Consider the following 141,202-nt stretch of genomic DNA (forward strand, 5'->3'; position numbering starts at 1 on the left):
GCATACATCAGCGGATATGAGGCCCCTAACACATATACAGCAGAGGACTGCCTGGTTTGGCCTCAGTGAGAGAAGATGCACCTAACCCTCAAGAGACTAGAGGCCTCAGGGAGTGGGGAGGCCTGATGGGGAGGGGGTGAGAGGGTGGGGCCATCCTCTTGGAGATGGGGGTTGGGGAAAGTGTGGGAAGGAGAGCAATTGGGTGGCAGACCCAGAGGGGGATAAAGTCTGGAGTGTAAAAACAGATGAAAGAATTGAAAATTAAAATAAAATAAAAAAAAAAAGAAAGAAAAAGAAAAAAAAGAAAAAAAAAAAGAAAAAGAAAAGAGACTGTTCTTTCAAGTTCCAGTAGGTGGCGCAAGGAGCTACTTGTTCTGCATGTGCTAGCCAAGAGAGAGGTAGGCCATCTTTGTCAACCAGGAGCTCTCCAGTCGGCCTGCTCTGTGATAAAGACTCCACACATAGCTTTGCAACCAATTTCCTTCAGACACAGTCAATGGGGACCATCAATTTTCCTAAAGAAAGTATACAGAGTATTAGACAATTGATCATGAGTTTAATGTACTCTCAGTATTTTCTTTTAAATATTGCAGTCTGAAACTAGCTAACTGAATTAAAATTACTTAAGTTCCTCTGACACAAAAATGTCTCTAGAGGAAGCATAGTGTCTAAGGATGTCAAATGATGACCATGCCTTGTCCAAGCACCCAGCAGAGGCCTGCTGTTATGGATGAGGCCAGCTGAGCAGGCTTTGTATGTTGTATAATCTCAAGCAATGGCTTTTGGGAAGCGAGTTTGTGGCATACACACTATATGTGTGCTGGGTGTCATTTTGCTTACTTCTGTTGTGTTAATAATCCCATCATGCTGATATTGAACTATTGAAGGCCAAAGGGGTTTCCAGATCCCCTGGAGCAGAAATTACAGATGGTTGAGAGTATGGTGCTGGCATGGGTGCTGGGAACCAAACTCTGGGTCTCTGCAAGAGCAGCAAGTGCTCCTTAGTTGATAAGGCCATCCCTCCAGCCTTAGAGTACTGGTTCTGATGGGTACAGGAGCTGGTTGCGTTGCACAGGCAGGGCATGAAGACCTTACTGTCAATGAGCCAGGCTCTGTGACAGGGAACTGGGACTCACTCTCATCATGAAAGCAGAAGCCAAGAAGTCAAAACCCACTTTTTTTTTATTAGAGCAGGTCAATCCATAGGGTAGCCTGTGTCCCCTGAACTACTTTAATAGGGTTCCTCAGAGCCTTTAGCTAGACACAGGACTTACCTTTGAATTTGAGGCAGGGCCATACCTACATGGCAGAGGCAGAGTCCCTGAACTCAAGCCTGATCAATTGTTGGAGAAGCTGGATAGGACTTGGATGATCCTGTTGGCTGGTGTTTGCTTGTTTGTTTGCTTGTTTCTGAAACATACATGATCAGTGTCAGCTGGAGGTACAGTGGAAGTACAGATTGCCCTATAGAAAAATTCCAGACTAGACAAAACCCTGAGTGTAACATCATAAGCCCACCCACTTCCTACTTCACAAGAAAATATACCAGGAAATGACTAGATGAAGAGATAGCATCATTTCGGGTTAAGGGTAATTTTTTTTTTTTTTTTTACCTCTAATGGTTCCAGCATAAATTACCTGTGTACCTGCTACCAACAGGCCAGCATGAGGCCTACGAGGGTGGACAGCAAGCAGCAGGTCCCTGGCTTCGCCCCTCTCCTTGCCACCTATGAGCTTGGCTCTGACTCACTGAGTTTCAAATAAAAAAGACCTCTCACACTTGCCAGAGCTGAAAGTGAGCTGCACACTGGTCACATGCCAGGGCCAAGCCCCAGGGGAGTAGGAACAAAATCCTGAGAGGCCACCGGGAATGGAGATGGCTATCCTCTGGCTGCCTCCTCTTCCCTCACAGGGCAACCTAGTTTCTCATCTCTTCTCCCCGATACCTCTTTGGTCTCTTCTTTCCATAGCCACTTGCCCTCGCTTCCCCGTGTACGTGCTGAACAAGGCCTCACTTCCCTTTTATATGCTGTCCTACTTCTGAGGCCCACTGTGGCTGACCAGAGTTCTCTGTCCCAATTCCAAATGTGGCAGAGAGAGAATCATTGTTTCAGTGTGGCTCTAGAGTATCTGCCCCAACCATCTGTGGCCAGGGCAGCAGGAGAGGGGGCGGTGTGATCTCGGACCATGGGGGACCATGGTCCTGCTGCAGCTGGGGGCTCTGTTGATATCTGTGTTACTACCAATGCCAAGCAGATGTCCATGGACTGGGCTGCTCCTGGGGACTGTGTTAGTGTTCGTGGCATGTACTGCAACCAGAGGCCAGGTTTGTGGTCTGTGCTGTCACCAGATGCAGAAGTTCATGATCCATGCTCCTGCTGACTGTAAAGAAAGCTTCTATTGCAGTGGTATCAATGACTGCAGACTCACAGTTGAGAAAGGGAGACATACAGGCTTCTGGGACAGCTCCTACCCCTTAAAGTAACAATTTACACAGAAAGCCATTGAAGAGAACTTGTAAAAAATGTGATAAGGATGCCGAAGTATAGCTCCTCACAATTAATGGCTACTAGTGGGGGTTCAGTGGGGCAAGGACTCGTTTTTCTTTAAGCAGTTTACCATGGGGAGTTGGAACATGCTCCAGTGACTATATGGACAACACAAATTGGACTTATACCAAAATGTCTACAAAACAGGCTATATTCATGTGGAATAAGCAAATCTGGAGAAGAAGCATGGAAAGAAGAAAGTGTTTAAATGAAAGGCAGGCTAAGAATGCAGTTGACAAGATCTACATGTGCCCAGCAGCATGTTTTACAACCAACAAAATGAATATGCACAATACACAAGTAATTCATTTGCAAAGAGACTTTTAACACAGGGCTATTATGTACAAGTGACGACTGGTTTAATTGTACTTTAAGAAACCAAGTAATAAAATCTGAAAGTAGGGGTGTGAAGCAGAAAATGTGGAGGTCCTGATCCAGTGGATTCCAGCCCCAGGTTTATAAGACAGCATTAAAGGAGCTTTGGGCCAGTTTTTTTGTTTTTTGTTTTTTGTTTCTTTGGATTTGGTTTTTTCGAGACAGGGTTTTTCTGTATAGCCCTGGCTGTCCTGGAGCTCATTCTGTAGACCAGGCTGGCCTCGAACTCAGAAATCCGCCTGCCTCTGCCTCTCAGAGTGCTGGGATTACAGGCATGCACAGGTTTTTAATTTTTTTTTTCTAGGTTCAAAAGACAACTGAGAGCTGGGCGGTGGTGACACGCGCCTGTAATCCCAGCACTCTGGGAGGCAGAGGCAGGCAGATTTCTGAGTTCGAGGCCAGCCTGGTCTACAGAGTGAGTTCCAGGACAGTCAGGACTACACAGAGAAACCCTGTCTCGAAAAAAAAAACAAATCCAAAATAACAACAACAACAAAAAAGACAACTGAGACTCCTTTCCCTATAATCTGTAATTAATGATGATGATGAGCAGGAGGAAGGAGGAAGAGGAAGAGGAAGCAGAGGGAGAGAAACAGGAAGAAACGTTTCCTATGCAATTGTTTGGAGTTAGATACTATGCTAAGTACTTCACACGGACTGTCTCATTATACATTATATTTTGAGACAAGGTCTTCTAAAGCCCAAAGCAGATTTTTACCACCGGGAGAGAAAAGGCTTATTTCAGCTCCTGATTTCAGAGGTACCAGTCCAGTTGGTTCCATCGCTTCTATGCTGGTGTTGAGATGGAGCACCATGGCCGTAGCAGAGTCCTGCTGAAGGTCAAAAGGGGCCTGGGGCCAGATACAACGTCTGAGGGCACTCACAGTGTATGGTTTGTGTTTCTCTTGCTGTGATAAATCGAACTTGTGGAAGAAAGAGTGTCTTCTGGCTTATAGTTCCAGAGGAATAAGAGCCCTCGCGGCCGCCAGGCATGGCTGTGGGATCCGGAAGCCAAGTGCTCACATCTTCATACAGATACAAAGCAGAGAGTGAACTGGACGCACAGTGAGGCTTTAGACTCTTAAAGCTCCCCTCGGTGATGTAGCTCTTCCAGCCTTGCCATCAACTAGGGACCAAAAGTTCAAGTGCTGGAACCTATGTGGGGCATTTCTCATTTAAACCGCCCTACTCAGTGCCCTACCTACTCCAGCATGGCCTCACCAGCTATCGGCCTTTTCAGTTAGGAACTCATCAATGGATGGTTCCAGTGATGAAATGTGTGCTCTCGTGTTCCCGTCACCTCTCAGTTGCATCTCCAGCTGGGGCCTGACACACAGCCTGTGAGACTCTTAAGATATTCAATATCCTAACCACGAAATCCAATAACTGTGTGGAAGTTACAGTGTACTGCAGATGCACATTGTTAGATGAATTGTGTGTGAGAGGTAACATTATCATTGTGTTCAAAGGAGTGATCAGTTCCCAGTGTGACTCAAATAGACCAGCATGACTTCCGGTAAACCAGATAGCCCTGTCCTTCTGTGTTCCACTGAATGAGATCCCTATAAGACACAGGAATAGATCCCAGAGGGCCCTGATCCTTGTTGCATGTTCTCAGTACACAAATGACCCAGACAAGAATACTACCAACGTAAGCTGTCAGCCGGAACAAGCCAGAAGACTATACTGCCAGAGAGATATCTGGAGATCACTCTGTCTACCAGTTTGATGCTTTCAATCTCCAGGAGCTATGCAGAATAGCCCAGAGTCTAAATGGAAGCACACTGTTCTTTTGGGTCGTGAAAAATAGCTATCACCTGCCACTAGCTGGACCCACTGGATCTTGGCGCTGCCTGCAAACCAGCCATGTGAGACGTGCACTGGTTTCGCGTTTGTGCCTCTCTATTACCAAGCCTGCTTTCTATCTGGGAAGCGCACCCCTGTGAACAGGATTTGAAGGCTTAGCTGTGGCAGCCATAAGCAGGATACACTCCAAATATAGCCGACTTGGAGTGAAATAACATTAATGCTCCTTTCCATTGATGAACAACTTTGCATCACAAAGCCCATCCCAATCATCATTAATTAAACCTGCCACTCGTCGCCCTCTGAAGCAGGGCTGAATTAGTCCGCTCATCTCACAGCTGACAAAGCAGAGAGAAAAGCTCAGGGATTTGTTGAAGTGAAGTGGGGTTCAGGCCAGGAAACCTGGCCCCAGTCCACCCCTCATTCATTCTTATTTGCCTGGAAGAGGCCTTCAGAGTGCTCAGTGTTAACTCCAAGCAGCTTGAGGAACTTGTCTGGGAAGAGGAGCTTGGGGGTAGCAGCAGCAGGGCAGCCCAGAGCATCGGTGTGGACCTTGAATTGTCTGAAAACAGCCATGTCATATTTTTGTGGTTCTTAGTGAATTATAAATACATAGTCCTCCGAGTTCCTCCTGCTGGAACAGGAGCAGAGTGTTAGGACCCGATGACAATGTGATCAGCCACCTACCCACACTTTTATATCATTACTAGATCCTTTTAGATGTCTCGCTGTGTCTGTGGGTTTCACAACTGCAGATCCAACTGCCATATTTAAAGACACTTGGAAAAAAGCAGTGCTTATACTGAACATGCGCAGTCTTCTTTCTTGCCATTGTTCCTTAATAATAGAATATAAGGACACTTATAAGTAATCTAGAGATGACTGAATGTATACAAGAGACAGTGCTAGGGCAATTCTGTGCCTTTTGTTTTGTTTTGTTTTGTTTTTGGTTTTTGTTTTTTGTTTTTTTTGAGGCAGGGTTTCTCCGTGTACCCCTGGCTGTCCTGGAACTCACTCTGTAGACCAGGCTGGCCTCCAACTCAGAAATCTGCCTGCCTCTGCCTCCCAAGTGCTGGGATCAAAGGTGTGCACCACCACTGCCCAGCAATTCTGTGCCATTTTATATGAGACTTGAGCATCCATAGTTTTTGGAATCTGAAAAAGGTTCCAGGAACTGATTTCCCTACAGACCCCAAGAGATGACTGTACACTAAAACTCAGACTCTGCTGGGAACATAGCTCAGTTGATCCAGTGCTTGGCTGATATGCACAGAGCCATGCATTTGTTCAATCCCAAGCACCACTTGAATTGGGATTATGTTTATAATCCTACCACTTGGGAGGTGGAGACAGGGCAGTCAGGAGCTCAAGACTATCCTTAGCTACATAGGGAGTTTGAGATTAGCCTGGACTAAGTGAGGCCCTATTGCATAAATGAGTGAATAAATAAATAAATAAATAAATAAATTGGAATGACTAAGTTCTCATAACCAAGACTTTTAAGACAAGTGTTAATGAATGGGTAAACACAGAGAACTACAGGCCGGGGTGATGGCTCAGTGAGCAAAGCACTTGCCTCACAGGTGTGAGGACCAAGTTTGATCTGTAGAACCCACATAGAAAGCTGGGCACCGTGGTGCACACATCTGATCCTAGAGCTGGAGCGGTGGGAGGTGGAGGCAGGCAGATCTCTGGCACTCACTGCTCAGCCATCCTAGCCTCCATGGCAAAGTTCCAGGCCAGTGAGAAACCCTGTCTCAAAGAAAATGTGGCGGGCACCTGCGGTCCGACCCTGGAACTTATCTTCTGAGCTCCGTGTGCACACACATGCACAAGTACACCCACATACATATATAACCAACAGAAAAACATATTTTTTAAATGTCAGAAAAGAAAATACAAAGAATATAACAGTAGTGGCTAGAAGATAGGACCTATCTACAGACTCACTACTTTTCTGAATCTATGTGTTTTAATGTCAAATATAGAAATGAACCTATGTACTGGTACATATAGAAACTCTGCATTATAAGGCAAGTGTATGAAATGAAGCATCTAAATGTCTGGGTTTTTAGGCATTAATTAGAATTCATGGTCCTCCACCAAAAACACAAAAAGAAGATTTTTTTTTTTTTTCGAGACAGGGTTTCTCTGTGTATCCCTGGCTGTCCTGGAACTCACTCTGTAGACCAGGCTGGCCTCGAACTCAGAAATCTGCCTGCCTCTGCCTCCCAAGTGCTGGGATTACAGGCGTGCGCCACCACCACCCCACGAAGATTTTTTTTGATAAGGTAGTATACTATTAGTATTGCTGTATATTAGTGCCATGATTTAAATTTTTTAATAAAACCCAATCAACAGATGATAATTTCCTCATTAATTCAAACATTTTTATCTTTGTGTGCTTAATATATGCTAGACCCCATCTTAATCATTTAAGATACAATGTGAATCTAATTTACCCACTCAAGAGATTTAAATAATTCTAATAATATTTCATCATTTTATAGCATTTGCTTTGTTTTGTTTTGTTTTTTGTTTTTGGTTTTTTTTTGGTTTTTCAAGACAGGGTTTCTCTGTGTAGCCCTGGCTGTCCTGGAACTCACTCTGTAGACCAGGCTGGCCTCGAACTCAGAGATCCGCCTGCCTCTGCCTCCCAAGTGCTGGGATTTTTTTTTTTTTTTTTTTGGTTTTTTTTTTTTTTTCTTTTTTGGAGACAGGGTTTCTCTGTGTAGTCCTGGCTGTCCTGGAACTCACTCTGTAGACCAGGCTGGCCTCGAACTCAGAAATCCGCCTGCCTCTGCCTCCCGAGTGCTGGAATTAAAGGCGTGCGCCACCACCGCCCGGCCCAAGTGCTGGGATTAAAGGCATTTTATAGCATTTTAAATGCCAGTGTAGGAAATTAGCTTGGGAATGATGGGATCCGCTGATAATTCACCCAAAGGGCAGAATAACGGGAAGGGAGAGAGAAAAAAAAAGCAAAAATACTTTAATTACATGACATTAGTCTTGTTTCCAAAACTGCATACAAAATGTTCATTGAAGAGTCAAGGTCAGGTGCTTGGAGATGGCTCCCCCTAATCCTGAGGCCTGGAACTTAGCTCCCCAGCACCCATGTAAATGTCAAGTGTGTGTGGTGGTTTGCCTAGGACACAGTGACCTGAAAGGAGAAACTCCATCTTTGGGGAAAGCTGATAGCTATTCAAGTCCATAGGTGAGCTCTGTGGTCAGTGGGAGACCCTGTTTCGGCGCGTAAGATTCAAGAAGGCAGACAACGTCAGCCTCTAAAAGAGTTGAGGGTTGGGTGGTTTTTTTTCTCACTGTTGGAATTTTGGGTAAACATGCTTTTTTACATGTTGATTTTCATTAATTTAATGGATGGATGTCCCCTGTGGATGTGCTGGTGGCAGAGATGACAGCAGGCAATGCCACCCTGGGACTAGCAGAACCCAGGAGTTGGGGGCCGGTGTTTTGAGTCTTCAGTCAGGGCTTCTGCTCACCTTCTGGAGAGTTTCCTGTAAACATTGTGATTTTTATCTTTGACATTAGGACTTCACAGTCTGGTATCTTGGTATCTCAAATGAAGGGTTTAGATGAAACCAGTTTCCCAACCTATATTCTGTAGAACACAGATCCCAAGTGATCTAAAAAGTGCAGTGTGCCACACCCTGCTGTGGACAGTCTCCAGGAACCTCAGTGTAGTAAAGGTCTGGCCGAGCAGTATCATGTATAGCACCATTTTTCAAAAGGCTCTGGCCACAAAACCCTTTCTCTTATCACAGGCTAATATCCGCTGATTCATTCAGTGACTTAGGTACACACTTCGAGAAACACTGCAATAAACTGGTGTGATTGTATCAGAAGCAGAAGACCAGCTGAGAGACTCCTGGTCCCCTGAGGACACATGGCCCGCCAGGAGTTTCAATCAGCGACCACACCTGGCCACTTCTACTTGTTGACGTCTTACCTTCTGTGCTATGACAGCTGCAACTAGGGAAAATGCTCATCAGGAAACAGCGGAGGCAGCAGGAATTGAGAGCTGAAGCCAAGCTCAGGCACTGGGATTTGGGATTTTGTCTAAGTGTTCATTAGTTTTCTTGTTGCAGTGACAAAATGCCTGGGAATTGCAACCTGAAAAAGGGTTTGCTTTGGTTCCCACACTGAGGGTACAGTCTGTCACCTTAGGAAGGCATGATCGTAGGAGCAGGAGGCAGCTGAACACGCTGCAGCCATAGTGAGGGGCCGAGAGGGATGAACACAGGTGCTCAGCTCACCTCGCCCCGCCCCACCCTCTGCTCTTCCCCGTCTTAAATCTGGGTTCCAGGTTCCTGAAATGGTGTGGCCCACAGTAAGGATGAACCCTTCAACCACAATTTATCCAGTCTAACAAATCCCTTACAGACATGCTCAGAGGTTCAGTTCCCTAGACCCTGTTGGCTCTCATAGCAATCAGCTCCATTAAGCACTATTAGCTGAAGAGAATGAGGATTAGAAAACCTGATGGTAAATATATACTTTTTTCTTAGTATGAGGAATTGAACCCACATGTGCTAGGCAGGTACTCTACTCCGCATCCCTAGTCCTGGAAATATACTTTCTAGTGGTCTCTAGTTTTTAACTAGTGGCAGTATTACTGAACAGCATCCACAATCCAAGAAGTTAATGAGAGGAAAGAAAGGAAGGGCCGGAAAGATGGCTCCGTGGGGAAAGGAGCTTAGTCTGATGACAGAAGTTCAATCCCTAGGACTCACGAGTAGGAAAGAGAAAACCAGCTCCTGCAAACTGTCCTCTAACCTCTGCGTGCGTGCCAGGTTCAAAGCCCAGGTAACTGGCTCCTAATGCCTTTTGTTTTTGTTTTTGTTTTTTTGTTTTGTTGGATTTTTTTTTTTTTTTTTTTTTTTTTTTTTTTTTTTTTGAGACAGGGTTTCTCTGTATAGCCCTGGCTGTCCTGGAACTCACTCTGTAGACCAAGGCTGAACTTGAACTCAGAAATCCGCCTGCCTCTGCCTCCCAGAGTGCTAGGATTACAGGTATGCACCACCACTGCCCGGCTTCCTAATGACTTTCTTAGGATAATGAAATTCAGAAGACCCTGTGTTGGTTGATTTTTGTCAGTTTGACACATATGTGAGAAGAGAGAACTTTATCTGAGGAAGTGCCTTTGTTAACGTCTCCCAGGTGCCTGCGGATGGGGCATTTTCTTGCTTAAGGGTTGATATAGGAAGGCAGGTGGTCCAGGGAGTATGAGCGAGCAGGCTGAGCCAGCCAGGAAGCAGGTTCCTTCGGGGTCTCTGCTTCCGGTCCTGCCTCCAGGTTTCTGCCTTGAGTAATTGCCTGGGCTTCTCCTGACGGTCGACTGTGAGGCAGAAGTGTAAGCCAAATAAACCCTCTCTTCCCCCAGCTGCTTTCAGTTAGTATTTTGCCACAACAGAAACCAAACTAGGACACGCCCATTATCTCAGATAGTATGTGTAGATGTATATGTAGGTGTGTGTAGTTTATGTTCATCATCCATGTATGTGGAAGCCACAGGTTGATGTGGATGTCCTCTTCTATTGCTTTCCACCTTATTTTATTTATTTAGCTAGGGCCTTTCAGTGAACCTGCAATTCCCTGATTGGTCTAAACAAGCTGGCCGGTGAGCTCCAGAGAGCCTCCTGTCTCCAGACCTCCACTCCAACTAGGCCCTCATCCCTGATGCTACATTATAAACACATGCTGCCTGCACCTGGATTTTATGCCTAGCTTTTACATGAGTGCTGGGGTTCCAGACTCAGGTCCATTTCTTCATGCTTGTGTGGCAGGTACTTCAGCCTCTGAGGTATCTCTCCAAGCATTAGCATCATCTTTACTCCAGCTTAAAAAAGCTTTGTGCATCCTTTCACATGATCTTTGCCTCAAGTTAAAAGGACACAGGACCTGGGGAGAAGGCTCAGTCAATGGAGTGTTGGTGCTCAAACATGAGGTTAAGAGTTCGATGCCCAGGATCCACATAAAACACCAGGCACAGGAGAAATCAGATCCCCGACTTACTGCCATCTAGTTAGCCTAATAGATGAATTCCAAGCCATGTGAAAGACCCTGTCTCAAAAAAACATAAGGTAGAAGATAACTGAGGGAAACACCTGACATCTACCTCTGGTCTCTACATTCACACACACACACACACACACACACATGGCTCATACATGAACATGTATACACACACCATACACACACATACACACAAACATAGTCCATACATGAACATGTATATATACACCACACACACACACAGTCCATACATGAACATGTATATACACATACACACACACCGCCCATATGTGAACATGTATACACACAACACACACACACATTCACACAAACACAGTCCATACATGAACATGTATATATACATACCACACACACACAGTCAATACATGAATACATAATACACACACACACACACACACACACACACCACAAATAATTTAAGGCTTTTGTTTCTTCACATGTTGTTTTCTTGTAACAAAAATTTGTGGGAATACTAAGGGAATAATGGTGTTCCCTCTGGAGTCCCAACTCTAGTGTAGCCTACCCCCAAAGTAATTAAAGAACCAGGCCATTTGCATTCTTTTTCTCCAAAACCACTCTTGAGTAGCAGATGGCACACACAAATGTTTTGCTCTAGAGACATATGGAAACCTCTCTGTTTCATAAAAGCCTCAATGAATATTAAGCTAGTTGCTGTGGAATAAGATGTGATAATCCCCTAAACAGGCCTAATTAGGTCATATAGCTCCTTGGGTTACAGAACATAATGGTGGAAATCACAATGTGACTGGGATTTCATGAGCAGTGTTTTTACGTCTGAGTGTTCCTGATGGCACCAAAGAAGTACCTTTCCCCTTTATTTATTTTACAGTCTATCCAGTGGCGCCCATTATTTTTCTAATCGTAAAAGAATTTGGCTTAATTTTTACATTAACCTTAAAGCTCTGGACAGGGAGGGCAAGGAATTTCAGAAAAAGAGAGGACATTTAATCATAGATTCTGGAATAATTCAATATGTTCTCTTATTACAAGTCCTTGCTGTTATTTAATTAGTGGAAGAAATTCCTTTTATTATTTTTTTCTTTTTTCTTTTCAGGAAACCATTATCCATTCTGAGTCAAACTGGAGGCAGGAATTTGATTAGATTTGACTTAAAATACAAAGCAAAATTTGAGTGAGAGACAGACAGACAATGTCTTTGTGTCTGCCACATTGTGTATAGTTTACCCCCAGCGGCCAGAAGAGGAGGTCAGACCCCTTGGAGTTGAAGTTCTAGGCAGTTGTGAGTCATCCAGCATGGGTTGGAAACTGAATTTAGGTCCCCTGGAAGAGCAGCAAGTGCTCTCAATGGCTGAGCCATCTCTCCAGCACCAGGATTTAATTGTTCTCTTTAACCCCATAGTTTAGCAATCCAATAGATCTTTAGTAAGCTAATAAGCCATTGCCATCTCAGAAAGCACTGGAACTCTACACTCTGTGGAAAGAGAGAAGTGTTCTGATAACCAAAGCATCCAGTAAAGAGCATTACTCACTAGCAGGGTGTATGAGGTATGATGAGCCACCTTCTTGGCACTAGGGCCTGCAGTGGACTCAGCAGACCTCTGAGGTGACTTGATTCTAACAGGGCGGTAGGGTGGTCTAGTGTCTGTAGGACCAGGCCTTCAATCCTAAGGCTACCTTAGTTTCAGAGCGGAAAGCATTGAGCAGACGGAAATGGTAATACATTGCCCCCCATGTCCTCTCACAGATAAGGCGGTGGAGGTATAAAGGCTGTTGCGCTTGTTGTGGATAGAAGCTAGGTCACCTAATGACAAAGTCTCAGGGCAGGCGTGTCAGAGCCTGGCAGTATTTAACCTAATCTAAGTAGCTTGCTGGAGCAGAGTACGATAGGGCTTGGCTGTCCAACGGCTTGTTTAAGCCTGGCTTTGGACCATCCACCCTCTCCTCAGGAAGGCCATGTTCTCTTCTTCACAGTTAAACATCAGTCCTTCTGCTTAAGAAAGTGACAAGTAGGAATGTTCCTGAGCTCTGTCTTGTGCTCCTTCTGCTTGGCAGGGCAAGACACAAGTTCCCAGCAAGTCCAACTTAAATACATGGGCCAATTTTCACTAGTGTCCTCTCTGGCCTTCTTTCTCTCTCACAGAATTATGTGCATAGGGTTAAGATTGACCCCACTCTCAATTCTAGGAGCTTCAGCCAGTCCACTGAGGTTCTTCTCTTGGGCCCTTGATTGTTTTAGGGAAGGGCAATCAACGTTTGAAGAACTCAGTTTTAGAGCATGAGTTCATACTCTTGGGGAAGAGGGTTGTTTATTTTCTTCTGTTTCAGGCAGACATGTTGTAAACACATGATATGTAACTGGCATATTTGAAATAAGTACTACTTTGAAGAAGCATTATGAAACTGAGAGGGAGGGGCCAGGGCCCAGGCATGCCATCTGAACTGCTGGATTAAGCATCTCCTGTCACTAGATCTTTATCTGACTCAAGGTCTAAAATGGTCTTTTATTCACTACTGTAGTATCTCAAAACCGGTTAGAGTACACAGTTCTGTTTTGCTATTGGATCAAAGTCCAATGAAAGATGGCCCAAATGACTTTCGCAGGCTGGGATAGAACAGGCTCAGTGGTAGAACACTTGTGTAGTATGCATGAAGCCTTGGATTTAATCCCAATCACTTCAAGAAGAAATAAGAAGTAAAAAAAAAAAAAAAAAAAAATTGTTTACAAGGGACCAGCAGGAGGCTCAGCAGATAAAAGTGCCAATTGTGTAACTGTGACAGCGTGAGCTCAATCCCTGCACTGTACCGTGGAAGAGGAGAACAGACTCCTGCAAGTTGTCCACTTACCCCCACCTTCTTTGTCACAAAAGCCTATAATGTAGTAATACCTAGTTAATCAAAGGAATGAAACTTCCTAACATTTTATTGTTAGAAACCTTGTTATCACAAAAAGAAATAACTTAATAGGGATGAGAGTGGATTTCCTCAAGTCTCTCTTGGAGTACAGAGCTGAGCCCTGTGCTTTCAGCATGTCAGGTCATACCTCCCTTTCTGAGAGCTAGATTCTATCCAGAAAGAGCTACCCAGATTACTGTAACTTGGATGCCTTCTCTATTGTAGCTGACTAAGCCTCTGCCATTAGCCCCAAGAAAAGTTTTGCCTTTGGCTGGTCATTGGCCTTGGCCCTTGCCAATATTCTAGGGGCCCCTTCCATAGCAAGTATCCCTCAGGTCTGACCACTAGCCCAGCACTGAGGGAGGCATGATATGCACCCATCCCTTTTACGCCAGCTTGGTTACAGGGGGCTAGTTTTGTAGAGACTAATTAGGCAAGCAGATACAGTAGCTTCATGTGTTGGTTCTTAAAATAGTATCTGACTTTACTTAACATTTGCATCAAGTGACATTATTGAAATCTCGCTGTGGTTTGGCATTGATATTTGGACAATCAAGATAGAAGACTGAACAATCTGCATGGATGCTCAGATATTAAAAAGGACACCCAGCCAATGAGAATGGGAGCATTTGATGGAAATTAAAAGCCAACCAATCAATCAAAATGGTCCCTTGGCTCACCCAGTGTGTGCCAGCAAAATGTCTGCTCACACTTGTCGCTCATGTTTTCATTGTTTGCTTACCCCTCAGCTAGCTGAGTGCAAACTGAGGCCAGGTACCACAGGACAGATTTTTTTGTGACCTCCAGGTGGCCTTGCTGAGCCGACTTTATAATGTGAGCTTAATGAATATTTGTTTGAGTAGACATTATTAACCCGGTGATTGCTCAGGAAGTATTAGTGGGTGGAAGAGTACAGCTTGTCCCTCTCTGATGAGGATAATTATAGAATTATACCAGCAGAATATCACTAAACAAATGGAGTGGTTTTAGATGACACACAGGTGATAAATGAATTGGTATTTTTAAGGGCTTATCTTTCGGTGTGATCTTGACAGACTAGAAAAAGAATATATAATCAGACGATTTCTTAAACACAACAATGAGTAGTGTAATTACAGAACGAATAACAAATACAAAGTAGAGTATAAATAGAAAGATACTGATGAGGCTCAAAGGATGGAGGATTTTAGCCAATAAAAACTCCAGTTCTCCCTAAAATCTTTTTGTTTTAAGTTAGTTATCCTGGTTGGCATGACTGACTGATGTTTGTTTGTCTATTTATTCAACAACTTATCCAGGTTCTTCTTACTATGTGTAAAGTGTCAAGCAGGGTATCCTGTGGATACAATAAATTACCGAAGTTTCTTTCCTCAAAGAGTTCCAAGATTGAAGGGAGAAGACAAAGACGTATACAAATTATTCCATTACAGAGAGAGGACTTATGTCACAGCTGAGTCATCAGAACATCAGAGGACAGTGACTATGAAGGACATCTTTGTAGCCCACCGGGACAGCTGTGCTCAAGCAATGGCAGAGGGCCAGCATCCAAGAGTAGCTGTCTAGAAGCATCGACACAGAGGATGCCATCTCATGGCTCAGAAGCTACCTTCCCTTGAATATCCATGTTCCTTTAAGCACCTGGGTTATGGTAAAATACAACAAGGGGAGGAAAAATCCCCATAGTGGCCAATTTCTACGTGGCCAAGAAAACATTTCTCAAACTCAAGTGTCATGGATCAGCACATCAAACTCCTTGGGCCGGGGAGCTGGCTGAGTGGATAAAACACAAGGCGTTTGAGTGTGAAGGCTAGAGTCTGGATCTCCAGAACCCACAGAAAGCAGGACGCAGTATTAGCCGTGGACATCTGTCATCGCAGTGTGCACCTATGACCAAGTGGGGACATGAGGACCCCTAGAAGCTCATGTGTTAGCTCGTCTGGCATATGCAGTGGTGAACAACAAGAGAGCCTGCCACAAACAAATGGAAGACAAGGACTGATACCTGAGGTTGTCCTCTGATGTCCACATGCACACTGTGGCACGCAGTGCCCCCAACATGCACACAAATATGTGCATACACATACACAATGTACACACACATATACATTGCAAAACAAATTCTTGACTTAGGCTGAAGTTTTGCATAGAGGATACAGTGTCTTTCAAGAATGTCATAGTTTTGGTGGGGAGGCCTTGCTATCCAAAGAATAACTAGTACAGGAGATAATAATACTCTGGAATGTGTAAAACATGGCGATCTTGCTTACTATCACGAGCAAAGCCAGCCAGCCAGGAACAAGAGAATACAGAAAACAAACTCAAGCTCTTACCAAAATCATCCTCAAACACCAGACCACCTTTCAGTATTGTGATTATACCCTGATTCAGTCACCAGCAGGGGAAGAATAGAAGTCAGGAAGAGAGATTGTTCAGGTCATGAAATACACACAGGGCAAACTCCTGAGATGTCTGTGTTCAGTTTTCATCTACAACATTTACAATACTGAATGATTTAGCCAGCGTTTTCCCAATCAAGGTGAGTGGGTGGCACCAGCCCATGCTCTCTACAGTGATGGGTCTGAGCAAATGGAAAGAAGATGGATATGACAGTTTTCTTCTGATCATTGTGATGTGACATCCAATCGGAAAATGAATCTGATCCTGCTGCCCCCTCAATCTACAAATATATTCAGGATAAAACCTCTGAGGAAATGGCTTGAACCAGTGCTATCCATTTCTGATCACTATGAATTTTGTCTTTAATATACCAGTGTATAAAATCTGAGGATTAATAATGCATAATGAAAGGAAAATCTGATTTTGAAAAAAAGTCAATATAGCAAAATGCCTGAATAGTTCATCATTGGTATACAAATGTAGGATTAGAAAGTCCCAATATTATACATAGGTGGCAGTAGAAAAAAACTGAGGAACTGAAAATATGACAGAATTATTTTTTTTAAAAATTCCACTAATGAACAAAATTCCCCTAAGGAAATTTAGGGACTTTAAATTTCCTAACTTGTATTTCTCTTCTGAACTTAGTTATTTACTATATAAGTATGTCCCTTTTCACACACAAAAAATGCCAATAGTGGAAATAGTAGGACCAAAAGTTATTTCCTTTAAAAACTTTTTTAGGGCAGTGGTGACGCACGGCTTTAATCCCAGCACTTGGGAGGCAGAGGCAGGTGGATTTCTGAGTTCGAGGCCAGCCTGGTCTACAGAGTGAGTTCCAGGACAGCCAGGGCTACACAGAGAAACCCTGTCTCGGAAAACAACAACAACAACAACAACAACAACAAAACCTTTTTTATGTATGGCTGTTTTGGCTACATGTGTACCACATGTGGTACTTGTCTGTGTACCACCCCACATGTGTACAGTGCCCGGAGGGGCCAGAAGAAGGCATCATGTCTCCTGGGACTGGAGTTATGGGTGGATGTGAGCCATCACATGGTTGCTGGGAACCCACCCAAGGTCCTCTTAGAGCAGCCAGTGAAACTTAACGTTAACCACTGAGCTATCTCTCCAGCATTCCTCCCTCCAAAGTATTTCAAAAGATCCAAATCTTTAAAAAGAAGGGGGCCAATGAGGTGAATGAACATGTAAGTATGATGACCAGAATTTGATCTCCCAAATCTCTGTAAACATGAAAGGAAAGAACCCAACTATACAATATTTTCCTCTGATCTCTACACATATGCCATGATACAAACCTTACCCCATCACACACATACATACAGTAAAAATTAAAAATAATTTAAATTTTAAAAATAGAGAAGATAGGAAAACTCCAATGGACTTTGAAGACTTCTTTCCTTCTATTCCATGAATGAGGACCAAGGAATGGAACTGAGCCATGGACAATTGTTCAGACCCGGAGTGAAGCCCTATTCAGAGGCACACTTCAAAATTTGATATGGGCAAAGAAGCTTGATCTATGCCAGAAGGCAGGGATCCCTTCTCCCTCTAAGGAGGGGGCTCAGTCCCTCCTTAGAACCATGACTTTGAAGGCAGCTTTAACCTAAGGCACACTCTAGACATTAGATATTAAGTTAGGAAAAGCAGCTGCTGCCCTCTGGGTATTGTGTGATCAATAAGTATGAGCTAATGATGCCTTTTATCTTTTCTCTACATTGAAAGTGATGGTCAATATTAGGACCAACTAAATTTTCTGCTACAACAGGACTAGATATGCAACATCACCGATATTATACGTGAAGTCTCAGGCATTCAACATTACATCTTAGAGAGTTTGTTAATGTGTTCAATTAACTGTCCGGTTTTTTTTCCTTCTTCTTATTCTAATGATCAGCTCCATTGCTTCCTGTAATAACCTATGCTAGAAGGTATTTGTCTCTAAAGTAAGCTCTATCCTAGAGGTTCTCAGTTTAGTGACAGGCAGAGTCCCTTTAATCCTCTTAAAAATTGAGGAGTCTAAAGAACTTGTGTGTGTGTGTGTGTGTGTGTGTGTGTGTTGGGGCTGTTGATACTTAACATACTTTAAATTAAAAGGAAGCAGAAATGAGACAGAGACTTCTGACAAGATAAAGCTCCTGGTCCTCTTAGCCACTCCTTCCGCCTGATCTGGACAGTAAACCCTTCTCTCACAGGAGCTTGATCTGGCTGGGTTTCTGCCACTTGCAGATAAAAGAGCACTGGACAATAACGAATTAGTCTAGGGTAATAAATAATGAAGGCTTGAATTGAATATATCAAAGTGCTATTTCCTCCCCTCCTTTTGCCACCCATTAATTGAAAGCCTCCTGAGGAGTGATAAATTTAAACACAACTAACACCTACACTTCACAGCACCTTACGGAGTTTCAAAGTGCTTTCACACCCAGTATTTAATTTTCACTACAACTGTATGATCACACTCAGTACTTAATTTTCACTACAACCTATGATCACATTCAGTATTTAATTTTCACTACAACCATATGAAGTAGCTTGTTTTACATTCGTTTTACAGATGAGAAAACTGAGATGTGTCAAGCCTGTGAGACTTCACACAGCTGTGAAGTGGCTTAGCCAAGACTAAATCCAAATCTAAATCTCTACATCTCTATGGCCAAAGTTCCCATCTCTCCGGTGAGCTATTTTATAAGCTGTTCATAGCACAAGCCTTCCCACATTCTCCTTCTCCTTCTTCTTTTATTTTTTTTTAAAGATTCCATCCTCCTGCAGAGAGCGAGGCGCTGTCTATGAAGCAGAGCCTCTAAAATGATCATCACATTTATCTGTGGCCTGTAGTTCAGAAGGCACGAGTGGGAATGAAATTAGCTAGCTAATATCACTCCTTGAGCTCTATAATTGAAGGGCTGTTGGAGGGGGTCTAGGAAATGGGCAGGGACTGGAGAAGCTGAGTAATACTCTGCAGATAATCCACAGACTTCGTGAACCATTGCATCTCCAAAGAAAACTTGCCTGCTCCAGGTTAAGACTAGTAAAATGAGCGAACTGCGGGACTTAGATTCCGACGTCTTGGATTTGAAAGATGCCCACAAACAAAGAAACAACAAAGTCAAGTTCCCTTGGCAAGAGGAGTTGGAAACGAAGCGTCTTTTCCCTGTAAGGGTGGAAACTCCTAACGAACCATTCCACATCACTCAGATTTGTTATCCAGGGGGATTGTTCCCACAGTTCGGGCCAGGCACGCTGCAGCTCTCCCAGAGTACTACAAATCCCATAAACCTGCGCGGCGCGAAGGGTGATGACAAGGCGTGGGCAGATTGGCTGGGGCGGGGAGGAGCGAGCCTGTCGCCTCCAAGGGGCGGGGCGAGAGGCGGGGCGGGGCGCGGCGCGGGTGGCTTGGCGGACACGCCCCCTCGCCAGAGGCCCCCCTCCGCGCCGCTTTCCACCGCCTTCTTGCTCTCGGCGGTCAGAGAGGGCCGGAGCGAGAAGATGGCGAAGACGTACGATTATCTGTTCAAGCTGCTGCTCATCGGCGACTCCGGCGTTGGCAAGACCTGCCTCCTGTTCCGCTTCTCAGAGGACGCCTTCAACACCACCTTTATCTCAACCATCGGTGAGGGAGCGGCCGCGGCCCGGGACGGGAGCTTAGACGCGGGGGGCGGGTGCCTGGGGGCCTGGGAGAGGGCACGCGGGGGCTTGGTGCCCCGAGAAGAGGACCCCGAGGGGCCGCCGAGAGGGCAGTGCGAGCTGGTTAGGCTGAGAGGGACGGGTGGGGACGCGGAACTGCGGACGGACGAAAGGGAACTGGAGCGATCGGAAACCAGGGGTGTTGGGGACACGAGGGGGCTCCGGGGCGGCGGCGGAGGCGTCCCAGAGGGACGGAGTCGGGGGAACACAGGAAATAGTACGGAAAGAAAGAAGGAGGGGAGAGTGGATACGAATATGGATTAGACAGGAAAGAGGAAGGAAATGTGAAGAGGGAAATGAAGGGTTGAGGACTTAAAGAGGGGCTTCAAATGAAGTAAAGGGGCAGAGGACACCGGGGACAAGAAAAGTGAGACTAGTAGGCGGTCAACAGGGAATTGAGGGGGAATGAATGAATGAATGATCAGGAGGCAAGAGATGAAACGATATTGGCTATAAAGGTGTTAACAGAGATGCCAAGAAAAAATGCAGAAGATTGTAGGGGGGAAAAGGGCTCAGGAGAACCCGAGGGCGACGTGGGGCTACTTGGTGCACAAAGTGAAGGAGGGCTGAGTGTTAACTAGAAAGGAGAAGGGGAAGCAGCGGATGTAGTGCAGGGGTTGAGAGATCAGAGAGGAAATGGAAAACGCGGGGCTCAGGACTTTCCCCTAGCAACTGGGAACGCTGGTTTCCATTTTCTCTAGACATCTTTGAATCGAGAATTTAAAAAGTGACTAATGATGGAGTAATGTCTATGGGGTGTTAAGACCTTTTGATTGTTAATAGGAATTAAAGGGGCTGGGGATTTGGGGGGATGATGTGGTTAGAAGAAATTTCTTTTCACCACTTTACTCCGTGTCTTGGGAAGCAGCAGTAAGTTTCTCAACTTTCTAAATTCTTGAACTTGAGTAGTTCGTAACGTCCAAGCCAAGTGATTGACTGTAAATTCTGCCTGCCTCCTTGTGTAGTTTCCTTTGATTCTAATTACTTTGTAGGTGAATTATAACCTACCATATATTTCCCAATTACTTCTAAGTGACTCAAGAAAAAATTTTTCCACTCTTCACTGGGAGCTGTCCTTATATCTTCAGTAAAAGAATTGTGTGCAGGTAAATGGGGTCTTTAAGTTGTAAACTGAAGAGCTCGTCAAAACTGATTTTTAAATCTTCAGTAGAATGACCTTAACATTATTTCCTTTGTTAAATAGCTGCAGTCAATTAAGTGCCTGGCTCATCAGCTTTTTTTGGCTGTCTGGGTAATCTTTCTGGCCTCTAATATTAGCTTATTTAAAGCGTTTTTCAAATGACTTTCCTGGTGATACACAAATAATAAAGAACTAGTGTGTTGGCAATAAGTATGCTTAAGGGGCTGGAAAATTGCCTTGGTGGTTAAGAGTATTTGCCGCTCTTACAGAGGACCCAGGTTTGGTGCATAGCACTCACTTAGTACCTCATACGGCCTGTAATTCTAATGGAATCCAACACCCTCTTCTGGCCTTCGTGGGGACTAGACATTCACATGATACACATACATTTGTGCAGGAAAAAAAAAGCCACTTAAATACTTGAATTAAAAACAAAACAAAATCGATGTTTAAATATTTGCGACATTTTAAAATAGGTGACATTTTAAAAGTAGATATAGAACACTTCCCAGTGTAAGTATTGGTAAAGGCTCTCCATGGTTTCTTCTGATTTTGCTCCTACAGACTGAATGGAAATCTGGGTGTTGCGATGTCTGGGCTGAAGGAAGTTTGAATTGCAAGTTCTTGGCAGTTAGTCTTGAGTGGGACTTTTCTGAGGAAGCAGATTTTAAATGTCATCTCCCATCTCGCAAGTGTATTTGTAAGAGGCTTGGTGAAGGCTGGTACAGCTACTGAAGGACCTTCATTTTTGGTATCAATTTCCAAACCCCAAATAACTCTTTTTCAGTGTTGAATGCATACTGCAATACAGATTGTAAAGGACAATTTCTAAGAAGAGTGGGGGACATTGTCTGTTCCGTGTGCAAACTTCTCAGAACTTTCCTCCTACCTTGAAACTGAGAAAGTCTGGGACAAGAGAGATGGCTCAGCGGCTAAAAGTACCTGCTGTTCTTCTAGAGGACCCAAGTTTAGTTCCCAGCACCCATAGCAGGAGGCTCCTAAATACCCTCAGGCCTGTAACTCCAGCTATAGGGCTCCCTACTCCTCTCTGGCCTCTCTTCAGTTGCATTCAAACACACACATCTCCCACACAGGTGCACACACAGACACATAAATGTGTTTAAAAAGGAGGAAAAATGAAAAGAAAATGAATAAATCAAACTGATACAGCATGCTAAATTCCTTGGATTCCTTTGCAGTAGATATACTAGTTACTTACTCCAACCCCCCATTTTTGTCCCACATTTCTTATAAGGACCTTTTAACACTATCTTTTAAAAATTGCTTTTCTTGGCTAGGGGTTTAACTGAATTATATAGTACACGCTTAGATGGACGAGATCTTGGACTTAACCCCTCCATATCTGTCTGTGTGTACATGTGTGTATAGTGTATTACATTTCACACTTTAAACGTTACGTTTGAAAACCGGTATCCTTCGACAGCTCAGATTAGGAGGTATATATTACATGGTGAGTCTCATGGGAACTCTTGCTCTTTGTACCTTCGGTGCGGTGAGTGTGGTAAAAATAGTGTCAAGCTGAGTCTTCAGTTGATAGGAGGAGGGAAACTCCCATACCTTTTACTTAGCCCCAGAACTCCAACAGGAAGTGGCAGCAGACAGCCAGAGAACTTATATACGTGAAAGCAAAATGCTTTGCAGTTGTAATCATGCTTGAACCAGAAGGTAAAGTTCACACCACTCTCGAGACAAGTCCCACAGACTCCTGACTGACCACAAGCATAGACTTGAGGTCTTCACATTTCTAGCAGCAATGTCACTCCCACCAAGCCCCACACCACACCTCCAATATGAAGTTGTTTCGGTGACAGTTGGTGACCCTTCTTTTCCTATCATAATTTAAGTGTCCATTTGTGTAGAGTCTTGGGCTTTACTGACTGGGCTTGACAAGGTCTTCTTATAGCCCTGCTGACAGACTTGATAAGCACCACACCCCGGAAAGATCCCTTCTGAGGACCTGTGTTTGTACGTATTTGGCAGATACATCCCATGTCTGCTTTTTACAATGAGAATATGCTTTTGTTTTAATTGTGCATTGCTAGTATTAACTGTTTAAAAACAGGTCTCTCATCTTTAGACTGTGTATGGGGGTTCCAACCTCATCAAAGAGGAGACATTCATTTTGAGTCTAGGTTCAGTTGTCTCAGAAACTCTTTTCATTTCTCTAAGGTTTGCCACTTGGAGTCCTTTTTGTTCTTTGGCATGATGAAAAGTAGATTTTCTTTCACGTGGCTTTCTGGAAATCTTTTAGTCTTATTAGTCAGATAATACTTGTAAACCATGGAGTAAAGTTGAGTTAGTCACTTGAAATTGCAGGACTAATGCCTCAGGCCAACTAACTAGCCTTTTAGGTTCAAATGTTGGAAAAATTAAAAAAAAAAAAAAACAAATAAAACTTTAGATTGGCTCCAGCCCCTTCCCTTACACAATCATAATTAACATTTAGGTGAATACTTTTAAATATAACATTAAGCTAGAAATGGTGAAACTATTTCACTATATATTATGTTTCCTGAAGGTTGTGGGTGCATTTTAATATCAAAATGAGGGCACCCTGACAGCTTGAAAAGGCCTTGTGTTGAACAAGATGCTGGTAGAACTGAGAAGACCCAACTCTGCCCTGCAATGGGACCTTCCCATTCTCTCCCTTCCCTGTCTCTCCTCTGCCCTGCCCCCTTCTTCCTGTTAGGTATTTCCTGAGTGGTTTCATTATTTAGTACAGTCATTGTTTGACGTGGAGAGTTGTAGAAATTATCCACTTTATACCCTGTCTCAGCTTTACAAATGCGAATTGCTCCTCTCCAGCAGAGAGAGCCTCTGCTGAAGCCCTAAAGCCAGCTCTGTCTGTTCATCACTGGGACGAGTGCGATCCCCTCTGTAAATCCACATTTTCTGGGGAGTCATTGGGCTTGCACATGTATCTGCCAAGGTGGGAAGTTGAGGTGTTTTCCACCTTGGTTAGCATTAAGGGAGATGATCCAAGAGAGACTCGGCATACAGCCTTTGCTCTTTCTTCCAGGCCTGGAGTTTCAGGTCAAGAGATCATAGTGCACCTTGCTATTAACATTCCTTCCACGTGTGAAATAACTCATCAAATCATTTCGTGGCCTCACACTGGTAATTGTTGATGCAAAATGCCAGCAGAGCACTCTTAGGCCTTGTGCCCATACCACTGCACTCTCCTGGGCCTTTGAGTCAGTTTATCCAGGGTCACCCATGGGCCAGGCTAGGCCTGCAGCCAGTTTTGTGTTAAGAATGTTTTCTTGTAGCGGTGGTGGCTCACGCCTGTAATCCCAGCACTCTGGGAGGCAGAGGCAGGCGGATTTCTGAGTTCAAGGCCAGCCTGGTCTACAGAGTGAGTTCCAGCACAGCCAGGGCTATACAGAGAAACCCTGTCTTGAAAAAACCAAATCCAAAAAGCCAAAAAAAAAAAAAGAAAGAAAGAAAGAAAGAAAGAAAAAGACTGTTTTCTTGTTTTGTTTTGTTTTGTTTTTTTAACATTTTAAAATAAGTTCTTAAAAATAAGAACCATGAGGAATATGCAGCGAAGACCCTCTGTGACTCACGGTGCTCAAAAGCATTTCCTAACTGGTCCTCTGTAGAGCAAGTTTCTTGACCCTTGCTTAAAATGTAAAGCTGGTTTTGGTTGGTCTCATTTCAAAACTTTTATCAAGACTTACTAGCTAAATAACCAACAGTCATTTTTACATTTTTATCCAAAATGATGTCAACATCTGGCTGAGCATAAGCCAGATACATAGAGGAATCTGATTTTCATTTTCATAGTTGTTTTCCTTGGTTTCAACTTCTCAAACTAAAATACCAATGAGCATGCAAGTTCAAATGGAACATTTTGTGCATAAAGCCTGTTTTAATGTCATCATGTTCTTCCAGGGCTCCGGGTAGACTTTGCGTTTCAGTGCTGGTGCTGATAGCAGTGTTAGGCAGGAGTAGCCTTCGAGGTAGATGATAAAGGATTACCCACAACTCCCTGATGGGTGTTCCAGTCCATGAAAAAAAGGCCTTTGTAGAAAGGCAGGCATGGGCAAAATGAATTTGGGAACCAATATGAATCTGTCTTAAGTGTTCTTTAATAAAAAGAGCTTCAGCTTCGGCCACCCTTTGACAGGCAGCAAGTTGGGGGGGTGCGGTTTACTTGGCAACAACAGCAACATTGTATCAATTGAAAAAAACGCTCCAGGGGAATCAGCTTGGATATTGTTTTAGAGGAAAATAAGTTTAGTCTTCAAAAACCAAGAAAAGTGAAACAGTTGACTTTGTCACTGACTCTTAGATCTGAATCTGAAAGGAAGGATGGAACAGAAGGAGTCTAATAGGAGCTGCAAGCTTGGGCTGAGCTGCCTCGGGTGGTCGGTTCTGCCTGCCAGCCTAGAGCTCTGTGCTACAGAGCAGCACATCTCTGTTGTATGTAACTGGCTCCTAGGATAACTGAGGGTAACTCATAGCAACGTGAAAAGAGGATTCCAGATGAGGGACTAGGAAGTGAGGCCGACTGTGGAGTATGAGATGTGTGTAACTGTGGAAAGATGAATCGAAAATGCAGATTATCAACTGCTTCTGCCTGGGTCAGAGTGCAAGCTCAGATGGGTCAGGTAGGCCTCAAATAAGGGCCCTGAATGGGAGGTGGAAGGGGGGGGGGGCGTGGACCTCGGCCTGCTGGGCTGAGAGAATACTTTGGCTCCGTTGCGTTGTGCTGGAAGAATCTTGCCCTCAAGATAGGCTAAACTTTTCTTAGAAAAACACAAACGTAAGGTCAATTAAAAGATAACTAAACAGTTATGGTGCATGTAAAATAGACTTATCTATAGCTAGATGAGGTTTATAGCTAGATGAGGTTACTTACAAACCAGGCATGGCAGTCAAGGATGTGTGGTGGTTACAGTATTTGAAAATGGATCCTTCATCAAGACTCTGTTTTCATGAATAAACCCTTGGCCATTTTCAACTCTTAGGTATGTGAAACAGTGGTTCAGCTGTGGTGTTGGGGAGATGACATGATGAATTAAGGGGTGTGGCAGGTCCAGAGTCAGGCCTGAGTTTGTATCCTCTTCCCAGATTTGTGGTCTTGGGTGAGTAGGTTGTTCCAGGGCTTTTAGTTGATTCAACTCTGATGGAGTGTGATCATCTGCGTGTGTTTTTCAGGGCCGGGGAGTTTCCCAAGGCAAAAATCAAGTCAGAGACACTTAGTAACTCTCCAAAGCCTACTTTAGGGGGTGGTGTGGAGGATAAACGGGTAGATAGATGAATTATGAAGTAGTTCTGGGCTGTGAAGAAAGTGTTGTGTGAATTTGTTGTTCTTTAGTGGCATTAGACATGACTGGATTATATCTGAATTAAGATAAAATGTTTAATTTGACTGGTTAATATAGAAATGCTGTCTCCTCTTATATGAAATGCTGTTTACCTTCCTGTAATCAGTTTCAGAATCTGAAAGAGAGTTCACTTGTCTCTTGCTGTGCATAACAAGCCATTTTAACACCCTGCTTCCAACCCCCACTTTCATAAATACCAAACAGAAAATGAGTGAAATCACTGGGTTTGCATTAGAAGAGCATTTCAGCTTTGTCTCTGCCCATTAGCTTCAAACAATGCAACAGATGCCTGTTAACAGTTTCATGCCCATTTTTAATTAGCAGATGGAGCTGTGTTTGTGTCTGTGTTCTGCACAGCACTTGTTTGAGTCACAGGGTAGTGAGTATATTAGGAATGGGCTGGGCTTTGGTCTGAATACAACCAAATCCTATTTTGAAACATTTATTATATATATGGTTATTCTATTTTGATTTCATAGCACTGGGATAGCTTATATCTAAGGAAAACTAATATGTGCAGTTATGTTTTCTGTCATTACGAATGGGAAGCAATTACTACTTTATGGTTTCAGTGAAATTGCCATTTTGTGGCATTTCTTGCACTGAAATTACCATGAGGTAAATTTCTTTAAGGACTCAGTTCAGTCCTTCGCCATAGCATCTTGGGGGATGCTTAGCTGAGGCTGAAGTGACTTCAGAATGGAGTGAGGACGATTGCATGCTGTGGGGCGGGGTGCAGGCACTTGATTTGGTGTGGCCTGCTGGAGTGCTGCATTTTGTGGTGATCTGAAGCCCAGTCCGAGCTCAGCAAGATGGAGGATGCTGATGGATTCCTAACATCTGTCATGGGGAAGCAGGGGTGGCACCTTCCTACACATATGCTATTTTCTAACATGAGCAGGTAGCTGTTGGTTGTGCAACATGCTATGACTAAACATTAGACATTAGTATTGACAAACATTAGAGAATGATTATTAGATTTATTGTATGTAATGATGTATTCCTTTTCTTTAAAAAACGGTTTGTTTTTCTTTTGTGTGTCTATTTGAGCTTATACACATGTGAATGCAGGCTCTTATAGAGGGTATCACATCTTTGGAATTGGGGGCACAAGTGGTTGGTACGTGCTCTAAACCTCCGGGTCATCTCTGCAGTGCCCCCCTTTTAAAATTCATTTCTTATACATTACATCCTGACTGCAGTTTCCTTTCCCCTCCTTCCACTCCTCCCAGTTCACTCTCCAGATCTCCAGTGGATCTCCAGAGTCCTCAGATCCACTCCACCTCTGTTTCCCTTCAGAAAAGAGCAGGCCTCCCAGGGACATCAACTGAATATAGGCCTTGACAAGTTACAGTAAGACTAGGCACGACCCTCAGTATCAAGGCTGAACCCACTAGGAGGAAAAGGGTCCCAATAGCACCAGCACTCCTGCTCTTAGGAGGTCCACAGGAATACCAGCCTGCACAACCATAACATATACATATATATATGTTGTATATATACAACCATAACATATACATATGTGTATATATATGTATATATATAGCTCAGACCCATACAATCATCTGTCACTGTCATTTCAGTCTTTGTGAGGGCCTGTTTAGTTGATTCTGTGGACTGTGTTCTCATGGTGTCCTCCACCCCTTTGGCTCCTACAATCCCGCCTCCCCTTCAGGATTCTCTGAGCTCGGTCTAATGCATGGCTGTGCTCTCTGCATCCGCTCTCATCAGTTGCTGGAGGAAGCCTCTCTGATGACGATTGGGCAGGCACGGCTCTATGATTACAGCAGAATAGCATTTGGAATCATTTCATTGCCTTTTTTTTCTTTTTGCCAGTCATGTTTGGTTCTATCCTAGGTCTCTGGGTTATACAGTCTCTGGTTCCTGGCTATCTAAGCAGTGTCAGCCATGTCTCTTTCGTGGCATGGGCCTCAAGTTGGACTAGTTATTCGTTGGCCACTCCCACAAGTTCTGCACCTCCATTCCGACAGCACATCTTGCCTGTAGGACAAATTGAAGGTTGAAGATTTTGTGGCTGGGTTGATGTCTCACCAACTGCAGTCCCACCACCAGAAGCCTTGCCTGGTTACAGAGGATGGCCGCGTCGGGCTCCATATCTCCCATTACTAGGAGTCTTCCCTGGGGTCACCCCCAGAGACTCCAGGGAGTTTCCACTGCACTGAGTTTCCACATTGTCCCCCCAAATGCCTCCCAATTCCAGTTGTCTCTCCCAGGACTTTTCCTCCACCCATCCTTCCACCCCACCACCCCACCTGATCCCTTTTGATTTCTCCTGATCCTTCTTCTATGGTCACTTTTTAAATTAGGTTTTTTTGTTTTGTTTTGTTTTGTTTTTTGTTTTTTTGTTTTTTTATTTCGAATTGAACGAGTAAGAACCCGAAAGGAATTGGCTTCTTTGAGAAAGAAACTAATATGTTTTTGATGCTCAGGTGCTCAGGGCTTCCTTTAGGAAGCCGCATGAAATGTTAGAAGTGTTTCCCAACGTCTCTGTTGCCGCTTTTTTGCTGCCAGCCTTACCTGTAGGGGCGAGCACAGCTAATTAGGCACTTTGGTATTTACCTGTTGTTGAACCCTTGGGTATTTCCCAGGGAGCTCTTATTCTCCTCAGGCCAGAATTTTATTTCTTGGTTCTTAGAGTAAAGGCTAAAGCTCTGCACGGCATCATGTTCGTCAGATTTCGGTGCTTAGTTCCGAGCAGACCACGGGGGCATTTGGCAGCTGTGGCAGCATGGCATGACTGCAGAGGCAGAGCTATCATGGAGTCCCACCTCACCATGATAAACCAAGCACAGCAAGGTGAGGTAGTGTGCAGACTTCCAAAGCTTTTGGCTGCCAGAGTTTGGACTGGCAGGGCTTCTCACATCATATTTAATTTTGTTGTTTTGTGGAAGAACTAGGAAGTAATTATTTTAATAAATCATAGATAATTTTCCTGATGTATAAAGTAGAAGGACAGTCTTAGAGATTGATCAAATTCTGTTTTGAAACATAGGATGAACTAATTTAAACCTGAATTATAAGTTTACTTTTTAGGACTCATTATCTCCTTAAGCACATACAGATTCCTGAAGTCCATTAGAAAGGTGAAAAGCTTGCATTGTGAGATACCAGTGGCCAGAAGTTCCCTGTTTTTTGTTCATAAATCTGGATGGGGTGGGTTGCTGTGTATGGTTTTCAACAAGGAGGTCTTTACCTTTTTCTCTTCTTAAAAACTCTGATAAAATCTTTGATACAGCTTAGAAAACAACTGTTTATTGAGAGTTCTCTATTCCATTTTTAAAATGCCTTAGCTCACTTTCTCATTTCACTGACCACTGCTAGCACCTCGCTCCTGCTGGGCTTGTTGAGAAGGCTTGGTCTGGTGGAGGAAAAGACTGAAGATCATATTCTGCCCCTTTCTACTGCTTTCTCCGGATCCTTCTTTAGTGTCATGCTTCATGTTGGCAGCTAAAGTAAACCATTGAATGGGGAGTTAGAAATTCCTACCCAACAGTCTGAGAATTAATAGTGACTTTTGCTTGCTATTACTCTTTTGTATTGTTTAGAGATGAATGGTAAAATTAATGTTCGTCTTGGTCCCAGCAGCAGTGAACAACCAGCACGTGATGAGGCTGTTGCCTACAGAGGATCTGAGTGGGTGTATTTCCTATTTTGTTTACTTTCTTTGTTTTAAAAATTTCTAGTCCCACAGTATAAAACTTTTATGGAAAAAATTGAAATTGCGAATTTCCTGTGTATAAAATTTCACTGTAAATTAAAATATAAAACTTGTGTGTATATTACAAAGATATAATATATGTCTGTCAAAGATGTTTCTGTGTCTTGGTCCCTCAGCCTTCAGCCTTGGTAAACACCATTATATTATGAGTTTAGTTGTGCTCTCCTTTAATTTACCATGTTTTTTTGTTTAAATGGTCTCTTAGTTACCGTAACTATAGCCTATAGTATTGTGCAACACAATGGCTTCTGCTTCTTTCCAGTTAGACATTTCCTAAAGGGTAAAGTGGGAGGGGGCAGTCCACCATACTAACGATCCAATTTCACTATGAAATATAGGGTGGAGTTCTTAAAGAGTGAATTTGCTTGTTTATGTGCACCTGTGTGAGTTTTATATGTATCACATGTGTGCGGGTGCCTGAGGAAGTCAGATCCCCTGGAACCAGAATTGTGAGCAGTTGTGTTCTGCCTGACGTGGGTGCTGGGAATTGAAACTAGGTCCTCTGCAAGAGCAGGGCACGCTCTTAACCACATTGCCATCTCTTTCATCCCCTCCCTCAACTGCTTAAAAACTGAGTTCTTAGTTTAGTTCTTATGTTTATCTGAAAAAGACATTACACAGTACTCATCTCCTTAAGCACACTCACGTAAACTCCATTAGGAAGGAGTGATGACTGGCTGTTCAGTTATTTGTTGATTGCTTATAAATTCAGTCCTCCATCCGTTATTGCACAAGCTCCTCTCAAGGACCTTATGCTGGTCGCTTCCTCCGCAGCAAAAAAGGGCTTCCTTGTCTTCAGAGTCCCCTGCAGCCCCATTTTGTCAGCCTATTCAATCAGTGTCAGTGAGGAAAAATGGATTTTTCTTATCATTCTCAGCTAATGACTATGCCTTCTTCTCACCAGTGGGCAGTAGTGCTTGATTGACAGGAAGGCAGAAGAAGCAGTAGCCTTAGGCAGTTTAGGCGAGGCTGCTGTGAGTCCAGCCCTGAGCACTGGCTTTCCTTTTTTTCCCTCATTTGCCTTCAAAGCTCTTGCTTCAAAAAGATACTAATAGTTTAGCATGCGATCTGGATGTGGTTAACATTTGTGAAAGGAAAGGAAGGTTTTAAACTCAAAAGATCTGGACTCCAAGGACATGTTGACTTTCTATTTACTTTGGGTTTTAAAAAGTAGCAGCTGGAATTGGATAAGAGTTGAGCTAGGTCTTATTGCTTCTGAAGTTGCACAGGGAATCCAGTAGTTAGTCAACTACTTAGGTCAAGCACAGCATTTTCTCTAAATGTGTTCCGTCAACCACATTTGTGTGGGTGCTTGTACGTGTGTGTGTGGGTGTGTGTGTGTGTGAGTGTACACACACACACACCCACACACACCCCCACACACACGTGCACACACACACACACATTTAGAGGCCAGCGATCAGTCTCAGTTCATTAGTTGCTATTAACCTTGATTTTGAGACAGGGATCCTCCTGTCTGCCTCAGCCTGCCCAGTTCTGGGACTATAATAAGCACATACCACCATGTCCAGGTTTTATGTGGACTCTGGAGGCCAAACTTGGGCAGGTGCGTGCACGGCAGGCACTTTTTCACTGGAGGAACTCTGGTCCCTGAGCCTATGGTAGAGGATGTGACCCAAGGTAAAGTTGGAGGGTATTGGAGGGCAGATTGAGAGACACTTTTAAGGCTTGTTACTCTGGGCCTTAGCCTGAGGGCAGCAGGGAGTTATGGAAGGATGTGGGGCAGCCGGGGTGGGGGAGCCACTCAGGGTTAGCAGTTCCAGTTGCCTTTTCCTCCACCTGGATGGATGGTTACTGTTGCCCAAGTGTTTCTGCGTCTGTCCCTGTACAAAAGCCTCTGCATTACCACAGAAGATTTGAAGAGATGAGGATTGCCATGTCCTAGGTGAGGAATGTAATGCACTTGGAGGAGAATGGTCTCTATTGGTCTTGTAAATAGATGATGGGCCGAAACCTGAGGCTCACACTTGAGTTCTGGGCCTTTTGTCCATAGCAACTTAAATCTTTCAGAGTGGCTGCTGGAATTTTCTATGGATTTCAGTATATTGAGCATTTAGGCTTAGATACTGTCCCTTTCAGTGATCTGGAATAAATGTGTAAATGAACGTACAAACCCTTAAGGAGTGTGCTGACGGGGAAAGAAGAACCCTCGTTTAACAGGCCCTGGCAGCAGCTGATGTGGATGTGCATATGGTGCCTGTTGGCTTGGGTCAGAGGACTTGGGGTTTTGAGTTCTTTGGCCACCAATCTAGTCCCTTAGGAAGCAACCAACTATGTGCATGGCAGAGCAGGGGCAGGAGGGGCCAGGAGGGCCCAGGAGGGGGCAGGAGGGAGCAGCGCTTAATTCTGAACCCTGGTGCAAAGGGAACTAATTATATCAGAAATTTGCCTTGTCTCTCCACATGGTGCCATTGGTTTGTTTTATTTATGTGTGCTTGGCCTTATATAGACTATAATTTGCTAGGAACAACTACCTTAATTGTAAGCTTCCTTCCTTCCTCAAGTTAGGTTTAATCTTCCTGTAACCTGCCCTTTTTTAGAGAGTGAAATTCTACCTAACTCTGGCTTTGTTTAGAAAACCCTGTTTAGCAAAGTTTTCCTCAGTGGTATTGTGGAGTAGACCTACACCTGATTTGTTTGCTGAGTCTGAATCTCCAGCATGCCACTGTGAGCCGGAACAAAGGAAAGTCTGAGCAGCTAAACTTGATGTGACAAGTCCACTTACTTTATCGCATGAACTTGTACCTGGGCGCTCAGCCACCACAGGCTCAATTTATGCAGTGCGTGTCTGTGTATATCGGCTCCTTCCAGGCTAGAATCAGAGCTGAAGGCCTTCTACAGGCAGGCTGCCGATGTGTGCTGACGATGTGTCTGAGATGTGTCTGAGATGTGTCCGAGATATGTCCGACGTCCGAGAGAGCACAGCAGCAGTGTGGTACTATGGTGGGGGATACTCATCACATAGTCAGGAGTGAGCCTTCTGGGTGTTTGTTTCTTCATGGGCTGAAGGGGATCTTATCTAGAAAGGTTGAAGGTCTCTTTCAGAGTTCTGATCTAAGTTATAATCGGTGTACAAAGTGGGAGAGTAGACAGAAAAACCTAAACAGTTTAAGTAAAAGAACTAGGGCTTTTGACCTGGAAACCTCCACATTCAACTCCTGATTTTAATACTTCCTGTTTGAGATCCTATGGTAAATTATTTTAACATTTTTTTAATTGATAATGGATACAGTTAACTCCTCATTAGGACTTTTGAGAAAAAGATGCATTATTATCTGTGGCATAGCTTTGAAACTACACACACACACACACACACACACACACACACAGCATTGTATTAAGAACTAACTGTATAGCTAGCTGCCAGGCAGTGGTGGCACACACCTTTAATCCCAGCACTTGGAGACAGGTCGATTTCTGAGTTCCAGGCCAGCCTGGTCTACAAAAGTGAGTTCCAGGACAGCCAAGGCTACACAGAGAAACCCTGTCTCAAAAAAAAAATGAAACAAAACAAAACAAAAAAAAAGCCCCCAAGAACTGTATAAATCAGGTTAGTTCCAGTTCACCATGGATAAGCCTCGGCAGCTAAATGAACCCCGGAAATCTTTGGGGACTTAACTGGCTAGCATTTGCTTTTTATAAGAACTAACATTTATAGACTGCTTACTGTATATCAAGTGCTGTTTTAGACATTAACATTTTTCATGGACTGATTTATTGAGTCATTACAGTATCTTCTTTTTGTTCTGTTATCATTCCCACTTTCTAAATGAGATAATCAAGGCACATTAGTTGAGGCACAGTTGAGTTTTTCTTTTTGACATGTCTTTCTGTCAAACATTTTTTTTTTTAATTGGCTGTCCTTAAAGGAGACAGCATGGCATAAAATAAGCTGGAGGACTGCTTTTTCTTTCCTTCTGTGTGTGCTCCCCAAGTTCTTCAGCCTGCTCAGTCTCTGCTCCCTCTTCTTAGTAGAGGCCCCATCATGATGTAATCTAGTAAAGCATTTAACATGGCCTGGCACACAGTAGGGCAGTGAATGCTGAGGTCTTTTTGATTTACCAAGGAACTTGCAAGGCCCTTATTAGGATGGGTTCTATAAAATATAGGCAGGAATTGTGTGGGCTTATTGTAATTAGGCGTGTGTCAGTGCTCTAGAAAATTAGTCTAGAAACTTTAGGACTGTGTATACTTTTTGGGAGGCTATTATTAGATTGTCTAGGTGCATCTCTAGAATGAAGGAGATTGTTCCCAACCTCACCTGACATAAGGAGACACCCAGGAACAGCCCTTGATCTCTGTCCATGGCAGTGTAAGCACTGATTTCTTGGTCTTCCAGCTACTGTACACTCTCAGGGGAATGTGAATTTGGCTGAAAACACAAACAAAAACAATCATATTGACTGGCTTGTCTAGAAGGGACAAATATTTCAGTTTAAATATTTTAGCTCTATATTCTCTATTAGGGCTCCGGATTTTAAGTGCAGTGAGTTTTGGATTGAAGTCTCCTGCATTTTAATGAATTTGTTTGCATACATGAATTTGAATAATACATTAAAACTTGAAATAGTGTAGCTGATTTTAATGGAGTAAATTACTCAACTTGAAAGCTAGTTAATAGGTTTTTCTTTATTAAATAATCAAGGTGATGATACTTTAGTCTTAGAAAGTTGCTAATTATGCTTTTATAGCATCAATACATGCTATTAATTTCTTTGTAATCATTAGGCTGTCTTATTAGGAGAATTAAGGCAGTGGATGTGTCAGTGGATGTGTGTTGCCTCTGAATGTTCCCCTCAGGGTATTTAGTAGACCATGGTTATAGGCATAGGACTGGCAGAAAGCCCTAACTGTGCTCATTCTTATAGAAACTTGTTTTGGACCAGGAAGCTAAGGTGAGAACTTAAAAGAGTTTTTAAACATTAAAGATAGATAGCTAGGAGGGAGGTTCTGGGAGGAGTTGGGATATGTTAAAGATACATTATATGGAATTCTCAAAGAATTAATAAAGATGTTGTTGTTGTTTTTAAAGATAGATAGCTTGGAATGGTGCACTCACCTTTAATCCCAGTGGCCTATAATCCTAGTAGTCGGGAGGCTGAGGCAAGAGGACCTTAAGTTGGAGGCCAACTTGAGTTATATAGTGAGTTCCAGGCCAGCCTGGGCTGGATGATGATGAGAGGATGGACTGATGAATGGATGGATGGATGGATGGATGGATGGATGGATGGATGATGGATCACAATGGGTGGTAGGGATGGGTCTCTGGGGCTTAAGGGGAGTATAAGAGGATAAGTTTTATTCTGACTATAGTTGAAAGGGTTATGTTCATATTTATAATATTTGTAATACATTTGATTTATAATTTTAAAGACTGTTGATTAAAGAGTTCATTTTTGGGGTTCAAAAGCACTAAACAAGTCAAAAAAACATGCCATGGATCTTTTTACTTTGTTCTGTTTCCTAAAATTGTAATTCATCTAGAAAAGTGTCTTGTTAAAAATGTTAAGGTATTTGGGCTGCAGAGATGGCTCATTGCTTGCTGTGGGACCAGATGTCAGATTCCCAGCATTCACATAAAAGCTGAAGGATGTGGATACATGCCCGTCAGCCCTGTACTCTGGAGGCAGGAGCAGGGATCTTTAGGACAAGCTGGATAGGCTGGGTTCAGTGAGAGATTCTGCCTCTTTAAGTAAAGTGGGGGGCAGTTGAGAAAGGCACTCATATACCATCCAGATCCTTTTGCCTGATGCTTAGTCACACAGGTCTCTTTGAGGACCAAATGCACCAGCACTGTATATAAGTTCCTCCCCAGGAAAGGCTCTTGAGTTCATCAGTGGTGATTCCCCTTTGCTGGCACATGCACATACTTCAAAGCTGCATAATTATCATGTTATTGCTTAGAACCATTCTCTACATATAAAATATAAATCAATCTTTTTTTTTGTTTTTCCACTCAGTGTTGATGTAGTCAATGTCTGCTGACTGCACCAGTTCCCCTGCAGACATGCACAGTTCATACTGTATAGAAAGCCTCCAGGAAATGTTGAGTGACTGACACCAACATTGAGTGGTAGACACCAAGTGCACTGACCACTGAGCATCCTGACCACTGAGACCCTTCTCTGTCTCCTTTACCTTTTGCTCTTAGGAGCCATTGCTATCTTAGTTGGTTTTCCTGGGGCACCATCTTCCCACTCTCTTCCTTCCTCAGTCTTAGCTGGTTCTTTTTGCTCTGCTTTCCCCTCCATCAAAATCCTCTCTGCTCTTTAGTTGGTTATCCTCTTGAAAGATTTCTTGTCACCTCACTCCATTTACTAAGCCTCAAAGTCCTGCTCTGTTTTCTCCAAAACTCAGGTCACTATGGCCTGTTGTAGCCAGTGGCTTGCTCAGTATCTGTGCCCTGAGGCCTCTCATCAGTGGTTGGCACCCTTTATCACCAACCTTTATCATCAGCTCCCGAATTGTCTGTTCCCCAGACTTCCCCCTCCTAACTGTGCCTTCTGTTGCCATTGATAGTTTTATTTTGTCTTGTAATTAAAGCTGTTTTCCAAGTGATTTTGTCTGTTTTGAAAATTAGACACACTTTAATGCAGTTTGTAACCATGCTCGTGCATATGAGTCTTGCATTGATGTCTGTCCCTCCTGCCAGCTTGCCAACCCCTGGGTGCAGGAAGCAGATGCATTGCTCTTCTTTGTTGGATCTCTAGCAGTCAGTCCAGTGCTTGTCATGTTGTAAATGTTCAGAAATCTTTTTTAGGGGGTGGCAAGATAGTTTGGCAGGTAAATCACTTATTGCTAAGCCTCCCAATCTGAGTATGATCTTTAGGGTACCCATGATGGAGGGAAAGAACCAATTTCCATGTGCCATGCCCTGTGTGTGTGTGTGTGTGTAATATATGTACAAATTAATAAATTAATAAATTATAGCCAATTGAAAAAGCTATTGTGATTGAGGCAACTTTGCCTCATTACACGTGACTCCCCTACTTTGTATCTTATATTCCTGTCTTCTCCCAAGTTCTTCCTTATTCTTTGACCTAAAGAATTCATTACCCTTCCATGGACTGCCACTCTTTTTTTTTTGTTGTTGTTTGGTTTTTTTTGTTGTTGTTTTTTTCTTTTTGAGATAGGGTTTCTCTGTATAGCCCTGACTGTCCTGGCTGGCCTCCAACTCAGAAATCCGCCTGCCTCTGCCTCCCAGAGTGCTGGGATTATAGGTGTGCGCCACCACCGCCCAGCTAGGTTTTCAGTAGTGTTCACCTAGACACTATAGCGTCCTCTTAAGTGTCCTGAGCACTTTCAGTCTCTCTTAGGCACATCTGTGTGTTTCTAGTTCTATCTAACACTAAGCTAGTTAACTTTAGACCATAGCTTTCACTGGACTTTAAATCTTTTTTTTCCCTTAAATTCATACGTGATGCTTTCTTTCTTTCTTTTTTTTAAGATTTATTTATTTATTGTATATAAGTACACTGTAGTGGTTCTCAGACACACCAGAAGAGGGCATCAGATCCCATTACAGATGGTTATGAGCCATGATGTGGTTGCTGGGAATTGAACTCAGGACCTCTGGAAGAGCAGTCAGTGCTCTTAACCGCTGAGCCATCTCTCCAGCCCTGGACTTTAAGTCTTTATTCTCCTTAAAAACTCCTTTTTCTGCATCATTCTTGGTCTGTCATTGTGAACTCCCAGTGTCCTGAGTCTTACTGGGTGGGCTCTAGACCCATTTCACCTGGCAAGTGTAATATTATTAATAGCCCTGTTGTAGTTTGTATGAGAATGACCCCCATAGGCTCATATATCTGAATGCTTGGTCCTCAAGTTGTAGAACTGTTTGGGAAGGATTAGGAGATGTGGCCTTGTTAGAGGAGGTGTGGCCTGGGCCTGGGCTTCGAGATTTAATAGCTCACACCATTCCTAGTTAGGTCTCTCACTTTCTATTTGCTGATTAAGATGTGAGCTCTCAACTGTTTCTGCCAGCCATGCCTTTGCCCCTCCATCATAAACCTTCTGAAATCATAAGCCCAAATAAATTATTTCTTTTATAAGTTGCTTTGGTCATGGTATTTTGTCACAGCAATAGAAAATTATCTAGGACCGACTCTTAAATGAGAAGAAATGTCATTTTTAAGTATTTAGAATTAAAAATATTTCTTTATGTATAGAATGATGATGATAATACATGGTCATTATTTAGCTGCCTGTCTGAAAACTAAACAAGCAAGCAAAAATAGTGCAATGGAATTCTTGATGTTTGAGAGAGAGAAGACCAGTTCCATATCTCTTATTTTCCTCCATGAAAATTTTATGAAGCAGAGAGTTGCAAGATTTCAATCTCTCTCTTTTTTTCCTTTCTCCCTTTTTTCCTCCCTCTTTCCCTCCCTCCCTCCCTCCCTCCCTCCCTCCCTCCCTCCCTTCCTTTCTTTTTCCTTGTCTTGGAGACAGGGTCTCTGTACCTAGCCATGCTTGTTCTGAACTCACTAGGTAGACCAGGCTGGCCTGCTTTTAACTTCTTTCATTCTATCCATATCTACTTATCCTGGGGGTGGGGTGGGTGCTTGTTAATTAAATAATTAAAAGTCTGGAGACCACTGCTACACTCAAAAGGGGGTAGTTCCATCAAAGTTTTCTCATTTTTATTTTTTAATTGGTACAATGAGAAAAATAAAAGGATATATTTACTATGTACAACATGCTATTTTGAAGCATGTAAATTATAAAATAACTAAAGCCAGCTAATTCATAGGATGTTCCCTCACAAGTTATAACTCTTGTGATAAGAGTACTTTGTCTCTTAGTGAAGAGACTACAATGTGTTATTAACTATAGTTACCATGTTACAACCAGGTCCCTTGGACTTAACACCTGCCATCTAACTAAAATTTTGTATCCTTTTTTTCAGTATCTCTGGCCTTGTTTAGTTCCCACCCTTACCCCTGAGCATCTCCAGCCCCCTGGGCTTTGCTTATTATGTGATTTAATGCTTGCTCTGTTCATCTGTGTTCTGCCAAAGGTAGAATTATTTTACAGACACACACAGACACACATAGACACCCCCCCCACACACACACACGTATGGACATATGTACGTATGCATTTATGTATATATGTATCAAATTTCCCTTATCCATTTGTTCTTTCATGGACATTTAGGTTCATTTCATATCTTACCACAGAACTGATAACCACACAAGCCAACACATGCATTACTTAGCTAGCTTTAGTCATCGTACAGTGTATATACCTCAAAATATGTTGTACAAGGTAAATAAGTAAAGATAATTTTATCTCATTTAAAAACTACTACAGTAGTGTAACAATGCTGACATATTGAGTATGATGGATTAGATGGCATTTATACATTTATTGATTTTTTTTGTGGTGTTGGGTATTGAATCCAAGCCCAAACATGCCAGACAAGGACTCCCTATTTTTAATGCTTGCATAATCTCATCAGTTTCCCTGTGCTTGCCATACTGACTACACTTCATTTCTGCTGGTTAGAATCTTATCTTTCTTGATTTTCCTTATATGTCCATTGTGACAGTTTCAGAGTCTTCTTACCTTCTCTGCCCTCCCCTGTCAACCTAAGGATGCTTTCTCCTTCCTCAGTGGTACTTGGCTCCCTGGAATACTTTGGGCTTTTGCCTGGCGCATACCATGCTCTTTCTGTGTTATAGGAAGACCTGCCTTCCTCTCCTGTCTCCCCATTTCCATGGGAAATGTCTTTGGGGCAGAAATTTATCTTTGCATTGCCAAGTACAGTACTTGATTATGCCTTTGGTGCCTGAAAATGATATTCAACTGAAATTCCAGAGTGATTCTGATACAATACTTTGACGGAGTGAAATTCTCATCTTTGTGGGCAGGGGAAGTTTGTAGTGCTGGGAATCAAGCCCAGGCTTTCGTGCATGCTCGGTGAGCACTCCACTGCTAAGCCGCATCTCGCTACCTTAGAACATTTTCCTAATGATTCTGAGTTACAGTTGCTCATTTAAACATGTTAGAAATGAGTCTCCATTTTTGAGGATGAAGAGTCCTAGATTCAGGGCTTCTGTGGTTTAATTGAGAAATTACTTATTTCATCTGGCAGCCTCCTGTGAAACCTTTGCTGAAAGTGATTTTTATTTTTATTTATAGAAGAGGTCCTGAAAAAAATCTTTGTTGAGTGATAGGCTACAATTTCTTTGCCTCCAGCCTTCCTAGAGCTGTCAGTGTCTTAACTCTGGTTTGGTCTAGATAGGGCTTTTTCTCTGCTTGTAGGACTCTGCTTGTAGGACTCTGCCTGTAGGACTCTGCTTGTAGGACTATGTGATGCTCAAGCCTGTTGCTCGCATTATTGGATTCACTTTTTCTCCCTCCTTAATCCTCTCTCCTCACAATGTTCGTTTGTTAGTATTGCTGGGGAGCCCCAGGCCTTGGACATGCTAGACAGACCTTCTGCCGTTGAGTTCCATCCTGGACCTTTACATCTATTTTAAAACATGGTCTGCCAAGTTGTGTAGGCTAGCCTGGAATTTTTGGTCCTCCCGCCTCAGCTTCCAGTACTGGAGTGGTATGTGTGCACCATCATGCTTGGCTTGCTAAAATCCTTTGAAACTGATTTGAACTGTGTGAAAACAACCCTGGGTATGAGGTGGGTATACAGCAAAGCCTAGCTTTAAGGCAACATTTGATGTCCAAATGCCTTCTGCAGAGACATTTTCAAGGTTTTTTGTTTTTTGTTTGTTTTTTTTTTTTTCTACTGAGGAGAAATTAGTTTTCCCAGTGCTGGGGATCAAATCCAGAGCCTCATATTGGATACTTTGCACTCAGCCACAGCCCAGCCCTTGTGCTGTGAGACAAGATCTCATGTGCTCCAGTCCGGCCTAGAACTTCTGATCCTCCTGTCTCTTCCGCAGATGCTGGGGTTGTTGGGGTTTTGGGGATGTGTACATGGGGTGTGTACCCGAGAGGAGGAGAAAGTGACAGAATTTCTGTCACAGACGACACTGAGAAGAGTGGGGAGATCATTGGTGGCCGCCTCCTGTCTAGTGTTTCCTTCTGAAAGGGAGTGGGGTGCGGGGCAGTGATGGCTCAGCTGGTGACTGTGCCTGTGGCCAGTGGGCCCGTTGTTGGCCTTTTTTTACTAAGCTGTGGGCTGGTTTTGGGTTGAGTGACAGGTGGGCAAATAAAAGATGAGAGATTGAAGAGGATGAAGGCTTAGCCTTACATCTCCAGTGTGTTCATGCAGCACAGTTGGCCTCCTGTGTGGGAGGTTCTAATAGCTTTGAAGAGCCAGGACTCAGCTCTGTCTGAGGTGACCTCTTCTGCCATCAGACACCACCATACATGTGCCCCACAAGAGCCCTTTTGATATTAAAAGATAAGAGCAGAAAAGAGGCAAGGAGAGGGTTCCATGTTTAGTTTGAGATATGTGTCTTTACTGCAAAAGCCCAAATCAAACAGTTCAGCCCTGCTTTCTGTTAGCTTAGGTGGGTGTTTTATGTTACGGTCTTCTTTTGGTTTCTCTGGCCTACCTAACTTCTTCTGATAGGAGAACAAATAATAGACTATCCTCCGTAGATCAGAAGTGTGGAAGTGTCTGAGATAGGGTTTCTCTCCAGATGGCCCTGAGGCCACAGGCAGATTGAGTGCTTTCTTCCCTTGCCATGCGGGGCAGTGGGGAGGTGTCCTGCCCCAGAATCCACATTCACCAGACCTCTGAATGGTAAGCTTATTTAACCCTACTGTGTCTTTAACCTGAACATTTGGATAGGAAACAATGCTTAAGCAAGATTTTAGTAAGAACCTTTGTTTGAAACTTCCCTCACAAAGCTTCTTGGTACTGTGTTTACAAATACTTCCTTTTAAGTGTAAAAATGCTCAAAGTAGGCATGTGTGCCTATAGTTCAAAGTGGACCCACGGGTAGGTCCCTAGATGGTTTCTGTGAGTCTTTCTTTCCTTAGTAGTGCCATACTGACTGCCCATCTGAAAGCTCCTGGTTGGTCAGTCTGTTCCTTCTGAAGTGACCCTCCTGCCCAGTGTGTTGACACTCACCTCAGTGGACTGGTATAGTAGTGTCCTTGGTGTGTAGCTTGAATTGTGCTAAACCACCCACAGCAGACAACAGACAGCAACAGTGGGCATCAAATGGCTAGGGGTAATGGCGGGCTTCCAGTTTGTGCTGGCTAGGGGGCAATGGTGGGCTCTCAGGCTGTCTCTGTATGTGTTTAAGCTTTGAAATTGGGTGTGAGACAGTTGTCAAGGGAAGGCTTTTACCAGTACATTTTCTGTTCCGGTTCACATTCAGTTGTGACTCATGTTTTTTCTAGTTCAATCCAATTTTGGGTAGATTTAAAATAAATTATTTTATTTTTGTATTAGAAAAATGTCACTTTCATCTACAGTAGGAGAAATTCTGATTGAGAATCAAAAAAGAGAGTAGCCATGATCTGATACTACTTTTGACTCACGGAAAAAAAATAACAGAATCCTCACAGAGTACTGTAGGGTTCAAGGTGCTTTTTATAAGTAGACAGAGGAAAGGAAACTCCACCTCTGAGACTTACGTAGGAAAACATAAAGGAGAGGACGAGAATCTCTATAAGAATTTCCATACATGGTTGTGGGAGGGTAACAGGTAGTTCTGGACTTCCCCAAATGTTTCCCTTTTCACTAAAACTGCCTCGGTGAACTGGCTCATGATTGATGTCAGAGTAGAAAGACACTGGAACATCCAACCCTGACTGAGTGGCTGTCTTCACATATGCTCACCCACAGATGCCTGCACTCATACAGTCCCTGGCGACGGAATGATAACATGTGAAAGAGCTATGATGTGATTTTGCCGGTCTTGCTTGCACAGTTCCAGAACATGATTAAAAGCACATGCGATTATCAGTAAACACTGAGGTTTGTGTTGGGTTTATACAAGACTTTGGCAGAAACTAAAAGCACATTTCTAGTGTCTTAGGTCCTCCCTCCACCCCTCCTTTTTTCTCTCCCTCCTTCTTTTGTCTTTTCCCTTATTCCCTTTTTCTTTCTTCCTTCTTTTTGGGAATGAAAAGGAAACTCTAGGTCTCAACAGTTTTCTTTCTTTTTCAGTGTGTGTGAGGTGCATGCATACATGTTCATGAACACATGAATATGTGTGCATGTGAACACAGGCACATGCATGGGGTCCTTCTCTTCCACCTTGCTGAGGCAGGGTCTCCTGCCATGCTGTGTGCCAGGCTAGCTGCCCACAGGCATCTGGGCCTCTCTCTATTGGATGGTCTCTTCCATCTCGTGGAGGTGTGCTAGGATGCAAACTAAGTATATCTGGCCTGTCTGTGCATTCTGGGGCCCAAACTCCAGTCCTACACTCGCATACTTTCTACCTCCCAATCCTATTCTTTTTTTAAACAGGGTATTTTTAGCCTGTTCATAGATTCATTTTCATTTATATATTGCTCAGGCAGTACTTGAAATTGTACTACATGATTCTTTATTTCGTCCTTCAGATAAGTTCTTGTAAGTGAAAAATGTCTTCTGTCACCTTTTCATTACCCCAAACAGATGGGAAGCTGTGTGGATGGTAACTCTGGGGAAAAACCTGCAGTAATGTGCTTTAGGTCAGTAATTGCTGCTCTATATAGGGCCCAAATGCTCAGATAATCCACTGTGCTGCCTAAAGAATTTCTTATTTAAATCTAGTCCATATCTCCAAACTGGAATGTTGAGATAACTTTTGTTTGCAAAAATAATAATAAAAGGTATGTTGTAAATTTAACTTGTAGTATGGGGACACACACACACACACACACACTCTCTCTTTCTCTCTCACTCTGTCTCTCTCTCTCTCTCAGAGCGCTATAGCCTTTCTTCTGGCAATGGAGAATTCTTACATAAGTCCCTCTAGCTGTTTATATTGTGTTGGAACTTAAAGTGAGTAATTTTCTGAAGTAATTTTCTGTATTTTTCATTTATTCCCATTTCTCATATCTGTTTTCAAGAACAAAACATAAATGGCCTTGTTCTTGAGCCAACTTGTAAACTGTAGAAGTTCTCGCTATTAAACTTGAGCCTGGTCATTCCTTCCCAGATATGGTGGTGTGGGAGGCAGAGTCTCATGCAGTCATCTGAGAGCTTGATTTCAATTGTGAAAAGAATTTGGCAGCAACACTAGGAGTTTCCTTGAAGATGGTTGTGCTCAGTGTCTGGCCTGCAAAGGCTCTACTTCTGGTGATGGGCGTGGCCAGGGCTGTTCTCCTGCCTTCAGTTTCAAACGTGTTTTATTTCTCTTTTCTTACATTACCCCTAGATGTGAGTTTCTGCTTTTGAAAGTTCATGTTTCTTACATCTTCCTTCTAACTTAAAAACTGCATGTCACCCTCCTCTGACCTCAGAGAAACAGAGAAATGTATTTTCTATGGATTGTGCATTTGGGATCTTTTTTTTTTTTTTAAAGATTTATTTATTATTATATATAAGTACACTGTCGCTGTCTTCAGACACACCAGAAGAGGGCGTTAGATCTCTTACAGATCTCATCTTACGGATGGTTGTGAGCCACCATGTGGTTGCTGGGAATTGAACTCAGGACCTCTGGAAGAGCAGTCGGTGTTCTTAGCCTCTGAGCCATCTCTCCAGCCCCGCATTTGGGATCTTATTTTTCTTGTTTATTAAGTCTTCAAAATTGAACAGGGTGCATAGAACATTATCAGTATGCCTAAAAGTCCACAATGATTCTGATGAGCTTCCCCATTTTAGACAAAGAGATACCTGCTGTTGCTATGAGACTAGTTCCTGCACTGACCCCCAACTCACCAGCCTGGGAAAGTAGGTGTTGAGGGCATGACTTCTGGTGACTTCTAGGGCACTGCAGTGCTGGTACCCACCCGTCTCCCACTCTCAGAGTTAAGTTGCTGCCTTCTGGCTCTGACTGTAGGTTATTGTGAGATGTACTTTATGGGAATTTAATATGCTAATGCACAGATTTTATTTCAAAATACATTTTTGAATTTTCATTTCTGTTGATTAAGATGTTCTAGAACTTCTCTTGGAGTTCCTCACCAAACTGCTTGAGTTTCAGAGATATTAAAAACCGTCTCTGGCTAACAGTGGTTTTGTTTTCATAAACCAGCATTTTTACTGAAAACTGAAGTGAGAATTGGCAGAAGATGCAGAAGAAACATATTATACTGACTCTCAAAGATTTGTGTTATCCACGAGTCCATACGAAAGGCGGCATCATGACAGGTGCTTTCTTCTCTTTTTTATTTTTTTATTTTTATTATTATTATTTTTTTAATGTATGAGTACACACCAGAAAAGGGTGTCAGATCACATTACTGATGGTTGTGAGCCACCATGTGGTTGCTGGGAATTGAACTCGGGACCTCTGGAAGAGCAGTCAGTGCTCTTAACCACTGAGCCATCTCTCCAGCCCATGTGTTTTCCTTCTCAGTGATTTCTTGTATGTAATCTGCCTGACTTCTCCCTTCTTGAATGACCATATAAATGTTTTGATGCAATTTTTTGTTTGTTTGTTTGTTTGTTTGTTTGTTTTTTGGGGTTTTTTTTTTTTTTTTTTTTTTTGGATTTGGTTTTTTCGAGACAGAGTTTCTCTGTGTAGCCCTGGCTGTCCTGGAACTCACTCTGTAGACCAGGCTGGCCTCGAACTCAGAAATCCACCTGCCTCTGCCTCCCAAAGTGCTGGGATTACAGGCGTGCGCCATCACCGCCAGGCTTTGATGCAGTTTTTAAGGATTGCATCTTGCCTGAAAGTTTTGACTTCTCAAATATGTGTCCTTCTTTAGCCAAAAGATGGTGTCAGAGCAGTTGGCCTGGCTGCCACCTCAGTGGAGTATCCCCCCAGGAAAGGTGGGTTCCCTCTGGTCACAGAGGTGTTGGTTACACCTGGGTTTCTCTCAGTGTTGCTGAGTTGGATTCTCTTACTTCATTTGTCATGTGTGCTCACAGTAGCTCTTTCATGTAAGGAAGGAATAATCGGACAGCTTGCTTATCAGAGAGGGTCCATATAATTAGTCAGTGAAAGGAACACATGTACTGCCAAGAGCCTGCCAGAGAGATGGTAGGACTGGGGCCCCTGATTGGAGGCCTTAGCATAATGAGAGTGAGGCAGCTCTGTATGATTATTTTCCTGTTATGCAATATAGGTGACAATATAGGTTCTTTATATCTAAAAAAAAAAAATTGAATATAGAGGTTTTCCACCAGAATTTTTTTTTGTTTCTTTTTCCCTCCTATCTTCTTCCCTCCCTCTTTTTCCACAGAGTCTTAGCCCAGGCTAGCTCCAAACTCTCATTCCTCCTGTGATTTGGTAGTCCTGGGATTATGGGTGCTTACCACTATATTCAGCTTCCTCTGCGGCTTTCTAATCTTCTCTGATATTTATTCTAATAGCAGTTTGGGTGTTTAAGATAACTTTAGTTTCTGTGTATTGCACTGAGCTTTTAGATTTCCTGAAGAGATCTGAGTGCATTGTATGGTGGCACTGGGCATAACGATTCCAGATCCTTAGCCAGGTTTGGAGAGTCATGTGTGCTGTTCAAAACCAAGGGTGAGAAGAAGGCACTAGTTAGTGATTTTTGGATACCTCTCAGTAATCCACAGGAGCCAGACACAGTGTCCATCATGAAGGTGTTTGGGGTGTGAGTGCTGTTTTCTCCAGTGGACAATTAAGTCACTGATTACACCAATGTGCTTTCCTTTACTTCTAAGTTGAAAAATAATATAAAGTAAAATCTGACAAAGACGGGCTTTTCAGAAGAGGAAGGGTTATATTGCATTTGTACAACTTTGTATCAGTAACCAACATTCATGTCAAAAGGAAACTCTCATTTTGAAATTCATCTTAATTGCAACTTCTTTTCTCTAGATAGACAGTTCAGAGCTCACACAGTAATAACTGCTTCTAAAATAGACATGAGAATTCAACTAGTTGAGCCCGTTATGCCAAGCCCTCTCGCGTCAGTACATGAGTTTAAGCAAGATGCTTATCTGGACCCCTTTCCTCTTATCTTAAATGGAGATAATACCCCAGGTGCGGGTTCCTTAGTTGGTTGGTCAGCTGGTTTTGAGAAATGGTAAGGTGTATTACGTACTTATTACACTGCCTGGTACTAAGAGCTATTGGGAAGTACTAGCAGTTTTTAGAAGTATATTGTTTGTTTGGTTTTGGGTTTTTTTGAGACAGGATTTTTCTGTATAGCCCTGGCTGTCCTGGAACTTACTCTGTAGATCAGGCTGACCTCAAACTCAGAAATCCACCTGCCTCTGCCTCCCAAGTGCTGGGAATAAAGGCGTGCACTTGTGCCACCGCTGCCCAGCACTTTATGACCTCTTATTTAAAGTTCTTTTTTTCATAACCTACAGAGTCAAATTAGTACTCCTTGTCTGTGCATGAGTCCAGTAGAGCATGAGCAGCTTACCAGGGGTACACCCCTGGAGAAGATGACTCTCCTCCCCCAGCAGCCAGCAACTGCTAGTAGTTCTCAGCTAGGGGTGGGCCTCACCAGCCAGCTCACATTCAGGCTGGCTTCTTGAGTAGCTGGGTCTTCGCAGGCAGCCACACTGCTGGGAGTTTGAGTGCAATGGCCATGTTCTCTTAGCAATCATTCCTCACCTTGCTCCATTTTTCTGCCCACTGGGTGTGACACAAATGTCTCAGTTAGGGCCGAGCACTCCATAGTCACTCATTGTCTCTGTATTAACCACTGTCCACTGGTGGGCGTGGGCGTGGGCGTGGGCATGGGGTGGGGATGGGGAAGCTTTTCTGATTAGGGCTGAGAGCTGCACCAGTCTGTGGTAGAGTTTTGTGTCAGCATGACACAAGCTCCAGTCACTGGAGAAGAGAGAACCTCCATTGAGAATTTCTCTCATAAGATCCTGCTGTAGGGCATTTTCTTAATTAGCATTTGATGGGAGAGGGCCCAGCCCATTGTGGGTGGTAACAACCTTGGTCTGGCTGTCCTGGGTTTATATTAGAAAGTAGTCTTTAGTTCCAGCCTGGTTTAGAGAGTGAGTTCCAGAACAGCCAAGGCATCCCTCCAAAGCCTCTGCATCAGGAGGTTGTCTCCTTGTTTGAGTTCCTGTCCTGGCTTTTTAAAATGATGACTACAGTGTAGCATGAGCCAAATAAATTTTCTCCCCAACTTGTTTTTTGGTCATAGTGTTTCATCACAACTATAGAAATGCTTAACTAAGACATATGGATATAAAGATAAGTACTTAGAAAGCAGTTGAATATTAAACTACATAGCAAAATAATAGAAGTTTCTTTTAGGACCTATAAGCTATAAATACCCATGAAGTTTTTTGTCAGGTTTACAAGACCAGGCATAAATTTCCTCCCTACATTACTCCAATCAGCAGTAGGCTGATTACCCCATAACATCCATGCCACTATAGTTCCAATGGGCATATCATGCCAGGACAGTCACTGTTATAGCTCATGGTGTTGATGGCTGGGTAAGATGGTTTTTGACTTTTCTCCCAGCAAGCATGAGTGTTTTTTAATAATGATGGTCTATCCCACTATAGCTGGCAACATCTTCTGAGTTGGGAGTTATCTGAGTTAACATCAGCTATCTGAGTTATCTGATGAGTTGGGAGGTCTCAGGAGACAGTCTTGAGAGATATTATTTGATTCCATTATGCAGGGTTATCTAATCTGAAGCTCGTTTTAGTTGTACAATATGTGCCAGAGCCATCCTGAGCTGATTTCAGCCGGAGCTTGTGGTTTTGCAGGCAATTGCTCCCTTGTTTAAAAGATGTGGTTCATTTCATTCATTTACAGTAAGGCCAGTCACCAATTCTGTCAAACTCTTGTGTGTTTTTGTGATGGTCCTCTTTTCTCTGGTGAAGCTGGCGGATGAGAGCATCTCAGGGAGGACGACTTGGGCAGTACCTTGCTGGGGCAGCATCTATCTCTACTGCTGGGTTCTCCTTAAGTCTGATCCTCCAAGTCCTGTCTGGGTTCCTTTCCCTACAAAATACAGAAAACATGCTAAATTATTGTCCTCCTAAATTTAATACATGTTTCCATTTCCACTACATTTAAAGTTCTAAAGTGATTATTTCACCTGCTCCCTTCATCAAAGAGTAGTCTTTTCTTACCAGCAATATATTTTAAAGAACAACAAAAAAATTTTTTTTCAGTGTGAATTGCAATTAATTTTTGGGTCATGAAGTCAAGTGTGTCCATAACAGCTTTTTGCTTTTGATGGAAGGGAAGAAACTAGTCCAAAATGTAAGCATAGAAAGTATAGAGTCTACTTCCTGTCCAAGGTCAGCTGCTCACGCTTGAGTCCAGCACTCAGGAGACATATGCTTCAGGTTTGAAGCCAGCTTAGCTTGCTCTACATAAGAAGTTTTAAGCCAAACAAAGCTATATTAGTGAGACAATGTTGGGGGGGAAGTAAGCTACAATTTTATCAAACTTTGGCGTGTGTGTGTGTGTGTGTGTGTGTGTGTGTGTGTGTGTGTGTGAGACAGACAGAGAGAGAGAGAGAGAGAGAGAGAGAGAGAGAGAGAGAGAGAGAGAGAGAAAAGCTCCACAGCCATTACTGTCCCTTCATCTTGCCATGCAAGATTCAGCTCATTTTAAAAACAAGCCCTTGCACAGAGGCTGCGTTTGGCTGGGCAGATCCCTTTTCCTTGAAAGAAACTGGCCCCTTTCACTCAGGGCTCTACTGATGGAGCTTTGGCTGCAGGCTCGCTCGGCTGGCTGTGTTTTTTTGTTAAGGTCTCTTGGGTAACGAGCTTATTGTCTCTCTTGGTTTTGGGCTTCCTGCTTTTGGGGCCTGCTCAGTGGACCCTGGAAGCCCTTGGTGGTTAGAGTGATGGCCGACATTCCCACACAGCACACAGACTTCTGTAGCCCACAGCCAAGACTTTTTTCCAAGTTTTCAGAAAAGGTGACTTCCGAGGAAAGCAAGATTTTCTTAGCTAACAGGAAACTGTCAGCTCTCTTTACTTTGCTGGTGCTAGTGCAATGCAACAGTCTACCTGATATAATCACACCGTTGGGGTTTATCTCATTGCAGGTGTTTTACTGTGTGTGGATTTAAAAAATTACTCAAACCCTGAGGCCTGTTTAAATTGTGATTTCAGGGGTCAGAATGGGACTGTGGTGCAGAACTCTGCATTTTCTTTCTGTCTCTTCTCCATTCTTGAGTGAAGAAGACATCTATTTTATGTGTACTAATTATTGTGCTTTGATTTGTATTTTTTCTAATAATTTAAATGACTCAAATGACTCTTGTGCCCGTTTCACTTTCGTGTGTTTGGACTAAAGCTGTCCAAATATATAACTTCAGTTCAGAGCATCATTAAGATGCATCCCAGTAGTATGAATTTAGAGCTTTCTGAACCTGACTGTATTCCAAAGTAATTAATCAATGTCAGGAAGTATTTACTGAGTGCCCGGCACTCACTTGGCAAACAGAACCGAGATTGCAAATGAGGGGTCGAAAGTAAAAGACTAGCCTGTCCTTTAGCGGGCTCCCCTTTCACCCACTCATTCAAACGGCCGCCAGGACCTTCTCATCGAGCTGCTTACAGTGCCCAGCCTCTTGCTCAAGTCAAATTGGGAAGATGGAACTAACCATGTACAGCAACAAAAGTAGCCAAATGCATCAGTGATACCCGGCCTGGCTCCTCTGGGGTTTGGATTAGAGAGCAGCAAGTGGGCTACGTGGGGACCAGAGGGCAGAGTCGTGGAGAATTGAGGCACAGTGTCAGGGTTCAGGCAGGATGAAGACCACTTCAAACAGCAGAGAATCCTGTCCCTTAGAGACAGGAATACCACACACCAGAGGATAAAGGAGGCGTTTCTGAGACGCTGTCCTAAGGAATTGTGAGAAATAGGGTTAGCTATGTTGGGTGGGACTTTATATTTTAAGGTGGGTAATTACAGAAGCTAAAAAGGCCGCTCATATCCAGTGGTGCTTCTTTCCACTTTGGGAGGAAAGAATGTAAATTACTAACCAGACCGTGCTGGATTTAGATAGAAGCGGTATAACCTAAAAGTTTGGGGGCACTGGTCATGCCCATGAGCTATAGCAGTGCTGCTTGGCCACATTGCTGACTCAGTGACAGACGTCCTTTTTAGAGGGCCTGGTTCCTAACTTTACAGCATATGACACTCGGGTCATTGGGCCAGCCTATCCCAAACTGCCCAGTTGATTGTGAACTTTCCATAGTGTGATCTGGGTCCCACTTGTTAGTCACTTGCTGGCTGTACCTGTCCTTTGGTACCAGGGCATGGCTGAGGCGTGGTCTGCATACTTGTTCCTGGCCTTTGGCTCCCAGGTGAATAGTGGAAGTATAGGAGGTAATTGTTGCCTCTCTTTACCTTTGATTCTCTATTTTGTTTCTTTCTCTGCTTGTTTATTTTACCTACTCAGTATTTTGGAGATCTGTCCATCAACTTCTGCTGGAGCTTGATAACCCAGAACCTGGGGATTACACAGAACCTGACAGCTGAGTGTTGGCTGTAGTTCATAACGTCACCTCAGATCTCTTTGTCCTCCTTTGCTGTCCAAGGTTCCTAGTGGCAGGCCTCAGACTGGGCTTAGCTGCTTAGAGATGGGCCCCGAGGTTATGCAAGAGGAGGAAAAGCCCGAGGGTCCCATAGCCAATCCCCCAACCCTCCTGTGGTGGCTTCTTCCACAGGGATAGTTTCTGTGTGGCCCTGTTTCTACTGGACAAACCCACCACACTAATATGTTCCTTTCAAGAGACCCCAGGCTTTCAGCCCCAGTAACACCATTGCTTCCTCTGGTCTCTGGCTTAGGGGTGGTATGCTCCCTGTTAATGCTAACCCATCTACCAGTTTGGCTCTCAGCAATTTCATGGCTTGTATAACAAATTCCATTTCTTAAATTTTTTCTTCTATAGGCTGAAGATAGGAGCACAGTGGGAAAGGGCTTGTCTAACATTCACAAAGATCTGGGTTCCATTGCTAGCACCACAATATAAACAGCTCTATTTAAAAATAGACATACTGATACCTTTTTAGTATACAATAAATTCCTTCTATTTTAAATTCATGAAGTGATTTGTTAGACCCTGACTGAGAGATATTTATTTAAAGAAGAAAATCTCCTTTGCCCGTCATCTGTTTTTCCTAAAGTACAACCTCAGAAACAGGTAGAAAAAGTTTTTATTATCCCACACAAATGTATCCTAATGAAGCAGCGTGATATAATAGGGCAAGTACTTGGTTTAAGTCCCGAGACTCAGGTTGGGGCCCTAGCCCTATCACTTCCTCCATGGTGTCTTTGGCCTCTGTGCCTTTGTGGGTAAATATATAACTGTTATCTCTACCTTCATCTGCAGGTAGTCTGTGATGATTAAAACAAAGAAATGCATTATAAACTTTGTTTCTTTTATTTTGTAATTTATAAACTATCAGTATCAGGTGGCACAGGGAACTTCAGTTATGTCATAGAACCAGGCTGCTTATTTTTAAATTGTTATGACCTTTTGTTTGTTTGTTTGTTTGCAGTGTAGTGTCTTTCTCATAAACTTGGAAAGTTTATAAAATTGGAAGATACAACAGTTAGACAAAATTATACCAAGCATCCATCTCATTCTAGAAGATATTTATATATATTTAAGAGATACCTCTAAATGCCAAGAACAATTTAACCACAGATAATACCCTAGTTTTTAGTTCTTTATAGCTTCATTGTGGAACCAGGAGCCTTCCCTGAAATCAGCATGTCACAGTCCTGGTAGGCTTGCATGAGATATTTCAGTGATAAGACCAGAAAATTCCTCTGCCCATCCCAACCTTTCATTTGATAGAATCGATTCTAGTTCAGAGGAGGCCATGATCAGGCTGGGGATGTAACTCTGCGACAGGTAATCCTATGCTAGAGCCTCAATATTGCCACTAATAAAAAAAAAAAAGTCAGGATGGTCAGCTCATTTTGGTTTATCTAGAACTGTTTCAAAATACATCTGTTGATTGATTGTGTCTGTGCGTTTGTGTGGATATATGTGTACGCACAAGCATTGCCAAAGCATGTAAGTAGAGATCAGAGACAACTAGGGGAAGTTGTTTTCTTTACAACTTCCTGAATGGGTCTGAGAATCGAACTCAGGTTGTTGGGGTTGGCAGTAGGCACCTTAACCCACAGAGCCATCTTACCAGGCCTAGAAATAAAGTTTTTAAAAGTTGATCATATTAAGCTATTCAAAGAAGAAATACCTAGTATTCAGGTCAACCACGAGTTGACTCATTTTACTTTATGATCACTAGAAGTGACCTAAGTCAACTGTTTCTTTCCAAATTCTTTATAATTTGAGTTAGTCCTTCCAGGAGGGAGTTTGAGAAGGAATTCTGGTGGGTGACTTGAGGCAGAATTCTTATCCTTGGCGCAAGGAAGAGAGCTCAGGTGTGGAGCGTGGCAGGTAGGAATTGAAAGTTCAGCCTCACCCTTAAGTCTCCAGTCCCCGGTACCCATGGCTCTACTCACCCTCATCACACCTACCTGCAGTTAACATTTGGTACTGCAGTTAGCATTTGTCCAAAAATGTTAAGTGAAAAACTATAGAAATAAACAGTCTATGAGTTAAAAATTACTTTTGGGGGGGGGGTGTTGGTTTTTTTGGGGTTTTTTTTGGATTTGGTTTTTTTGAGACAGGGTTTCTCTGTGTAGCCCTGGCTGTCCTGGAACTCACTCTGTAGACCAGGCTGGCCTCGAAATCAGAAATTCGCCTGCCTCTGCCTCCCAGAGTACTGGGATTACAGGCGTGCGCCACCACCACCCGGCTTAAAATTACTTTTATTACAGTATTGTTATTCTCTTTTATTAATATTTTGCTATGCTCAATTCATAAGTTAAACTTTGTCATGTTTATATATTGGAAAAGATTAGATACTTCTAGACATGATAAGTCCATTGTATTATATATTAAAAGTGATTTTAATAACAGCTGACTCAGCAAACAAGTATCATGGGTTAGCTTAGCCTATCGTTTTGTTGTTGTTTACTGAAGAAGACTTGGAGTTTATTAACAACACATTTTAGCAGAGATCTAAGCAACAGACATTAGGGGAGAGATTGCTGCTTAGGGAAAGGACAGTATATGCTCAGGAGTGAGCAGGGGCCTCTTTAGAGTTACATGGCCTGGCGGGTAAACAGGCCATTGTGTGACATACACGTCTGCATCACAGTGAAGGTGGACTGTCTTCTGTGGTTTATTGCATGTCTGTATCTAAAGCCATCAGTGGCATGGAATACTGGGAGTATTAGCTACTCATCCTCACAGCAGTGTGACTGACAGCGAGCTGCATCTTGTTACTGGGTGTGCTGCTGCTGACAGGTATCAAAAAAGGGGAAGCATTCCAAAAAAAAAAAAAAAAAGACACGAAAAGATCAGAATTCAAAATACCACTTGTACACACGTCTCACACTCTGATGGTCAGGGGCTGTGCGTAGACAGGGTTTTATACTGTCAGTGTCAGGCGTCCATTGGGCTTGCAATGCATCCCTCATGAGTAAAGGCTGCTATGGCATCATGTGCAAGCTGCTGACCTGTTGGAGTCGCGGGATGAGGATGACCAGTGATAAATGCAGACACATCTTTTATGTCACTATGCTCATCAGACGAGGGATTTTGGAGTCAGGAGGAGTCAGGAGTTCAATATTATCTGTAGGCTGACTTACTATAAATCAAAATTAATAGGTTTCTGTTGTTTGTTTTTAAACGTTATTCTTTCTTTTTCTTCTGGATTTTTTGAGAGCAGGGAATTACTGTGTAGTCCAGGCTAACCTCAAACTCATTGTCCTCTTGCTTCAGCCTCCTGAATTCTAGAGATTACAGGCATGCCCGCCATATCTGGCTAATATTATCATTGTATATGTTTGATAATATTCAATTTCAGCTAATCAGCAAAATCCTTAGTGTATTTAGTGAGAGTATCAAACTTGACCCAGAATGTAGTTCATCTACTGGGCTGCTAAGAGGCAACATGAAGGGGATAGTACAATGAATACTATATTGCCTTAAATTTGTTTATAAATAGCCGGGCGATGGTGGCGCACACCTGTAATCCCAGCACTCTGGGAGGCAGAGGCAGGCAGATTTCTGAGTTCGAGGCAGCCTGGTCTACAGAGTGAGTTCCAGGACAGCCAGGGCTATACAGAGAAACCCTGTCTCGAAAAAACCAAATCAAAAAGAAAAAAAAAAAAGAAAAGAAAATTTGTTTATAAATAAGAAGAAAACTTTTCCCTTGTTATATTTTCCATTTTTGATAGGCAAGTGATACTTGTTTATTCCTAGCTTTGGGAAATAGTCATGCAGTAGCTTGTGGAGCAGTGTTAGAGCAGGCAGTTTGACAACTGTGTTACTTAGTTCCTGCTTCTGGAGCAGGCTTTGCACATGATGACAGTCTGGTGCTAGCCTGGAGCTGCTCAGAACCCAGTACTCTTCTTTGCGGTATGCGCAGTGCCTGCCTCAGAATCAGGCTTCTGCAGGTGCCCCAGTCTCTGCAAAGCAAAACTTTGACATTTGCTCTTTCATTAGTCACGAAAACGTGACTTTTATATTTGCATCAGCAAAGCTTTCCTGTCTGCATCCTATGAAGCAGCCTTGGTGTGTTCCTGTCTGGTGTGCTGAGATCACTTCCCACAGAGGCTGCAGACTCTGAACAGGGCTAAGTCGGCCACTTCTCAACTTCAGTCTCAGTCTCTGAATGTCTGCTTCAGCCTTTAGCCTGGAGGCCAGTAAATGTATATTGCTTAACCAAAGTAGATTAATTATCAGCTTTCCAGAATGTATAGGGTTTTGTTTTGTTTTGTTTTGTTTTCCTCTTCGTTTGCTTTCTTCTGTCACCCTCAGAATTCCTGCCATCCTATGATGGTGCTCTCCTCTATTTCCCACTCAGCCAGAGCCATTTTCCTTCACGCTCTTTCTGCTTGCAGACATTTACAGCTCTAACCACACGTCATTGTGCTGTGTTTCTTAACATCGTTGCACCACAGTCATGTGTGTTTCCCACCCTAATGACTGTGCTGGGCCAAACTAGGAGCATGAAAATTGTGGCCACCAGATACGGAAATCCTGCCCCAGGCTTGCCTGAGGACATCTTGAAATGACAATGTGTCTGTGAGTACATAGTTCTGTTTGTTTTCTGTGTCACTAGCTTCGGGTTACAATGCTGCCAAAGCAGCTTGGATCAGCCACAAACTAGGAAAAAAGCTTAACATTGGAAATCAACTTTTCAAATGCAGAGGTAACGGTTTCAAGTGATGTTCTTTTTGCCTTCAAACAAACAAACAAACAAACACTCTCGACTGTTTATATATGAAATCATTCTGGCTGTATTCCCAGACAAGTAAAAACTTAGAATTCTCCATACTCTGCACTCATGAATTTACTTTAAAATAATATGTTTCCCTGGTTTTGTTTTAGGTTTAACATCCCCTTGTTATATGGGATCTTATGAATAGAAAGATGAGCTAGAATATTCAAAACAAGCCAGGTGTGGTTGCAAATGACTGTAATTCCAGCAATCCGGAGGCTGAAGTACGAAGAACATGAATTTGAGTTTGAGACTCAACTCCTTGCCCCCATCTCCAAAAAAGAAAAAAAAAAACAAACAAACAAAAAAACAAAACCCCAAAATCCCCAAAGTAACTTTTGTCCTTTATATGGAAGTTAATATGATCCTCAGCCAAACAGCTTTTAAAATCCAATGAATTCACTTTATCAAAGATTGCACTGATGTCTTCTTTTGTTTCATAGATGATTAGATTAATTGGATAAATCATAGGATGGCAAACTTGGAATTATGTGAGCTAATCACAGATAGGGATAGACTGGACGAATAGCATCCACAGACGATGCTTGCGTGTCTGGGTCCTTCTATACAGATGCCACAAAATGCAGATGGTGAAGGAAGCTGGCACCTAGCCTTCCCTTTGCACTCACTCTTTCAGGGGGCAGCAGGTAAGCTGGAAGTATAGGATTAGGGAGTGGGGAGCAGTTGGGCAATTCATAGAGACTGTATGTACCTGCAGCTGCTATAGTTCCTGGGAAATAGCTACTACCCTTCTACTTCTGATTAATTCGATTTCTTTCCCATTTCCACTCTTACCAGCTATGCTTCTGGCCCGTTCACTTCCCTGAGGAGTCTTGATAACAACAGAAGTACTAACAAGTAAAGAACTGACTCCCCACATAGCAGTCTTCTCTCACACAGAGTGAGTGAGCTGGTTGTTTGTATAGCTCTTTATTTCCCCATGTAAACAACCTGTTTGGCGTTGAAATCTTTGCAGGGGTAGCCACCTAGAGCTACTCTAATCCAGCATCTGAAGAATATTCATATTGAGTGCTGTTTCAGTTACAGTGTATGTAATATTTCTCTCAAGATTACTACTTAAGGCAAGAATAATAATGTAAGAGTGGGCACCAATTTCAACTTTCTGATTTTGAAAATCTTCCCATGTAGACACACTGCCATAATGTAAACTACTCTATGGTCACTTTTCATGCGTTCCTATTTCCATAGCTGTAGACGTGGTAAACCTTATGTTTTGGTTCTTTTATAATGTATAATCTTAATAATGTTCAAAGATTACTTTTAACAGCTTCAAAGTAGTCCTCCATGTTGGATGAGGCACAAGGTCTTATGGCCACTGTGGAGGGAAGCAAGGGGTGGGGTGGAATGGAGACCGAAAGCTATTTCCAAGGAAGTCATTCCCCAGCTACGGTGAGAATCAAGGCTCTCTCTGGAGCTCGAGATCTCGGGCTAGAGATCTCCAAATGAGTCTTGTATTTCTGTATTTCATGCCTGTCAGTTGGGGCAGCTAATTGCATTGGGACGACATGTCTAAAAAGTATATATTTTGTAATTGAAATGTGTGCCGGAAGAAAGCAGACATTGCTAGACACTGGGAGATTGTTAACATCCACCTCCAAGATCTAGAGAGAACTGCCAGTTTTGACAGAATTGGAAGAGGCAGTGTACATTGGATAATTCTCTTACCCAGACTGGGAACAAGCCAGTGGAAATACCTGTGCATTTAAAAAACATTTATATTATATATTTTTAAAGTATTTTGCACAAAATAAATTATATGATGAGCATATTATCTTGTCCTCTTTTCTTTCCCTTCCCCTACTGTCAGACTCCTCTGTCCCCTCAGTAGTTTCACTTGTGCTTTCATGTTGAATGTACACACGTGATTTTACGGAGCTCTGAGGTCTAGGGACCATGGATGAGAGAAGGCACAGGATATCTGTCTTTCTAAGACCGGCTTAATCTACCTCGTGTGATTATTTCCAGCTGCATCCATTTTCCTGCAATCAAACTAACTTCCTTCTTCATTATGACAGAGGAAAAATTCCATTGTGTGCATATTACACACTTTCTTTGCCCTCTGCCCCACTGACAGATACTTAGGTTAGTTATAATAGTTAGCTGTTGTAAATAGTTTCACAGTAAACGTTGATTTCTGGATAGGATTGGGCATGGCCTCTTCTTAGCTACTGGAGAGGTAGAAGGGCCTTTATCTCAATTTAAATTTGGTTTTATTTTTAAAAAGCTGGAAAATAATTTGAAATGTATCTTTGGTCAATTTGTTTGTTTGTTTGAGACAGGGTTTCTCTGTGTAGCTCTGGCTGTCCTGGAACTCACTCTGTTGACCATGCTGACCTTGAAGTCACAGAAATCTGCCTACCTCTGTCTCCCAAATGCTAGAATTAAAGGTATACACCATCACTGCCTGGCTATCTTTGGTCACTTTTAAGAAAATATATGAAGTATGGTACTAACTGACTCTCTAAAGCATTTTAGTATTAGGCTGCTTTACAAAGTGTCTCTCATGAGAATTTTGCAAGATCTCTCCTCCTTTCCCACTCTTCTCTTGTTTGCATACTGGGATCTTGCAGCAGAGAAATACGGAAATACGGATTAAATGCAAAATCTGCTGTAGCATGTGTCGACAACGCCTACATTTTAGATTTTAAATATAGTTGTTCCTCATTCTCTGTGTTCGTAAAGCTCCAGGCACATAGCTGGGTGAACAAAAAAAGTGAAAAGAAAATGTGTGTTCATCTCCATCGCTGGGTTAGAGCAGACCGCACCCCTGGGTATGCAACTTAGATTAAAGATTTTAGATTTATCAATCTAGCTGCTTTATTATAAACTCTTTCAGTTTTCTTCCTCCTCCTCCTCCTTTTTTTCTTTAAAGAATAAACCAGGAAAGAAATTTTTACAGAATTTTTTAGTGCTTGTAAAGTTAGAAAAATGTGTTATTCATCTTAAGATGAGGATTGACTACATAGATAGGTAGCATCATTGGGCACTTGGAAGTTATAAAGTGTGTTAATTACTTTTACATGGTTGTAACCAGATACTTGACAGCTTAAAGGAAGAATGACTTATTTTGGCTCATGGTTTCAGAGGGTCTCAGTCAACCATGGCACCAAAGGCACAACTGCTTTCCTGAGCCTTTTGGGCCTCACATTGTGGCCAACCAGAGACCCCAAGTGAGTATGACCTTCTTAGTCAACTGCTTCTGCTAGCCAGATCCCACGTCCTAAAGGCCACAGCCTTCAGGGTACCACCTACAAGCCCTGGACTGAGCCTGGGAGAGACAGTTCCAGTTCAAAACATGGCTCTCACTGCTGTGAGCTTTAAATTATTGTGTCACCAGGATTTGTGCTTCCAAGTCAGAGTATGTAATCAGTAGTAGTTTTCCATTTCTTATTAGAAAAATAAAATTCTGCTTGTGCCATTTCTGCTAATTTTGTCTTATTTCACTGTCACATACGCCACCCTTTTGCTCTAACATTGCTATCTGTCACTTGTTCCAGTTATCCACCCGCTGTCAGAGGTGTGGTGGGCGGTGGAGCTGCTTGATCTGACTGAGTCTCTGCAGCACTGGCAATTGGCTTGAGGAAGCAGAGGCTTTGCTAACTAGAATCAGAGCCCTGGGTTCGCCCTTAGGTTGATTTCACAACCTCTAGTTTCTACAGAGAAGATAGTTGGGAAGAAGCTGCATGCACTTGCAGGAGGAGTTTTTGATTCCTCTTTCTGCCTCCAGTAATTTGATACAGGCCTTTCTCCCCTGCTTCCCACTCCCAATTTGTTGATTTGTATTAATTGGATGAGGTGAATTATAAGTTTTACATTTTGCACTATATAACCTGAAATTCTTCTAAACAGAGTGACTAGGAATTTTCCTAGAAAATAATCAAGTTATTGCTAAAGTTGTTTCAACCCTAGGGCATGAATAACACTTAGTTTTTATAGTTCTTGTTTAAAGAATTTAGTCTGAGAGGGAACTCAGCTATTTTTTGGTTTTGGTTCTTACCCTGTATCATACTGTGACTTAATTCTGTTACTTTCTAGCTTTTCTTTTTAGCTTTTACTCATTTCTAAGTGAATGGATAGTATAAAGTCTAGTACTTGGGCAGATCTAAGATATCCACTCTATGTCTCACAGCTTGTGTGTGTGTGTGTGTGTGTGTGTGTGTGTGTGTGTGCGCGCGCGCGCGCGCGAGCGCACAACATTGTTGGAATGTACTTTTCATTTTTCTCTGAATTCAGTGATTTGGCAATCTGTTTTTTTGCCCATTGTAATAATGTATAAAATTAGGGATTTACTCTTTTTTTTTGTGACTAGTTTTCCCTTCACCCCTAAGTGAAAAAAAAAAAAACAAAAACAAAAATCGCAACTGAATTGTCAAGTACAGACTGGACAACTCCAGGTTTAAAGGGTCTGGTGACTCACAGCACAGGGGTCTCCTGCCGCAGAGGCGGCTTTCTTGGCAGCAGTTGATGGAGCAGAGGACATGTAGCTGGTTTCATTTTGGAGAAGTTTAGTTCTTGAGGTGGTCATGAATTAATCATGGGGAGAAAAATGGAAGTCTCAGAGCCTTCTGAACTTTTAATTTTTCAGAAAGAGTAGTTCTCATATTTAACCATTTGTGAACAGAGATTAAAGACAGAACATCTGTTCATAGAGAATCTATAAAATCTCTCTTGATAATATTAAACTCATTGTCACTTCTAGACTAACACTTAAAGCACATTTCTTGTGTGTGTGTGTGTGTGTGTGTATACATGTGAGCTTATGCACATATATGTATATTCATGTGTGTGTATGAGGTGTAAGTGTATGTATGTGCAAGTACAAGGTTCAAAAGCCCGTGTCATTCCCAGTTAGCTCTCTCTGCCTTCTGATTGCATATCAGGAAAAAGCTCTGAGCTACTGCTCCAGTGCCGTGTGTGGATGAAGGCCAGAGGCCAACTCTGGGGTCATTGCTCAGGAGCGGTCCATGTTGTTCCTTGAGATAGCCTTTAAGGCCTGGAGCCGGCTGGTAGGACCAGGCAGGGATCTGCCTGTCTCTGCTTCCCCGTCGCTGGAATCACAAGCATGCACTGTCACAGTCAGCTTTTTGCATGGGTTCTGAGGCTTGAACTCAGATCTTGTGCTTGCAGGGCAAGCACTTTATTGACTGAGCCATCCTTTTAGCCCCTTCCTGTCGGTTTGAAATCACAAGGATTGCAATTGCTTAGTCACCCGCAAGTAGTGAGCTGAGTGCTGGGTAAATTCTGCTACCTCCTTAATTGGATTTAGTATAGTCAGTGATATCTGAATGTTTCTGCAAGTGTTACCTGTGCTGTAGCAATTATTATGCTTCGCTTGCTATTTCTGTGTCTTGACACAGGTGGTTGTCATTTGGTTTACTTTCCCTTCATCTCCCCCAAAACATTTTAAGGGTTAATTATGTCATTATATTTCAACGTTATGGGTTAAAGACCTTTGAAATTCTAATGTATAGACATTATTTAAAAGTTTGGACACTGGCAATATGGCTCAGTTGTTAAAACCATGTACGGCCCTTGCAGAGGACCCACAGTTGGTTCCAGCACTTGTCTCAGGCAGCTCACAGCCACCTATAATTCTGATGCCCTCTGGCCTCTGGGCACCTGCACATGTGTGGTACATATATACTCATGCAGCCTTTGGGGACGTGAATGAGAATAGATTTCATTCTCATTAGGTGCAAATATTTGGATAGTTCCCAGTTGATAGAACTGTTTGGGAAGGATTGGGAGGAAGTGTCTCAGTGGATGGAAGTGTCACTGGGGCAAGCATTGAGGTCATCAAACCCCGTGCCGTTCCCAGCACTTGAATGCTTTGTGCGTGTGGGTCAGGATGTAAGCTCTGAGCTCCTACTTCAGGGGCATGCCTGCCTATTGCTGGGTCCCCTCCATGGTGATGGTACCCTCACCCTTGGAACTGTAAGGCCTCAATAAACTCTGTCTTTTCTTAAGTTGCTTTGGTCATGGAGTTTCTGCACAGCAGTAGTAAAGTAAGACAGAGTTGGTACTAGGAATGGGGTCTTGCCCTGAGCGCATACTGCCTTTACTCTATTTAACATGAGGTCTCCCTATAAACTTCTCATATTTTTGAGCATAAGACTTGGCTCTAACATTGCCTGATGTTCTTTTTCTCCTTAAACTGTATAATACTTATTTCTTTTTGCTCTGCTTGTTCTTTTTTTTTTTTTTTTTTACTATAGATCTGCATAAGAATGATACAAGATAGTCAATAATAGGGTGTCTTGAAATCTCTTCTGCCAACAAAGTTAGTCTTTAGCATCAGGCAGATTCTTAGGACAAGGGCAAAAGGCAGTCACATTCATTGTCAACATATCACAAAAATGGTCTCTAGCCTGGTTGCTGACACTGTTCTCCTCAGAAAGCTCTTAAGCCAGGTCTTTAGATTCTACATGACTCTTAGCACTGCTGTCTTCAAGCTCCAACAGGGATGGCCTCTTAACCCTGTTTAGAGTATTCAGTTGCTTTTCTAGTCTTCCACATACATGCACATAAAAGAAAGTTCTAAAAATGAAAGCACACATATGGTTCAGGACAGAGTTCAGTGGTACACAGTTCAGTGGTACAGTGCTTGCTTAGTATTTACACAGCTCAGGTTCTATCCCCAGCACTGCCAAACAAATTAAACAGTACTTAAGCACAGTGGTTTTAATTCTGTCATGTATGTTTGTGACCTAAGGAAACCAGGATTCTTCCCCAGTTTCTTGAGTTACCTCCTGAGTTTGTTATCTCTAGTTAGCACAATCAGATCTAATGGGTACAGCTGTCTTAAGAAGTTGTCTTATGCCAAGTTACATTGAATTGAGACATAAGTAGAAAATTCTGAAATAGTGCAAAGCTAGGCAGCTTTTGTGAGCAGGAAATGGCATTTTGTGTCACTGTTTATTTCTACCACAAGTGGGGCTTAGTTTACCGCTTCCTCTTCATAGAGTAGAACTAAAGAAACAGGAGAGGTCCAGTGCGTCTCTGAGCATGTCAGGTGTTCTTGTAAAGGGTAAGTTCTAGTTCCTGACCTATTGTTAGTTCACCTTCAAAAAAATCTACTCTTCCAGTAGATTTGACTGAGCTAACATATACATGGTTGTCAGTGGTCATCTGAAGTCTTATCTAAAATTACATTTAGTATTTCTCTCTTAAATATTAGACTTTAAATTTTTCAAATGGAAAAAAAATTGTATTTTATTATAAGTATATAAAAGTAAGTAGTTCTGATTTTATGGTAGCAATAGATTTAAAATTTATAGAATGTTTATTTACAAAAAAAAATGCTGTAACCCACTCCCTTTAAAATCTAAGTAACATTTTTAATTATAATTCTAGTTTTTATACATTTTCTCCAAGACTTTTTCTTTCCTTTGGAAAAAAATACTTTAAACCTTCAGTCTATGACTCATTTTTTCCTATTTAATTAATTAGATCTTAAGTAACCCCCTTGAAGCTAGCTCTGAAATTTCATTATTCTCCATGTTTGGAACTATACACAAGCATGGGCAAAGTGTGGCTGGCAGAGGGTTTAGAAACTGTCAGGAGCTGTGTCTGAATTGTAGTAACAAAAATCTTTGTAGTCTTGCACCTGGGAGGCTGGGTTGGAGGATTGTGAGCTTGAGGCTAACCTGGGCTAAATAGTAAGACCCTGATTCATAAACTAAAACCAAGGGGCCTGGAAATGGTTCATCACCTCCAAAGAGCACTTGCTGCTGATATCCCAGAAGACCTAGGTCTGACTCCCAGGATCCACATGGTGGCTTACAGCCTTCTGTAACTACGATTTTGGGGAATCTGACACCTCCTTCTGACAGTGCCCATATATGTAAAATAAAAAAATAGAGTATATGTAGATTTCTTTAAAGTAGATTTCAATATTTGAGAAGCTTTCCCCCACCCTCATTTCTGAAATAGTTCAGGAATGTAATAGACAAACTATATAACCCGTATACGAATAGCCTGGGGTCTGTTGTTTTTAAAGATCTATTTATTTATTTGTTTGTTTGTTTAATGTATGTGAGTACACTGTTGCTCTCTTCAGACACACCAGAAGAGGGAATCAGATCCCATTACAGATGGTTGTGAGTCACCATGTGGTTGCTGGGAATTGAACTCAGGAAGAGCAGCCAGTGCCCTTAACTGCTGAGCCATCTCTCCAGCCCTACCAAATGTGCTTTTAAACTGGAGTACATCTTTCCTTTTTTTTTTTTTTTTTTTTTTTTTTTCTTTTTTTTCATCTTTCCTTTTTTTAATGTAAAAGCACGATGCTAAATTTCTGCCCCTTAAAGTGCATCAAAAGGCATAGACTCCATGTAGGTTCAGCACTTTGAGTAAACCTAGTCTTGAAATTCTACATTGCCTTCATTTATTGGCAGGCTGAGTGATCCAGGAAATGGGCTTTCCTACCACAGTTCTAGTGCCTGCAGCTGAAAGATCAGATCATGAAACAACACAAAACAGATGTGAGTGACAACAGCAACCCCTTCCATTTCTGTAGGAACCAGGTAGGGAAAAAGAAACTGAAGAAGGCCTCTCACCTCTCCCCACTCCTCATTTCCATAGTTCAGGCAGCAGCTTCCCCCAGTGTCCCAGGACAGAATGCATCAAGTCACAGCTCATGCTGAAGGTCAGGAGAGCTGGCCTGCTGCCCCCAGAGAGCATTCCCAGGGCCAGGCTAAAAGCGGTCTTTCCCACAGTCTGCCAACTTTCTGCCTCACTCACCCAGGGAGGCCCCTCTTCTCTTGCCAGAGGTACTTATGTTGTCCATATCTATCAACTACTTTGACTTCAGTGTAGAAGAGGTTACCACTCTGTCCCTTCTCTGTGGTAAATTATTTCTAACTTGCAGGATGAAAGGTGGCCAATTCTTTTCATCCAAGTTCCTTTTCCCTGTGAGGTCCAGCAGCTGTGGGTTGGGATAGGCTGTGTTTCCTCCTAGGTTCTGGTGAAACCCATCTCTCCAGCTGTCTCCAGCTGCCTCACTGGTTTCTGAGAACTGTGTTATAAGCAGTACTGTGAATGAGCACACACTCCACATCACACCTTCCTGGTGTCTTGAAGTCCAGTGTTCTGTGGATATTTCCAGAAAATGCTTTCTCCTCAGAGATGTAAGCACAGCCCTGGAGGAAGGCGTGGGGGTCTTCTTCCTTCTCTCATTGAATGGAAAATCAGGACTCCATTGTCTTGTCCAGTTCCCCTACCCAGCGCAGAGTGCCTTCCCAGCATGATAACTCACTGTAGCAGCAGTTCTTAACCTGTAGGTCTCAACCCCTTTGGTGGTCAAATGATCCTTTCTTAAGGGTCACCTAAGACCATTGGAAAACACAGATATTTGCACTACAATTCATAACAGTAGCAAATTTACAGTTATGAAGTAGCAACAAAAATAATTTTATGGTTCCAACACACAGAACTGAATTAAAGGGCCACAGTATTGAGAACCACTGCACACTTATAGGCTCACAGGCCCTCTGTATTGAACAAGGGTGGTAGGCCTGCTTGTCTGCAGCTAAATGTTTTTAAGTCCCTTTCATTACTAAACTTGGCTTGGCTTTCCTAAATGTTGTGAATGGATATCTCCCTTCATATTTGTTTTCCAAACCACTAATATTTGCTTTAAATTTTTATTATTTATCTTTTAGTGTGTGTGTGTGTGTGTGTGTGTGATGTCTGTGTCAGGCGTTTTCCTCTGTCACTTTTGGCTATTTTTTTTTAAACATATGTCTCAGCAAACATAGAGCTTATTGTTTTGGCTAGGCTGCTCGGCCTGAGAAGACCACACCCACCCCAGAGCATCCCTGACCCCACAGTGCTGGGGTTTGGGACACATTGTGCCACATCCAGTGTTTTGTTTTATTTTGTTTTTAACATGAATTTGAGGTCCTTGAGCTTGACTAGTAAGCACTTTATCCTCCGAGCCATCACCCCAGCTCCGAGCCATCACCCCAGCTCCGAGCCATCACCCCAGCTCCAAGCCATCACCCCAGCTCTGAGTCATCACCCCAGCCATATTTGATTTCAATAAAACCATGTTTTATTTGTTTGTTTTTGTTTTCTGAGACAAGGTCTCATCATGTAGCCCTGGCTGTCCTGGAACTCACTGTGTAGATTAGGCTGACCGCAGATTCTCAGAGATCTGCCTGCCTCTACCTCCTAAGTGCTGGGATGAAAGGTATGTCCCAGTTTTCAAAGAAGCTTTTAAAAAATGTATATGAAAGGTGTTGGAGAGACAGCTCAGCAGCTAAGAGCATTCTCTGTTCTTCTAGAGGACCCTAGCTCAGTTCCCAGAATCCTCATAGGGCAGATAATAACTGCCCGGAACGGCAGCTCCAGGGGGTCTGACACCCTCCTTCAGCCTCTGTAAATACTCACACACATGTGCACATACCATCACAGGCAGTACACATGTACACATAAATAAAAACAAATTAAAAATCTTACATGTACATGAAAGTATTGCTAATAGAAGACACTCCTATATCTATGTACCCATTATTTGATTTTAAAAATTATAAATTATAGGGCTGGAGAGATGGCTCAACAGGTAAGAGCACATTCTGGTCTTTTAGAGGATCTGAGTTCAATTCTGAGCACCCATATCAGGTAGTTCACAACTGTCTAAGTCCAGCCCCAGGGGACTACAACAGCTCTGGCCTCCATAAGCACCTGCACTGATGTGCGTATAGGTGTACACACACACACACACACACACACACAGTTTAAAGATAAATCTTTTTTAAAAATTAGTGAGTTAAAATAGAATCAACCCTTGTGAATCCTCACTCCTTCTTTCTAGAACTAATAGTTATCCTTAATTTGTTACCAACCACTCTCATGCATGATTTTATGCTTTATTTTATTTTATTTATTTTATGTGTATGGTATTTTGCCTGTACCTGTATCTGTGCATCTTCTGTATCAGTGCTCATGGTGGCCAGGGACGGCCTTGGATCCCCTTGAGTTACAGACAATTGTGAGCTGACGCATGCGTGCTGGGAATTGAACCCCCAAGTATTCTGGAAAAGCAACCATCACTCTTAACTGCTGAGCCATCTCTCCATATTTTACACTTTAATTACCCATTGATGTAAGTATAAGTGATACTACTTTACACATGGATGCTAATGAAACAGACTTTATTTTTAGTGGTTTTAAAGAATTCCAGTAATAATTTGATTTTATTTCTGAACTTATTTTTTTCAGCTAATGTTATGTTTTTTTAACCCTGTTGGCAGGTGTCTCGACAGGTGTGGCATAGCTAAGTGCTTCAGTGCAGTCACTCTTTGAATAACAAGAGTGTATTCTTGGTGTTGTCTCCTAGTGGTGGGCATCTCAGGTGTTGCCAATATTTTCCCATGCCCTTTAATGAGTAGGCATCACAGGCCTGGGCTTCCTGTTCATGTCTCTTGGGGCAGTCCCTCTTTTTGTTTTGTTTGTTTTGTTTGTTTGTTTTTTGAGACAGGGTTCCTCTGCATAAGCCCTGGCTGTCTAGGAACTCACTGTGTGGACTAGACTGGCCTCAAACTAACAGAGAGCTGCCTGCCTCTGCCTCCTGAGTGCTGGGATTTAAGATGTGCAGCATCACGTCCGGCTGCAGTTGTGATCTTAAAATGCAAAAATTTAATTTTTAATACATCATATGTGGGCTTTTATGACTAATGAAATTCCCACATTTATTTGGGTCCATTTTCTTGGCCACAAGAACCAACCTGTAATCTCCAGGGTTTTTTTCACGCCTGTGCTTCTGTGCTTCTGTTTCCTCTCCTGCCTTTTTATAGTGAATAACAGGAATCAATTATGAGCTTCCATTTCCATAAGAATCATGCAGGAAAAAAATTGTCAAAATGAGTCCCTTGGGAATGTTTTTTTGTTTTTTGTTTTTCAAGTCAGGGTTTCTCTGTGTAGCCCTGGCTGTCCTGGAACTCACTCTGTAGATCAGGCTGTCCTTGAACTCAGAAATCCACCTGCCTCTGCCTCCCAAGTGCTGAAATTAAAGGTGTGCGCCACCACTGTCTGGCGGGAATGTTTTCTTACAGTTTGTTTCCTGTGTTGTTGGAATAAATAAATACTAATGAGGAAGCCAAGTCTGTTTTAAAACTATCAAAAAGAAAAGTTGCATTAGGTATATCTAAACAGTGCAGCCTCTACTGTGGAGTCTGGTCTCCCAAGGTAGATGCTGGTTTAGGTTGCCAGCTGCGTGAGCTCTGCATCGCCATGGGTGGGTCATGGTGCTCATGAGTCAGGGTGACACAGAGCTACCATTCTGAACACAGATTATTATATTATTCATTGCCAAAAGCTGCTGCTCTTTAAACGTCTATTGAAATAGGATAAGCCTTTTAACCTTAAATATTGCTAGCTCCTTCAGAAAGCTGGGCTTTTTAGAGATGCAATAGCCCTCTTCAGTTTTATTCTTTTACAAAATGTTTATTTTATCCATGTGTAAATGTGTTTTGCCTGCATACAGGTCCATGTACCTCACAGACTGGTACTGTGGTTGTTGACGCGGGCATCTGTGGCAGCTCCTCCTCTCTGCAGCTAGTCATTTGGGGAATTAGTACAAGCCGGAGGGCTGGAGGACTGTCCTGGCTGTAACCATCACAGTTCAGCAGAGGATATGTCAGATTCTTGGATTGCTCATCTCTGCCTTTGTATTCTCTGGTTCTTGAGTCAGCAGTGGGTGGAGTGAACATCAGAGAAGTCCAGCTGGTGTCAGTCATGGAGTGAGTGACGCACATGACAGCAGTGCGACTCTGGCTATGGTTTGCCCAGTTCACACGGATACAAATATAAAATTGTATTAATGAAAAATATTTGAATATTATAAAAAGATATGATTCATGCCAAACAGGCTTTCTGTTCTTGGGCTATTTTTAGTAGCCCTGTGTACTGGGGAAGTAACTCAGCCGCAGTAACTCAAGGATGGGCCTTGACCACAGTCTTGGGATGAATTTAGATTAGTTCGGTCTTGGTAAGTCTCAAGGCAGTGGTTACTGCAGGAAATAGGACTTAGTCCGCCAGAACTTGATGTTCCTATGACAAGTCCTTGAGAAATGACTGGGGTGGGGGAGCTGGAAAGAGAACTTTCTTGTAAAGTTCCAAGTGTCGCGACCCGAGTCTAATCCCATGTTTTAAAAAAAGCTGAATGTTGCACCCCACGTGCTTTTAGGTGGAATTTGGGGCTCCCTGGCCAGCCAGCCTAGCTTTCATCTTGAATTTCAGGCCAGTAAGAAACCCTTTCTCAAAAACAGGGAGAGAGGCTGGTGAGATGGTTTGATGGATAAAGGTGTTTACTGCAAAACCTGTCAACCTGAGTTCAGTCTCTGGGACTCACACAGTGGAAGGTGTGACCAATTCCCAAAAGATGTCCTCTGATCCCCACTGGCACACCCTACATTCAATAAATATTTTTTTAAATGCTAGAGGATCTGTATTTTAGGCTGAACTCTAATCTCCTCCCTCCCTCTCTTTCTCTTTCTTTCTCTCTTTGTCTCTCTCTCTCTCTCACTCTCTCTCTCTGTCTCTCTCTCTGTATGTCTCCCCCTGCCCCCAGCTAGCTTCCAAATAATTGAAACTGTTCTGTTATATTTATTTACAGCGTTACAGGCACAATTAGCTGAGCAGTATTGCTTTATTTTAATCCTCCAAGCGACTCTGGCTGCCACCCAGCCAAAATCCCTGAGATTCTTGCCTTTTATGCCTTTCTCTGCTCCAGCTGTTGTCTTGTGCTCTTTCCTGGACCCTCTCCTTATAGCTGAATCCCTACTTCCTCGCTATCCTGCCCCCTTACCTCGCTGGGAAGAAGTCCTGTTCTAGCTTCTCCCCTGCTCAGTTATTGGGTAATCAGCCAGCTTTATTGACCAGTCAGGGAATAATTGGGGAGCAAAAACACAACATCAAGACAGGAGATTCTCAGAGTAAGGATTGCAACCAGATATGGGAGCACAGAAATAAGCATTTGAATAATACAAGGATAACCTTTACACTGTGCACAATAACATTATACCTCAGAGGGGAGAGAAGAAGGAAGGAAAGACAAAAGGAAGAGTCATGACGACGACGACGACAAGAGCGTCACGAGGGCACAGGAAGCCGGCCTGTTCTCTTCTCATCAGTCAGGATAAACGATCCTCTCAGAAAAAGAGATGAGGGGGCACAGAGAAAAGAGCTGGAACCGCTGGACTGAGGGTCTCTGAACCTGTCTTCCCTGGGCTCACTGGATGAGTTAAGAGATGCTAGTTTGAGTTGAAGTCTGTTACTTGCAGTTGAAAGTATCCTAACCAATACAATTGTATTGATAATTACTGTTTTGTCTCAGAAAAGTAAGTGTTAAAGTGAATGTTGATCTACTACATTTCTATTGATATTATTGTCAAGCTAATTATAAATATCTTCATTTTTTTAGGGGGAGAGATTTTGCATCACTGTAAGAACATGCATGCTTGTCTGTTTGGAGTACACACATGTGTGTGCACTTGTCAGTAATATTAATCCCCCCATTTCTAGTGAAAGGTCCTGATTGTATTTCCATGTTAGCTAGTCAACTATACTCTGCAGTTAAAAGCAATGCCAAATACCACCATTTACAAGGAAGTTGCCCTCTGACCTCCACATTCTGCTATGGAGATAACTTGTTCTCACACATATATAAGGAAAACAAACTTTAAACAAATTAAATGTAGTGGTGTTTATGAGCCCAGGATGACTCATGAGTCTGGTGGCCCCTAGAGTAGGGCAGGCTCAGTGGTGCTCAGGGCTACCACATGGCTGGATAAGTTACAGATCAGGGGAAGAGAGAGAGGGAGACGCCCATTTAACTACAACTTGCCATTTGTCTTATTTTGAACCTGGTTTGACTAAAGCTTGGCTGATGGGATTGGCTGAGACCATTATTCCTTCTAAGGCAAATCACCAAGGTAGCATCGTGCCGAGTCAAGATGCCTTTTCCCAACTATCTGAGAATGGAGGCTTTCTCAAGCCACATTTGGGTGGAGTTAACGTGGCCAGACACATTTCACAGATTCACTGTCTTTCCATTTTGAAGCATACACCTTAGTGGAATGATGGGTGAGGTCTTCCTGATTTTGTGAGGTACTCAGCAGAACTTGTAAATCTGAAGTCCCACTTCTTACCCCCTAGTCCCCCTTGCCACTCCTGCTAGTGGGTTTTATTTCTCTGATGTGGCTCTCTGAAGGAGCTGACTCACCGGTTAAGATCACACGCTCTTCCACAGGACTTGTGTTCTTTCCTTTCTTTTCTTTTGTTTTCTTTCTTTCTTTTTTCTTTTTCTTTTCTTGTTGTTGTATTTGTTTGTTTTTTCTGAGACAGGGTCTATCTACATATAGCCCTGGCTCTCCTAGAACTCATTATGTGGACCAGGCTGGTCTTGAACTCATGGAGGTTCACCTGCCTCAGCCTCTCAAGTGCTGTAACTCCAGCTCCAGGGGATTCAACACCTCTGGCCTCTGCACACACACACACCCCACACACATATACATAATTAAAAATAATTTAAAAATTTGAATGTTAGTTGTAGGAAAAACTTATTGAGTCACCTACTGAGTGTTAGGCATTGCTCTTTATGTGGGGGCCAAAAAGAAATAAAAGCTGGAAGAAGGATTTTTTTATTTTAATTTATTATGCACTTGAGCTTTATGTGTGGTGTTTTACACACACACACACACACCCCACATGCCCAGTATGGAAGTCTGGAAGTCAAAGGACAACTTTAAGGAATTATTTCTTCCACTGTGGGATCCCGGACTGAAATCAGGTTGACAAGTGGTTTTTTTTTTTTTTTTAACCAATTGTTTTTTGTTTTTTTGTTTTTTTTTTAACCAATTGAGTCACCTTGCCTGGTCAAAAGAGGATTTTATGGGAATATTGTTATACTGGATTTGGGGATATTTAAAAAAGTCAAATGACAATAAAAACTGGTATCTACACCTGAAACAAGTTGGGGCAGACATAGGATGTTAGCAGTACTAGGCATGCTACGGAACTGTTTTGCTTACAGTTCCAACTGCTCCTGCAAAGCCAACGACCATAGAGGAAGAAACATGAGCTGTGTAACCTGGGAACACTGGTATCAGATTGTATTTGCTCACAGTCCAGGGCCATTAGTGAGAGAAAAGAATGATTAAGAGGCTAGATTGTTAGATCAGCTTGGGTGGGATTTTGTGTGTTTCCAAATGCAGAAAGCTAAGAAGGCTCCCTCATGGAAAAGTACCACACAGGGAAGAGGGTGAAATCCAGAGGGTTTATGCATATGCATTACTGAAAGCTGGAGCTGGAAACAGTCTTTTTGGGTGTTTTCCACCTCCCTGTGAAGAAGTATTATACATGGCTGTGTGATACCCCTCCACACTCCAAATGCCGCAGTTACTGTTCAAGACCATTTATAGGACACAGTTTATAAATGTTCTTGAAAAGTATTGGAAACTGAGTTCAGTGTAAAAGGTAAAAGAATGAGAAAACAGCTAAATAGAACTGAGTGGCCAGATGAGAGGCATTTAGTGCATTGCTGCCCAGTTGTATTTATCTCTGATCCCTACAGAAGCCCTTCCTTATTCCTGGGGCTGGGGCTCTAGCTCAGTAGGTAGAGTGTTCACCTAGCTTGTAGAAAGTTCCCCTGCACTGTGTGAACTGGGGTGGTGGAGTGGTGGTACATGTGTGCAGTTCCAGCACTTGGAAGGAAGAGGCAGAAAGGTCAATTCAGGGTCATCTTCAGCTACACAGTGATCTGAAACCAGCTTTAGCTAACGAGACCCTGGCTCAAAAGTCAAAACAAGAAGAAAGCCTGCTTCCCGATGACCGATGACACATGCTATCGAGACACAGACTGTGTGCTCCTGTGCAATAGAGTCCTAGATAAGTTATGCTTTCCCTTCCCTGTCACCCTTTGGGCTTGCTGTACTTTGGATTCAGTTTCAAATTACTCATGGAGCTTTGAAAACACCAGCTAACCAGCTAACCAGACTGACCAGCTAAGTCAAGTCTCAGGATTGGGGAGGAGGAAGGCCTAATCAAGGGAGTAGTTGTTGTTCTCTCTGGAATTCCAAAATGTGACCAGGGCTAAAAAAGTATTCTAGCCATTTCAGCTCTAGGCAGTACTCAGAGAACATTAATTGATGTATATGGAGTCCCTGCTAACTGTATAAAATAGGAGACTTTTCCCTCCCTTGACATCAAATGGGCGGAGTCTGATTTTCTTTTTTCTAAGTGTGCAGGTTGAAGGGAGAGGAAGAAAACCGTTTTAAATAGTCTCTACAGTCTTCTGTAGTGAAGGTTGAGGCATGTGGACTGAAAATATTGTGTGTGTATTTCAGGAAGGAGAAAATATGTTATGTTCTTGGTCCTTCTGCGTTATGTAACTCTGCAGGATGTCGTCCATTTGTGCCCAAATAATGAGGCCTGTAATCCTGCACTTCACACGTGTGGGAATGCTTTGCAGGGTGATTAGCATTCCTTTCTCCAGCCTGTATTCAGGGGAAACATGCCATTCACACCCTCTGTGCGTTCACATTTTCCAGTGCGTTGGAGAGCTTTTTTTTTTTTTCAATAGAAATCTTTGTTCCCTCCCTAATAAGACTTGGATTGAATTTAAGGAACTTAGCATATCCTTTTTTGTTTTCTGGCAGGAATTGATTTTAAAATCAGAACGATAGAACTTGACGGAAAGAAAATTAAACTTCAAATATGGTAAGTTAAAAAAAAAAAAGCAAAAAATGAAGGTTTGTGGAATTTCTCCTGGAATTAGAAATGCAAGGTTAAAATGTGACTCAGGACATTAGAGACATCATCCAGTTGCTCAGACCTTTCCTTTGGAAAACCAGAGGTGGAAGGAGGTCCAGAGCCTGCCTGTTCTAAGCTCTGGGCAAGAAGGAACAGATTCTCAAAAGCATACACCACTTCATTGTAGTCACAGCTGTGACTCAGACCCAGCAAAATGGCACAGACCCTGGGCTGAAAGTCAGGCCTGGCTGCCAGCCACAGCATTCTAAATCGAGGACTTTGGGGAAAGTGCTTGCTTTCTGTCCATCCCTAACACAGAACACATGAGACACTGCATTTGTAAAGAGAGTAGGTGATCTAGCATTGTAGGGGAGTACCAGGACAGAGAAATGGGAGGGGGGTGATTGGGGAATGGGTGGAGAGAAGAGGGCTTATGGGACATATGGGGAGGGGGGAACCTGGAAAGGGGAAGGCATTTGGAGTATAAACAAAGAATATAGAAAATTTAAGAAAAAGAGAGATTAGGTGGGACCATTGGTTTGGGTTTCTGATGAGGTACTGGATGGCAGTGTCAGGGAGTGCTTGGCAGAGCACGGGGAAGGGCCCAGGGCCCTGCAGTCTACTTGAAGAACATGCTCCCAGTGGCCTCGGGACTCCCCACTCAGTCCAGCCCCCCAAAGATTCCACTGCCTCCCAGTATCACTACCCCAGAGACCAAGCCTTTAAGATGTGACCTTCAGGAGAAGCTTCTCCAAACCATCGCACCATCTCATGCTCTGATGTTTTTCGCTTATAAATGAGCTGGATTGATGAGATTGGAGGTCCTCAATAGCTCTGATATTTATATATTGAAATAGGGCCTATTTAATGGAGAAATAAGGAAAAAATAAGTAACATGAATTTAGAAAAAAGCATTTCTAACACTTTGGATACCAAGTGTATATGGGGTTCCCCTCTATGCCCACCCCAAGCAGTTCTCCAAACGATACTTTGTGGACGTTCCATAACTTAGCTCAATTGTGCCACTGTCCACCTAGGGATAGCATCAGCTATCATAGGTCAAGGGCACAGTCCCACAGACTGCCCTATACTGCAGATGCCACTCATAAGAAGTAAGTTGTCACCTGTAATGCCACTCACACCCCCTTGTTCCATCACAGAACTCAGAGAAACACATTTAACCTTAAAGTTTTTTTTCTTATTATATTTGTGTGTGTGTATGCTGTTTCTAAATCAGTAATGTATTTGAGTCATGAAAATATGATTAATCCACTCAAAGGTACTTGGTTTCTCTGCTCCTCCTTGTTGCTGAGCACAGAAAAGTTCCTCACATTTGCAGTGCTCATAGGGAAGAGAATAAGAAGCTCTGGGTTTGGTGGGAGTCACATCCTGGTGCCCACCAGCTGAGACCTGCACTGCCTGAGTCTCGTTCAAGACTGAGAGCTGTTTAGTGGCAGAGATGAGGCCATAGCTCTCCTGAGCCTGCTGCATCTTTTGCAGAGTAGAGATGATGATATCACCCTCTTCACTCTGGGCAGTGGGGGGCATCATGTGTGGAAGTACATTTTATAAAGTAGATATAAATGTTAAGATATTTGCTGTTTAATTGGCTATATTTCCTTGAACCTTTATCCTTTGGTGGGGTTTCTGTATATTAGATTTTTAATATAGTTCCACAAATCTCTCTCTTCTTTGCAATTAAATTGTATAATTTAGTTTATCACAGGAAGTGAATTAGTTCTGGCTATAAATGACAAATTTAAGACTAGTGGCTTCCCCCAATTATCAAGGAAATTTGGCTTCTTCTTTAGGATTGAAGCTATGAATTTAATTAGAAATGCCCATATTTCTTAGAGTGTGTCAGTATGAAGCACATACATGCTTCCCCTCACATAGCCCTGGATTCATGCTAGAGACTCAACCTAGGGCCTTGCTAGGCAAGTGCCCTACTTTTGAGCCACACTCCCATCCTAGAATACATATTTTAGCAGTATGCCCTCAGCTCAAAAGGAAGAATAGCTGAAAGATTGTATAATTTTGAGATGTTTATGTTTAGTCTTTAGAAACTTGGAGAACGATGTTGGACTCCAGGTTCCTGTGTAATTAGCTGCAGGCTGTGCTCTGAAAGTGTTCTAGAGGAGACATGCTTTGTTCTGCTCTGCTGAGCAGAATGTATGTAATCGTTCAGAAGTTTGCTTTGTACAGAAATTACCCATACAGTCAAGAAAGCAAACTGCCTCCATCATGTAGCACTTACAGACAGGTTATCGCTGCCTGTGGGAGTCCAAGAACTTAGAGCTATTCTGTCTCCTCCCGTATCCCAGTTCCTAGTGGACATGCATATTTCCTCACTGATGATGCTTTTACCAACAAGTCTGAGTTTTCCACCCAAGTCCTCGTGAGTTCTGACAGGCTTCTGTGGCTACTGCTGCCTCTGGCTCTCAGGGCACGATGTGTCATCTCCTTTCCCCTGCCACAGTGCACTGCAGGCAGACCAGGATTTTATCTGCTGGGACTTGGGGTTCTCACCCATGTGGCTGGTGACTTAAAACCTTTGTTTCACATTTTAGGGACACGGCGGGCCAGGAAAGATTCCGAACAATTACAACAGCGTACTATAGAGGAGCCATGGTGAGTGTGTTTCGGAGGTACTAACCTTTCCGGTGAAAATAAAACAGGGGTATTCACTGCCTATCTGTGGATATGAAGCGTGAGCCTAGAACCACTGCATCCAGCATGGCCGACTCAGTCCTGGAAACCTGATGCGGCAAATGAGGGAATGAAGAAAGGACAGACATATAGACACACAGAAAGGCTGGGAGTGGTGTCCCTTGTTTACAGAGCAGCACAAACACACAGCATTCAGAGTGTTGATGATGGACAGAAGTGTGGGTCTAGCTTGTCTTGGTAGGAGGTCTCATTATGGGAGCAGTTCAGGCAGTAAACATATGGATGAAGAAGCTGCCGTCTCTATCCTTGTTTCCTGGACATTCACACAGACCAGAGAAAGGCTTTGCCAAATCCCTGAGCCCAACCTGGAGAAGGCTTGCCCATTCCCTGAGCCTGATCCAGGGTAGACTTTGATCATTCCCGTGAGTCCAAGGCATTGGTGTCCTTATCAATATACCCACTTAGCCAGAACTTCATCTGATCCTTATAAACTCTCCTCTCTGCATAGTAAACTGAAGGAAAATACACTTTTTAAATGTAAAAACAAGATATTTTAAGGATTTTTAAAAACTGTATTTGGTTTTTAGTAGTTATATTTTGCTATTAGTCTTTATAATAAGTAATTAGGCCATTAGCTCTTAGCTATCCTAGAATTCCTCTACGTTCGGCTGAGGTATTTCTACATTTTTGTGATCCTTTTTTCCTTATATGAGCACTTGAAAGAAGTCTTAGAAGGCCCTAGACCCTGAGACTAGGTATTCCTTTCCTGTTCCCTTGTGTCACTCAGCACTATAGCCATGTCACCCTGCATCTTCTCCAGCTACACTACCTGACCTTGCATATGGCTTCTCTCTCTGGAGTCCCCTTGACTGGCTAGGAGTGGCAGGATGATTGATTACTTTAGAAGACCTTGGCTGCCAGGCCCTTCTTGGCTATTCCTGGCCATGTCCTTGTCATAGCTCTGTTACATGGCTGTCTTCTGTCCTTACATGCTTCTCAAATGCATTTAGAGTGCCTGTTGGCTCTTGGCAGGACTTAAGTGCTGCTGGGAGCTCAGTGGTGGACAAGCAATTCAGAATCAGGTGCATGTGAGCTATGCCTGGGCTGTCAGGCCCACATCAGAACTTCAAAGCTAGCTAGCTTTTAGGTCTAAGTCTGGGGATGTAGCTTAGTGGTAGAATGTGTCTTTAACATTCCTGATGTTAAATCTCTAGCACCAAAAATCAAATAAATTAAGTAGGCATGAGCCAAGCTCAAATTTGAGCTGGTATGCTCTAGTAGCCTTTGAAAGCTAAACCATTAAGCTCATGGGGCCTTTGGCAGGTTGTAGCATACAGCTATTATGACTCCGGTAGTCATGAGAGTGATGGGGTGACAGAGTTGAAGGGGTGCATGGCTATCCTTTGCATCCAGGATAGTGACGGAGGTCTACAGGTCCTTCCACTATCATTCTGTCACCCCCTAGTCCCCCACTTACCCTTGCCCACCATTATTTGAGTGTCAGTAACTTCTCCCTTCCACACAAGATTGAAGCTCCCTTTTAACACTAGAGCATACCACTAGCCACTCAATGTGTTCTCCACACTGGGCCTTGTGGTACTGTCTTAGTTAGGGTTTCTATTGCTGTGATAAAGATGGTGACCAAAGTCAACTTGGGAAAGAAAGCATTTGTTTTGTCTTATAACTTGTATGATGCTATCATCTAGGGAAGCTGGGTCTGGAACTCGTGTTCTGTTTACTTGCTTATTCCTCATGGCACGCTCAGTTTGCTTCTTATACACCTCAGGACCACCTCCCCACCTGCCAGTGGGCTGAACCCTTCCACATCAATCTTCAATAAGACAATGCTCTGCAGGCCTTCCCTATAGGCCGATCTTATGAGATTCTTAGGAAATCTTCAATTGAGATGCCCTCCTCTCAGATGACTCTAGCATATGTCAAGTTGACCCCCCCCCAAAAAAAAAGGCCAAAAAACAAACTTAAAACAAATTTGCCAGAACAGATAACTTTGATTGTAAAGAGTTTTCATTATCATAAAGACAGTGGTTGCTGCTCTTATTTTGCTTAGATTGGAATCAGAAGGTAGGGATTCCTGTGGCTTCCAGGGATACATTTGTTGATGTTTGTTTCTCTCAGGGAAGATGAAAGAGAACCTTTTAACTGTTAAAGTTTGGTATAGTCCAGGGGCAACTTTGATTAGAAGTATCTTAGACACACTAGTGTTTCTGTTGGCCAGTGTTTTCTCCTCTGGGGCTAGGTGGTCATGCCGTTCCCATGTTCCCTTTCCCTGTGGAGCAGGTGTGTCTCCCTTGGCTGTTTAGCTCTATCTAGTTCATGGTGTGAAGAAATAGGCCAGTGTGACGTGTTACTTAATTTAGTCTCAAGGACTACCTGCCTTCCTCATGCTCTACTGCCTCACCTTCCTTTCTAGTCATAAGGTTACGATTGGTGCTCTGCGAGACAGTATTGACTTTTCTGTTCTGAAGGTAGGGGCCGTGCTTTGCTTTTTTCTTGTGCTTTGCTGTGCACGGTGTTAGTTTCTGACATAGTAGATACTCAGTAAACACGTGCTGACAGTGTGAGTCGGTGGACGCCTCTCTGTTGAAGTCCTGGCTCTCTTAGTCTGCCCGTCAGTGAGCTGGAGGGCTGTTGTGTTTGCGTGAAGTATGCTGTTCCCAGCAGGCGGTGGTCTTGGCAAGCTCTAGTTGGTTGGATCAGGCATGTGACATTCTTCTGGAGTCTGCCACCATGTAGATTTCATTTTAAACATGTCAGCAGCTTTACAGGCTGCATGTCCCCACCGCCATTACAGTAAACCTCGATGGACAGACAGCTAGGGAAGGAGGGCCGTGTCCTTACGTCAGTGCCATTTCTTGGAGACCAGCAGCCTTTCCTGCATCCTTAGGCAACAGTTCTCACTGTGGTCTATACTAGAGCCATAAAGTTTAACTGATATACTTAATTTTTATTTCTAGCAGGTCCATACTTTTAATTTTATAAATACAGGAAATAGTGAAATGGCTTTTGTTGTTGAAATCAAAGAGGCAAGTTGGTAAGAAATAACTGATGTTTGTTGAGTCCAAGTTATATCCTAGGGTCTGGGTTAGGTGGTTTACAGATAACATCTCAGTAGCTCCTCAGAACAGCCTCATGTTAGAGACTGAGAAAGCTAAAATACTGCCTTCCAGGGTCCCCCTGTTAATTACACAGTAGCACCTGAGCTAGAGGCTAACATTTTTGTGTTACTGAGGGAAAGGACATTTGAGGCAGGCAGGGTACATGAATGATAGAGCTTGATTGATTAGCCCAAAGGATAATAGCACTATAGAGATTACTTGATTAATTAATTAATTTTAACTGTAGATATCTAGCTAAATACTCTGTAGCAGTAATTACTGTTATTTGGTTTTTTTATTGTGGTAAATTATAAGAAGCATAAAACTAAATACCTTTTGATTTTAAAATGTGTACTTTCCCACTTTAAAATGTTTTTTTTTTAATTTAAAATTAAAAAAAAATTTTTTTACAGTGTATGGCTGAAGTGAAATGTGCATTTGAGGCAAGGAGGGGGTGGGCTGAGGAGAATCTTGCTTGCTATTTAAACAATGGCACACCTTTACTCCCAGAACTCAGGAGGCACAGACAGGCAGGTCTCTGTGAGTTGGAGGTCAGCCTGGTTTATATAGGAAGTTCAGGTCAGCCAAGGCTCATAGTTACTCTGTCCCAAGAAAGAAAGAGAGAGAGAGAGAGAGAGAGAGAGAGAGAGAGAGAGAGGAAGGAAGGAAGGAAAGAAGGAAGACAGGCAGACAGACAGAAAGGAAGGAAGGAAGAGAGGGGAAAAGGGAAGGTAGGAGGGAGGGAGGGAGGGAGCCAACAGAATTTTTCCCCTGGCTGTTAAAAAGTGGATTTAAGTGGTATTAAAAAAAAAAAAAAAGCTTTAAGAATTCCAATGAGTCATCCCAAATCCTATTACCATGAGAGATAAATTTTTGTTTTGTTTTGTTTTGTTTTGTTTTGTTTTGTTGAGAGACGGTTTTTCTGTGTTGCCCTGGCTGTCCTGGGACTCACTCTGTAGACCAGGCTGGCCTCAAACTCAGAGATCTGCCTGCCTCTGCCTTCTGAGTGCTGGGATTAAAAGTGTGCACCACCACAGCCCAGCTGAGAGATAACTTAATGTTTTTTATTTCCTGGCTTTTTTGTCTGTGTTTTATGTGGCTTGTATATATTTGGACAGTTGGAAGCCAACTTGTGCAGTACTTTACTGTGGAATTTAATTCAGAGAACAGTTGGGGGTGGGGGTACTGCAAATGTTTGAACATGAATGATCACTGTGCTTTACAGAGAAGAGGCTTTAGGGGATTCAGAGTAGAAGTAGGAAGCAGGAGCAGGGCTCAGCAGCTCCCGGAACGCTAACCAAGGAGAATCTAATAAGCTAGTGCATGGAAAGAGGTCAGTCTCTGAAAATCTGAGTCACGGGATCTCCAGGACCTGGGGACTGGCTATGAGCGAAGCATCCAGGTGTGGACACAGCTGTCTGCTTGTATTGCCCTTCACACAAGAAAATTCAGGAAAAGCAGAAGATTCAGGAGGAACGTGCACTCTTTTATTTTGCTTATGAGAATTTAGGAAATCCCTAACAGCTGGTGTCTAGACAGTGTTCACTAAAGGATATCTGGCCCTGTTTGTCTGTTTGAACCCATCTTGTCCCTCTTCCTAATAGATCTGTGCATCTTGCTAAGCTTTCTTTGAGTCAATTGAGTGTACCCTGGACTTCCAATACAGAAAGCTATTCATTCTCCCCCTGCCTTTTCTTTTTTGCTTTGTGGCAGGTACCCTGGGCTCTCTTGTCACCAGTCCTATCCCCTTGTCAGATTAACTCTACTTGCCTTGGCTGTGTTCATTTCCTCAGAGAAGCTGCTCCTCACTGTTGAGCGCTTCATCAGATAAGATTATGCCCCTAGGTTTTAGTTCAGAGCTCCCATGCTTCTTCTTTTTTTTTTTTTTAAAGATTTATTTATTTTATGTATTTGTTTTATGTGTACGAGTACACTGTAGACACACCAGAAGAGGGCGCCAGATCACATTGCAGATGGTTGTGAGCCACCATGTGGTCGCTGGGAATTGAACTCAGGACCTTTGGAAGAGCAGTCAGTGCTCTTAACCCGCTGAGCCATCTCTCCAGCCTTCCCATGCTTCTTTTTAGCAATTGTCTAGTCAGTTGTCTAGTGGTCTGTATTCATTGGTAGCTGTTAGTGAAAAGAAGAGATCTTGGTTTTCCTGTTCACTGCTTATAATACCTAGTTAAGAATAGTATTTGGCACATAGTAGATATAAATCCTTGGAAGTTATATTCGTGTACTTTCACATACACATTTCACACAAAACTTCAAATCATTATAGCTGGAAGAAAAGTACTTTGACAAATACCTTACAAAAAAGTTGGTAGGGTTTTTTGTTGTTGTTGTTTTGGTTTTTTGGGTTTTTTTTGTGGGGTCTGTGTATGTGTGAATATTTTAAATAAAGTTTTACTGTGTAGCTCAGGCTGGCCTGAAATTCTCCTCCACTTCCTGAGCGTTAGGATTTCAAATGTGTATGCGGTCAGCCTTAGACTCAGTATCTCTGTCTCTCTTCCTATCTACTCTCACTTTCAGTGCTGGAGATCAAACCTGGAATCCTTACCCGTGCTAGGCAAGCACTCTATCCCTGGACCACCAGCCCACTGCACAGTGCTGAATGGGTTGATACTTAGTAGATGTAGCACATGATACTGAAAGTTCTGAGGGATGCCCTGGAGACGCCAGGACCCAGTATTCTCAGAGCCTGACCTCTTATGCACTAGCTTATTGGATTCTCCTCAATTTGCTTTCCTGGAGCTGCTGTCCTGGTCTTCAGCTGTCTTCACCTTTAACCTCTTCCAGTCTCTCTTCTGTAAGGGCATCCGTGATCAGCTCACGTGGTATTATTTGGATACTTAACATAGGTGTGGGTAATTTTTTTTTCTGGATTTTGGGTTTTTTCCGAGACAGGGTTTTTCTGCATAGCCCTGGCTGTCCTGGAACTCACTCTGTAGACCAGGCTGGCCTCAAACTCGGAAATCTGCCTGCCTCTGCCTCTGCCTCCCAGAGTGCTGGGATTACAGGTGTGCTTCACCACCGCCTGGCGGGTGATCTTTAAAAACATGATGGCAATGCCTTTAATTAACCCATGTACTAAATGCATTATATTTTCATGATTTATTAGTGTTAAACAAATGGTAACATTGTGGCTACCCTATAATGAAAGAAAAAAATCTAAAAACAATATGGTCTCAGCCTCCCTGGGAGGAGTAAGAACAATCATTTGCATTTGTAATAAACAAGTGTGCCCTGGAAATGCCCTTCTTCCTCTCAGCAGTCACTGTCCCAGGCTGTCTCAGCCTGGGCTGAAATCCAGTTGGTGCCGATCATTATCACCTGAGGTCAGGTAGAAAGAGAGGCTCACATTCCCACAATCACTAATTCATCAAAGTTACTTGAGATGTTAACAGTTCTTAGATACAGTGACATGAGAGCGGAAGTCATTTATTTTTGCCTCTGTATTTTTCAAACTTACTATGAATTTCTCTTTAAAGACCAAAATAGACAAAAAGAAAGGCAGGTAGGCATGTCCTGCATTGGGAGCTGTTAGTATATGAAGTATAACATAAAGTCTTTTTTTCCTCCCACAGGGAATTATGCTGGTTTATGACATCACCAATGAAAAATCCTTTGACAATATTAAAAATTGGATAAGAAACATTGAAGAGGTGTGTATGGAAGGAAAGGGGCAATGCTGGGCAGAAGCCTGCTGGGGACATGTGGTAGGCTGTTGCTTTCTCTGGGAGGTGGCTGAGCTACTGGGGAACAGAATGGGCAGGAGAGGCCCACCCTGTCCACTGGGGGAACGGGAGCACCTAGATCCCAATGGCGCTGGGTGGACAGAGGAGCATTTTCATATTTAAACTCAGGCCAGAGCTCAGATGCAACATAATCCAGATCCCTGTTTTGTGCCTGAGGAAACAGACAAGGAAGAAGAGACTTGCCAGTGTCCATACAGCTCTTAGGACAGGGCCACAGCAAAGGTGTCTGGTTCCTGGCTGTTTCACCAGCAGAAATAAATATATTTCTGCAACGCTTTTGCCTTTCTGGTTCTTTGGGTCCCCCCCTCCCTCCCCGAGACAGGGTTTCTCTGTGTAACCCTGGCTGTCCTGGAACTCACTCTGTAGACCAGGCTGGCCTCGAACTCAGAAATCCACCTGCCTCTGCCTCCCAAGTGCTGGGATTACAGGTGTGCACCACCACGCCCCGGCTGTTTTTGCCTTTCTAACATTTTATCCTCCATACATATTTGAAAACTGGGTTAGTTCCAGGATAGTTGATATTGTTTTCTTTAAAAGCTCCACAGCATTTCGACTGATAGTTTTGTAAAGTGCTGTATGATGTGGCAGGACGGGTGCCCTAGGGGCCCATGCTGAGGCACCCCCCTATAGCCCCCCCACAGGTCTAGTTTATTTGGGGGACATGAGAAGGGGGTACAGGCAAAGAAAAGGGACAGAGAAGGAGAGAGAGAGAGAGAGAGAGAGAGAGAGAGAGAGAGAGAGAGAGAGAGAGAGAGAGGCAGGCCAAACAGTCCTTTTATAGCAAGCCAGGCTGTTACCTGGCTGTTGCTAGGTAACTGTTGGGCAGAGCCTAGAAGAAATGTTAACTTGCTAACACTGACTAGGAAATAACTTAACACTTTTGAATGAGCGATAGTTGATCTTTTTAAATAGTTCAGAACCCGGATTACTTTCTCTACTGGATGACTCAGTACTTAAGTGGTTTTTTTGTGGGCTTTTTGTCTTTGACTAGAATTATTGTTTGCTAAGTTTCACTGTTGGATAACTAAGGTATATTTATTGTATGAGTTATGAGAATGAGTGTGAGCCTTTGAGGGAAATGCTTGCATGGGCCCTGTGAAAACTCTAAGCTGAGGTATCCTCCCTTCTATCTTTAAACTTTATTCTGATTGGGCCTTGTGTCTTGCCATTGAGCACACGGCCTGACCATTTCTGACTGGTTAGGATTTTCCTATTGAGTTGCTGTGGTCTTTCTCAGTCTGTTTTCATAAGGCATTGTTTTTACCCTGCAGCACGCCTCTTCAGATGTTGAAAGAATGATCCTGGGTAACAAATGTGATATGAATGACAAAAGACAAGTGTCGAAAGAAAGAGGGGAGAAGGTGAGTGTGGGCCAGGTGGATAAAGGAGGGAGCTACTCCCGTTTGTTCGATGACTTTCTTAGTGACTACCTGTTTCAGTCCTTTAAGAACTGACTACCAAACAACCATGAGAAGTAGTCTGTACTTGAACAGTGGGAATTAGTATTCAAATCAGCCCTGTTTATACCATCCGGTCATGACTCACCCCTAAAGAATCTGCTGGGAGACACAGATTGGCCTTTCTTAAGATCCCTGCAGCTTTGAGTGCAGGCCCTTTCTTTTAGATCTGTGTGGAAAGCCCAGCATTGAAGTTAAGATAATTCAGTTTCTGAAAAACTATACTAGGGTAGGGGAAATTTCAACCACAAACACTTCCCAGTTTGTTGTTTTTCCTCAGAGTTTAGTACAGGTTAGTTACTGCACAAGGGGTTGACATCTTGAGTCTGTAGAGCCAACAATGATTTTTTTATGCATATTTACTCCTATGGTATTTTCTCGATTCTTAAGCAGGTTTACCTTTTTAGGTCTGAAATTTTCTCCAGTGATAGGTACAAATGTGTTTTTTCAGTCTATCAACTTGCTCTTAAAAACCTACATTTAATTTGAGTAGTGTTATACGGATGGGGACTCTGAGAATAGACAGAAATGTAGAGTTCACATTTGTCATCAGTACTGTTAGGTTGATTATTTCTCTGCCAGTGAAATGAGCCAATTCAAGCTAGATTAGGTTATATTAAAGGCAGGTTTATTGGGAGACTGCTCTCAGGCCAGTTCACTAGCCCCAGGCTTGAGGCCAGGAGAGTCTCCAAGAAGAGGCCAGGTGAGGGGCAGGGGTGGGATGGAGTGGTAAGAGAAAGAGAGAAAGGGTGTGTGCATAGAAGAGGAGGAGAGAAGGAAGAAGGAACAGAAAGAGTAAGGAGAGATGGGGGCAGGGAAAGAGAAAAAGAGAGAGAAAAGAGAGAGCGCGTGTATGAGCACAAAATGTCTGGATTATATAGCGAAGAGTCTCTGGGGGAAGGGCAGTCCACCCTCTGGGCTGCAAAGTTCAGGGTTGGGACAGGGTACCCTGGGGGTGCCCTGGGGACTGAGGGATATTGGGAGAACCTGGAATAGGTCTGCACCTCAGGCCCTTGTCAGGGGTCCTTCTCAGAGCCGTCCTTTCAGAGAGGGGAACGAGGGTGGCTACATTGGAGAGCTCTGCTCTCAGAGACTAGATAGAGGAGAAAATGAACCCGGGCCGGAGTTAAGGGTGACACTCCATCTGGTGGTTTTTCTTGTGTTTTTGAGACTCACAAGTACAACAGCACAAATTTCTAACATATTTTTAGTCAATGCTGTTTCATGTTTAGACTAAGTTAAATTATAAGATGTAAAACACAGTACAAGAAAACAAAAAAAGAAAAGAAAAGAAAACCATAGGAGTTCTGGCAGAGATTCTTGAAAAATGTAAAATCTGCTAAGTGCTTTGTACGTCCAAGCCACTTTGACTAAATTTGATTTTCTGTTTGTTTTTCAGTTAGCAATTGACTATGGGATTAAATTTTTGGAGACAAGTGCAAAATCGAGTACAAATGTAGAAGAGGTAAGAAACGTGGGGTACTTGGAAGCCTCCTGAGTCCTTTCGTGCCTTGGGCTTTCCCATGGGCTCTGCTTGCTGGACTTCCAGCAAGCAGCCTCCACAAGGGTTATGTCAAGAGGGAGAGGAGATACAAGTTCATCTTAAGTTCAGAGCAGCCCGTTGTTTGGGAGGTTGGGAATGCAGACTCCAGTGTCCTCTGTCATTTGTCATCACCCTGTACTAGTCTGTGGCAGACAAGCTAAGTCACTTGAAGTAAGCTGCTGTCTCTTGAGTGTATCCCTTTTGTGCACACATTTGAAGAATGTCATGGCACTGTAATGCATTTAGCAGATATAAGAAAGTGTTTTTCATATGAGTCTTAACAAATTTCCATTACGTTAGCCATTGAAGCCAGATTATCTGGGAACTGGCAAGATGGCTCAGAGGGTGAGAGAGCTTGCCAGGGGCCCTGAGTTTGAGCTCTGGGATCCGTGTCCTCCAATTGTCATGTGTGTGTTATGACAAAAGTACTCATACACACAAACATAGTAAGAAATACAAATGAATCATTTTTAAAGGTCATTTAAGGTTTTAAAAGAGATGAAAAGTATACTTTATGTTCAATTTTAAAAACACACAGAATACCATCGGTATTTCTACTCTGTAAAGAAAACCTGTTGTAGAAAGCTCTAGGTGGTCTGATTTCTTACCTTATGTGTAGTAGGAGGTGGGCCTGTACCTGATGATCCGGATGGTGATCTAACTAAGTTTCCAGGTCTGAGATTCTTCACTCTTTTCTCCTTATCAAGACTAAATGGTCTTAGTAGTCACTGGAAACTGCTGCAGCTTTTCTTTCTTTAAAATACCCGGCCCTCATGTTTTAGGTTGGCTACTGAGTGCTGAGAAACAGAAAACTGCCACTGATTTATTTTCATAGGCATGGATAAAAAGAAAACAAAAAAAAAAAAAAAAAGAAGAAGAAGAAAAGTGAGTTTCCTTCTCCTTTTTTGTTTTTTTGTTTTTTGTTTTTTCTTTTTTGGTTTTTGGAGTTTTTATTTATTTATTTATTTATTTTTTGGTTTTTCGAGACAGGGTTTCTCTGTGTAGCCCTGGCTGCCCTGGAACTCACTCTGTAGACCAGGCTAGCCTCAAACTCAGAAATCCACCTGTCTCTGCCTCCCAAGTGCTGGGATTAAAGGCAGGTGCCCCCACTGCCTGGCTGAGTTTCTTTCTCCTATGGAAGAATCCCTTGCAACCAAAAGAGGGGTGTTTTCTATGCCAGCCCCTCCACACCCCAGTCATGGCCACAAAATTCATACCTCTGTGGAAACAAAGTAAAAATAATGACAGATTTTTTTTTTAAGTCAGTAATTTGGATTTTCTTGGCTTCCTTTAAACTTATTTCCACGGGGTTGGGGGTTTGGAATAGGGTTTAGCTGAGTTCTGAGAACCAGCAGTGTTAAGTGTTAAGGCCTGGAAGATTCTGCATACTTAGGTATTTCTCATAAGAGGTCCGAAAGAAAAGGTAGAGGTTTTTGCAAAGATAGCTGGTAGAGCTATAGTTTGATACATAATTGTTCATTCACTTCTTATATAGATTTTAGCATTGTGATAGTTTTATGTCATCTTGACACAAGCTAAAGTCATCTGAGAAGAGGAAACCTCAATTGATGAATGAGATCAGGTTATAGGCAAGCCGGTAAAGCAGTTTGTTAATTAGTGATTGATGAGGATGTGTCTTACAAGACCAAGGATATGTTTTGTAGAGCATGGTGGAAGTGGGTACCTCAGTAGACCCATACTACCCTCGCACCCCCCTCCCCCACATACCAGCCATACAACCGGTGTAGTATAGAATAGAGTTTACTTGGGGATATGGAAAGCAGAGTTGGGAAGGGAATAGAGGCAGAAAAAGAAGGGGTTGGGGAGAGAGGAGAAGAGGCTGGCCAGGAACACATGGAAGGGGGGGAAGGGAGAGGGGAGGAAGGGGCAGGGAGAGAAGAGAGACCAAATAATCCCTTTTATAGCAGGCCAGGCCTACCTGGCTGTTGCCAGGTAACTGTTGGGCAGAGCCTAGAAGGAATGCTAAGACAGGCCACTACCTTGGGCGGTAGAGCATGAGGCTCTCAACCTCAGGCTTGTGGGCTCGAGCCCCAAGGTGGGTGCCAGCTGTAGCAGCCTGAGGCCATGGAGAACCAGTTTCATCTGGAAGGAGAGCTGGGGCTGAAAGGAGAACGGGAGAAATAATGAAGCCAAGACAAGTTTTCTGATCAAGGCTCGATGTTTAATGGGTAGCTTCGAATTTAAAGGTGGGAGAAAACCCTTCCTTCCAAAAGCCAGGAACTCGTCCTCAAAACTGGTTTAGTTCATCTGCTCAGTGGGGAAACTGGCTCATTTCAGGAAATTGCAGATCCTTGGAGAACAATAGACATCACCTAGGTCTGAAAGCGCCACACTAGGTGGGCGACTGTGGCAAAACACTGAGGTCTGAATTTCCCACTCAAGGGCTGGGGGGAGGGCACAAATAGTAACCTTAACTATGACAAATACCTGGGCTAGAGGTTGAACACTTTCCCTATAGGAAAAGGGTGGTTTAGACAAGAGCCCTTGTCCTGCTCTTGGTGTATTGAAGAAGCTACCCATAACTCAGTGTGTGCCATATTAGGAAGTTGTGGCAGACCTTACATGCATAAAATAGTTGATGAATGATTGACAATGTGACAACATTGGAAAATATAACTGAAAAAGCAAATAGCACGGACTTGCTAAGATTTTAATTATACTTCCCCCCCCCATTAAAAATCTTGAAGTGGTATATTGACAAATTAATAATAAAAATTCCATATTTCTATTTTGAAATATAACTATTAACAATATTTTTTTGTTTTACCTTTAGGCATTTTTTACACTTGCACGGGATATAATGACAAAACTCAACAGAAAAATGGTTTGTACCACTTAGAGTTTTTATTTCCATGATACAGCCTTTAGTTTGGCACTCAACAGAATGGACAGCTTGATTATAATATGCTCACCTTAAACTTACTTGTTTCTTAGCCTTTCATATGATTGCACTGTGGTTCTAATTTCTATGGCTTTAGGGTTGTTTCACATCCACATCTGTCTCAGCTCTTTCCTCTGGCTTCTTAAAGGGTAGTTAATTGAATTTTTATCAGCATAGTAAAAATAATAATGGCAGGAATTGCTTTTTCATAAGATTATCTAGTTCACTTTTCATATAATACATATTTTTATCTATATAATGATGATCTTGGGAGTTGTTCAAGTTGGCTTCAATTTGAAACTGTCAGTGATGAATCTTTACAACACCCTGAAGTTCATTTTAACATGGGTCCTGATGAAAATTATCCTTCTATTAACAGTTCTTCCTCTAAGTGGATTGTCTACTGTGTTAGCCCTGTTTCCATCACTATCTTTGGCACCCTTCAGGCATGGCTGAAATTGCTTTGAACTAGATATAGGAGCATTCTACTTAACCCGTGACTAAAACAGAAGTGCTAGCTAGCTTATGAGTGTTTTACTCTTTTCAGTGCTGAGCCTTAACTAATTTCCCTTCTGAGAGGACCAGTGAGCATGGGTGAGAGTGTGGTGGTAGCTTGTGCTTCCCACTCTATGCTTTTACTTTGTAGGTGATTGGGGTCAAACCACGAAATCTTGATTTCCTTAGCAACTTCACACTCTGTTTTTCAGAATGACAGCAATTCATCAGGAGCAGGTGGGCCAGTGAAAATAACAGAAAGCCGGTCAAAGAAGACCAGTTTCTTCCGCTGTTCTCTACTTTGATGAACTCCTCATTTCTGAGAGACTGCAGAATACCTAGAGGGCCCTTCCCTGCCTCTCTGAAAGCACAGGCTACCCAGCCTCAGAGTCACCTCGCCCGGCTGCTGCGGAGAGCACCCCGGAACTCTGACCTCTCAACACAGACCACCAAGTGGATTCCAGCCTTGTGGCTTGGCAAAAGAGCAGGCTCCTTTCTTTAAAAACAGAGGCAATGATGTGGAGACACATGTAGGACCTAACTGGTTTTTCCTTGTTTTACTGCCTATCCTGGAAGCTGCTGTCTTTCTTTGCACATGCGTGTCAGCCTTTCCCTGGTGCAGCATAATCTTAGACTCTTAACTGAGCACTTTAGTGGCATAAAGTTCTAGACTTGTATATTTGGGGATGCTTACAGATAGCAGAGCATTAAGCAGAGGTTGACCTGCTACAATTAGAGGATGGTTGGCCTGGGTCACATGGCCAAAAGTTCTTCTGTTGGTAGCATTTATTGAAGGGCTTTGATTTGTAGTATTCCTAAAAATCATTAAATTTGATAAATGTTTAAAATTTATAAAAATGCCCATCTATCCAGAGGCCATGGCACTGTCATCTTTTCAGGGGGCGATCAGTCATGCTCACCCAAGTAGCTGTGTCCCTTTGAAGTTGGTTGCTCTGCCTCCTCTGTGGAAACAGCCTCTGGAAAGCACTGCAGCCTCACTGCTCAAGGGTTCTGTTTGCTGTCCCTTTCCTTCCTGTGTGACTTGCTGTCGTTATTTACTATAAAATCTGTAGTATATGCAGGCACTGCTGTCTGTCTGTGTGCTTTGTGAGCAGCGATCATCGAGGTAGATACGGGGTCATCGCGGCTTTCTGTGCACATCCATCTGTGGTCTTGTCACATTAGCGTATATGTAGTACGTTCTTTCTGAGTTTCACCCATTAGCTTATATTGCCCAGTTCTTAACCAGAATCCCCATCTGTGAGAGTTAACAAAGTTTAGATTTAGAGTTTAGTTTGCAGAAAACATACATATACGGAGAGAGATTAAACATGTTAATGTAACTTTAAAAGACAGCTGTTAGTAATGCTGAAAGAAAGGACTTTTTGTTCTAACTAGGGTTTAAAAAAAAAAAGTAATTAGACCTAGCACACCCTCCAGGAATCTTGTCTTTTCATTAGAGCACACATGATTCAGGTCTCAGCTTTCAAATAGCCATTGCTGGGTATCTAAGACCCAGGCCTGTGTGCTTAGGTTTGTCATTAGAGAAGTAGTGTGGCCACCCAGGCTAAAGCCCACCAAAGGCTTCACTGCTTTTCTCACCAAATGCTGGTTCTGATGTTTCTTCTGTGGGTGAAACCACCACACTGGGGACAGGGATGGTATTTAATGTTAGCTTTTGTGCCAACTACAGATGATAATGTCACTGCTGTCCTAACACAGCAGGCATAAAAACAGGTGACAGTGACAGTCACTCCCCTCTGTTGTGCTGTACCTTAAGGTGAATGTGGAGAGCTGGTTTCACAGACAGCTGCCTCAGATTAAGATCTGTGGTTTCAGTGCCTGGACCGGTCAGGCCTTCCCATTTGTGGGAAGCTCAGACGCTTCCAGTGCAAGTCTGCAAGTATAGCAGAGTTACTTTTGGTGGATGTGCTGACTTCGACAAACTTCAGCCTTTTCTTCTTTTTCTCTAGTTACCTATTGGCTTAAAATTACTATCCCTGTGCAAGCAGTTCACTCATTGAGAACTGATTACAAGTCTAACATCATGAAATTAAATACATATTTGAAAAGAACCAGTATTTTCTTAGAAATGTCTTATCACTACTTTTCTGGGAAAAAAGTTCAAGCAGTTACATTGGTCACAAAGTACTTTGCAAAAAGCACAGGCTGTGACACCACATACGAATGTAATTCTCCTAGTACTTACCTCTGACTGTTTGGTGTCTTAACACTTTGGTTTCTATCTCAGGGGTTGTCTGCAAACCAAAACTGACATGTTCTGTGGTTAGCTTCTGCTTCCTCTCCTCTTCCTCCTCCTCCTCCTCCTCCTCCTTCTTCTTCTAACAAACAAAACAAAACAGAATGCTTTGCTTTTGATATCTTCACTCTTCTTGTGTCTGGGTTAATAACTAGTCTCCATGAACTTCTCTTTGAAAGAGCCTGTAAATGCTAGGTGAGTCTAAAGTGTTCTTTGAAGCAGCAGCAATCGGGAGTATATCCTTGTTATATAGAAATACATTGTCCTTGCTATTTTCTTACATTTAACTTTGCTAAATTGTATATAATTTGAGCTCAGACCATAGGAAATTCACTTTCTGCATGGTAGAAAAAAACCCAACAAATAGTCTACTTTGCTTAATAATGTATATATGGTGCATTATTTTTTCTATTTGTAGATGAATTTGGTGACAGATTGTCTGTTCCCTGCTGAGACTGAAGATCTCTAGGTGTGTGTGTGTGTGTGTGTGTGTGTGTGTGTGTGTGTGAGTGCACATTTCTGTGGTCTTCTGGATAGGATACATAGAGATTTTTGCAGCAGTATTAGTGGTTCAGTGGCTGCACTTTATTATTGTGCTAAATTTTGATGATTGGACTCAAAATTTTCAACTAGAGCCTGAGTGTATCAGACAGTAAAATATACTGTAACTAAGTAGCATGTGAATCAGCTGATTGTAGATTGTTCTGCTGGGAACTTATTCTAGCCCCTTGTACTTCAGGCAGATGATAACAAAGCTATCTACCTGTGTATCCATTGCTGCCACAGGCCTTCTTACTGTTCATGTGGACATTTTATGCAGTCTTTGTTATAATTTTCCTGAAGACTATGCTCTTTACTTTGAAGGACTATTTTTTTTAATTATACCTCATTTAGCTAACTAATATTCTAATAACCAGTAGAAAACAGTGAGCCAGCCTCTAAGCATCCAACAAATTTAGGCTGCATGTTTTGTTTTGTCTTGTTTTGAACTGGAAGAAAAGAGAAATACTTTCAAATAAAGCATGCATGTCAATACCCAGTAGCATACAAAAATATTACTTTCCTGTCCATCCATTAATGAATTTAGTTATGCAATATAATAGGTTGTTCTGTGGTTTATGAGTAAGAAATTGTAACTGCATTTTTTAGACTCCAACTGCTGAGACTCTGTCTTACAGTTTAGAAAGTATCTTCCTATGAGCAGTAAAAGGACCAATTAGGCAGGCTTTCTTTTCAAGTTTATGACTTAGATTCTTTTATAAATATAGTTCTTAATCCTTAAAGACGAGATTCTTAGCCTAGAATTTTAAAACCACATTTCATTATGGTGGTTTACTGATCTCAAGTTTTCTACAATTCGATTTTTTTAGGCTTAAGAACAGCTAAACAAAACCTTCCTTTATCTTTCTCATTACATCCATTGGCAGAGTGGACTGTCTGAGAATGAAGTTCTGTGATTCAGAAGGACATAGCAGGTCAGGATTTACTAGTAAAAGTTATGAATGTCATGTTCATTAGAAAGAAACTAAATGGCTGAGTACAGAAATGAAGATCAGCAATCCTTGATTTAAGAATTTTCCAGATTTTACTTTGTATCTTGAAGTGTGTGCCATATGCCAAGAACTAACAGAACTTTGTGTTTCATCTTTGTACCTTTTTCTTTTTATAAAGTGAACTTATGGTCGTTCATTCCTGTGGCCTTATGAACGGGTTTGTCTTGACTGTTTGCAATTGATGCTGCAGTTCCTTTAATGCAAAATGCCATGAACTGTCTGACTAAAGTCACGCGCCACCATGGGAACTATGGAGTTTCTTCATAGACTTCTACTTGTGTGCTTAAACATTTTATTTTGCTTCAGTGGCTTACTGTGGAAATCTCCTGTGGATAGTATGGACCTGCCACGTGGCTAGTCTGTTGAAGCCAGTTCATTAACTGTACTGATACTGATGTTGTGTTTTTTAAAAATGAATTTTATTCCAGGTGAACTTTTTTTTTTTACAATAATGTTCATCTAAAATAAAAACTACATGATGAAAAATGTTTATGACTCTTAAGTGGATTGTACATTTTAGAATATATATGGATTTTAATTGGTCTGTGTTCATTTTACATGGTAGGGAGTGTAACTGCCCGCAGTTACATCGAACAGATTACCTGGAAGGAAAGCTGGGGATGTATGAGAAGGTGACAAAAAAGAGACAAGAGACCAAGACAACATTGCTGTTCAAGGTCTCAAAGTTTAATGAAGAACTCCAGAGAAAAACCCTTCCCTGAAGGCTGGAAGCTTCTCTGCAGAACCAGTTCAGTTGCTCCACAGGTGGCTAGTGTATCTCAGGAAACTGCTTCACCTTGGTCTGAGCACTCCACCCTAGGTGGAGGGGATTATGGCTAACACAGGAGTTCCCACTCAAAGGCTGGGAGAGGAACTTCACATTGGTCGATGTCAAGTTCCTGCCAGGTAGCATGGCACCTCAATAAGGCTCTCTACAAGGGAGTTTCATAAGAACATTTCAATGCAAGTTTATCAGGTTTGTCAAGCATATTACCTCCCTGTACTCGTTGGCTTTCCCATCTTTTCCTTCCCTCTTCCATTCGTCCATTTTATTCCCTTAGACGGATGTCATATAAATACATACACAGTTTTATGTATCAATATAAACTCTAGGATCCATAAATGAGGGAAACATCTGATATTTTTCTAAGACTGACTTAATTCTCTTAATATAAATATCTTTAGTCATATTCATTTTCTTGCAAATGACAATGCTCTCTGTGACTGAAAAATAAAATATGTATACGTACCACATTTTCTTTATCCATTCCTCTGTAGTTGGACACCTAGGTTAGCTGACTCAGGTACTGCAAACAGTCCTGCAGTAAACACTGATATGCAACTGTCTCTGTGATATGTTGACTTAGAGTTCTTCAGGCAGCTGGGTCATGTGGAATATCTACTCTAAAGTTTTTGAGGAGCCTCCACACTAACTTCCATAGTTGACATTCCTACCAACAGTGTCTAAGAGTCCCAGTCAGCATATATTTTTTTCTTTCCTTCCTTTTTTAAAAGATGATCTCACTGTGTACTCCTGGCCAGCCTTGCACAGTACTTCAGACTTAGATCCCCTTGCCTTCTAAGACACAAGTGCCAGAATTTAAAAAGTGCAAACCCTTGATTTTGTTTTTGTAACTATAAGTTGTCATTCAGACTGGGATGAAATAATATCTCAATGTAGTTTATTTTTCCTTCCAAAGATTCAGGTTTATTAAGGGCAAGACAGACTACTGAGAGCCCCCAGTGTCTAGGGGCCTAACATATGACTGGAAATAGGATGTCCACAACCTGGGGCCACTTGCAAGTGTGGCTTTCAGCTCTACAATGCTCAATTTGGGCCTGAACATACCTGAGTAATAGAGTTACAGTAGGTGAGTAAGGAGTGACATGGCTGTCAGAAGTCAATGTTTTCAGTTTCTCACCTCAGAGGTCCTTGTCTAGTGAAGTCACCCACTCAGTGATGTATACCTTTGTATTAGGGTTCTCTAGAGTAATAGTTCATAGAATTTCTCTCTCTCTCTCTCTTGTCTCTCTCTGTTTATTCATTTATATATGAATAAACCTATACATTCATATATATATACCGTATATACAAATATATATGGTATTTATTGAAATGACTTACAGGCTAATCTAATAATGGCTGACTGTAAAGGAAAGTCCAGGAATAGAGTGGTTGCTCAGTTCCACAAGGCTAGATGTCTCAGCTGGTCTTCAGTATATGCTGGAAGCCTGAAGAAGCAGACTCCAATACCAGTGAAGGTGAGGAATGTGCTAGAAAGGCAAGGGCAAGTGAGCGGAGAGCAAAGGCTTCTTCCATGTCCTTATATAGGCTTCTAGCAAAAAATATGGCCCACATTAAAATTGGGTCTTCCCACCTCAAGATCCAGATCAGACATCTGTGTCTTTCTACCTCAAAGGGCCAGACTAGAAGTAGATTCACCCAAGCAAAAAATAGTCTCCCACAGGTGGGCTCTCCATTTCTGAATTGTAATTCATTCCAGATGTTGGCAAGCTGAATATAGCCACCACAACCTCCTTGCTGCACTTCTGGTCCTCTTCGTGGTCTGAGGAACTTTTTTGGTACAGAGTTATAGAAGTGATGTCGCAAAGTGCAATTTTCATTTGCATTTCCCTGATAACTAGTGAGGTCGAATATTTGTTCAAATGTTTATAGGCCATTTGTTTCTCATCTTTTGAGAAGACTTAATTTCTTTCGCCCATTTATTGACTGAGTTGTTTTGAGTTCCTATTTAATTTTTTGTGTTATTCTAAATTTTATCTTTGTATAGTCTAGATACTGGCTTCCATAACTATGGCTGCCAAAGAGCCTTTATCTCCCCCCTGTCCCCCTGTTAATTGTTTCCTTTGTTGGAGTTGCACATTTAAAACATGCTTCTTCATGTTTTCTAAGTGTATGATCTGAACCATGGTGGGTTTGTGAAATTTTAGCAAACTTCATACCTCGGCCTGATATGTTTAAAGAGAAAATGGCTAGAAGCTCTGCTTGTTCATAGTCAGACTATGCCATGGTGTTCCTGTTGTTGAATCTCCAACCTGAGATCACTTGTTCTGCCTTTCCCAGTCCTTGCAAAGTTGGTTTCTTCTGTTGTGTTCTCACTGATAGATAACACTTTGATAACACCAGGCCTGTTGCTATCTTACTGTTTGTTGTACCTGTTCCTGTTTCAGGTGTCTGTCTTTCCCGGTCTTCTTAAAATTATTTCACACTTTAATTAACCTATGTCCTTAAGGTCTCCCAGGGGAAAATAGCAGCAGTCTCGAAGCATTTAGCTCCCTCCCTGATCTATTCATCCTCATTCTGTCCTCTTTGTGACAGAGGCATTTTCCTGCCCCGATTCTTCCCTTGCCCCCCTTCATCTTCTTACCCTATCTTGCTTTCAGGGAACTCAGCGCTCATGTCTTCAAAGCCATCCTGTTCTGGCCCTTTCCCTCCACATCTAAGCACGCTGTCTTCCTGCCATTGTCCCGTGGCCTTCACATCACTCCTTTTCTAGTCTTCCTACTAGAATTAAGCTTCTAAAAAGACTTTCCAGGAGTCAGTGTGGTGGTGGACATCTGTATAATCCTAACATTCAGATGAAATAGGATCTCAAGTTTGAGGCCAGGCAGTCCTGTAAGTTAGGTTCTTAGGGTCCAAAACTCTAAAACAAGCAGGCAGAGCAGTCCAGCAAAGCAAGATTTTTATTTGAATTAAGCAACAAACCCTAATCAGTCAGAGACAATAGCATAGACTCAGGAGCTGACTGTGTCTTCAAACATTCACCTTAGTAAGTACTTAAGGAATTGACAGAAATGTATTGTGTTCAGGCTCTACTGATCAATAAAAGCCTCAGAACACTTAGGAGCTGAACTTCGACCTACCCCCGCCCCCATCCCCACCCCGACCCCTGACCCTGAGCCAGAATGTTACAGAGTTTTTAAGCTCCAAAACCACAAACATCTGTGCCAAGTTATCCCACCAATCAGGATTTAGGGATAGAAGACTTCCGTAAGGACATGTCTTTATGGAACACTTATGTTGTTCCTATTGGTTGGATTATTCAGCTGTGGCGGGGCAACTTGCCTGGCATTCATATCTCAATTTGCCAGCTAGGATGTCAGTTACCCAGGGAGGTTTTGGGAACTTAAATTTTATTTGACTACTATTCAAAATAAAAGTTTTATTCAAAATGGCTTCAGCTTAGTTTCTTCTTACAAGACCTGTCTCAGAAAGAAGTACAACACACACGAGATTTGCCTAGACTTTTTCAAGTCTGCCTGTCTGTCTGCCTGCCTGCCTTCCTTCCTTCCTTCCTTCCTTCCTTCCTTCCTTCCTTTCCCTGAGATGGGGTTTCTTTGCATAGCCCTAGTGTCCTGGCACTCACTCTCTGTAGACCAGTCTGACCTTGAACTCACAGAATTCTGCCCACCTATGCTTCCCAAGATTTAAATGCATGTGCCATCACTGCCGAGCCAAGTTGTTTCATTTTTATACATTTGTTTGTATGTGTGTGTGTGTAAATGCTTAGATTTAAAAGGCATGTGCCATCACTGATGAGCCAAGTTGTTTCATTTTTATACATTTGTTTGTGTGTATATGTGTGTGTGGAAATCAAAAGATAACAACTTATGGGAATCGGTTCTCTCCTTCTGTCATGTGGGTTTCAGGCTCTAACTCAGGTCACTAGACTTAGTGGCAAGTACCCTTCCTCACTGAACCATCTTGCCAACCACATAGTTACCACCTTCATTTATTTATTTTCCATTTCTTCTTTAACTAGTCTAGATTCTGCCCTACTACTTCATTGATGCTGTGATGGTTTGTATATGCTCAGCCCAGAGAGTGGCACGATTAGAAGGTGTGTCACTGGATATGGGCTAAAAGACCCTCACTCTAGCTGCCTAGAAGTCATTCTTCTACTAGCAACCTTCAGATGAAGATGTTGAACTCTCAGCTCCACCTGCACCATGCCTGCCTGGACACTGCCATGCTCCTGCCTTGATGATAATGGACTAAACCTCTGAACCTGCAAGCCAGCCCCAATTAAATGTTGTCCTTATAAGAGTTGCCTTGGCCATGGATGGTATCTGTTCACAGCAGTAAAACCTTAACTAAGACAGAAGTTGGTACCAGGAGTGGGGTATTGATGTGATAGGCCTGACCATGCTTTTGTTTGGAAGAATGTGGATTTGGGGACTTTGGATTTGGAAAGAAATGGAATGCTTTAAGTGGGGCTTGATGGGCTGTCCTAGAAGGAATATGGAAGACTTTGTTGCTGTGAGTGATTTGAACTGTGCTGACCTGACCCAATACAGTTCAGTGAAGAAGATTTTCAGCATGTTGCCTAAAGACTGTTTTTGTGGTGTTTGGGGGGAAATATGGCTGCTTTTTGTCATGGTGTGAAGATTCTTCCTGAGGCTAAGGTAAAGAGATTTAGATTAATTGCTTTGAAAAAGAAAGTCTCAAAATAGCCTGCTGTTATTTCTATTGTGTGGTTACTAAAGTTCACTATTATGAAGAACATTTTAATGAAAAGGAGCAAGTTGAGAAAGGGAAAATATAAAATATATGTTTCAAGTATTAAAGAGGCACCAGGAAGTGAAATGGAACTGAATCTTGTGTTCAATGACATTAAATTAAATTAAGGGAGTAGTAACCTTGGGGCAAGATCCCACCCAGCTAAATTTAGGTCCAGGCATTGCTAGTACAAACCTTTAATCACAGGAGGTGAAGACAAGCAGATGTCTGAGTTCAAGGCCAGCCTAGAATAGAACAAGTTTTAGGTGAAAAAAACTTAAATCCCAGGCTTGGTGGACCACACCTTTAATCCCAGTGTTTAGGAGACAGGCATACAGATCTCTTGAGTTCAAAGTCAGTCCATGGAGCAAGTTCCAGGACACCAAGCTTAGGCAGAGAATAAAATCATTGAAAACAAAGCTGGTGATGATGTAATACAAGAAACTGGCTATGTTCCAGCTCTGCAAGCAGCAGAGCTCGGCAGCTTTGGCCATGTGGCTCTGGCTTTATAATCGAGAGGAGAAGGAAACTACTGGGAAAATATATGCTGGTTAGCTGGAGCTAAGAAATTAGTGGTGGTTAAGGAGAGACCAGCATAACCGAAATGAAATAGTCTGGGAAGTGTTTTCTGAGAGCACAAAGAAGCTCTGTTCGAGAGATAGCCAGGGTTCTACTTTGTACTGCAGCTGTCCTTGGTAATGTGTAAGAGTCACCCAGGTGGTACTGGTTTTGAAGCCATGGAGTCATGAAGAACAGCTGAGGCTTGGCACAGTGAGAAGCCATGGAAGGACACTGGTGAAGGTGTATCTTGAGTTGCAGTTGATGGCCCAGGACTGAAGAGGTCATGCAAAGGATTTGAGGCTTGGTACCATGAAGAGAGCCTATGAGAGGCTATTGGTGAAGGCTAGTTGCAGTAGAAGACCCCAGTGTATTGGAGATGCCAGTACCATGGGATGACCACTAAGAGCAGCAGCAGCAGTGAAGTGAATCAACCTGACCTTAGAGTGCTACAGAGGGCAGAGTTGGAGAAGTGACACCAGCCCTTTGGAGGAGCCCAGAAGATCATGATTGGATCCCAGACATTGAAACAAGAAACTATAACATTGAAGTTGTCTTGGACATCCTAAGATGTCTGAGGTGCCAGAACCATGGGCTATCTGATGAAAGCTTTTCTGATGAAAGCTGCTAACAGGGAGTGCAACGAGCCCAGAAGAAAGAAGTTTGTTGCAGTCAACAAAGATGAAAAGGAGTTGGAGATCTGAAGACTGCTTCGACATAAGCTATAGAGATGTAGAATTTGGAGTTTGCCCAGCTGGTATCCTGTCTTGCCTTGAGGATTACAGTTAAATGATTGGATGAATCTCAGAAGACTTTAAACTTTGGACTTTTAACATTGTTGAGACTGCTATAGACTATGGGGACTTTTGAAGTTGGACTAAATGTATTTTGCATTATGCTATGTTTTGGGATGGCCCCCACAGACTCATATGTTGAAACAAGCCTATGGGGTCCAGTGGAATGTGATGGTTTGTATATGCTCAGCCCAGGGTGTGGCACGATTAGCAGGTGTGGCCCTGTTGGAGTAGGTGTGTCACTGTGGGTATAAGCTAAAAGATCCTCATCCTAGCTGCCTAAAGTCAGTCTTCCACTAGCAACCTTCAGATGAAGATGTTGAACTCTCAGCTCTTCCTGCACCATGCCTGCCTGGACACTGCCATGCTCCTGCCTTGATGATAATGGACTGAACCTCTGAACCTGTAAGCCGGCCCCATTTAAATGTTGTCCTTATAAGAATTGCCTTGATTATGGTGTCTGTTCACAGCAGTAAAACCCTAAGACAGATTCTGTGCTTGCAACAGCTTAGTTGGCAAACAAGTGACAATTTTTAGTCCCTGTCCTTACTAACTTTCCTGTTTCATCTGTCAAAGAAAAGATTTCTTTTCTCAACTTCAGTGACAGCATCCTGATTCCTGCTCTTCCTGAATAATTCCATCTTCTTTCATGGCTCTTTAAATGACTCCTGGATAAGCACAAATAATGCAACCCACCAGGTCAAAGTCCTAATCCCTGGAACCTGAGTTACTTTATCTGTCAAAAGGGACGTTGCAGATGTGGTCAAGGTGAGAACCATCAGATGGACCAGTAACCTGGGTGACTCAGATGGGTGCAATGGAGTCCCAAGGGGCCTTCCTATGAGACAGACACAAGGACTTAGAAGAAAGTTATATGACCATGGAAGCAAAGCAAGAAAAGGCGATGTGGACTGGAGAGATAGCTCAGCAGTTGAGAGCACTGGCTGCTCTTCCAGAGGTCCTGAGTTCAAATCCTAGCAACCACATGGTGGCTCACAACCATCTGTAATGAGATTGAATGCCTTCTTCTGGTGTGTCTGAAGACAGCTACAGTGTACTTACATATAATAAATCTTTTTTTTTTTTAAAGGTGATGTGATGTGAACCAAAGAATGCAAGCCGCCTCTAGAACCTGGAAGAGGGTCCCCATCACAAAGCTGTCTACAGGAGCCAGCCTCCCCAACACCTTGGTCTTATCCTCCAAGACCTTTGCATACTTACGACCTCTAAGAGTATATGCTTATACTTTTCTGACCAGAACATTTGTGGAAAATTGGTGTAGCAGCAGCAGGCCCCTGAGTTATCTTTGAAACATATCTCTACCCCAGGCCTCCTATGTCCTCTTAGATTTCTGCCCCTCAATCTACTTGTACACTGACACCATTTCTAATCCTCAGCTCCATCCTCCCTTCTCCTCAGAACCTCTACCAGAACCACAGGCCCAGGAGGGAAAACTTTCTCCTGTTTTCTTCATGATAGTAAATAGCACCATTACCTGTCTAGCTCCCCTGTTAGTCAACTTCTAATCTTGTAGCTCCTACCGAAATAGGGAGAATCTTTATTTTGAATCCTTGGTTTTCAATAAGACACATAGTAGGCACATAGTAAGTCTTTAAGAAAATTTAAAAGACTTAGTGAAAAGTCATCAGAATGAGCATGGCACTGAAGAAAGTGAGGTCATAGTCGTAATTTAAAACTTACGCTCTTGGGCCAGTGAGCTGGCTGAGCGGATAAAGGTGACAGCTGCGAAGCCTGGTAATCTGAATTTGAGTCTGGGCCCAAGATGGGGAGAGGGAGAGAACTGAACCTGGAGAGTTGTCCTCTGACTTCTACATGTATGTCACATATGCAAACATGTGCATGTGTGAGCACAAACTAAATAAAAGATAAATGATTAAAATTAAAGTTCTGCTCTCGTTTCTCCCCCTCTCTGTCTTCTGACAAGGTCTTACTGTTTCTATCTCCCAAATGTTGTGATTCCAGGCTTTACCATACTTCTAAAATGTTTGAAGTAGCTTTAATAAAAGTGCATTGATACTGATTAAAATAGTGGTAATGAAATCATTAAAACATGAGGGGAAATATCTTATTTTGAAGCCAAGGAAGAAATTACAATACATACACACACACAAAACAGTTGCTATAACTAAATATTAAATCTAGTCCCATCTGCCTAGGAGTCAAAGTAAAACTTGAACATGCTGAATTAGCTTTCAATCTGAACACTTGAATTTGTGAAAAGGAAGACAAATGGAAGTTTTATCGGAGGGTATGGTTGGCTCATGCTTATAATCCTAGCTCTAGACACATTCAAGCTGGAGGGCTGAGTTACATACAGTAAGTACAAGGCCAACCTGGGAAATGGAATTAATTAGGCTTTGTGTCAAAGAAAAAGAGTTTAATAAAATATGCAGAAAAATCTATTAAAGACACAAGTTCACTATGCTGGAGTAGCCGAATTGCATTGATAATTTTGGTTCCAGGTCAACACAAAACATTCTCACCTAATGGCAGGCCACTCTGCACTACCATCTGCATATTGGTTTTGACAGATTGAGACAATTTTAAAATCCCCGGCTGGAGCTCCTAAGAGGATTGCTGTTCATCCAGAAGACCTATGTTTGGTTCCTAGAAGCCACATAAGGTGGCTCATAACTGTCTGTAATTTCAGTCCTATGAGATCAGAGACCTTTGGCCTCTGTGGGCACCTGCCCTCATGTGCACATACCCACACACAGACATACACACCTATACATAATTAAAAAAAGAATAGGCCGCATATGGTGGCACAGACCTTCAATCCCAGTGCTAAAGAGAAAGAGCCCTTCATGAGTTCAAAGCCAGCCTAGTCTGCATAGTGAGTTCCAGGCTAGTCAGAGCTATGTAATGAGACCCTGTTTCAAACCAATAAATAGTCAGTGGAATAAATGGGTTGTACATGTGACTGTTTAGGTAGCAAAGATGACAGCTTCCATAAGAAATAGTTATTTCTTCTTTTCAGACATGATAAACAAAATGCCTTAAACTAATTCCCAGCTTTTTCTACCAGTCTTGTCTTTTTACTGAGGCTTTCCAAGAATTATTTGCAATGGGTGCCTTAGTTATGTTTCTCATCGCTGTTGACAAGATACCTGACACAAAGCAGTTTCAGGGACGGAGGGTTTATTTTGACTTACAGATGAGGGGCTTACACCTCATTAGGGTGGGAACGGCATAGCAGGATGAGGGGAGGCAGCTGGCCACATTGCGTCTACAATCATGAAGCAAATGATGAACAGAAAATCAGACTGGGTTACAAAACCTCGAGCCCATTCCTAATGAACCACTTCTTCCATCAACATTCTACCTCCTGACAATTCAACACCCTTCCTGAACAGTGCCACCAATTGGGGACCAAGTGTTCAAACACATTTGCCTGAAGGAAACAGGACATATGCAGACTATTGCAATGGATATCCAAGAATGTATAAGTGTGTCAGGCTTGGTCCTCAAGATAACCCATGAGGTAGTCTCACTTAACATGAATAAAGATGTATCTTAAATATGGTCAGAGAACTTTATATTCTTTACTCTTAAGTCTCTCAGAAATCATGAAATTAATAGATTTCAGATGCTTCCAGGCTTCATCTTCAAAATTATTCTATTCCTTAGTTTAGTTGCTTCTAGGCACTGGGAAGTAACAAAGTCTTTTCCCTCTGGAAGTTTACATTTAAACAGGAGACAGATGTGCCGGTGAAATGGACTTGTGGTTGAGTGCATAGCAGGGTGATGTTTCTGTTGCTATAAGGATGTCCAAGCAATCCACAGCTCTCGTTTCAAATTTGTTTATTCAGAAGCCAAATTTGAGTGATCTTGGCCTGGGAACAGAGTATTTGGGGTTGCCCCAAACACTGTGTTCCAACATGGAAATGGGTACATGAAGTTTTTACCGTTACAAAAGAAAGTAATAAATCAAGGCCCCTTTCAGATGCATTAGTGGAAATATCACATAAGTGGGTCAGAGCAGAGCAGGGAAATCTCTGCTATAGGTCTCAGATGCTGCAATATGATGACATTCTTAGTTTTTGGGTAGGTAGAAGCTAGTAGTTAATATGAAGAAAAAAAACCTCTCATGTGATAGTCACAAGGGCATTAGGGCAGATGCAGAAGTGGCAATGAATTAAATGAATTAAAGAGGTTAGATAAGCCAAGATAATTTGACTCTGTATCTACATTTCAACTCTCCACAAACATGAAGTTGTAATTAGTCAATATCAACCTTGTAGAATCTTTAACATAGCTGTGGCTGTTTGTCCTGAAATCTTCAGACAAGGTTAGAGATGCCTTAAAAAAACAACCTAAGTTTTTGAAGATAACGGGTTAGTGGCAAGGAAATCAACTTATCAGAACAATTCATCAGTATTTCATTATTCCTTTTCCATAGGGAATGATTCCATCACTTGGGTCATACCAACCCAGTCTGGATTTTTACATTGGATGGGAGAACCACTTTCCTGCAATTATGCACATAGGAAAAATACTTTAAAAGGTGTCCACTGTTTACTTCAGATGACCTTCAGCACAAAAGTGGGCTAGCGATCTCCCTTAGACCACCTCACAGATGGCCAGCACCAGTGACAATGTATACCGATGGGCAAGAGGTCTGGGGCACATCTTTAAGTCTTCAGTGAGCCATGCTTTAGAATAAGGATCTGCAGTGCTTGCAAGTCTGCTTGGTGTAGCTTATGGCCCCTCGGAGGTCAAGGCGTCCGCAGTTCGGCGGGCAACTTTCATTGAAGAAGCCTTGAAGGAACTCTTCCCATTCTCAGCACCTGGAGTGCTCTGAAGGCCTGCCCAGCTCCTCAAGGCCCAGCCCCCCAGTCTGACAGCATGCGAAGCCCCGGGAGGCCGTGTTGCTGCCCAGCCTGCTCTCACACCTCCGCTCTGACCGCTTGTGAAGCCCCTCGAGGCCCTGTCCCCTGCGCTGAACGCACGCAGAGAACCTGGAGGCCCCCCGCCCCGGTTCTGACAGCACATGGAGCCCCTCGAGGAACCGCCTTTCTTGACAGCGTACCAAGCTTCTCGATGCCCCGACACAGGTTCTAACAGCACTCTGAACCCTCAAGAAACGGCTTCCCGCATCCTGCACCTCCATTTGCTCTCTTAGCGCCTGGAGTACCTCCGGAACTATCTCCCGAGCTCCGCCTGGACAACCCTCTACGATTGACGGTTGAGCACCTAAAGCTCTATTTTTTGAGCTCCTCCCCGCCCCGCCCTGCCCCGCCTCGCCCCACCCCCGCCCCGCCGGCCGGGCTGGGAAGCTCGAGGCCCCGCCTCCTGGACTCCACCCCGCCCTCTGCACCGACAAGCCTCGGAGCACCTCAAGCCCCTTCACCACGAGCTCAGCTCCGCCCTCTGCTCTGACTGGCAGTAGAGCTCCTCCAGGCTCTCGGCTCGGAAAAGCCTCGGAGCACCTCGAGGCCCCGCCTCCCGGGCTCTGCTCCGCCCCCTTCTCTGACTGAGTAGGGATCACCTGGCTGCCCTGTCCCGTTCGGCCCCGCATTCCGCTAAGAAAGCGTCCCACGCACCTTGGATCCACTCAGGTCCCCCGAGACTGGCTACTGCAGGTGCCATGACGGTGCCTGTGTTCTTCGGTTGCGCCTTCATCGCCTTCGGGCCCGCGCTCGCTCTTTACGTCTTCACCATCGCCACCGACCCTTTGCGCGTCATCTTCCTCATCGCCGGGTGAGGCTGCGCTGTGTCCCGGAAGCCGCGGGTCCCTCCCATTCCTGAGTTCCCACGACCCCGGGATCCCCATCTCCCAGTGGCTCCAGCTTGTGGGACAGTCCAGGGCGGAGAGGAGGGGGGTGGGGCTCAGGCTAAGCAGGCGGGCCCTGACGGTCTTGGCTTCTGTGGATTAAGATGGGAGTAAGTAGATCCATCCGTGTCTGGAGCCTTAGTCTCTCCATAGGAATCTCTCATTTCACCCAGTGCTCAGCGGCATCGAAGAGTCGAAGAGTCGTTCTCACTCTGCCATTAAATCACCTGGGGATCAGTTGTCCACCTCCTCAATCCCCATTCTTGGACTCAGAATGCTTGTGAGAGGTTTGGGCTCAGATTTTTCTTGGCCCCTGGGTACTGGTTGGGGTGCAGCCAAAGGCGGAGGCCTGAGAAAACGCTGCAACACCTGACCAGGCATGTCTTTCTGAGAAGCTGGTAAATATTGAACTCTGCTGGTGAATGTGGTCTTGGTCTCTTTGCACCTGCTGTGACAGTTTCTGGAACTTGGCATCAAGCCAGCTCACTAGCTAGGCCAGGGACTCCAGCCTTTCTGAGTGTTTGTTTTCCTGTACTAAATAGTGCTCCTTCACCATTGTCATTAAAAATCAATAGAGTCTGTTGACTTGGAAAGTTGTCTGTGTCCTTAAAGTCCACAGGAAGGTTGTAAGAACCAGGCCTGGAAAACAACTAGACCAAAGCATGGGTTTGCAACTTCTGAATTTTCCGTGGTGCAAACAATAAATACAGGTTTAAGTATTTGTTTTTCTTCAGAAAAGACATTTAAGCCATTAAATTTGTATTTTCTAGTGAATTTTGAGGATATGAAAATTGTAACAGCCACTGGTTGTATATTTCTATGGCACACCAATGAGGCAAAGCAGTATCCACCTTCTTCTTTGCCAGTCCTTGGCGGATAGTGTTCTGGTGTACCCACAACAGGGTCACTGAATCATTCTTGTTGAGTGCATCTGATGTCCCTCTTGGACTATTTCTTTCACTAGGAGGAAAATGGACCATTGATTAGCAAATGCTGATCCAGAGTATCACTTCAAGGACTTCTTTTCTAATTTTTTTTAAAAGATCAAGATATTTGTTTCCTGTGCTTCTGTTAACTTGTGACTTTTGTCTTCTGTCTTCCAGTGCTTTCTTCTGGTTGGTGTCTCTTCTGCTTTCATCCATGTTTTGGTTCCTAGTGAGAGTCCTTACTGATAACAGAGATGGACCAGTACAGAATTACCTGCTCATCTTCGGAGTGTTGCTCTCTGTCTGTATCCAAGAGCTGTTCAGGTTCGCATATTATAGGCTGTTAAAGTAAGTTAAGTGTTTGCTTTATTTTCCCAGTTAGACTTGAATTACAATTTGTCGATTGTTATATTTCTAGCGTGAAAATTTTGAGTATTTAAATTTATGACCTGGCTTGCCTGCCTGCTCCCTTGCTCCCTTGTCTTTCCCCCCTTCTCCTTCCTCCCAAAAGTGTTTCTTAAGAATTTTCTCAGTGCCAAACACTTTGTCAGAACTGGAGGTACAAAGGTAGGTTAAGAGACAGAAGCTCTGGTGGTACACACCTTAATCCCCAGAGGCAGGCAGAGATCTGTAAGTTTGAGGCCAGCCTGGGTTACAAAGCAAGTTCCTTGACAACCACAGAGTATAGTGAGACCTCTCTTTTAAAAAAAAAAATGAGAGAGAGCGAGACTGAGACTGTGTTACCAAGACTGGCCTTTTGTGTGTGGGGTGTGGGGGGAGGTGTGAGCTCTGGGGGGGGGGACTGGCTAGGTTATAGTCATCTGACGGACCCATGAGGACGTCACATGAAGCCATTTGAGTCAGAGCTTGGGCTTGGAGCCCTCTGTTCTTAGGTTCTTTCAGGAAGTCATGAGATGAGCTTTGCTTCTGTAGTAAGGTCAGTGGAGTGATAAATGCTTTCCTTTCTGCCAGCCAGACTCTCCACGAACTTCATAGATAAAACCTAAAGTGAGCCTCAGCAACAACACCTTGAACAGGTCATCTGATTTCCTACTATGTTAGTAGTCTGGATTCCTAAAACATTTTGCTTTTAGCAGTAGATATTAGGTTCCCTTTTTATAACGAGGCAATTTAAGTTACAAATTGAAAACCTGGAAGCCATTTCTTAGCAGCAAAAAACCATAGCTTTGCAATGCCTGGCAAGATGATAGTTCAGGGAGTAAAAGTGCCTGCCACCAAGCCCGATAACCTGAGTTCCACCCCCGGCACCTATTTAAAGGTAGAAAAGTGAGACTCCAAGTTGTCTTTTGACCTTCATGTGTGTACCCTGGCATTTATGTGATCAGGAGTATGAACACACAGAAAATAAATAATAAATAAATGTAACTTTAAAAAATATATTTTTGAAAAGGTTTAAGATGCAACTTTGTAGTCTCTGGGGAAAATGTAAAGAACGTAAAATAAATGTTGAAAGTAATGTTAAGGATAGGGAATGCAGCTCAGCTGGTAGAGCCCATGCTGGCTGCCCAGAGCCAGAAGCCTTGTTCTTCAGAATTGTTTTAGAAATTAAAGAGAGGAAAAAGTAACATTTCAAACTGGACATGGTAGCCATGAAAGGGCCCAGAACTCTCAAAGATACATAAAGTAACATTTAAGTTTTTTACAGGGAGGACATCTAACTGTGTGGAATGTTTGTGATATGCAAAAGTTAATTACTACCATCCTGAGATTTAATTTATTATTATTATTTTTTTAATTTTAAAGTACTGGGGATTGAGGGCAGGGTATTGCACATAAGAGGAAAACAATCGTGCCCCTCACCCTCAGCCTATGATCTGAATTTTAACTGTATATTTTTACTAGGATAATCAAAATGGTTCTACTTTGGCCTGTGCCATTAAACTCTCAGCCACATGATTGTCACACGGTCCCTGTGTGCTGAGGCTCAGCACTCCTCAGTTGAAGGCATGGTTGGTTGTTGCTTCTAAGTCCTTCCTCCCTTTGGCAGTGGTGCGCCCCTTTTGTTACCTCCTGGTTTTCACCATGTACTTTCACTACAGTGTGATCTAAACAGTGCCCTTAGCCAGGGCTGTTTTCTAAATAACTCAGCCAACAGATAAACTAACAGTATCCCCAGCTAAGTAAAATAATAAACGGGCATGGTGGGACAACCTGTACTCTCAGCTCTCCAACAATAATGAGGCCAGCCAGTGACATGAGACCAGCTCAAAAACCAAGCAAACAAACAAAAAGAAAAACCTCAGAAATCTTAAACACATGAATCCAGAAGTGGAGTAAACTTCCTCATACTGTGTAGCAATTTTGAGAGAGGAAATGTTGGGGCACTACCAGTTCCCTGTTAACATTAGGAAGTGAGAAAGCACAAAACATGACAGAGTTAGGTGGGATGTCTCATCTGTTTGCTTAAGTCTAAATTCTCTGTTACATTTGTTAAGGTTTCCAGAAACAAAAATTAAAGGTTCCAAATTTTACAATATAAAATTTGTGAAACTATTGATCGATCATTTTCTTCTTGCTTGTTTGTTTGTTTGTTTAAGATAGCATCTTGCTATGTAACACTGACTGGCCTGGAGCTTACTCTATAAAGCTAGCCTGGTCTCTAACTCACAGATATCCAGCTGCCTGCCACCCAAGTGCTAGGATTAAAGAGAACTCCACCACCTCTGGCTCATTTATTCTTTTTTGTCTGTGTATGTGAGAGGGAGATTATCAAGGGTTCTGTATAGAAATACACCATTTGTGATTTTTTTATTGTTTTGTTTTATTTTGCTTTATTTTATTCTGAAATAGGGTCTCCTGCATATTCACATGGCCTCCAACTCAGTATATAATTGAGAATGACCTTGAACTTCTGACATTGCTGGAATTTCTAGTACCATGCCTAGTAACTTAGCAGTACCATAGTGTGTCCAATAGAGAAAAACAACTTACACAAAACAGAAATTCTCCCAACATACTGATTAAACTGCACTGATACATTTGATCAGATTGTTGATATAGATTATTACTGTTGTATAACTCATAAGGTTTACTTAACATTTAAAAGAATTCCTTGAAAGGTAGATTTATTTTATTAAGGAAACTGTATGATTTAGTTGGTTTCTGCTTCAAAGACAGTCACATAAACATCTGGATCACATCCTTCCTACTAAACAGTGTTTCTAAGTGGACAACACTGAAATAGCAAATTGTTCTTTTTGATTCTAGAAAAGCAGAAGACACAATGCATATGGCTATTTTGATTGAATTCTACATCATCAGAACAGTGATTAATAAATCAATGATATTTATGCAGTATTTCTGCATTTATGTAATAAATAGAACAAACAATAATAAGTATCTGTTCCTTGGTATTTTAAAATGTATTTTATATTGGCTTTTTGAGTAGGTATATCAGGATATACCAGATTGGCCTTAAACATGTAGTAGTTCTGTTACCTCAGCCTCCCAACTGCTACGACTACAAACCTGAGCCCTGCACCTGGCTCTCCTAGAGTTTAAATTCACACAGAGGCTGGGAAATTAGTATACTCTGGTTGATGTGTCTGTTCTTAGAGTTCATCTCACCTCCTTTTGTTTTAGCACTGACTGACAGGTCATTCCAAAGTATTGGTTCTTTTGCTACTTTAGTAGACATACTTTATAGTAAGTATAATTTGAATATCCTTTCATGTGTTTTTAAGAGGCTACAGAGTTTCTGGGCAACAGAAACAGGAGTGTAATGGACCACACCTAACATTCCTAACATGTCTGCATGGTGAAGCGGGGAGCAGAGGCAGATTTTTGGTATATTTTTGAATTGGCTGTTACAGAAGTGTAGATATGATCACTCTGGATTGATTTCTAACTAAGAAGTACTTATTTTTTCATTTAAGTACTTATATCCTGTTGTAAAGGCAGCACTTTATCATATAACATATTAGAAAAATATCAGACTGCATCTCTCCTGAAGCTTAACTAGGAATATGAGGCAAATATGTGAAATATTTTAAAATTATAAGATTAAGTAGCAGCATGAGACACTGGCTCCTCGGTGTATCAATTGTGATAAATTGCTCTGGGAAGGAATGGGGCAAGCTGGGGCAGGCTGCAGGTCCTGATCAGTGAGAGATGCTGTTCTTAGCGCGTGTGAGGTGTGTGCTTAGTTACTATACCAAAAGAGAAAAAAATGCTGCAGAAAGGGGAGAAGGATTTTGGTTCTTTGGACTGGAAGATAGAAGGAAGGCTGGGAGAATATAGCCACAGGGAAAACACAGCAGAATGCCAAGAAGTTGGAGACAAAGATAAAATTCAAAGTGGTAGATCCCTCAGGATAATGAGAAGTATTTACTGATCTCAGAAATTAAAACATTGCTATTAATCCCATTGAATTAATCCCTATTGGTTTATTACAAATATTTTAATTTTTTTCCTCTTATGGAAACATCAGCTATAAGAGGTGAGTATAAATCTCCTTCAACTTTAGTTATTAAAAAATGTGCTGGGTTTCAGGTAAATGGACTCTGGACTTAGAGTGTAACCTGCTCAGAAGCCTCATTAATATCTGGTTTTGAAGGTCCTATGACCTGCCTCATATACCACTTGGTAAAAAGCAAAATAAATAAATAAATAAACAAACAAACAAGATAAATTTTTTCAAAAGGTATTTTTCTTTTAGAAAAGCCAATGAGGGTTTGAAAAGCATAAATCCTGAGGAAGAAACAGCACCCTCCATGCGACTGTTGGCCTATGGTAAGTTAGACCCTGTGATGTCATGAAGAAAAATCATAGAAGTGCTGGAGAATGGCTCAGCAGTTAAGAGCACCTACTGCTCTTGCAGAGGACCTGAGTTCAGTTCCCAGCACCCACATAGTAGCTCACAACCACCTCTAACTCTAATTCTAGGGCATCCAACACCTGCAGAACCTACATATGGTGCATAAACTCAAGCATGCCTACACACACACACACACACACACACACACACACACACACACACACACACTAGATCTAGGTCTCTATGTAGAGTTAGCTCAGTCTGGGCTGGGCATCTCCCCTTGCAGCCAGTTACTCCCTCACAGTTTGGCTACAATAAACCAAGGCCAGGGCCTTCAGCACACAGCCCTCCTCTTCCTCTCTGGTCCCCTGTGCCCCTCCCTTGTTCATTTATCCACTCATCCTGCTCTGCACTTCCTTACTCCTCCACTTTCTCCCAGCCTTCCAGAGCTGGCTGGCCGCTGCTTCAGCAACAGCAGGTTTGTTTCCTTCCCTTCTTCCTTCCAGGCCAAAGAACCAAACCCTCCTCACCCTTGCGGCAACGCTTTCTCTTCTGCTGTAGTAACTAAGCCATGCCTTACACATGCTGAGAACGCTGACCCTGCCCTGCAGTGAAACAGTATTCCCCAGTCCTTGCGAATGAGATTTGAAGTGAACTCATAACAGGAAAAGGCTTACCGGTGTTTTTCTTCCTCTTTAGTTTCTGGCTTGGGCTTTGGAATCATGAGTGGAGTGTTTTCCTTTGTGAACACCCTGTCTAACTCCTTGGGGCCAGGCACAGTGGGCATTCATGGTGATTCTCCTCAGTTCTTCCTTAATTCAGGTATGTGTCGTAGCTGTGCATGTGCGGGGTTCTGCTCTAAAGGGCTATCCGTATTACATTCAATGCTTCAGAATTCAAGTGAATGACATTTATGCTAAGCCTTTTCTTTAAAAAAGATTTATTTATTTATTTATTTATTTAATGTCTATGAGTACACTATTGCTTCCTACAGACTCACCAGAAGAGGGCACTGGATCCCAGGTGGTTGTGAGTCACCAGGTGGTTGCTGGGAATTGAATTCAGAACCTCTGGAAGAGCAGTCATCTCTCCAGCCCTATGTTAAGCCTTTTAAAGGCAAGATATTCTTAGGCACCATAAGTGAAGGACCTGAATTGATCATGCATAAGATCTATATCTTTATTTTGTCATTCTAAAATGTTACAGTATATTTGAAATATTAGCAGTTCATTTTTATAGTCTCTTAGTTTTTGGAATTTTATATTTATCCTCAATGTAAGGCTATTAGCTTCAATTTTTTTTTCTTACCTAGTGATAGGGATTAAATACATGACCCCCAGTTCTAAGTCTTAATTTTTTTTTTTGAGACAGGGTTTCTCTGTGTAGCCCTGGCTGTCCTAGAACTCACTCTGTAGACCAGGTTGGCCTCGAACTCAGAAATCCACCTGCCTCTGCCTCCCAAGTGCTGGGATTACAGGCATGCACCACCAGTGCCCAGCACTAAGTCTTAAATTTAATTAAATCTACATCTCAGTGCTTTTTAGATGTACATAGTATGGTTTAATCTTTAAATTTAGAGAGAAGAAATGGTAGATTAATTGTCTTTTATGCAAAGATACAATTAAAGAACAAAGTCTTCACATTGCTTTTCACCCACCAGCAACAATGATAAGAAATTTGTTTTATAGTTAGAATATTTTCATTAAATTTCACATTTGCTTAAAAATAGAGGGAAAATATGTTGTATTTATAATTGTCTGACCCGCAGAAGTTATGTCATTGAAATAAGTGAACTCACATATCTATCTTTTTCAATTAAACCAATGTTCACACCAAGGCTAAAGCTCATTAGGGAGGTTACCATCTTTAGGGAAATACGACCAAAAAATAGAGTTTCAGTAGATTTTAATGGAACAAAAAGGTTATACAGAGAAATGACCAATTTTAAAAGCTGCATTAGCTTAGAGCCATCTGTTGTTCATCGTGCCGTCCTCGAGCGAGGTGAAGATCCTCTACCATTCTGCTTCCTTGTTAGTTCAAATCTTAGCCTCTCCTGTGGACATCAGTGCTGTCAGCCTCTCAAGTGAATCCATTCTCTCTGCAGCCAGCAAGTTATTAATCTTCTCTGTTTGAAAAGTCTTTGACTTTCTGAGGCTTACAGCATACAGTTCAGACCATTTAACTCCAGCTCCGAGTTAAGAGAAAGTGTGTTAATAGGTCATATTTAATGCTGCCTAAAACAGAGCAGATCATCTTTGTAAATATTTCTAAACTGGAATATTTGTGACATAAACTTTAATGACCATAATGCTAGATTTGTAAAAGAGAGTCAAATGTAGTTTAATTAGTTAAAGTCTATTACTCTGCCAGGCGGTGGTGGCACACGCCTGTAATCCCAGCACTCTGGGAGGCAGAGGCAGGCAGATCTCTGAGTTTGAGGTCAGCCTGGTCTACAGAGTGAGTTCCAGGACAGCCAGGGCTACACAGAGAAACCCTGTCTCAACAAAACAAAAAAATCCAAAAAAACCAAAAATATTCCAGTTTAGAAATATTTACTCCTTCAGTTTTATTAATTTTCTTAAAGTTTACAGTGTTAAAGAAACTTTTATCTTTCTATCCTCTTGTATTACTGGCTTCTGTCCTCTAGATGGTGCCAACTCCATTCAGTAAACAAATCTGTTTTCAAGGCCAGCTTAAAATAAGTGGCTTGGAGAGGTAAAATTGTTCCTAAAATGGTAATTAGAATAAGATAGGACTATGGGGTTGTTAATTAGCACTTATCTATGTTGGTTGTGTTAATACATATATTGTATGATACCTGTATATACATGGATTTTTATGTTACAGACAGGTATAGTTTATGAAATGAACACGTTAGTTATTTGTTATCTGTGGAGCAGGCCAGCAGCAAGTTAGACTCTGCCATTTCCTGGATGTTTGCTAGGGAAGGAAGTATGGGATTGGGGTTTCAAGTTCAAGTCATTTCATACCATATCCTAACTCATTAATTTAATACTTGGGGACAAGTCCTTTCCATTATTTAACTATATATTCTATAAATAACTATTAAAGGTTTCTCCATGTCTTCTGCCCATGATGGAATAAAACCAAACACAAAGCATACCATAAATGTTCCAGAGAGGAAGACAGTCATGGACTCATACGGCAGCAGGAAAGGTTTTTGCCTTTGTCATATGAACCTCAACTGTGAATGACTGAAGTACTACTGTTTAATGCCCACCCCACCCCCAGTTGTGTGCTAAGTGATATAAGCAAAAGCTAAGGCTATCTTGACATGGCTATCCCCAGAGCCTCATGGAGACCTTTGCTACAGGATGGTACTTAAAATTATTTACTGAAAAATAAACACTGGTTATGGTTTATGGAGGAAGTGCTATTGAATAGAAATTTACTGAAAGATGATTAATACGAAGGCCAACAGAGGAAGGGGCTGCAGGGAGGGATGTTCCACGTAGAAGGAAGACGCCCTACAGACCTCAATGTCCAGTTCTTCCAGAAAGGACAGAAGTAATGACCAAAAGCTGGGCATGGTGGTATATGTAATTTCAATCCCAGGACTTGGCAGTGGGGAAGCAAAGGCAGATGGATCCCCATGAGTTTGAGGCCAGCCTGAGCTACATAGTGAAACACTGTCTAAAGAAAATAAAAAATTAAGAAAGAATGCCCCCAGAGTCATTAAGCATTAAATGAAACTGAACTCAATGCTATAAACATTTGAAAGGGAAAATTCCACCCTACTTTTAGCTTTATTAGTCTGCTCTTCCTCAACAACCTCAGCTGGAATCCATGTGACTCTGTGGCTCTGTTGGATATGTGTATTAGGAATCCTGGCATTTGTGGACCTGTTCAACTGCCAATTCTGTTTAGCTCTGGCTCTACTGTGACAGGACCCACCTGAACCTCCCCTGGCAACCTCCCCACATCTCTGCTAATGAGTCATGGTGTTCACTTCAGGGTGACTGCATGGTTTCTAGAAGAAGTATTCACATTGTAATTTATTGTATTGTTGTGGTATAGAATTGATATGTATTACCAATCAGAAATTACTCTGAACACTTTAGAGATTAATGAAGGAAAAAACTCCTCCTTAATAACAATATATGACTTATTGCTGCTAATGCACAAAAGGGAACCAGCCTCAAGCAGAAAATTTTACCAGCTTATATAGACCTTAAGCATATACATTCCACATACACTGTCAACCTTAAATCTCCTTTGGGTCCTAACCCCAGGTTACACTTAGAAAAGTTTAAACAAAGAGAAGAAACAAGCCTGGAAACTTGGCCATTTAGGAGATTTATATAGCAAAAACATTGCCAAAAGTATCTCTTAGGTACACCAGGGTTGCTCTTTTTGAATAGTTGTTACCTAGGGTCTTCTTGCTTGACTGGCAGAGTTAGGCTTTTCCTGATGAGAGCGCAGGTGACTTAATGATCTGCCAGGATTCAGTGATGGGAGTCACCTATGCTGGTACCATGAGCTACCTGTTAGAGGCATGTTCTTTGATTTGGGATGGGCCTAATGGCCAATTGTAAGTCAAGGTTGTCTCATTTTATATGGGAACGGAGCGGAATTGGAGGTTAATATTTGCAAAGGTAATTGGCTCTGGAGATATGGAGGCCACATTAATAAGTATGATTCAGTGACACACTTTCCCTTAACTTGTGGCCAGAGTTAAAGGATCTGAACTGTGTGCCATAGGCCTCAAACACTCAACGATCTTCAAGCAGATGAACTTGCTGGCTGCACAGCGGATGGATTTATTTGCGAACTTAATTTCGGGTATCGTGGCATATGTGTAGTGGTCAGAGAACAACTTGTGGGAGTCAGTTCTCTCCTTCTGCCACTGTTACAGAAGTATTGGGTCTTTCCAGTGAGAAATTTGTACAGTTAGAGATTAATAAACAAATGCTCTTTTATAATAGCATGCGTCCAGCTCTGGCTAATGCCTGAAGAGGAGCCAGGCTATAATAGCAGACTTCCTGAACTTATATGTACATCTTAAGTGTATGCAGTTTATATCTGCTGTCATTCTTGTTACAGATAGTTGTGAGCCACCATGTGGTTGCTGGGATTTGAACTCAGGATCTTTGGAAGAACAGTCAGTGCTCTTAACCACTGAGCCATCTCTCCAGCCATCTACTGTCATTCTTAAACACTCCCCTCACTAGGTTACACAATGTAAACAGAGACAAAATAATGTAAACCTAGAGACTTAGCAAATGAGAGATTTACACACTAAAGACATTGCCATAATTGTTTTAAGTACATCAGTGTTGTTTGTTTTTTCAAATAGTTGTGTAGTTGTGACCAGGAGTCATTTTGCTCATCTGACAGAATTATGCTTCTTCTTCTTTTTTAATTTTCTATATTCTTTTTTACATTCCAAATGATTTCCCCTTTCCCGGTTCCCCCCTCCCCATAAGTCCCATAAGCCCTCTTCCCTCTGCCCATTCCCCAATCACCCCCCTCCCACTTCTCTGTCCTGATAATCCCCTACAATGCTGGATCAAGCCTGACCAGGGAGGGCCCTCTCCTTCCTTCTTCTTGGGAATCATTTGATATGTTAATTGTGTCTTGAGTATTCCGAGCTTCTGGGCTAATAAATATCCACTTATCAGTGACTGCATTTCATGTGTATTCTTTTGTGATTAGGTTACTTCACTTAGGATGATATTTTCCAGTTCCAACCATTTGCCTAAAAATTTTATCAGAATTATGCTTCTTTGACAGTTAACTCAGAGTTCCTCTCAAAGCCAGTTCTGGCCACTGGTGGTCAGGTTCTGGGACTGCAGCCAGGGGACCCTCAGAGCTGGTGGACAGTCGTGGGGTCCACTGGCTTTGGTGTCTGTTGTCTGCAGGCCCGGCCACTAACTACTGCCTTGTCTTTCAGCTTTCATGACGCTGGTTATCATAATGCTGCACGTGTTCTGGGGTGTGGTGTTTTTTGATGGCTGTGAGAAGAATAAGTGGTACATCCTCCTCACAGTTCTCCTGACGCATCTGGTGGTGTCCACCCAGGTGAGTGCTGGCCCTGTGCTCTTGGTGCTTGCGGAGCTCAGGTGCAGACACCTGAGTGGTGGATTCCACCTCAGATGAGGGACAGGCTCATGGGGACAAGTGCAAGCCAGGGAAGCCCTGTAAGTGGACATGGGTCCTGCCATTCTTAGTAGAGTGACAGTCACTGTCAATATGGGGTCTGTCTCAGAAGAGATCTTTCCCATATGGTCAAGCCTAACGTAGCTGCATTGTGCTTGTGTTATGAAGCATATTGTGTCTGAAGCAATTTTCCTTCATTACAAATCCCTTAGGATGCACATTTTAGTAAGTTTAAATCGCTACATGAAAATTACTTTCATCTGACTGGTTAATCACTTCCCTTTGTTGTTGTCTGGCTGTTGTCAAGCTTTCTTAACCGTTTATGTGCATGGAACTTTTCCCCTGTGTTTAAGTTTTGAGGCAGGGAACTGTGAAGTCAATTGGTGTGAGTATTTTGAGGGCTTGACACAGATTGCTGAAGCATGCTCTGTAAGCTGGTGACCCCTTCACTTTCTGACCAGTCGCAGAAGTGTTGGTTCCACTCCTCACTGACATTGTAACAGTGCCAGTTCACAAAGTAAAGTGTAAGACACTTGTCAGATTTATTTTTAGAGCAGTGTGTAATGACTTGGATTAAACTAGTAATTTGTCATTCAAATACATGACAACTATCAAAATGACCCTGCCATGGCCTTGGCTAGACCCTTTTCACATTTTACACACAATATTGAAAAGGTTTCTTCTGTGCCAGGGAAAAGGTAGAAGCAATTTGTATTTTGAGGCAGGATCTCGGTCTGTAGCCCAGGCTGTCCTGGTAATCACAAAGTAGATAGACTCAAAGTCATGCTGCCTCAGTCTCCACAGTGCTCACATTCCTTTCTTCAACACGGTTATAACAACCATTCTGTTCATTAAGAGGAAAAGCCAAAGCCTTACATTTTCTACATGTGACAGCTTCTCCCACTGAGATCACATGGTTTCCACAGCCATGCTAAATAGTGCCAGACCTCATCAGCATACAAAAGTGCTTGCCCGGCCAACTTGATAACCTGAGTTTAATCTGTTAAGAGCACATCATGGAAGGGGAGAACCAACTTTCGAAAGTTCTCTGATCCCCACAAGTATGCCTTGGAATGTACACCTGGAAAGGATGGAGAGTCATCTCAGTAAGGGAAAGGCAGGGAGGACTGGGATGAAAGAGCAGTGAGGCATGAGAAATGGCCAGATTCAGGAGTTAGGTGTCAACAGTGGAGCCATGAGTGCCTCCTACAGTGTGGATGAGGTATGAGAGGAAGAGGAGGCAGGGGTGTGTTCAGGGTTTTTGACCAGAAATACAAGAGCCAGTCTTGGCATCTTCCTCACATTGAGTCCATCAGTGAGTCCTGTGAGCTCACCCTATCCACTTTCTGTGTGCACCATACCTCCCTAAATCACCACACTCTCCTCAACAGTGCAGTCTCCTCCTAACTCATCTCCTGACTCACCAGTCCCTCTAATCCATTTCATGGAGGCTAACAATCAAAAGCAATCATTACAATCCCAAGCCAAACCTTCTATATGACCATGCATCACACAGAGGAACATTCACATCACTTCGCCAGGGCTTCACAGTTGCCTGACCTCATCTGCTCCTCCATTCCTAAACTGTATTCCTACTGCTCTAGTTCTCATCTGTATCCAGCTCTGTTCTCACCTTTGCTCCTCCCATGCCAGCCAGCACAGGGCTAGTTCATTCCTCTTCTTTTCTGTCTCAGGTTAAGTTCTGCTTACTCAGCACCTCCAGAAGCCCTTAGCGTAGATCACCTTGTTCTCATCCTAGCATTTGTCGCATCTGTGACTATTCTGTCTTAGCATCAATCACAACATGCAATAAATTTATTTCTTCATTATATGTTACTTACAAGTATATAAGTTCCATCAGGGTGAAGCCTTGTCCTCAGTAATTTCAAAGCACCTTTTAGCCCTCTGTATCATGCTTTGGTGTTGGGGATTGAATCCAGGGCTTCATGCATAATAAACAAGTGCTCTGCCACTGAGTTATGTTGCTGTTAGTGTTTTATAATGAATAAACTTTTGGAATCCATAGAAATTGCAAAGCCAAAAAACTAACTCCATTTCCTCATGTTCCTTTGAATACTAATGGTTCATATTAAAGTAATTTAGATGTATCTGACTTCCTTGTAAATTCTTAAAGCCAACTTAACACAGAAATGGGTATAAATTAGGCATATGCTCCATATGTTTTCTGTTAAGTATCACGTTAGATTCTGGCTAACAGCTGTCTTCCGGATTGCCATTTGAGTTGAGCAAAGTTCAAGTTCACAGACCACTGTCTGCTGAGGGGATTATTCTCTGTGCCTTCCAGACACAGATATGACATTCATCTCCTGTTTGTGAGACAGTCCACCTGTTGGAAGCATTGTGTATTTTCCCCTATCTCTGTTCTGCTTGTTTACTAAGTTTGTGCTTTTACCCAAACTGATTTATTTTTCCCTTGCAGACCTTCCTAAGTCCTCACTATGAAGTGAATCTGGTGGCAGCATATATAATCATGGTGCTCATGGGCATCTGGGCATTTTATGTTGCTGGAGGAAGCTGCCGGAGCTTGAAGCTCTGCCTGCTCTGCCAAGACAAGGACTTTCTTCTTTACAACCAACGCTCCAGATAACCTCTGACAGTTGGCACCTCCAAACAGCAGCCTGCGTCTTTAGAGGAAGCACAACTGAGCCCTGTTCTAAAAAGCTCCTTCCTCTTGGAACTTTGAAGCAGCAGAACTGTCTAGCCTGGAACTGTCCTGTGCTTTCACACAGCAACCTCTGGAAGAGCTGCAGTGTGGCCTGCAGCCTGGCTGCACATCTGAGGCATCTGGGAAAACAAAGACTGATGCTTCTGGGCTTCTCCTCCAGACTCGATTATCCTGGATGTGTGGTACAGCTGAGAGTCACTGGAGTCCAATGGAAAGTCCCAGAGAACACCCAAAGGTTGTTCAGTATTGGTCTCCTGAGCCAACTTCAGCTGAGCAAGTAAATTTCTGAATGTGGTAACCTGGGTGACCCTTGTCTTTTTATGTACTGATGCCACAGACTACAGGGCTGTTCTGTCTGTGGATGGGTTTGCTAGCCTTCAGCAGCACCATAGGCTGTGCCTTTAAATGTAGTAGCCTACACTGACATTATGTCTTAGCCAAGGTGAGGTCCATACATAACCTATATTTTTCTCATTATTTGCCCATTTTAGGTTTTTTCTTCCTCATGCACTAAATTATTTATTTGAGTAAAAATCCAGGCTCTTTAGGATTGATTATATGCTGATTTCCTTGAGAGAGTCTAAAATTGTGCCAAGTTGTCCACCTCCTCGGTTGAAAGCTGCTGTGTGTGCTTCTGAAGCTGGACTTGTCATGCTCACCATTTTTATCTCTGAGAATCTGGGCTGGGAGATGAATGATGTACCTTTGGCAGATCTTCTCTGGACTTTGTGAGAGTGCAGCTAAACCACAAAGTAGTGTGACATTGGAACTTCTCATTTGCTACTGTGACACCAAACAGCGCCATCACCCTAATGGTACAGGGTAAAATTGGAGATAGACATGAAGCTGCCAGATTTCAAGCTGGCGTGTCACTTTTCATCTTCAGCAGTTTGCCTGGGTTTTGGCTACTGTGAAATAAACAGCAGTCCCTTTGTTGGACTTCCCAAGGGCTTCCTTAGCCTGCCAGACAAGTCCTCTGCTTCCTTTGGAAATGCTACTGCACTGTGAGTCTACTGTGGAAACTGTTCCCAGTCCACGTCTTTTAGGAACTTAAGAGTGTAAAGTAGAAATGACCTCTTCATGGAAGTGATGCCTTGGTGAACCCACCACACACGCACACTATCTGTAAGAACCAGGGAGGAACACTCCTCCACTGCTGGTGTGATTGCAAGCTGGTACAACCACTCTGGAAATCAGTCTGGCGGTTCCTCAGAAAACTAGGCATGACACTTCTGGAGGACCCTGCTATACCACTCCTGGGTATTCCCCAGGGGGATTCCCTGGCATGCAATAAGGACACATGCTCCACTATGTTCATAGCAGCCTTATTTATAATAGCCAGAAGTTGGAAAGAACCCAGATGTCCCTCAATGGAGGAATGGATACAGAAAATGTGGTATATTTACACAATGGAATACTACTCAGCAATTAAAAACAATGAATTCATGAAATTCTTAGGCAAATGGTTGGAACTGGAAAATATCATCCTAAGTGAGGTAACCCAGTCACAAAAGAACACATATGAAATACAGTCACTGATAAGTGGATATTATCCCAGAAGCTCTGAATACCCAAGACACAGTTCACATATCAAATCATTCCTAAGAAAAAGGAAGGAGAGGGCCCTGGTCCTGGAAAGGCTTGATGCAGCATTGTAGGGGATTACCAGGACAGAGAAATGGGAGGGAGTTGGTTGGAGAACGGATGGAGGGAAGAGGGCTTATGGGACTTATGGGGAGGTGGGAACCGGGAAAGGGGAAATCATTTGGAATGTAAACAAAAAATATAGGGAAAAAAAAAAGAACCAGGGACAGCAGTGACAGGGCTTGGCAGTGACACTGAAGTTGAGCATGACAGCAGTGTGGTGACAAGAAGAATGGATGTGTTTGAAACAAAGATGCAGCCAATGTTTTGAGCTCACTAGAATCTTACCCAGGAACTGAACCTTAATTGATGAACTCCCACCATGCTTAAAGTACTTGAGTGTCTGTGTAGAGATGCACGAATAATGAAGCTTCTATAGACTATAGACTACATGAGAAACCAGCATTGTCACCTCCTGAAAGGTTACTTCAGCTCTAAGTCATGTCAGTGCCTCTGCTGGAGTTTGTTGGTTTATACCTTCATATAAGATTTTCCCTGGACTAGAAAGACAAAGGCACAGAAACCAACAGTGAACATCAGTGTGTAGCAGTAGCTGAAGTCAGAGGCAGGTGAAAACAAGCAAGCTTTAGCTTCTACTTGGCAGCTTCTAATAGCTTGGTCTTGTCACTTCTTTCCCTCCCCCCTAGTGAGGCGATGAAGCAGCTGAGAGGTTGTGTATGGCCTCTACCCTCAGTCAGGAGGTTAGAAAACTGGAGGACCTCTCATTGGAATCCATCTGGTGGCAGATGACTCTGTTTGAAATGAGGCCGTTTCAGGTTCATAGGATCATCTTCCTGGATGATCCAGCCTCAGGCCCAATAGCTCTGAGCTACTAGCTTGTAATATAGGTGAGGAGGTGCTCATTCCTCAGGTCATCCCAGGGTTGGCTACAGTTTCATTGGCCCTTTCTCAAGAAAGTTGTGAGTCTTGCTAGATGTCATTTATTTGGGGATTAGTTAGAATGGAGACTTCTGGTGACCAGCCTCGGCATGTTAAAAGACCCCACTGGGAAAAAAAAGTATTTTTATTTTATCTCATTGAAAATCAGTTGTCTTATTGTCCGAATATGAGTAGAAACTTGGATGTTCAACGCATTCTAAGGTGACCATTCAACTGTGACTTCTAAGACTTTGAGGCTTAGTGACTTGTATGTGATGCTTGTTTTTTAAGTTAAATCATGGTAAATCTTGTAAAGGTATACTTTTTAAAAGTACTGGAGTAAGGGGGCTGGAGAGATGGCTGAGAGGTTAAGAGCACTGGCTGCTCTTCCAGTGATCCTTAGTTCAATTCCCAGCAACCGCATGGTAGCTCATAACCATCTATAATGGGATCCTATGCCCTCTTCTGGCCTGTAGACATATATCCAGGCAGAACACTATATATATAATGTATAAATCTTTAAAAAGTACTTGAATAAAATCATAAACGGAATATATAGTGATTTATTAGTGCTCATGCACAAAACACTGCTTATACAGTTTTAAAGGAATGAAAAACATAGTTTAAGACCTTTGTTCCTAAAGAACATATAATTAATCACATAGATTAAAACTGTAAGTATAGGCCAGTGATTGTGCTTACATCCCAGTACTTGAGGGTGGTGTAGGGTACTGAAGTAACAGGAGGCCTGTCAGTTTGAGGACAGCCTGAGCTAGAGACTTAAGCTTAAAAAATCTGTAAATAAGCCAGGTGATGGTGAAACATTCCTTTAATCCCAGCACATAGGAGGCACAGGCAAGTAGATATCTGTGATTTCAAGGTCAGCCTGGTCTACAGAGTAAGTTCTGGGACAGTCAGGCCACACAGAGAAACTCTGACTCAAAAAAAAAAAATCAAAACAAAATAAACAAACCTGTAAATAGAGCATTTTCATTATTGCCTCTCTAGAATTACTCTTACTACTAGTGCAATCTCGATTCTCTAGAGACTCTGCCTCTTGGTGCAGACCGAGGGTCCCCATTCTTAGTGACCCTCTCAGTCTTTCTGTCTAGCCCATCCCCATTCCTTTGTGTCAGCTGCTGATCTGAAGAACACTTTCTATCTGGGAACCCAGTGGCCACACTCAGGGAGGCAAATTTCCCTGTCATTCCTGTCCACCATTTCTGTCTCTGCTGAGTTACTTCTAGTTCTGTAGCAGCCTTCCCACAGGAGCCCCTCCTCCCACTCCACTTCCTCTACCTGGGGACTCTGCTTCTTGGTGCTGACCTCTGTACCCCTAGTTCTTCCCTGCCAGCTCTCTCAGCCTTTCCTCTTAGTCCCTCTCTATTCCTTTGTATCATCTGCTCCCTGGCAGAGCCACTCTCTACTGGGGACCCCAGAGCAGTGAGCAATAACAGCCAAAGAACAGAATACCCCTCAACAAAGACCAAACCAGATATTACCATAACTCCAAGACTAGATCATAGCACAGAAACAAGAACAGTCAAGACAATATACCTCTTCCAGAAGTTAGTAACCCTATTATAATAGGCCCCAAGAAATTAAATTTAGCTGAATCATCAGACAAGGACTTCAAAATAGCTATAATGGGTATGTTCAAGGATCTTTTTTTTTTTTTTTTTTTTGGTTGGTGTGTCAGTCCTCCCCTCCCCGCCTCCTACCCAATCCCCTCCCTCCATCTGCCTCCTATAACTATTTTTTTTAATATTTATTTATTTCATGTATGAGTACACTATATCTGTCTTCAGACACACCAGAAGAGGGCATTCTATCTTATTACAGATGGTTGTGAGCCATCATGTGATTGCTGGGAATTGAACTTGGGACTCTGGAAGAGCAGTTGGTGCTTAACAGCTCAGGCATCTCTCCAGCCCATCCTATTTTATTTCCCCTTCTAAGTGATATTCAAGCATCCTTGCCTTCCCTCTTGTTTAGCTTCCTTAGGTCTGTGGAGTGGAGTGTGGGTATCCTGTACTTTATGGCTAATATCCACTTGTAAGTAAGTAGATGCCATGCATGTATTGCATACTTAATAAAGTTGTTAGGAGTTACCATATAAACTTCCTGTGTTGTATCCACATTTAAATGTCTGATGGTGGCCAAAATGTTCTTTTAATTTAGAAAGTTATCAATTATTTTATTATGGTGTGTGGAGGTCAAAGGACACGTGTAGAAGTCAGCTTTCTTCCATTGATTCTTTTATTTCATAGACACTTATATATCTTTTTATTCTAAGTGGGAATAAATTCTAGGCCTGAAATCACATGGCAATAAGGAAATAGTGTGAGCAAGCATGATGGTGCACTTCTGTAACCATCCTGAAGTTGAGGCCTGTCTGGGCTACATACCTAGTGAGCCCCTTCTGTCATAATAGAAAGTAGTTTTTGATCCAGGAAGGAATTATTGTGTACCTATACTTGCTGTTGTTTGCTTGTTGATAGATCAGAAACAAACATGAATGTGTGTTTGCCTGAATGTCTGTGCACCATATGCATACCTGAGGAGTCCAGAAACGGGCTTTGGGTCCCTTGGAACTGACCTTACAGATGGTTGTGAGCCATCCCATGGGTGCTGAGAACTGAAACTTCTGTAAGAGCAAACAAGTACTCTTTACTACTGAGCTATCTCTCCAGCCCCTTAAAATGTGATCTAAAAGTCGGGCATTGGTGGCGCACACCTTTAATCCCAGCACTTGGGAAGCAGAGGCAGGCGGATTTCTGAGTTCAAGACCAGCCTGGTCTACAAAGTGAGTTCAGGACAGCCAGGGCTACACAGAGGAAACCCTGTCTCGAAAATCAAAAAAAAAAAAAAAAAAAGAATGTGATCAAAACCAAAAAACTCACTATACTTTAACCTTTAAAAGGCCCTTAGTAAGAGTTTGCTGTGTGAATGAAGAAAGAGATTAATGAAGAGCATCACGACTTACTATTCCATCCGCTTAGTTGCTAATGTTCCTTATTAAATATGCATTATTCTCTTAAAAAATCTTTTTGTGCATGTGGTGTGTGTGTGTGTTCATTCATATGTAAGTGTGAGGATAGGGACCTATATTTGGTGTATATGCGGAGGTCACATGACTACCTTGGGATTTGATTCACCTTCTACTTGTTTGTGACAAGGCCTCTGTTGTTGTTGTTGTTTGTTGCTGTGAGTGTCAGGAGAGCTGTGAGTGCCAGGAAAGCTGGCTTCAGGGAATTCTTTTGTATTCACCTCCCATCTGACTGAAGAAGTGCTGAGATTGTGGGTGCCTGCTACCTAGCCAAGATGTGCATGGATTCTGGGGATTCAAACTCAGGGCACATGTTTGTGCAGCAAGCGCTTTACTCATACCCGGAGTCCTAAGCATTAAACTCTGGAATTAATACAAATTAAGAGACACAGTCATGTGGGAGCTAGATCCAGAGTCTCTGATGCACCAGATTTTGCAGGATCCAGTAAGACTGCACCAAGCACCAGACGCTGGTGTCTTTTATCAGGATATATAACCCTTTGTGAGGGCCTCTGTTCTCCCTCATTTGTAAACCTAGCATTCTATCTTACTCTTTTTAAGCACCCAATTTCAAAACAGCATAGGAACTTTCCTCTTAATTTCAGCCCCCAAATTTGAGTTTTCTGTTCTATGTCTGTTTTCGTCAGAATGGGAACAACTGGACTTCATTCCTTGACCTGTTCCCAGTACCGGATAACACCAGAAGGTAACACTGTGCTCTCTGTTTGACCCAGTGCAGCCCTTAACCTAATTTCCTTTCAGCTGGATAACAGACATCAATAGACATCATCCCAGGTTCCACAGGAGACAACAGCAGGTGGCTAGCTTTCTCTCAGAAAGGCTCACTGAAATTGGATCATTTCACCTAGCCTTTGATACTATAGCTTCTACATCTGTTCTTTCTTCCCCACTGGGATATTTTCATAATGGAAATTCCAACATGCCAGACAAGCCCATTGCCACTAAAACATGCCCACTAAAACAGGATTTTTTTTCTTTTTTGGCAATATCAGAAATAGTCTGAAAATGTTAATTATATTGTCTTATTTTTACATATTTTTCCCTAAAACTAGCAAGTGTTTCTGATTGTAAAAAGCAAACGGTGCAAAATTATATACAAGTTTCAATAGCCAGTACTTTTTAAACACCTCATAATTTCTTTTAATACCAAACTGAACATTAACAAAGTTCTTGTTTCAGACAGCCTTCTGATTCCAGAACACTTTACTATATTGGAAAGCATAATGCTTTTACAGCCAGCCATGAGTTCATATTCAATCTGCAAAATTACTCTCTCACTTCAGACAAGTTACTCAGTCTCAGAGCCAGAGCCTCCAATACTTTGGCACTAACCTGGGATGGTGATACTTCCTACAGAGGGTTGTTTGAGAAGGGAATCAGGCAGCAGATCAAAACCGCCGGGACCAGCACTAAGGAGAAGGGCATTTCCTCCCTCTTTCCTCATTTCCCCTGGTAAAATGAGCTAAAGTTAAACAGACGTCAGAATGAGTTCTGAAGACATCCTACAATTTTTACAAGGCACTCCCATATCAGAAATATAAGTATGGAAGCATAATTGGCTGCTTTTTCCTCCTTGTGTAGACTAAACACATTTGAACAATTTTTTAAATTGTAAGCATTTAGAGACTTTTAAAGACAGAAGCTTCTTTGTTCTTTAGTTGCTCTGATTTGTAGTCCCTGATCATTTTGAGGGTGCTATTAGCCTGTTGTGGCTTGGTTTTGTGGCCAGGAATATTAGGTACATAAGAAGGAAAGTTCCTTTGAAAGTAGTGGTGGTAGAAGGAATATTGCTTTCTTGAAATGAGATTGTCTTTGAAAAATCCAACCAACATCCTAAAGTCTGATTGTTGTTTTTCTTGGGTGCAGCAAAATAGAATAATTTCTTAGATTACAATGAAAACGTCATGCATTCTCTTAAACAATCATTGAAAGAATGACTGTATCTTGCACTAGAAATTTACATAAATCCACATACTTATCTGCCTCACATATTTTTTTTCTTGAGTCCATACCTTGTTCAGATGATCAAATTCAGGTTTTCATCTCCTAGTTTCTATCCACATATCTGTTTTAAAGCATAGTTCCAAATTTGGCGTGTCCCCTACTGATTGAGTCATGCGTCTTTCTCTTGGGCTATGTAACAAATATTGAAATAGTTTTCATGCAAACTGTTTCACACAATGTATGACAAATTGAGTTAGCTCAAAGTGAATCAATAATCTAAATATTTGAGCGTAACCATAAATCTTTTAATAAGGAAACACAAAGTCACAAACCTTTATAACCTCGGATCTGGCAGTTAAACCCTAGTTATGACAACAATAGCACAAATGGACAACTGGAACTGCTCAAAGTTAAAAAGGTACACATCAACAGATTATCAAGGATGTGAAAAGGAAGACTGGAGAGATGGCTCAGAGGTTAAGAGCACTGACTGCTCTTCAAAGGTCCTGAGTTCAAATTCCAGCACCCACATGGTGGCTCACAACCATCCGTAATGAGATCTGATGCCCTCTTCTGGAGTGTCTGAAGACAGCTACAGTGTATTTACAAATAATAAATAAATAAATCTTTTTTTTTTAAAGGACGTGAAAAGGACGTATAGCTGATAGAACTGAAACTTGACAACAGAGAGACAAATGATGCAAGTTGGAAATTAAGGAGAAGAGAAGGGGGAAATAATGCAATTATATTATAATTTCAAAATATAATTTCAAAAAGAGAAAAATGAGTGAAGGGTCTCTCCAAGAAGACATACAAACAGCCAGTCAGCATGTGTGCTTAACATCTCTGCTCATTAGGAAAAAATGGGATACAACGTCACAGTTAATAGAATAAGAAAAAGAAAGGCTGCAGAGATGGCTCAGCAGTTAAGAGCACTGGCTGCTTTTCCAGAGGACCCAAGTTCAATTCCCAGCAACCACATGGCAGCTCACAACTGTCTGTAACTGCCAGCAGTTCTGACACCCCCACACAGACATATATGCAGGAAAAAACACCAATGCACAGAAGATTTAAAAATAAATATTAAAAACAATAAAAAGAAAATGTAAGGATATAGAATAATTTTAAAAACAGTTTGGTGGTTCTTCAAAAAAAAAAAAAAAAAAAAAGGAAAGAAAAAAAAGAAAGGCCTGAACATATGCTTGTATGAGAGCTCATGGTTCTCTGTATAAGGAAAAAGAATATGCAGTCATAAATGAATGGAGTAGCCGGGCAGTGGTGGCGCACGCCTTTAATCCCAGCACTTGGGAGGCAGAGGTAGGCAGATTTCTAAGTTCGAGGCCAGCCTGGTCTACAGAGTCAGTTCCAGGACAGCCAGGACTATACAGAGAAACCCTGTCTCAGAAAATAAATAAATAAATAATAAATGGAGTTCTGACGTAGATTCAGTGTAGATGAATTATGCTAATACTAATAAGCAGAAGGTGCCGCTATTGTTTGATTCTACTTATATGGACTATGTAGGAGCCATGGTAGAGAAATTAGGTTAGGAGAGGTTCAAAAAAAGAAGCTTCTCCTCCTCCTTCTCCTCCTCCTTATCCTCTTTTGGAATAGGACTTTCTTTAGGGCTCGGAAAGTGGATTTTAAACACTAGACAATTGAATAAATGACTGTGTTGTGTTTCCTACTCAGTTTTAAGGAGTGTATTATATAACACAGCTAGGAAAGGGACTTAAACACAACAGTGATATAATTGTCTAATCATATGCCCTCCTACTCATCAGCTAGCTGTTATTTAATTCACTGTCCTTTACATTAAGCATCATCTTATTATACTTAAACACGTTAGTTCAGTGTTGGCTATTTTCAAACTATTGCACTTGAATCAATCATTATATATTCTTTTTCTTTTTCTAAAGGTTTATTTATCATTACATCCAAGTACACTGTAGCTGTCTTCAGATGCCCCAGAAGAGGGCATCAGATCTCATTACAAATGGTTTTGAGCCACCATGTGGTTGCTGGGATTTGAACTCAGGACCTTCAAAAGAGCAGTCAGTGCTCTTAACCACTGAGCCATCTCTCCAGCCCCATTATGTATTCTTGAATCAATCATTATGTATTCTTTGGTCTCTGGCTTTTTTAGGTCAGCCATTTTGGTGCTAATCATGTTACAAGCTTTTATAGTTTGTCTCAGGTAGGATTCATTTGCTAAGATAAACAACCACACACATACACACTCTCCCTCCCTTCTCCCCCTTCCTCTCCTTCTCCCCCTCTCCCTCCCTCTCCCCTCCCTCTATCTCCTTCTCTCTCTCTCTCTCTCTCTCTCTCTCTCTCTCTCTCTCTCTCTCTCTCTCTCTCTCTCTCTCTCTCTCGTCTTCTGTGTTGCCTTGGCCCATCTGGAAATTGCTGTGTATATCAGAACTTGCCTGACTGCCTCCTGAGTTCCATCTCCTTTTTACAGTATGCACCCCTTGGAAAAAGCATCTAGACTGTATATTCCCTGCTGGATTTCCTTTATTTAGATTGGTATCTGGCACAGAGTAATTCAATATTTGGTGTTTATTAGACTAGTTGATTCTAGAAAAAAAATGGATTGATCTGCCACTCAGAGAAATAGGTGGACAGGAAATGTCAAGACAACAGTCCATCCACCTTGTTATAAATATGCAGTGAGTGCGCTTCAGTGTGTGCTTTTCATGTGTTATCTAGGTCTCAACAGCATCCTGTTCAGCCTTAAAAATGGTGGATGACAGCTCCATTATTTGAAAAATAGATAAACTTGAAGGACATTATAATAATGAAATAAGCCAGGGCCAGAAAGAGGACACATGATATCATTTATCTGTGCAATCTAAATGTTTGAACTCAAGTAGAATAAGAGTTACCAGAGATGGGGATAAGAGAGACACTGATCAAAGTGTACTGTGTTGGATGGATAAGAAGAGTAAAATTTAGTGATCTCATCAACATAGTGGTGAGTGTAGTTAACACAGGAATATTTGCATCTATAATTTGATGTTTTCATCAAAATTTTCAAAAATTTATTTTGACACAGCCATAAGCAATTTTTTAATTACTGAACAGCCTTCCCCATTGTGTGACCTCTAGGGAGCAGTCTATGTCAACTCAGCATGTAATACATTGTTCCCTGAACATAGTAGGTGCTCACCTAGCTGATGATGAATTCATTGAGATGTTGTATCTGGGAATAATTTTCACATATTTAAAGGAGTGCATTTTCCTGAAATTAGTGTCTACTTTGACAGTCAGTGTTTCCTTAATTCATTTCAATATGCCTGATAAAGTCTTAAATTTTTTTTTGTACAGCCCAGGAATTATTCAGAACCGATGAATAATTTCCATATTTCCACATATTTGGAATTTTTCTGAAAGAGCTGTGTTTCTGACTTCTGATTTAATTTAATTTTGTTAAAAGCATACTTTAAATAAAATCAATTTTAATATATGAAGATTTGCCTTATGGCTTAGCATTTGATCTAACAGATTTTTTTCTTTTTCTTCTTTCTTTTCTCTTTCCTTCTTACTTTGTCTCTCTCTCTCTTTCTTTCTTCTTTCTTTCTTTCTTTCTTTCTTTCTTTCTTTCTTTCTTTCTTTCTTTCTTTCTTTCTTTCTTTCTTTCCTTCCTTCCTTCCTTCCTTCCTTCCTTCCTTCCTTTCTTCTTTCTTTCTTTCTTTCTTTCTTTCTTTCTTTCTTTCTTTCTTTCTTTCTTTCTTTCTTTCTTTCTTTCTTTCTTTCTTTCTTGACATGGTCTCTCTCTGTAGCCCTGGCTGTCCTGGAGACCAGGCTGGCCTCAAACTCAGAGATCCACCTGCCTCTGCCTCCCAAGTTCTGGGATTAAAGGCATGTACTACCATGCCCAGCCAACTAATGAAGAATGTTTCTTGTATACTTGAAAACACAGATTCAGTGGTCAGTACCTATCAGAGTAATTGTTTTCTAGAGTCTTTCTGACTTTGTGCTCAGAGTTTTAATCACTTACTGAGAGTGACTGGGGTATTTAACATAAGGTTAAACTTTTCATTTGAATTGTCTTTTTCTTCTATTTTCAGATTTTGTTTAGTGTGTAATTTTTTCATTGCTAGATGACTTTACATTTGTAATCATTATATATTCCTGATATTAAACATTTTATTGTTATGAAGTGTGTGTGTGTGTCTGTGTGTGTGTGTATCCATGTGCCCATGTGACATGTAGAGGTCAGAAGACATCTTTCTGAAGTCAGTTTTGGCCATCCACTTTGCTGAGGTAAAGCTTCTGTGTTTCCATTCTAGGTTTTCAGTTACTCCAGGCTAGCTCACCTGAAAACTTGCAGATAAGTCTCCTGTCTCTTTTCTTCTCTTCTCACTATAGGAGTTCTGGGATTATATGTGTGCCACCACATCCATGTCTTTATGTGGGATCAAACCTGAGCTGTCAAGTTTACATGGAAGCCATCTCCTGGCCTCTTTGTGCCAAGAGCCATCTAGGAGAAGCTTAAAAACTAGCAGGTGATCTTCCTGAAATTGTTCTGCCATAGACTGCAAATCTATGACATATTTGCTTCCTTAGGCAAGGCTGAGGAGACTAAATTTGAGGGAAGATTCCTGCTATCAATATGCCTTTATTGATATTATCAAATATATAACAATCACTAGGCATTGACCCACCCTTTTGAGCAGATTTCTGCAGACCTATGAAGATGTATTATCTTGTAGTGATGCTATATAGACAAATAGATAATAATTCTATAGAATTCCTGATTTGATTAAAATAATTTTTAGAAATAAAGCTTTTAGAAGTGGTCTTAGTTGCTTTGCCAGAAAGGTGTAACAAGAATCAAGAATAGAATGTGCCTCATAATAGTAAGCAAAGACTGCATAATAAGAAATACAATGAGCTTTCATAATTACATTAAAAAGAGAAATAGCTTTGGGGGACAGATTTGTGTTCAAGGAAAAATATTTAGGTCCAAGGATAAAGTCACAGGTGTGCACTATGATAAGGCAAGACCATGAAAAAGCTGTTGCTTTCAATTTGTAATGAGCATATTATAATGAAACCCTGCTTTGAACTTAATATCAACATCCTTCTATAACTCCCATTCTATGGAACATTTTATCTCCAAGATAATTTTCTAAAGAACCTTTTGTCTAAGAAGGTATAAAAAGGACAGAGAAAAGAAATAAAGTTGTTGGTTGAATGGTTTGGTGTGTGGTGATTTGTCTAGCCATCCATCCATCCATCCATCCATCCATCCATCCATTCATCCATCCATCCATCCATCCATCCAAATGTGTATGTCTGTTTGTCTATATGTATGCATGTAGGTATATGTGTATATATGTAAGCATGCATGAATACTTGTAGAGTTGATTGTGACTGACAGTCGGGCCAGGCCAGAGTGTGGGTGTGTGAATGTTTGAAGGTATGTGTCTGTGCATATTTGCCTGTATAAAGCATCTTAACTCTTTTTCCTTTTCTTCCTCTCTGGTTCACAAAGAGTTAACCAGCTTAGCCAGAGAGGCTTCTGGCTGATTTGACAGAGAAAGGAGCACTAGCTATAAATCCTTTTACTAACCCCCCCTGCTGTTTTACTATGAGGTGCTAAAGGCCAGAGACTGAAGTTTCTGGCCTCAGAGGAACTCAGGCAGGTCAGCTAGCACTGCAAAGTAACTTAGATTTAAGATAGGTAAAGGTTTTATTATAGAAAAGGCAACCCTAACTATCTCACAAGACCAAGTCTTGCCCCCCACCCTCCGATCCTCTTCCCCATCTGCTACCTTCAGGAGAGAAGAACAGCTGGTGTTGCCCCCCCCCCCAGCTTTTTTTTTTTTCACATAATCCTTATTTTGTCTCATAGTAATGTAACTCTTGTGGGGAATTCACCAGAGAAGACAGCTTGGATGTAGTTTAGGCAACAGAAAGACTTTATTAGCTAACCAGCCACTATACTGGGTGTCCAGAATCCTGAACACCCTGAGCCTGTAGCCCTGAGCCTTTCTCAAGGCGAGCTGTTAAGCACAAAAATCACATTCTGGGTTGACATACAAGAACATTTAGACAAAGAGGAAACTATAGAAGCTAAAATGTAAGGGCAGTATATTTTGAGACTTTCCCAGAATTATACGGACTTTGATGAATTAGGCCCTTGTTATAGTTTCAGCTGTTATGTGCTGAATTTTACAGCCTGAATAGTCAGTTGGGAGGACGGCCTGGGACGGTGGGGTTGCTCTTCACTCAGGAATGCAGAGGCCTTTGCGCTGCTGGGAGACATTTAAGCTTTGGGGGCTTTTGAACAGCAGAGGTAGGAGAACACATTGGTTCATTTGCTTATTCTGAGCAGCTTGTTTAAGCACTCGGGTGGGTAAGTTTTAGTTTTGGTATACTTTCACAGTAATTGGTTTGTATATCTATTTTGTTCGATTGCGTGGATTGCTTAGTGAGTAGGGCTAAGCTAAATTCTCCAAAATTCTCAGGTCAAAGCGCCTGAGGGAGAGGGGTGGAGTCTCTAGGTATTCCAAGGTCTGTCAAAGCCAAGGGTCACGCAAGTGTCTAGAGAGTCGGAGGAGGCCTCGAGATGCTCCCTGCTGGGCTAGAGGAAGAGGCAGGCCAGGCTGCAGGCAAGACTGAGTCTGGAGTTGCTCCGGGTTTTCCCAGAACTAGAGAGGTGGGAGGGCGTGACCTCTGCTTATATCTGAAATTGCTGAGGCTGAGGCCAAAAGCTGAACCTATCACTGTGGCTGTGCAAGTGCACCTGCAGGCCGGATCCATTCCCAGGAAGCCCGTGACTCTCAAGTCAGGCACACTCCCACACACTCTACTCCGAGAGACACACCTGCTTCCCCTCCCCTCCCTCCCCACCACCTGCTCTATCTGGATTCGTACTACTTTGACTTCCTCGTACCTATGGACATCTGCCGAGGCTTAGCAGCATTCCTAGCTATGTGCTCCTGTAGTGAGCCCTGGGTCTCCGGTCTCTTGGCTGGGCTCCCTCAGAGGCGGCTTGTATGGGATCCTGGCCTAGATTCTCTATCTAGCCCTTCACCTGCTTGGAGGCCAAGCGCTCTGAGTTCCAGACTGAAGTGTGACCAGTGGGATGCAGGAGCTCTGGGTCCCCTACCACCATTGGTCCCAGATGAGAGTGCCTTCTTGCAGTGACACCAGCATCAGAAATAGACCCGAGTCCCAATCAGAGGCCTTAATCTGAAGTCTTAAAAGCACTCTCTAAACTTTAACTTAAAGTGACATTGAAGAAAACGTGTTCACCTTCATGTATTTAGCTCTTGAAAAGGGGTTTTCTGGTTTTGGTGATGGATAAGTGTAAACAGCATATTCGATACTTAACGTGTAAAATTTAATGCCACGCTTCACTGCTCCCATTTCGAACGCCAATTCTAACTGTGCATGAGTTCATTAAGGTCCATAGACTTTAGGTCTGGTTAATTTTGGTGTGTGACATTTCTGTTTGCAAGATTTAAAAAAAATAATAAAGTTTAATAGATTTCAAATATTAAAAGAAAAAAGGATTTTACCTGGAGTTTAAATGGCAAGTTTCAGCTGTTGATTTTCTGTGTTACTAAGCCTTTCTGATAGATACTTAAGGAGGTAGAGATAAAACGTTTGATTTTTTTACGGGCTACACCTAGACATCATAAAAATGTGTCATGTGTGTCTATGATAATTGTTTCCATGCGCTGTTTGTGTCTTAAAAAACCTGCGAGCAAGCCCCTTTTCCAAGTTTTAAAAAATTCATTTAAATTATATCTTAAAATTATGATTTTTTGCATGCCCTACTAAAATGTACATGTCCAGACTTGAATGATATATTAAAGGGCTTGGTAATTATAGAGTTATAAACCTGGACAATCTGAATACCTTAAAACTTATTAAAATGGTACTTTGGGGTTATTAAATATTTAATAAACCTTAAAATGCTATTTTTTGTTTACATAAAATAGCTGTTATTAGAGTCATAAAATAAAGATTTCATTAAGCTACAAAATTTAATGCTATATGAATAGATTTTTGATAAGGATTTCCCTCTAAAATAGGTTCTAAATAAATATATATATCAAGTACAATTTTATTTTGTTTATATAACAAGCAGGGGTAACAAGATTGTATTTCCTTTTAAAATATTCTTTTTAAAAATTTACTGTGAAAAAGATTGCAGGTAAAAAAAAATTATGCTAAAATTAACCAGACCCAACATCAGTACATTTCAGTGAATCACTTTACTGTTAGAACAGCTGTTCAGAATGAAAGCTGTGGTGCCTTCCACTGGATTTTACTTTTGAACATATTTATGTATTAATCTACCATCAAACCCAAAACATTTGTCACAGAACTAGAAATATAATTATCTTTATATTCTCTTTCATAACACATATCCAAATATTCTTAATATGAAACTGCTAAATGTAAGGTTATGTAAATGGTATGTCTTTACTGAAGACCTTTGTTGTGAATGCTCTTTTCACGGTGAAGACCACAGGAAAGACAATCCCAACAAACAATAACAATCAAAATCTTGGTTTTTAAAATATGTCTTAAGTATGATTGTGTATGTGTTTTTATCTATGTGAGCTCATGTCTTTAACAAATTTTTTTATATCAAATTGACTTGTGAATAAATCCTCATGTAAATTTTAATTAGGCCTTTAATATTTTGTGGCACATACAACATAGGTAACATCATAACAAATATATGAGAAATAAAAAACAAACAGGGATATTAAGCACCGCCATTAGCTCTAGAATTGAGAGTTTTATAAGAAAACCCCATAGATGTACCAGGGCCTTGGACACACATTCACTCATCGACACACATTCATTCAGTCAAAGGGATCTGAGCCTCTTCTAAAGGGTCAGAGTAGTCTCTGACATCACAGTTATCTAGTTCTAGTGGACTTGAGGACAGACCCAGTAAACACATCATGGAGTAAAACCCACAGTTGGCTGCAAGCACAAAGAACACAACAGTAGCCAGAGAGTGAAAAGGCAGAGTCTGTAGAAAAAGAAGATGTCAGGGAAGACACCACTGCACCCCAAAACAGTCCTGAGTGTGAGCAGAAAGTGAGGGTAGTAAAGGGAGAGTGGTGTGGACATGGAAGAAATACCATTCAGAGGAATGGGCTAGAGACATGGCTCAGTGGTTAAGAACACTGGCTGATTTTCTAGAAGACCCAGCTAATGGAGACTTACAACTGTCTATAACTACAGTATTAGGGTACTGCTGCCCTGTGTTGGCTTCCCTGAGCACCAGGTGTGCATATGATACACAGACAAAACAGTAATGAAGAGGAAACAACTTTAGGGGCATGGAGGGAATGGGGACATGGGGGGAATGGGGACATGGAGGGAATGGGGACATGGAGGGAATGGGGACATGGGGAGAATGGGGGGCATGGAGGGAATGGGGGCATGGAGGGAATCGGGGCATAGAGGGAATGGGGGCATGGAGGGAATGGGGGCATGGAGGGAATGGGGGCATGGAGGGAATGGGGGCATGGAGGGAATGGGGGCATGGAGGGAATGGGGGCATGGAGGGAATGGGGGCATGGAGGGAATGGGGGCATGGAGGGAATGGGGGCATGGAGGGAATGGGGGGCATGGAGGGAATGGGGACATGGAGGGAATGGGGGCATGGAGGGAATGGGGGCATGGAGGGAATGGGGGCATGGAGGGAATGGGGGCATGGAGGGAATGGGGGCATGGAGGGAATGGGGGCATGTTGCTTATCTCCAACAAGTAGGTAGGCATAGGCATAGCCACAGCCACACCCACACCCTCAGACTGAGTGATAAAACCTACTCAGGGCACCGTGGTTCCAATATTGATGCATTTTTTTCTCTTTTTCCTTCTAGTCTCACTTTTAACCTGCTGAAATGCTCCAGTCATGGCCAAACTAACTATTGAAGTGTCAGGCAGTGTTGTTGAAGGGCACAGCATTCTTCTATATGTTCACAATAAATCACAGAATTGTCAAGCTTTTTCTCAGTGCAAACGTTTTGATTACAAAGAAGATGATTACACTGTATCTTATAAAAGAGCCCCCCCATTCATATAAGTGGGAGCATCAATCCAGTGGTAGAGAGACAATATTTACTAATGAATCCATGCTGCCATTAATGCCACCCAGAAAGATACTACAGCATGCAAACCTTTGATGCACAGGATCAAAGTGAGCAAACAGATGCATGTCTCCACTATCACACAGTAAGTGATTCCTTGTAACTTCTGGATACCGGATTGTGTGAATTCTACTTTATACACTCCGGACCCCCAGGCCTGTACTGTTCCTGCCCACTCTACTTGGTATCTCTACAATGAGGATTGACAGTTCAGTGTAGGACACACACAGTGCAGACAGACTGCAGTAGATGAAATCCTTCACCTGACTCTATCCTGCACAGAGGAGACTGAGGGCTGGGATAACTGAGGCAAGAATATCAAACAAAGCTCAAACTCTTGTGACTTTCACCATGAACAGAAAGACCCTGTGGGAATCAAAAAACCATAGGATACAGAGAGTAATTCTTGGTCTTAGAATCAGCTCCAGGTGACCCTAAGGAACTTTTCTCCAGGGCTGAAATTTGACATTTTGTTGGATCTGAGAGGAAACAATGTTTTATTGGATGTCTATAACTCTTAGCATCTGGAGGCAGCCAGTACACAGCCATAAGAGCAACATTCAGGCTTAAGTGGCTTGAGTGGCTCATTCTTAGACTCAGCATAGCTGGTGTGGCAGCTATCAGCCAACGGTTCCGATAACTTATGAGGGAGCATAGGCTCCTGGCTGTTGCTTGTCCTTGGGGGTCTAGTGTGGTGAATCCTCCCTTTTATTCAAGCAGTAGCAGACTCTGCTAATGTAGGTACCTCTCTTGTCCCAAGTTAAAATCATATTTAAACCTAACTTACACATATAGCCAAGATCTTTTTCTATGTATCCTCTTGTAAAGACACTGAGACACAGAGAATACACTGGCCACATCACAGTCACACAGCCATGGCTGGGAGTTCAAAAGCACAAGATATCTGTCTATAGCCTCAGCCCCAACTTCTCCACCCCAGAGATCGTAGTAGGTATTTGTGGACCAGTGATGGGCTGGCTGAGATCTCCAAAGATAAACAATCGGTTAGAGATTGGTTCGAATGCTTTGATTCAGCTGGGAGTCTGTGTGTCCAAATGTTAAAGGTTCTTGTCCCCAGATGGTTTTGGATCAATCAATACCGATGCCATGATACAGATGGATGATCTCTGTAAGTGCACAACATGTGAATGTAGACCAAGCTCAACGTAGTACGTCACAACTGATCAGAGAATGGAAGAGAAGAGACCGTGGAATGCCCACACACAAATGAGACATCTATATCACACCCCCTTCTTACAAGACTCAGGGAACATCATAGAAGCGATGGTATGGTATAAAGATTGTAAAAGCCTGGGCTGGAGAGATGGCTCAGTGCTCTTCCAGAGGTTCTGAGTTCAAATCCCAGCAATCACATGGTGGCTCACAACTATCTGTTCTGGACGGTAGACCACACTCTGATGGATGCCTCTACATGAGCAATACAAATTAGATTTAAGAGGAAAAAAGAGCACAGGAAGTTGGGAGCAGGTAGAGGGATGGAGGTGAATCTGGAGAGAGGATAAATGTGACCAAAATACATTGTATATATGTTCAAATTATTGAAAATATTATATTAATAAAAGTAACTTTAAGCATACTTGGTGTTAATAAGTAGATAGGGGAGCCAGGTGTTGAAGAATAGAACACTGCTGACCTCAAAAGCTGCGTGTGGGCTCTGTTCCTCTCTGTACTAGGGTCATCCAGTTCAACTTAAGCTTCATTTAAAAGCAAAGCCATCCGTAAATGCTACAAGATCAAACACACTATCCCTAACACCTAGGACAGTGAAAACTGTATCAAGGTCTCCTAGTGAATAATAATTAGTTTTCCACTCATCAGGCTACAAGAACCCTATTGTTTTAAGGAGTAAAGTCAAGTCAGTTTATTCCTAACAACTGACCTACTCCGAGCTTCTGGAGAATTCTGCTGGCTGCTCTTCCATTTTCTCTGGTTTGTGATGACCAGGAACCTTTTCATCTGGCATAACCTTTATAGCCCTACTGATCTGTGACCCGGAAAGGCTGTTCCGTGGGTGGGAAGAATTCTCTGTGTTTTTTCAGGGATTCTGGTATCTCTCTTTGCATCAGGTTTTGTTATATATATATTTTTTTTCACCTAGTATTACAGCTTTCACCTCTATATTTTTTCCCATCAGCATGTAATCCAGGTATAAAAGCTAAGCCTAGAAACAGTAGGGCTCAAGGTGACAAAATTTCATCAGTAACTGAGCAGGGACAAACCCTAGGCCTAACGGATCGCCACCTAGCGGCTGACTCTCAACTACACTTGTTGAACTACCTCGGAGCCCCGCCCACTACATAGCCAGGTCTCCAGAACTGCAGCTCGCTCGGACGAAGTAGGGCGGCGCTCTAAGCTCGCTCCGCTGGCTCTGACAGGTCTCCGAGTGACTCGAAGCCCCGCCTCCCAGGCTCCGTCCGAAGCGACGCCCCTCCTCCTCTGAGCTTGGAGCGCCTCGAATCCCCGCCTG

General features: G+C 42.4%; 2 protein-coding genes across 2 annotated transcripts; both read left to right on the forward strand.

The window, feature by feature from the left end:
• Positions 1-19,479: 19,479 nt before the first annotated feature.
• On the forward strand, positions 19,480-92,384 carry Rab8b (RAB8B, member RAS oncogene family). Its single transcript, XM_052187955.1, has 8 exons — positions 19,480-19,692; positions 74,009-74,069; positions 76,673-76,733; positions 83,479-83,556; positions 84,921-85,010; positions 86,506-86,571; positions 89,444-89,494; positions 90,259-92,384. The coding sequence occupies exons 1-8, from the start codon at positions 19,569-19,571 to the stop codon at positions 90,349-90,351; spliced, it is 624 nt and encodes a 207-aa protein (XP_052043915.1). The 5' UTR covers positions 19,480-19,568; the 3' UTR covers positions 90,352-92,384.
• Positions 92,385-106,093: 13,709 nt separating this feature from the next.
• Positions 106,094-121,336, forward strand: LOC127688873 (gamma-secretase subunit APH-1B-like). Its single transcript, XM_052187957.1, has 6 exons — positions 106,094-106,456; positions 107,633-107,803; positions 112,134-112,207; positions 112,932-113,054; positions 118,147-118,274; positions 120,793-121,336. The coding sequence occupies exons 1-6, from the start codon at positions 106,344-106,346 to the stop codon at positions 120,958-120,960; spliced, it is 777 nt and encodes a 258-aa protein (XP_052043917.1). The 5' UTR covers positions 106,094-106,343; the 3' UTR covers positions 120,961-121,336.
• Positions 121,337-141,202: the final 19,866 nt, after the last annotated feature.

The sequence above is a fragment of the Apodemus sylvaticus genome, chromosome 7 (genome assembly GCF_947179515.1).
Source record: "Apodemus sylvaticus chromosome 7, mApoSyl1.1, whole genome shotgun sequence".
Lineage (NCBI taxonomy): Eukaryota > Metazoa > Chordata > Mammalia > Rodentia > Muridae > Apodemus > Apodemus sylvaticus.

Bases quoted from the DNA above. Each gene is read 5' to 3' on its own strand.
- Rab8b (XM_052187955.1), top strand. From the start codon at position 19,569: ATGGCGAAGACGTACGATTATCTGTTCAAGCTGCTGCTCATCGGCGAC. The intron at 83,557-84,920 runs GTGTGTATGGAA...TTTACCCTGCAG, and splicing joins GGATAAGAAACATTGAAGAG to CACGCCTCTTCAGATGTTGA. The intron at 85,011-86,505 runs GTGAGTGTGGGC...TTTGTTTTTCAG, and splicing joins CGAAAGAAAGAGGGGAGAAG to TTAGCAATTGACTATGGGAT.
- LOC127688873 (XM_052187957.1), top strand. From the start codon at position 106,344: ATGACGGTGCCTGTGTTCTTCGGTTGCGCCTTCATCGCCTTCGGGCCC. The intron at 107,804-112,133 runs GTAAGTTAAGTG...TTTTTCTTTTAG, and splicing joins GCATATTATAGGCTGTTAAA to AAAAGCCAATGAGGGTTTGA. The intron at 112,208-112,931 runs GTAAGTTAGACC...CTTCCTCTTTAG, and splicing joins CATGCGACTGTTGGCCTATG to TTTCTGGCTTGGGCTTTGGA.